This window comes from Mobula birostris, chromosome 13 (assembly GCF_030028105.1).
Source record: "Mobula birostris isolate sMobBir1 chromosome 13, sMobBir1.hap1, whole genome shotgun sequence".
Taxonomy (NCBI): Eukaryota; Metazoa; Chordata; class Chondrichthyes; order Myliobatiformes; family Myliobatidae; genus Mobula; species Mobula birostris.
Genome location: NC_092382.1, coordinates 88,439,765 through 88,572,171, shown reverse-complemented (window position 1 = coordinate 88,572,171; position 132,407 = coordinate 88,439,765). Strand labels below are relative to the sequence as shown.

The window sequence follows — 132,407 nt, the reverse complement described above, 5'->3', positions numbered from 1 at the left end:
AAAAGACATTATCTTAAAGATTGAAAAAAATTGTGATAACAAAAAAAAACCTTCTAAGCAGAAAAAGTGAGAAAAAAAGAGAACCCATTAGGTGTACAACCCCAGAGTCATGCATCATACAAAAAGTTCCTAAAAATAAACATCAAACCGCCAGCAAGAAAAGAAAATGTACTAAAGAATTTACAATTAGATTGTGGAAAAAATCTATCAATTAGTTCAAATGATAATAACGAGCAAACGAGCCCCACCTTTCCTCAAAATCAAATAAAGGTTCAAAGGTTCGACTTCTAATTTTCTCCAAACTAAGACAGAGCATCACTTGAGAGAACTATTGTGATAAAGTGGGAGCTGATGTATCCTTCCACTTCAACAAAATGGCCCCCCTAGCTATCAATGTAACAAATACAATAACATGTTGGTCAGACACAGAAATACCATGAATATTTTGAGGAATTATTCCAAAAAGCACAGTTAATTTATTAGGTTGTAGATTGATTTTAAGTGCTTTAGAAATTGTTGAAAAAAACGACTTTCAGAACTGTTCCAATATAGAACAAGACCAAAACATATGTGTCAGTGCAGCTATCTCAGTTTTACGTCTATCTCAATGACTATCATCATTAGAAAAGATTTTAGAAAGTCTCTCCTTTGTCAAATGATAACTATGTACAGTTTTAATTTGAATCAATGAATGGCTAGCACAAATTGAAGAAGAGTTAACCAACTTCAAAATCCGCACCCAATCCTCCATCATAAAAGTCAAATTAAGATCCTTTTCCCAATCCTGTTTAATCTTAGACAAAGGACGCTTATCCCATTGTAATAATAAATTATAAATTCTTCCAATAGAACCCTCGGTCGAAGGGTTCATACTCATAATAGTATCTAACAGGTCAGCCTCCAATATGTAAGGAAAATTATTTAAATATTTTTGTAAAAATTGTCTAACTTGAAGGTATTGCAGAAAGTGTGAGTATGAAAGAGAATATTTATCAATTAATTGTTCAAAAGACATCAATATATCTTCTTTAAATAAATCCAAAAAAGAATTTATACCTTTATTTTCCCAAAGTAAAAAAAAATGGATCACTCAAAGAAGGCTTATAAAAGTAATTTCGATAAATTAATCTACAAAGTTTAAATTTTTTAAGATAAAAAAAATGCATAACTAGAGCCAAATTTGTAAAGAATACTTAATCACAGGATATAGGTTTAAATTAACAATTTTAGCTAATTGCATAGGTAAAGCAGCTCCCAATAACGAGGTTAAATAAAACTGTTTTACAACTTTCAGTTCCAGGTCTATCCAAATTGGCTGATCACTCTTATCAACCCAATATAACCAAAAAGACATGTATTGCACATTAACAGTCTAATAATACATTCTTAGATTAGGCAAAGCAAGACCTCCAACCTTTTTCAATTTTTGTAAGTGACATTTACTAATTCTTGGTCTTTTATTATTCCAAATAAAAGATGAAATACTAGAATCAATCCGATCAAAAAACATCCTGGTAAAAAAACAGGAATATTCTGAAATAAATATATTTTTTTTTGTAAAATCATCATTTTAACTACATGAATACGACAAACAATTGAAAATGTAAGTGGACTCCATCTACTAAATAAATATTTCATAGAGTCTACTAAAGGAACAAAATTGGCTTTATAAAGATCCTTATATTTTTTAGTAATTATAATACCTAAATATCTAAAAGAATCTGTGATTTTAAAAGGAGTATTATCGTATATAGAGATGGAATCATTTAAAGGAAACAATTCACTTTTACTAAAATTTATTTTATATCCTGAAAAACCTTCAAATTCATTAAATAATTTTAGCAAGGCAGGAATAGATTCGTTAGGATTAGACATATAAACCAATAAAGCATCAACGTAAAGAGAGATCTTATGCATGGTCTCATTTACAAAAATTCCATGGATATTTTTAGCCTCACGAAGAGCAATAGCAAGGGGTTCTAATATTAAATTAAACAACAAAGGACTTAATGGACACCCTTGCCTTGTCCCCCGTGAAAGCTGAAAAAAAGGAGACCTACAATTGTTAGTGACAACAGTAGCAATAGAGGCTTTATATATCATTTTAATCCATTATTAAAATTCACACCAAAGCCAAATTTCTCTAAAACATTGAAGAAATATTTCCATTTGACTCAATCGAACACTTTTTCAGCATCCAAAGATAGAGCACATTGTGGAGTTTTAAAAGAGGACGAATATATAATGTTAAATAGTCTCCGAACATTTGAAAAAGAATAGCGACCCTTTATAAAGCCTGTTTGATCTTTAAAAATAATTTTACTCAAAATATTGTCCAACCGATTGGCCATTGTCTTTGACAAAATCTTAGCGTCAACATTTAGTAATGAAATAGGTCTATATGAAGCACAGCCAGTGGGATCTTTTTTAAGAATTAGAGAAATAGAGGCCTCATAAAAAGTAGAGGGTAAGTCACCTTTCACAAAAGAATCTTTAAACATTTCCAACATATACGGAGAGAGCAACGTTCCAGCTTTTTTAAAATTCTACAGGATAGCCATCAAGTCCTGGGGACTTACCAGATTTCTTTGAAAAAATAGCTTTATGAATTTCGGCTTCAGTGATTTGAGCATCAGGAGTTTTTTGATCCTCAGCCGAGAATTTAGGAAAAACAATCTTTCGTAAAAAAGCATTCATTTCAGAGGAATCTAACGGACATTGACATTTATAAAGTTCAGCATAAAAATCTTGAAAAATCTTATTAATTTCTTCATATTCCTGAGCCAAGGTACCATCTTTCCTACGAATTTTCATGATTTGCCTTTTGGCTGCAGCCATTTTTAATTGAGATGTGTGCAGTTTATTATTTTTATCTCCAAACATAAAAAATTGGCTCTTTAACTTAAGCAAATATCCTTCAATGGGATGAGTTAATAACAGGTAATATTGTGATTGAAGTTCCACCCTTTGTTTAAATAAATCAGTATTGGAGGAAATTGCTTAGATATTATTTAAATCTTTAATTTGTTTTGAAATTCTATCTAATTCTGCTTTAGTCTTGTTTTTTTTAAGTTTAGCTGAATACGAAATAATCTGACCACGTAAAAATGCTTTAAATGTATCCCATATAATTAATTTACACATACCCCCATATCATTGAAAAGAAAAAAAAATATTTTATCTGGGTTTCAATGAAACTGACAAAGTCAGAGTTTTGCAATAATGTCTGAGACATGCGTCAAGCTGGGCGGGCAAGAGTGACATCATCAAATTCAAAAGACAAACTCAGAGACACATGATCAGATATAGCAATAGCGTCATATTCGCAAGTTTTAACACTAGGCAAGAAGCGGGGATCGTTTATAATATAATCGATCCTCGAATATTTTTTGTAAACATGTGAGAAGAAAGTTCTGTTATCGGGATGGAGATACCTCCACAATGCAATCAACCCAAAATCAATCGAAAAGGAATTAATAAATGACGCCAAAAGATTCAGAAGTCGCTGATTGTTTGAGCTCTTATCAATCATGGGATTTAAGCAGCAGTTAAAATCTCCACCCATTATCAGCGTATATTCATTTAAATCAGGCAGTAAAGCTAATACCTTTTTTTAAAAAAAGGATCATCTAAGTTAAGACCATAAAAATTAACCAAAACAACTTTTCTGTTACAGATCGTTCCCTTAACAATTAAAAATCTACCATTAGAATCTGATTCAATATCCTCTTGAATAAATAGATTAGGTTTAATAAAAATAGACACGCCTTTTGATTTTCTCTGAGTAGGAGAGTGGAATTGCCAACCATTCCACCATTTAAATATCTATATCTATCTCCTGCCCTGATATGTGTCTCTTGAGCAAAAATTATATCAGGTTGGAATCGGTTAATAATTTTAAAAGTCTTTTTTCGTGACAGGATGATTCCAACCATGTACATTCCAACTAATTATATTAATCCATTTAAATACCATGCTATAATTTTATTCTACTTCATACATGCGCAGAGCACATACCAATACGGGATGATCAAAAATGGCGGTGATGAAAAATACAACCACATAAAAAACACGCATGCTCCAGAACTACCCAATGGGAAAAAAAACTACTAACTCTAAACCCACCCACCCACATCCAGAAGCCCGAAAAAAGCAAGCGATCTGCGATACAGTTCAAAGCTACTGACCGCTCTGTCTGTGCGTTCTTTCCCTCCCCCCAGTTAGTAAAAAAGTAGCAACACACATCAAAGTTGCTGGTGAACGCAGCAGGCCAGGCAGCATTTCTAGGAAGAGGTACAGTGGACGTTTCAGGCCGAGACCTTTCGTCAGGACTAACTGAAAGAAGAGTGAGTAAGAGATTTGAAAGTGGGAGGGGGAGGGGGAGATCCAAAATGATAGGAGAAGACAGGAGGGGGAGGGATGGAGCCAAGAGCTGGACAGGTGATTGGCAAAGGGGATATGAGAGGGTCATGGGACAGGAGGTCCGGGGAGAAAGTCAAGTGGGTGGGGCGGGAACCAGAGGATGGGCAAGGGGTATGGTGAGAGGGACAGAGGGAGGAAAAGGAGAGTGAGAGAAAGAATGTGTGTATAGTGTTATGTACCCCGTAACTGGGTTGCCAAACCAGCAGAAATGGATCACTCAGTTGAAGTCTGGATTACTGGAACTAGGAAAGTTTTATTAAAGAAACAAGCAACACAGTACTCTAATCAAAAGGATAACAAATGCAACACTTCAGCAATGATAAACACACATGTACACAGATTTAGGATAACAGGATCAATCAAGCTCTATCGTCGTCTAGGGGTAAATGACCAGTTTCAAAGTGATGCAAAGTTCAGTTCAGCTGAGTTCAGTTCAGTTCACAGTAATTACTGCTGTGGGAGAGAGAGAGAGAAAGCGAATGAATATTCAAAAACGGCTTCCACACAGACCTTCGATATTCTTCGCAGTCAGCTTTTGGGCGAGCCCTTTGTAATGTCTTCTGAGGTCACCGACTGTGACCCCTCCATTTCCAGATACGATCGTTTCTCTGCGGTGAACCTGGCACCCAGGCAAGGGTGGACACACACCAGGTTCCCGCCGATCATGCCTTTCCACCCTGTGCGTCTATGGCTTGATCCCGCTTTCAGCCCTCCAAAACTCCCACCAACTTGTGGGAGACGCACCGCTTCCAGGGTCTCATTACCTCGTGGTGTCGTGTGTGTTGCCTTAGCAAACCTGTCCCTTTTTATCCCCCTGCTGGGGTATCGCCTGTCCATCACTTCAAACAGTTCAGGGTTCAAAGGGGAGCCGATCTTGACAGCTCTCCTTCCCCCTCATTAACATCTCCAAATGCTGCTCCATTGTTTTCCTTATCTCTCTCTCTCCTGAAGAGAGGTGGCAGACCAACTGCTGATCCCACTGGTGCCAGCACAGGACAGCTACATCATAATCTATGTGTACTCTCGTCATAATAAAAATAAATAATGGATGGGGTACGAGGGGGAGGTGGGGCATTAGCGGAAGTTAGAGAAGTCGATGTTCATGCCATCAGGTTGGAGGCTACCCAGACGGAATATAAGGTGTTGTTCCTCCAACCTGAGTGTGGCTTCATCTTTACAGTAGAGGAGGCCGTGGATGGACATGTCAGAATGGGAATGGGTTGTGGAATTAAAATGTGTGGCCACTGGGAGATCCTGCTTTCTCTGGCGGACGGAGCGTAGGTGTTCAGCAAAGTGGTTTCCCAGTCTGCGTCAGGTCTCACCAATATATAGAAGGCCACATCGGGAGCACCGGACGCAGTATATCACCCCAGCCAACTCACAGGTGAAGTGTCGCCTCACCTGGAAGGACTGTCTGGGGCCCTGAATGGTGGTAAGAGAGGAAGTGTAAGGGCATGTGTAGCACTTGTTCTGCTTACAAGGATAAGTGCCAGGAGGGAGATCAGTGGGGAGGGCTAGGGGGGACGAATGGACAAGGGAGTCACGTAGGGAGCGATCCCTGCGGAAAGCAGGGGGCGGGGGGAGGGAAAGATGTGCTTAGTCGTGGGATCCCATTGGAGGTGGCGGAAGTTACGAAGAATAATATGTTGGACCCGGAGGCTGGTGGGGTGGTCAGTGAGGACCAGGGGAACCCTCTTCCTAGTGGGGTGGCGGGAGGATGGAGTGAGAGCAGATGTGCGTGAAATGGGGGAGATGCGTTTGAGAGCAGAGTTGATAGTGGAGGAAGGGAAGCCCCTTTCTTTAAAAAAGGAGGACATCTCCCTCATCCCAGAATGAAAAGCCTCATCCTGAGAGCAGATGCGGTGGAGACAGAGGAATTGCGAGAAGGGGATGGCATTTTTGCAAGAGACAGGATGAGAAGAGGAATAGTCCAGATAGCTCTGAGAGTCAGTAGGCTTATAGTAGACATCAGTGAATAAGCTGTCTACAGAGACAGAGACAGAAAGATCTAGAAAGGGGAGGGTGGTATCAGAAATGGACCAGGTAAACTTGAGGGCAGGGTGAAAGTTGGAGGCAAAGTTAATAAAGTCAACGAGCTCTGCATGCATGCAGGAAGCAGCGCCAATGCAGTCGTCGATGTAGCAAAGGAAAAGTGGGGGACAGATACCAGAATAGGCACGGAACATAGATGGTTCCACAAAGCCAACGAAAAGGCAGTCATAGCTAGGACCCATACGGGTGCCCATAGCTACACCTTTAGTTTGGAGGAAGTGGGAGGAGCCAAAAGATAAATTATTAAGAGTAAAGACTAATTACGCTGGACGGAGCAGAGTGGTGGTAGAGGGGAACTGATTGGGTCTGGAATCCCAGAAGAAGCGGAGAGCTTTGAGACCTTCCTGATGGGGGATGGAAGTATATAAGGACTGGACATCCATGGTGAAAATAAAGCGGTGGGGGCGAGGGAACTTAAAATCAACGAAAAGTTTAAGAGCGTGAGAAGTGTCACGAACATTGGTAGGAAGGGATTGAACAAGGGGGGATAAAACCGTGTCGAGGTATGCAAAGGCGAGTTCGGTGGGCAGGAGCAAGCTGAGACAATAGGTCGGCCAGGACAGGCAGGTTTGTGGATCTTGGGTAGGAGGTAGAAACGGGAAGTGCGGGGTGTGGGAACTATAAGGTTGGTAGCAGTGGATGGGAGATCCCCTGAGCGGATAAAGTCGCTGATGGTATGGGAGACAATGGCCTGGTGCTCCTTAGTGGGGTCATGATCGAGGGGTAAATAAGAGGAGTTATCCGTGAGTTGTCGCCGTGCCTCGGCAAGGCAGAGGTCAGTGACATTACATATCCCATTCCCATTCTGACATTTCTATCCACGGCCTCCTCTACTGTAAAGATGAAGCCACACTCAGGTTGGAGGAACAACACCTTATATTCCATCTGGGTAGCCTCCAACGTGATGGTATGAACATCAACTTCTCTAACTTCCGCTAATGCCCCACCTTCCCCTCGTACCTCATCCGTTATTTATTTATATACACACATTCTTTCTCTCTCCTTTTTCTCCCTCTGTCCCTCTGACTATACCCCTTGCCCATCCTCTGGTTCCCCCCACCCCCTTGTCTTTCTCCCGGGACCTCCTGTCCCATGATCCTCTCATATCCCCTTTGCCAATCACCTGTCCAGCTCTTGGCTCCATCCCTCCCTCTCCTGTCTTCTCCTATCATTTTGGATCTCCCCCTCCCCCTCCAACTTTCAAATCCCTTACTCACTCTTCCTTCAGTTAGTCCTGATGAAGGGTCTCGGCCTGAAACGTCGACTGTACCTCTTCCTAGAAATGCTGCCTGGCCTGCTGCGTTCACCAGCAACTTTGATGTGTGTTGCTTGAATTTCCAGCATCTGCAGAATTCCTGTTGTTTGCGAGTAAAAAAGTAGAGTGGCCTTGTAAAAAAGACAATAAAGTCTCAGCAAAGAAAGGTGTTTACATTCCATCAACTAATAAACAAGAAAGAACCAAAATAATGTTATCTCTTAGTGAGAAAAATGAGTGCCATCTTTAAGTTTGATATTAATTCCCTAAAAAAACCTTTCAATTCAATTATAACATGTTATAATAAAACAGAAAGAAAAATTAATAGTGTATTTGACCCAGCTGAATTTTTAAAAAGGACTGATTAATAATATCATAATTAAATAAACCCTCTCAAATATACATATGAAGCCCTATTAGTAGGAAAAAAAACTACCGATTAGCTGATTAAAAAAAGAAACGAACCAAGTATTAAATTAAAGTAACAAATCCCCTTATCTTCTTCTCACAGTCAAATGTTCAGATGAACATTTAGACAGTCATACTTGAGCGGTAAATCTTCTTTCCAAAGGAAAACCAACAATATGCAATAATGAACAACTCTCCTTGTCTTCTTTAATTAGTCTCTCAATGAAATATACAAATGACCTTCATAAATCTTCTTTCCAAAATACGAATAATATACAGATAGCCAAACAGCTTTTCAGATAGTTCAGTCAGCAGCGGGGTCAGTAACTGCGGCAGGTATAGCCTGAACAAAGTCCCGTGCAGCTTTTGTATCAAAAAAAGTACAAGGAGGAGAATTAGCAGGAAAAATTTTAATTCTTGTTGGATACCTCAGAGAGGGAAAGAGTTCTTTTTTTATCATATGCCTGTTCATTACCAGTGCAAATTTTGATCTTCGTTCCATTACCTCTCTTGGGTAACCTTCGTAAAAACGGAGCTCAGATTCCATAAATCTAAAAACTCTCTGTTTTCTTGCCTGTCGCATTATTTGATCTTTAATTTTAAAGTGATGAAAGCAAACCAGAACAGATCTTGGTTTACGAGAATCCTTCAATTTCGAAGTAAATGCCTTGTGTGCCCTTTCTATAGCAGGCGGCTTTGTTAGAATGGTAGGAAATAAAGTGTGGAAAAGCTTACCAAGGTAAGCAATTAAATCTCCATCTTCAACTCCTTCTTGCAGCACAACAGTTTGTATATTCTTTCGGCGAGCCCTAGTTTCCAGGTCTATAATCTTATTTTGATATCTTTGCAAACCAGTTGTAGCTTCAGGCAACTTCTGCTTAGTTATCTTCAATTCCTCTTCATGTGTAATAACTTGAGTTTCCAGGTCTAAGTTTTCCCAGAAATGACTTCATTTCATTACTATTCTTTTCCAGTGGATCTTTAAATCATCCATTCTGATTCTTAATTGAATTCAGCGTCCGAACAATATCTTCAGCCCACGATGGCATTTCATCAGATCTTTGCTTTTGCACCTTTCCTTTCCCATTACCTTTATCACTAGGTTCAGGTAAATTCTTCCCACTTTTCGTAGACATAGACATATTGTTTCCCTCTCAAGAATCAGCAAATAAAAATTTTATATTCAAAGTTTAAACTAGGCGAAGAGAAAGAAAACTAAGAGCAGCACAAAATTACTGCTACTCCATTTGCAGACGGGGCGGTCCTCGCCTGCAGGAAATTCATGCAGGTGTACAGGATGATGAGAGGCATTGGTCGTGTGGAGAGGCTTTTCCCCAGGGCTGAAACGCCTAACACGAGGGTGCATAGGTTGAAGCTCCTTGGTAGTCGGTACAGAGGAGATGTCAGAGCTAATTTTTTTAAACAAAATGTGGTGTGTGTGTGTGTGGAATGCACTGCCAGCAACGGTGATAGAGGCGGATACAATAGGGTCTTTTAAGAGACTCTTAGATGGGTACATGGAGATTAGGAAAATAGGTAGGGTAATTCTAGGCAGTTTCTGGAGTAAGTTACATGGTCGTCACAACGTTGTGGGCCTAAGGGTCTGTAATGTGCTGTAGATTTCTATGATTCTATGAAATTCAAGGGAAATCTCTTGTCCCACGGAGTGGTGACTGGTTGCAACCTGTAATCACAGGGAGAGTGACAGGGGTAAGGCAGGGAAAGATATTGATATACTGATATGGAACGGAAATATGGGCAGGGACCAGATGGGCCAAGTGGCCTCTCTAGTGTACATTGTGAGTGTGATAAAGACAGTAAGTACCTGAGACACGGGATTTGATACAGAACTGATTTATCTTTCACAGATCCACAATACTAAACACCAGTCTAGTTTAAGGCTAACATCAGCAGAACAGACTCCTCCAATGCTCAGTGACCAGGGTCCAGTCCTGGGTGCGATGAGCAGCCGCAAGAACTGCAGAATCTGACAGTAACAGTCCCTCATGAACCTGCAGCTGCCTTCAGTCACCAGATCTATACATTGCAACAGTACAGTGACCTGATATACGACAAAACAATAACTGTAACAAAGCATTGTCACTGCAGAGAAAGTGCAGTGCAGATAGACATATGGTGCAGGGTCACGTCGAGTTATATTGTAGGGTCGAGTCCATTTTATCATTCATTTGGCTTATAACCGCAGACAGGAAGCCGTCCTTGAGTCTGGTGGTACGCGCTTTAAGGCTTTTGTATCTCTTCCCCGATGGGGGAGCGGGTTTGCAGCAAGAATGTCCAGGTTGTGAGGATCTTTGTGTACACGGCCAGCTTTTCCGACGCAGGGGAAGTGTAGGAAGAGTCCATGGAGGGGAGGCTTGTTTCTTTGATGTTCTCTGCAGTTCCCTGCAGTCATGGGCAGAGCAGTAGCCATACGAAGGCGTGAAGTATCGACAAGAAGCTCAGAGACCTTGGCCTTCACCCTGCCTTGTGTAGCTGGATCCTGGACTTCCTGTCAGATCACCGGCAGGTGGTAAGAGTGGGCTCCCTCACCTCTGTCTCTCTGACCCTCAGCACACATACCCCACAGGGTTGTCTCCTTGGCCCCCTCCTTTACTCTCTGTGCACCCATGATTTGTGTCACCACCCACAGCTCCAAACAGCTAATTAAATTTGCTGACGACACTACACTGACTGGCCTAATCTCAAATAATAACGAGGCAGCCTACAGAGAAGAAGTCATCACCCTGACACAGTGGTGTCAAGAAAACAACCTCTCCCTCATGGTGACAAAAACAAAGGAGCTGGTAGTGGACTACAGGAGGAATGGAGATAGGGACCAAAATTCAACATTTCGAAGTCTGTTATTGACACAAAATGCACATTTTAATATTGATCGTAACACAATGTATCTGTACCTGTACCTTCCCGTACTTGTGCACTTGGCAATAAATTCAACAGGACCTGAGAAATCTCTGTGAGATTCGATTAGTGATGATCATCTTGGCAGCTCGGTAGGTCGAATGTATGAGACAGTACACTGTTAAATGCAAAACCCTGAACAGTGTTGATGATCAGAGGGATCTTAGACTCCAAGTTCATCGCTCCCTGAAAGAGACTGCACAGATTGATCGGGTGGTTAAGAAGGCAAATGGCGTGGTTGTCTTTATTAGTTGAAGCACTGAGTTGAAAAGTCGGGAAGTTGTGTTGCGGCTGTTGCGAGCCTGCGGTCGGACTGTGACTGTGTCTTTAAGAGCGCCGGAGTGAGGAGGCAGTCACAGGCTGACGGCGCTGACTGTGGATTTAACCATAAGAGAGAGAGAGTGATCTGCAGACGGGCAGTCTAAACAGAGAGAGGGACTGGAAAAGCTGATATCTTCAGTTTTTTTTCGCAGCTGAGGCTTGGCACTCTCCTATGCCCAGAAGAGTGAGTTGATCATTGGTACACAGAACCACAACGAATGTGTGTGGCTGTCACTTCATAATATCCATAAGAGTGGATTTTGGAATATCTTGGGGGACCGCTTGTGTTAACCCTTGCCTGGGTGTGTTGTGTGGTCACCCCTGGAAGACGGTATTCCTGTGACAGGTCACTTTCGCTGATAACTTATATGTGGACGGATTCAACGAATAAGAACTTCGACGACGGTTATTTTGATGTAACGGCCTTTTCTCTACGTTTCACCCTGGATTACAAATATCTCTCTCCCATCATTTATTCCGTGGATTACTGAACTTTCCTACTTTACCGTCTCAAGACTTTAAGCTTTGTTTCCTCAGGCTCGATAGTTTGGGAGTTATATTTACACATATATACACATAACACGGTTAACTTTCATTTATTTCATTAAGTTACTACATTATAAGTAGATATTAGTAAGGATAGTGGTTTTAAGATCAAAACCAGACTCCATTGTGAACTCTATTGCTGCTGGTTCATTTCTAAAACGTTACAGTTCGTAACCCAGCTCTATAAAACTAGTTCGACCACATCTGTAGTGTTTCATACAGTTCTGGTCATCCCCATTCTCGGAAGGATGTCGGGACTTTGGAGAAGGCGCGGAAGAGGTTTACCAGGATACTGCCTGGATTAGAGAGCATAAACTATAACGGGAGGTTGGACAAACTTGGGTTGTTTTTTCCAGAGCGGCGCAGGCTGGGGTGAGACTTGATGGACGTTTATAAGATTACGAGAGGACTGGTAGAGTTGACAGATGATATTTTCGCTGGGGTTATTAAAGTGTCGAATACATTTAAGGTGAGTAGTTGGTAGCTGGAGTGCCGGTCTGGGGTGCTAGACCCCACCGGTCACGTGATCCCGCCCCCCCCCCCCCGGCCCGTTTAACTGCAGATGGGCAGCATCTGCGCGACTGTTTCCGAGGCCCCGCCCTCCGGATGATGTAACACACACTTCGCGCATGCTCACAGTGTCCGGCTGGGCTTCCTTTTCGCTCAGTGGTGAAGCCGCTCATTGGCGGGTTCGGGATTGGTCTCCTCGCCTCCTGGGTCGGAATCACTGTCCGCGGGCCGAACATATCACTTTCCCATCGGTGAGTATTGAGACCGATCCCGAGCGGGGAGATCTGATGTTGTCCGTGAGCCCCGAACTGAGCACCAATTAGTGCGCATGCGCCGGTCGTGCATGCAGCCTGGTACAGCCGCTCTGAAGTATTCTTTTTCTTTCTTCTTCTTACTTTTTAATTTACGTTATTTTTGTATTTTTTTCTCACGGTAACACGTCGAAGCTGCACCCTCTCTAACATGCTGGTAGAGAGAGTTTTATATGGGTTTTCTTTAGCGCTGGAAATGGTTACATCCCGACACGCGGGACAGAAGCAAAGTCGCATTGTGTATTCCACGGACCAGCAAACCCCGGCCGGCTGAGCGAACAGAGCGGCGGTCACCCCTGCTGAAATCCGGAGGAAAACACACAGAGGATGCAGAGGGGGATCACAAAGCCGAGGAAAGAGGACCGGGTCGAGACAACAGAGACTTTTGGAGACGAGGAGTTCGGTGGGTAATACCGTTCCGGCTGACTGGAAGTGCGCTGAGAGCGGTAAGCGGCGGAAAGGAATTGGGTGCTTACTGTTTTGGCTAACAACGGACGTGCAATCCGAAGTATATTACGATCGAGGAACGTGTTTGCAGACTGGGAACTGAACTTTTTTACTGTTGGACTTCGGCCACATTCTACCGTGATACAACACTTGGCACGGGAGGTCGTTCCTGCCTGTGGCCATCGAACGTGCAGCTCCTCCCGTGGAAGATCAGGCACCCTGAGCCAATAGACTGGTCCTGGACTTATTTTCCATCTGGCATAGTTTGCATTTTGTTGTTTGATTGTTGGGGTTTTTTGTATTGCTATACTTATGCTCTGTTCTTGGTTGGTGCGGCTGCAACGAAACCAAATTTCCCTCGGGATTAATAAAGTATATCTATCTATCTATCAATTACATACTTAGTACCCAGTTATCTGGACTTGTCAATAATGTGTCGACTTCACTTAATCTGCATTGAACGATCCAAACCAGGAGCCCAGGCTGTCTATTTCCGCAGAATTGAAATGGAACTCCCGCCAACAGATCACGTGAGGTTGTTTACCGCAGCTCTGCCCCGCCCTCTGCATTGTGACGCAAGATCACGTGGTGTGTGGTTGGTGGTGATGCTTCCTCCATGTTTTGGGGAATCAGACGTTGGCCACTGAGTCCCGTTAACTTCCTCCAACTTGCCTCGCTTCCTGAGTCTCCTCGCATTTGTCCTTTGAGTTTATGGCTGTTGTGTCTTCTCCCTGATTTGGGTGGATGAAAAAGGAGAACATCCCAGGTTGTGGGGATCTTTGATTTCACTGTCTGCTTTACCGAGGGTCTGGGAAGTCAGGGGGGGGAGCGGGGAATGGTTTCTGTGATGTGCGGATCTGTATCCAATAGCCAATAGACAATAGGTGCAGGACTAGGCCATTCAGCCCTTCAAGCCTACACCGCCATTCACTGTGATCATGGCTGATCATCCACAATCAGTATCCAGTTCCTGCCTTATCCCCACAACCTTTGATTCCACTATCTTTAAGAGCTCAATCCATCTCTTTCTTGAAAGCATCCAGAGACTTGGCCTCCACAGCCTTCTGGGGCAGAGCATTCCATACATCCACCACTGTCTGGGTGAAAATGTTTTTCCTCAACTCTGTTCTAAATGGCCTACCCCTTATCCAAATTTCTCTGCCATTCCTCACAGTCACGGACAGAGTAGTTACCATGCAAAGCGTGAAGTGTCCAGATGGGAAACTTTCTGTGTTGTGTTGATAAAAATTTGGTGAGGGTCAAAGGGCATATGCCAAAGTTCTTGTTGTTTGTTCTAATTTTGTCATTTTAGGATATTTTATGCAGTGGTATGTGAGATTAATTCAGTATCTGTGTATTGCTGGAGGACCATCAATGATTGTCCTTGATCCCTTCTCCCACCTGGTTCCATCTGCTCATCCCTGCCCATCTTGTTCAACCTCTGTCCAGTCTCCTAATCCCCCCACCCCCTACTCCTGCTTCAATGGTGTATATCAGCAACCTGGGTCAACCTCAGTCCATCCTCTATCCCACCACCTCAATGTTATATATCACCAATCTTTCTTCTAAGCTTTGTCTTCATTGTGAAGTGTTCTTTTGCACTTTTGGCCTCACTGAGTTATTTCCAGAATTGTTTTTTGTTAGCTGGAATGCCGGAGGGTCATCAGGTACCAGTGCTGTTATGCATTGGTGTGGAGGTGCTAGTTATTGAACAGTGACTGGCTGACACACTGCAGCATTTTACTGGCAGCAAAGAGTAGTAGGAGAGTTGGTGCTTGGGCTATAATCCTGTGATCGGCATTCCAGGGATATGGAACTGTTGGTGTTTTGGTTTTGACTTTGGTTAGTACTTCTGCAGATGGGGCTGGATGGTCGTCCTTCTGCAATGAAGCAGAAATTTCGAGCTGCTAGACGTTGGTTGTGGGGAAATCCCGGATTGCACTACCCAGTGTGAGATGTGGGAACGATGTGTGAGTCTCTCAGGGTCGGTGAGTGGCAGATTCAGCTGTGTGATTCTGTGAGGTTGGGTCCTGGGATATCACAGTTTCTGATCCAGGTAAATTGGACCCAGGGACCGAGCTGCCCAGGCTTATGAGGTGTTGAGCGAGTATTTCTGGTCTGGGATCAGATGTTTGTTTCTGGAGTTCCTTTGGAAGCAATGACTGCTAATCTGAGAAAAGGATGAGTAGCTTCAGGGTTACAGGAGGGAGGCAGGAATATGGTGTTGGAATAAAACTCAGCCATGGTTGAGTGTCGGGGCAGACCAGATGGATCGAATCACCTAATTCTGTACCTGTGTCTTATGTCTTACCATGACAGAATGATGGCTCGTTCTTATCCCATATCGTTTTGTGACATGTGAGAGACAATAAAAGATTGTTCACTGAGATCATTATATTTACTTTCAATGTTTAAATTTCAGCGTGTTTTGTTCTTAGAAACATGAAGCAGAAATGTTTGGTTCTCAATTTTATTGTTAATGTGCATCATTATCTTTCATGTTAAAGTCAGATCTGCAGTGAGAGATTTATTAGAAGAAAAACCCCAACTGGAAGCAAACCACGACTGAAGACGAGGGAACAGCAACAAGTGAACCAGCCCGAGGATTGAGAGCATCAACTGGAGAGGACCCATCTGACTCGGAGATTCCAGTGATTCTGTCAGGAGAAAGTTTGGTGAGTCTCATTTACTCAAACACTGGTCCTTTAGACATTACATACCTGTACAAAGGAAGGTAGGAAATAGTTGGAGTGAGACTGAATGTGCCCAGAAGAAGTTATGCCTCTGTCAGACCCAGTTGCAATCATTCCAGGTCTGATATTGTGCTTCCAGCAGCCCAGCCCAGCCCTTTAAAACCACTCCAATTCTGTGAAAGTTGAATGCGGATAAAGTCACTCAGAGACCGTATATGTACAAACTCTTTATTCCAAGCACCCGGGGCTTACTCAGTTAGTCATACAAACAGGAACAGTCTATGACTGTTCCCGCCCAATCCACTAACTGACTAACAATTCCCCTTACACCACAGGTATATCCGTCCAGATACCCCACACACAAGACAGGCTGGAGCCAAAGTTATTTACTACATGACAGCCCCTAAAGACAAATTACAAAGTAGTCATAATGGCTTTCACACACAGAATAGACTGAAGCTGTCCTACCTCTAAGCATGAGTGCGCAGGGAGATAAGCATCCTGAAACCCTAGCTAGCGACCCTCAAGAAGAAATATGGCTCAGCATGGCTCAGCACATCTGTTGATCATCAGCAGTTTCTTTCAGAAAAACAGGCTGCTATTGGTTAACGAAGTGTTAACCCTTTTACATACTTTATCATTCCCTCCTTTTCATCATTACATGATCAACAAAGTAGTAATTCTTTACCGAGAACACAACTGAGTACAGCACAGACTTATCAGTAGGTAAAAGCAGTGTACATCAGTAACTATAACAATGATATGTACAACTATTAGGCCATAATGCAATATCATGCCCCACATATTACCGAACAGGCCTTCAAAGACCACCATTTCGAGCCTTTGGTGAACCCGTGTAAATCCTGCCCTACTCTCTTGATGCTGTCAGTTTCCTTGGCAGTGTGCTCGGAGAGGGATGTAATTTTAGACTTATCAGGGATATAGGTGCAGCATTCTGTGTCAATAATAGCGCAGGTTCTGTGAATATAATGTAATGTAATATACTGTGAATGTAATGCTTGGAGAATTTTGGTCAGTTAGCCCGTAGTCATGTACAATTCCAAATGCATAACAGGAGTCTGTGTAAACGTTTGCACATTAGTCTGTTGCTGGGATACAGGCACGAGTCAGAGCAATGAGCTCAGCCTTCTGGGCGGAGGCAGCTGCTTCAAAAGAGGCCTGCACAACCATCTCACTGTCCGTCACTATCGCATAGCCAGAATATCCTGCTGGATCCACAAAAGAGCTTCCATCCTCATAAAATATTGCCTCGGGATTGAGGGGATATTGCAGAACGTGTGGGAGAGTCTGTCCTTCTTACACGGTGACCCAGACGTGGCAGTTGCAGCCAAGTCTTGCCAGTCTCCCTTAGTGCTGGATGCTTGTTTCGTCAAGGTGTAGGCAAGGAACCCCAGGCTCTTCCCTCAGCTCTTTGGCTTGAACCCAGGGCAAACCCTAATGGTTGTATGGGGAACCACCAGTCCTGTCTGTCGCCAAAGGAAATCCAGAACTTCAGCCAGTAATGTACTGCCCTCTCTTCCTTTAACCTCTCCAAACACCGTGAGTGGGAAATTCTGTCCCTTGAAGGGTGCATAATATTGGCTTTCCTCAGTTGAGCACCCCGTAGGGTCATAGCACAGAGTCACATGGGGATGAACCACTGGCAGAGGGGCTTGAAACGAAGTGGGGTCCAAATTAAGTGCCCACCACTGTGGCGGGGGGCGGGGGATCAGTAACTGGTAAAGCTGTTGGTTGTTCGCTAGTCCCAGGGTGATATCCTTGTCTGTGTATAGAATCTCAACTTCCAATGGACAGAGAAAGTCTCTCCCTGGAAGATTACACCCTGACTGGTGGTGAGTGTAAATGAAACCCCACACTGATTCCCATGGAAATCTACCTGCAGTGGCTGGGCATGTAAATACATACGTTCTGTGCCTTCAAACCTAGACAGAGTGATTGTAGTGTCTGATAGCTGGAATCCCTTTTCCGATACTATTTCCTGACTGAGAGTGGTTGTGGTTGCCCCCATATCAATCATAAACAGAACTGGAATTCTAGCAACTTGCAACATCACATTGGGCTCTTCCTGAGGGGTGGCACTCTCGGTAGGAAGCATCCTTGCTTGTCAATTTCTAAACGGGTTGTTGTCCCCACCTGTTCCTTGGTAGGTTTTTGTTTCCATTTCTGATCCCCAGATATAGTCCACTCGCGTCCTGCTTCCCACTGAATGTAATCACCTTTAATATTAGTTCCCTTCAGGGTTGATCGGGTTCGAAAGCCGGGTCCCAATAATATGTCAAAGCTCGTCGCATTCGATTTCGGTCATTATCAGTCTAATCCATGTTATTTGTTTTAATCATGTTGGCTAACTTAGTTGGTAAGCATTGGAGCAGTAAGGCATTAAACTGGGGGAACGGATTCCCACATTAAAGGCTTGGTCTCCTGTGAAAGTGCCTTGGCAGGCCACAAATCGCTCCCAATAGTCTGGTCCCGATTCCCCAGGCTGAGGTTTGCATTCAAGTACTTTAGTGATGTTTACGAGTTCTGGAGAGCCCTTTCCAAGGCCTGAATAATCTGGTCTGTCTGTTCATTCTCATTATGGTTTCCCGCCTGAAACTCCTGATAGGTTTGGTATCTCAATTCTGCCTTCCATTTCTACCCCTCATCAGCTGAGATAATCACGCAGCAGAGACCGAATAAATCTAGCGGGGTCGCATTGAACACCTGTATAGTACTGCAGACATACTGAGCAAACTGTGCTGGTCTTTCTTTCCTATCTGGGGCCTGATTCGTGATCATTATCATTTCTTAAGGCTTCCAGGGTGCATACACAGGAATCACTGAGGGCAGTCCTGCTTGTGGATTGGGCAGCATTTGGGTGGGCAATTGTCTTTGTGGAGCCATTAACTCTGGGGTTTTATTGGATTCTTCCCTCCCTGTCATGGAATAATCCTTTGTATTCCCTTTCTGGATCTCAGGGTATGGGGACCTCCCCTTCCCTGCTGCCACTGTCTTACCTGAGCCGCCACCGTATCTGAGCATTGGGAGGATTGGGGTTCGGGAGCACTGGGTGCACGGGTCGGTATGCCAAACATGTGTTCGGGATCCCCTGTTTCCCTATCAGTTCGAAGTTTAGTGTGACGTTCCTGCCCTTCTCTCCTATGCAGGCCGGCCTTGGTTTGCTTACGTTGTTTTTCCTGCTCTCGTTTTCAGCGCCCATCCACCATTCACACTCCGCTTTTTAGTGTCTCCCAACCTTTGGCGTTCCTTCTGCAGTACATACCTCGACCCCTTTGTCACATGCAGTTTTCCTCCAACTTGCTAATAATATACTGTTCCACTTTACATCTGCCTTTTCCTTCCATTCCCTTTTCAACAATTTCCACTTCTTTCCACAGTTCTTTTTCCATATCGAATTTACTGCTTGTTCTCATGAGGTAATATCCCACCACAGTCTGCTTGGCACTCCCGATATTGGGATCCTGTTTGTGACACCAAATGTTAAAGTTGAATCTGAATAAAACTCGGGAGACCAGCTTCTTATCATCACCACAGTTTATTGCGCATTCTCCTGCAGGAGTTTGAGACGCAGTTGTCAAAGGGAAGGCACGTAAGCACTGCCACCAACTGACAAGTGGAATGAGTTAGTCAGGTTACAGCCGTATATTTATACATAGTAAGCCCCATACATTACTATTGGTAGATGTTATTTGAACTGGTACAGCCACCATGTCTGTTGGTGCAAAACTTAATTAATTAGATAAGAGAGTTCATTAAATCAAGGTTTTAGTTACAGATGGATGTACTATCCAGTCCTTATCCATTGTTCCCTTTGCAAGGTCCTGACTTAATTACAGACAGATATTCATTCCTGTCCTTATCAGTGAGGCCTCCTCCCTTTACTCAAACGAGGGTACAATGTATAATGTTATCAACTAACGAAGGTACAATGTATAATGTTATCAGCTCTCGGTGTGTCTCTCTGCAAGCCGTAGAGAACTGGTAATGAACCTGTCTTAGCTAACTGCTGACGACAGAGTTTACTTCAGTTCAAACATTCCTATTCAGTCCCTATTATTCTTTTAGCCAGAGGTTACATAGGTTCAAAATGATTTTTTAATATATCCTCAATTCCCCAGGAGGATTCAGGGAAAATATTTATGTCCAATACAGAAACTGGTGTTACCTGTGTGTATTGTGGTGATACAAACGTTGCTGGAGAATTCGCAAGTGGGACGAAGTGGAGTGGTATTTGTAAATCTGACTTTTTAAAGTGTAATTTAGCAAGCAAACCACAGATGGACAATGTACAAAAGCTCTGGTGAGAAAATACTTCATTACCGGTTACAGGCCTGCTACATAGGTTGTGTGAGAGTGCAGATGAACTTGATCAAACCCAGAGGAGATCAAAGTTCCTATCGACAGTTATTTGCTAGTTGTTAAAATGAATACCTCTCTCTAAATAAAATTCACTGTGCACATGTTGTCACTGGGTAAAAAAAAAAAATGCACAGTACAAGATTTATGTGCACACTGGTCATTACAAATTAGAGGGGACATTGGTGGGAAGGTGGGGAGACCTCCAGTGTCCCTGATGCCCTCACCTACAAGACGTGCATCCAGCTGCAGCTTGTAACCCTGCACTTTAAGGAGTTGGAACTTGAAATGAATGAGTTCCAGATCATCCAGGAGATGGAGGGAGTGATAGATATGACATGAGGAGAGGTGAGTCACACCCAAGGTGCAGGACATGGGAAACTGGGTGAGAGTCAGGAAGCGGAATGAGGTTAAATAGCCATCGCAGAGTACTCTTGTTGCCATCCCACACAACAACAGGTGGACCACTTTCGAAGCTGTTGAGGAGATTACCTGGCAGAAAAAATTCAAAGGGATGACAGGGGATTCGTTACTTAGGGGAATAGAATGAGAGGGGACTAATATCCTAGTGGTAAGGCTTGCTAGTGCTAGTGTGGGGAGGGGGTGATATGGTTAAAATAGTTGTAGGGGGGAATGGGAGCCAGAATGACAGAACAGATAGTGGAGAGGGTGAATTCAATTGACTTTATTACATAGATCCTTCATATACATGAGGAGTAGAAATCTTTACATTACCTGTTGGTCCTTTTGCTGTGGCACTGTTTCCTGGATGGTAGCAGCAGGAACAGTTTGTAGTTGTGGTGAATTGGGTCCCCAATATCCTTTTTACACACCTGTCTCTGTAAATGTCCTGAATAGTGGAAAGTTCACACCTACAGATTCGCTGGGCTATCCGCACCACTCTCTGCAGGGTCCTACGATTAAGGGAAGTACAGTTCCCATTCCACGCAGTGATGCAGCCAGACAGGATGCTCTCAACTGTATCCTTTTAGAAGGTTCTTAGGATTTGGGGCCCCATCCCAGACTTCTTCAACCATCTGCTGTGAAGGAGGTGCTGCTGTGCTCTTTTCAAAACACAACCATGTGAGATCCTCGGTGATGTTTATGCTGAGGAACTTAAAGTTGTTCACCCTCTCAACCCCAGATCCATTGATGTCAATAGGGGTCAGCCTGTCTCCATTCCTCCTGTCGTCCACAATCACCTCCTTTGTTTTTGTGACAATCAGGGAGAGGTTGTTTTCTTGACATCTGTCAGATGTTGTTCAGACCTCAGACAGAGTCAGCAATCAAATGGCTTAGAATGGTGCGGTGAATGTGCTGAGCTGAGGATATCACAATGCAAGAAGGATCTTAGGAAAGCCAGATGAGCTCAGGACAGGGAATTATGATGTTGTCGCCATTATGGGGATTTGGTTGCACCCAACAGTCTGAGGAATTGAGAGGAACGAATTTGTAGAGAGATTGCAGACCATGCCAAGAAACAAAGGTTGATTCAGTAAGTTATTTTAACTTTCCATATTTTGACTGGGACTCCCATACTGTAAAAGGACTAGATGGGATAGAGTTTGTCAAATATGCCCTTAATCAGTACATAGAATTCCTGACGAAGAAGTGTGCAATATGCTGTTGGGAAATGATCCAGGGCTGGTGACAGAAATTAGTGATCATAATGCCATGAGATTCAAAGTAAATATGGAAAAAGAGTGGTCTGGACCACAGGTTGAGATTCTAAATTGGAGAAAGGTCAATTTTGATAGTATCAAAGGATCTGACAAGTGTGGTTTGGGACAGGCTGTTTTTTGGCAAAGGAGTACTTGGTATGTGGGAGGCCTTCAGAAGTGAAATTTTGAGGGTGTCTAATTTGTATGTGCCTGCCAAAATAAAAGTTGAAAGGTAACCGGTGCAGGGAACCTTGGTTCTCAAGAGATATTGAGGCCTGGGATATTTTGTTCCTCTAAATGCCTCAGACTGTTGGGAGCTACCAAGACTAATTAATGACTGCAATATCATAAATCAATGCCCTGAGCTCATCTGACTTTTATTTTAGTCGTCTTCTGTTTTTTTTTCTAAAAGCTTCCAAATAGTATTTGCTCTTTTGTTTGCCCTCTCTTTGGCTTTTATGTTGGCTTTGGCTTCTCATTTCAGCCACGGTTGTGTCCGACTGCCTTTCCAATGCTTCCACTTCTTTGGGATGTATCGATCACTCAGTTCCCGAATTGCTACCAGAAACTCCAGCCATTGCTGCTCCGTTGTCACTCCTACCTTTTCCCTTCCAAACAAGTTTGGCCAGCTTCTCTGTCATAGAAACATGGAGAATTTCAGTACAGAAACAGGCCATTTGGCCCATCTAGTCAATGCTGAAAAAACATTTAAGCTGTCTAATGCAACTACCTGCACTGGGACCATCACCCTCCATACCCCCACCATCCAGGTATGAAATGGTGAAACTGAGCTCATATTCACCACTTGTGCTGGCATCTCATTCCACACTCTCACAACTATTTCAATAAAGAGCTTTTCCAAATGTTCCTGTTAAATTTTCACCTTCCCCACTTACCCATGACCTCTGGTTGTCACTCCACCCAACCTCAGTGGAAAATCCTGCTTGCATTTACCCTATCTATACCCTCATAATTTTGTATACTTCTAACAAATCCTCAAAGCAATGCATAATTTGCTTGTTTATGTTTAGAGCCCTTTTTAGGTGTATAAGATGATGAGGGGCATTGATCGTGTGGATAGCCGGAGGTCCTCTCCCAGGGCTGAAATGGCTAACATGAGGGGGCATAGTTTTAAGGTGCTTGGAAATAGATACCGAGTGGATGTCAGCGGTAAGTTTTTTTACACAGAGAGTGGTGGGTGCATGGAATGCACTGCTGGCTATTTGGGTGAGAGTGCTTCAATTACTGTGGGGCCAGACACCCATTCAGATCACTGAGAACAGGGAATAATACCAAAGGAGAGAGTCAAACTGAGCCAGGTCACAGATTGGAGATGGCAGAAATTCCCCATTCTTATAGAGACAGGATGAGCATCAGAGAGTTTGATGGTCATTCCAGATACCAGCACTGTGCCCAGTTAGAAGATGATTTCTCTCTCCAACTTGGGTTGAACCTCACCGTAACAGTGTGATGCCAGATCACACCTTCACAACTCAAGTGATCTCATCTGAAATGTTGTCCTTCACCCATTGATGGAGTTTGTAAATCTTTTTACAGGTTAAGAATGACAAGGAATTTGTCTACGGGAACCTCGAACACAACACATCAGTTTTTCTGTCTCTGTCCAGATATTTAAGAAGTGGAGCAAGGGATTCACTCGATCATCTGACCGACTGACATGCCCGTCATTTTACACGGGGGAACCCGTTCATCTGCTCAGACTGTGGAAATGGATTCAGTTGGTCATTTCCACTGAAGGTACATCAGCAAGTTCACACTGGGACAAGGCCATTCACCTCTTCTGTGTGTGAGAAGGGATTCAGTCGGTCTTCCCGCCCGTGGACACACCAGTCAGTTCAGACTGGGCAGAGGCTGGTCATCTGCTGAATTTGTGGGGAAGGATTCACTCAGTCATCTGACCTAATGGCTCACCAGCGAGTTCACACCAGGGAGCGACCATTCACGTGCTCGGACTGTGGGAAAGGATTCACTCACTCATCTAGACTGAAATTACATCAGCGAGTTCACACTGGAGAGAGGCCGTTCACCTGCTCAGACTGCGGGAGGGGTTTCACTCGGTCATCCGCCCTACTGGTACACAAGTCAGTTCACACTGGGGAGTGGCCATTCACCTGCTCAGACTGTGGGAAGGGATTCACTCGCTCATCTGAACTGAAGGTACATCAGCGAGTTCACACTGGAGAGAGGCCGTTCACCTGCTCAGACTGTGGGAAGAGATTCACTCAGTCATCTCAACTTAAGGTACATCAGCGTGTTCACACTGGGGAGAGGCCATTCACCTGCTCAGACTGTGGGAAGAGATTCACTCATTCATCTCAACTTAAGGTACATCAGCGAGTTCACACTGGGGAGAGGCCGTTCACCTGCTCAGACTGTGGGAAGAGATTCACTCATTCATCCACCCTACAGAATCATCAGCGAGTTCACACTGGGGAGAAGCCATTCACCTGTTCAGTCTGTGGGAAGGGATTCACTCAGTCATCCCACCTACTGGTACATCAATCAGTTCACACTGGGGAGAAGCCGTTCACCTGCTCAGTTTGTGGGAATAAATTCACTCGGTCATCCCACCTACAGAATCATCAGCGAGTTCACACTGAGGAGAAGCCGTTCACCTGCTCAGTCTGTGGGAAGAGATTCACTCATTCATCCAGCCTACGGAGTCACCAGCGAGTTCACACTGGGGAGAAGCCGTTCACCTGCTCAGAATGTGGGAAGAGATTTACTGATTCATCCACCCTACGGAGTCACCAGCGAGTTCACACTGGCGAGAAGCCGTTCACCTGCTCAGAATGTGGGAAAGGATTCACTCGGTCATCCCACCGACTGGCACACCAGTCAGTTCACACACGGGAGAAGCCGTTCACCTGCTCAGTTTGTGGGAAGGGATACACTCGGTCATCCTACCTACAGAGACATCAGCGAGTTCACACTGGGGAGAAGCCGTTCACCTGCTAAGAATGTGGGAAAGGATTCACTCAGTCATCCCAACTACAGGCACACCAGTCAGTTCACAGTGGGGAGTGGCCGTTGTTATGAATCCCTTGGTTTCGTTTACTGTGGACTGTCATTTTAAGAGGGAGAGATTAAGAAGGCTAATCAGTCTGATTTGCAGCTTCTTTATATCGCTCACAGCTTGTTCAGTTTTAACCAAGGGCACAAACACTGAGAGTCAAATGGAGACAAAGGAAGGAAAATGGAAGGATCAAAACCAGGGAACTAGTGGCAAGGGTCACTGTTTAGAACTATACTTTGCCCAGAAGGGTGGGTTAATTATCGAAACAGCGTACATTGCATGTGTGGTTGTCACCTCGTTTGATCCATTGGAGTGGATCGGATTTGGGGTATCCTGTGAAGACCACTTATGTCTTATGTGCCTGGGTGCGGTGTGGTAATTCACTTGAAGATGATACCCCTTGTGAAAAGTCACTTTTGGTGATAATTCGTATGTGGATTTGGAATGACGACGAATAAAATCTACAGCGACTATTCTCTTGTTTTACCACCGTGGGACCTGTGAAATTCGACATAATTGCATTCTCTTGACATTTACCCTGGATTACAAATATCTCTCTCTCATCACCTATTCCATGGATGAACTGAACTTTCATACTTTACCATCTCAAGACTCTAAGCCTTGTTTCCCCAGAGCTCAATATTTTGGGAGTTATATTTAAACACATATATACACATAATACTGTTCACTTTTTGTTTATCTTGCTTAAGTTACTATATTATAAGTAGATACTAATAAAGACAGTGGTTTTAACATCAGAACCAGACTCCAGGTGTAGTCTACTGCTGCTGGTTTGTTTCTAAAGCGTTATGGTTCGTAACAAAATTGAGACCTGCGTTTGGGATATGAACAAATTTGGGGGCGTATTTATTGATTAATTATCGATTTCATTGGGGAAATCCCTTTTGATTTATTTGTGTGTGAAAAATCAGCAGCAATGGATGTTGATAGATTTCTGGAAGCGCCGGCCTCTGAGGCATGAGAGGACGCCAGAAGGATTGGGTTGTTGAGTATTGCTAAAAGGTTAAAATTTGCTAAGGTGAAATTGACAATGAGGAGGGCACAGAGAAGCAGAAAAACAGAGAAGAGGCAGAAAAACAGAGGGAGGAAGCACAAAGACGGGCTGATTGAGCTGGAAAAGATGGAGAGATTGCAGCAAAGGCGTCTGGCATTAGACTCTGGTGATAAGTTTCAGGCCAGTCGGGAAGTTAAATTGGTACCTCCATTTGATGAGGTGGATGTTGATAAATACTTTCAGCATTTTGAGAAGTTTGCTCAGAGTTTAAGGTGGCCAAAAGAGGGTTGGCCTATCCTCTTACAAAGTGTAATTAAAGGAGAAGGCTCAGCAAGACTATTCTACTTTGACAGTTGATGAAGTAGCTGTTCTGAACATAGTGAAACAGGCTGTGCTCAAAGCTTACGGGTTGGTCCCAGAAGCAAAAGTTTAGAAATTTGAGGGAATATGGAATTTGCTTATGAGAAATTTGTGTGTTTTGATCGCTGGTACACATATAAAAATGTAAATGATGATTTTACCAGCTTGAAAGAGTTGGTTTTAATTCAAGAATTCAAAAGGTGTATCCCTGATGACATAAAGATGTATTTAGATGAAAAGGATGCTGCCACTTTGCAGGTGTCTGCTAGATTAGCAGATGAGTTTGTTTTAACTCATAAGGTTAAGTTTACGCCGAAAAGGAGTTTCCAGAAGAGTAGCAGGGATAACCAATGTAAACCAGAAATTAAAGCTGGGTTAGTAACAAGTGTAAGGATGAAGGGCAGCAGTTGAAGGAGAAATATTCTGGTCTTACTTGTTACTATTGTAAGAAAGCTGGTCATATGATGGCTAATTGTTCCATCCTGAAGAAGGAAAAGGAAAAGGAGGCAGTCCCAAATGCCTGTGATCAGTATGTTGAAGCACCTATAAACCCACAAGGTTCTGAACATTCTGTTGAGGCTCAGTTAAGGACTGAGAGGTCTGACCGAGTGAAGAAGGTATTTGATCATTTTATGTCAGATGGGTTTGTATTAGTAAAGGAAGGGTCAGCCCCAGTACCAGTGACAATTCTTCGAGATACTGAGGCTCCTCAGTCACTTATATTAGACAGCGTTCTAAAGTTTGGTGATGAGACTAACATCGGTGAGATAAATCTTATTAAAGGCATTGGGGGTGGCATGGTTTCTGTGCCATTGCACAGGGGAACTTTATAGTCAGGGTTGGTTTCGGGACCTGTTAAGATTGGATTATGCTCCAGTTTACAGGTGGAAGATGTTACTTTGCTGTTAGGGAATGGCCTGGCAGATGGTAAAGTTGTTCCTGTGGTGCAGTTGACAACTAAGCCAACCAGTGACGACCCACAGTTGGATTTTAACATTTATCCTTCCTGTGCAGTAACTCGAAGTATGGCTAAAACGTCTGCCAATGCAGACGGTTCTGTGCAGCATGATTCTGATACCCATGATAGCCAAAATCGGGATTCAGGTTATGATAACTTGTCAGGGACTTTTCTGCCTTCATTGTTTCAACAAGATTCAGGTAGTAAGTCTGATGGAATAGATTTATCCCTGTGTAGGAAGGAGTTTATAGCAGAACAGAACCGAGACCCTGAGATTGAAGCTTTAAAAGAAACAGCTCTCTCAGATAATGAGATTAAGAAAGTGCCAGTAGGGTATTATCTCAAGGATGGAGTGTTAATGAGGAAGTGGAGGCCACCTGCTATACCTGTGAGTGAGGAATGGGCAATTGTTCACCAAGTTGTAGTCCCTAAAGTTTATAGGACTAAAATTTTAGCTTTGGCCCACAGTATGCCCTGAGGTGACCATTTCAGAGTGAATAAAACTGTAAACAGGATTATGAAACAATTTTACTAGCCTAATTTGAGGAAAGAGGTTGTGACCTTTTGCAGAACCTGTCACAATTATCAATTTGTGGGTAAACCTAATCAGTTCACCCCAGTGGCCCCACTCCGGCCTATACCTGTATTTCGTAAACCCTTTTCTAAAGTTATAGTGGATTCTGTTGGCCCATTGCCAAAGACTGAATCTGGCCATCAGTATTTGCTAACTATTATGTGTACTGTATCCAGATTCCCAGAGGCAATACCTCTCAGAAATGTTAAAGCTAAAACTGTGGCGAAAGCTCTTACCAAGTTTTTTACTTTATTTGGTTTACCTAAAGAAACCCAGACGGATCAAGGAAGTAATTTTACATCTGGATTGTTCCAGCAGGTAGTTTATGAACTGGGAGCTAAACAAATTACATTGCCTGAGTACCATCCGGAATCACCAGGGGCTTTAGAAAGATTTCATTCTACCCTCTAAACAATGATTAAGACATACCGTGTTGAAAATGGAAAAGACTGGGATGAAGGAATACATTTGCTTTTGTTCGCAGTAAGAGAGTTGGTACAGGAATTACTGGGCTTTAGTCCTTTTGAACTTGTATTTGATCATAGAGTGAGGGGAACTTTGACCTTGTTAAAGGAACAGTGGATTGATGGGGATGTACATGTTAACTTGTAAGACTATGTTTTGAAGTTCAAAAATAAACTACACCAAGCTTGTAGTCTAGCGAGACAAAACATAAAGATTTCTCAAAACAAAATGAAGTGTTGGTTTGATTAGTGGGCTTGCGAAAGAAAATACCAGGTGGGGGATAAGGTGCTTGCCCTATTTCCAATGTTGATGAATCCACTTCAGGGGAAATTCAATGGACCGTATGAAATAGTCTCTCAAAGTAATGATGTGAATTATGTTACTAAAACACCCAACTGATGTAAACTAACACAGGTGGTACACATAAATATGATAAAGCCTTATTTTGTCAAGCAGGCAGCATCTGTGAGTGTTGTAAAAATATATGCATCTGGCAATGCTGAGAATGAAACAATTGACTCATCTAAGGCTACGTCCACACTAGACCGGATAAATTCATAACCAAAGCTTTCTGTCTTCGTTTTGACCCTCTGTCCACACTGAAATGGTGTTTTCCTCCCCCAAAAACGGAGATTTTCTACAACGCCCTCCAGAGTGTGTAAATTTGAAAATGCCGGTTGTGCAGAGCAGTGTGGACGGGGTAAATGGATATTTTTAAAAACGCTGTCATGACGTGCCGGAACAGATGGCGGCAGCGCGACATTTCATTGTTTTCTTGAACACAACTCCCCACACAACCTATCAATTTCAGAACAGACAGAAACAATACTGAAGCCAGAAGAGTTAGAAATGTACTTACCAAATACTTTGACCCATAGCTTACTGAATAAGTAAGTATACTAACTTTGCCCTGTTTTCTGTCCTTGCTTGTATGAAGGTAGTTTACCTATTTATGCAAGTACTTCTGATGGGCAGCTGAAGTTCCCCAACCATATCGCAGCCACCACCCTGCGACCAGACATTGTCCTAGTGTCTGAGTCTACTAAGCAAGTGGTGCTGCTGGAGCTGATAGTCCCAAGGGAAGGTAGCTTGGAGGAAGCTCTCCAAGTACGCAAGACTGGTCAGCTACTGTCAGCAGGCTGGATGGAGAGCGAGGTGTCTCCCAGTGGAGGTTGGTTGCAGGGGATTCCTAGCCCGTTCTTTAGTTAGAGCCTTCAGCATTTTGGGCATCGAGGGAACGAGGAAGAGGAGAGCCATCCACACTACCACCAATGCGGCAGAGAGGGCCTCAAGAGGGCTGTGGCTCAAAAGAGGGGAGCCATGGAGTCATAAGTAGCTAGCCATCTGGACACAAGCTGGGGTCTGATCAGCCCCGGCTGGGTCATCTGGAGGAGGTTGTATGATGTTGAAAGACCCGAAACACCCGATGATTCCAGGAACATCACTGAAGATGTGTCCAGAAGCATCAATAGATGTATATACACAGCTGACAATAGATGTGTAACAGCCTAATGTAACATCGTATGGAAATACAAGATAACACTGATGCAGACATGTTTTATACATTTAACAAGGCACTTTATTTGTCACGGACCCTTCTGGCAATCCCCCACCTTACTATTCACCTCAGGAATTGGGCTTCAATCCCCTCGTTTAATTTCCAATCATTCCCAGGTTCCACTACCTACACACACACACACCTGCTTTCCATCAGAAAATGCAGGATAAAGACCCTGTGATCACAACAACAAGCTGTCAGTTCGTTGGTCGACTCCAGTGTGAGTAACCTTGGTTCATGGTTCTTAGGACTGTTAGTTCTAAGTCTAGCATTGCCCCTGGATTCTCTCCAAACCCAAGACTTCAGGTAAAGACTCTCCTGGAAACCGATTCCACGCTCACTACGGCGATAACGCCTCCCGACTCTGTCCCCACGCCCGTGTTCTGCACTTGGGTTCGTCCACCGCTACACTTGTGTAACATGATAAATGTATTGCTTGTGCAAACGTTCAATAGATACAATTGTCACCTTTGCCCAGTAACTCATTTTATTGCACATGTTAAATACACCAAAATAATACACAAAGACATGGCAAAGGTAAAGGCAAACAAATGAGGTAACAGCAAATTTCACTTTTGCCTAGTAACAAGCCTTGTTCCATTTAGTTGTAGCTGTCGTCCCTTTCATCGGTGAAGAGACTATGGCTGTAGAAAACGTTTCTGGACAAATGCGCACCGTCTTTTGTTTGGCAATTTCCATTTAAGTTTCTCTAGTCCAACTGGACAAACGCGCACCAAGTACACCGTTTCCTCTTTGCTTGTTTTCCGTGTGTCTTGCGCATGCCCAGTAGGAGGAGATTCACCCAAATATCCATTCTAATGAGGATGGAGGTATTTTGAAAATTGCCTGGTGTGGACACCTGTCGTTTTTACGCCAAACCGGTGTTTTCAAAATTTTCCGGTCTAGTGTGGACGTAGCCTGAGACTTTTCACAAGCCACACATGGTCCCAGTTAGGCTAATGAACTTGGTTGTTCTAGAAAACATTGATAACAAGTTGGCTCATCTGCAGCCAAAGCAAGAATAGCAGCTGAGAAATTAATTCTGAAGTTTAAAGATTTATTTCCCGACGTTCCCAAGCAAACCACGGTCGCAGTACATGACGTAGATATTGGTCAAGCCAAACCAATTAAACAGCACCCATATTGCATGAACGTAGAAAAGTGTAAATTGGCTGAGCAAGAAATTGAATATATGCTGAAAAATGGTATTATTAGGCCTTCAAAATCAGATAGGAGCTCACCCTGTGTTATTGTGCCCAAACCTGATGGTAGTGTTAGATTTTCCACTGATTATAGGAAGGTAAATGCAGTAACAAAAACACATGCCTATTCTATCTCTATGGTGGATGATTGCCTCGATAAGGTTGGAAAAGCTAAATTTCTTACAAAGATTTATCTGTTGAAAGGGTATTGGTGCGTTCCATTGACAGACGGAGGTAGAGAAATTTCCGCGTTAGTGACAGCTTCTGGGTTGTATGAATACAATGTTTTGCCATTTGGAATGAAAAATGCTCCAGGAACATTCCAGAGAATGATTGATTCTGTAATTCGAGGGTTAGAACACACAGGTGCCTATATTGGTGACTTAGTCACAGGGAGTGACACTTAGGAAGAGCATATCTCTGCAGTAGAAAAGCTGTTTGACAGGCTTTCCCAGGCCAACCTTACAGTTAAGAGTGAATTTGGCCATGCCACTGTGACCTATCTTGGCTATGTAGTAGGTCAAGGCAAGTTGGCTCCTGTTCAGGCAAAAGTCCAGGGAATTTCTGAAGTTTCTATTCCAACTGGTATGAAGGCTCTCAGAAGATTTCTGGGAATGATTGGATACTATCGTAAGTTCTGTAAGAACTTTGCAGATATCGCTCTTCCTCTGACTAATCTCCTGAAGAAGGGTGAAAAGTTTGTTTGGACCGAGCCCTGTCAGCATGCATTTGATTGATTGAATGTTATTATTTGAGATTAGGCTAATCAATGTAGTGTCGTCAGCAAATTTAATTAGCAGATTGGAACTGTGGGTGGTGACACAAGTCATGGGTATAAAAAGAGTAAAGGAGGGGGCCAGGGAGACAACCCTGTGGGGTATGTGTGCTGAGGGTCAGAGAGACAGAGGTGAGGGAGCCCACTCTTATCATCTGCCGGTGATCTGACAGGAAGTCCAGGATCCAGCTACACAAGGCAGGGTGAAGGCTGAGGTCTCTGAGCTTCTTGTCAATACTTCACGCCTTCGTATGGCTACTGCTCTGCCCATGACTGCAAGGAATTGCAGAGAACTTTGGGGAACAGAGACCATTAGGGAAACAAGCCTCCCCTCCATAGACTCTTCCTGCACTTGCCCTGCTTCGGAAAAGCAGACCATGTACACAAAGACCCTCACAACCTGGACGTTCTTGCTGCAAACCCACTCCCCCATCAGGGAAGAGATACAAAAGCCTTAAAGCGCGTACCACCAGCCTCAAGGACGGCCTCCTGTCTGCGGTTGTAAGCCAAATGAATGATAAAATGGACTCGACCTCACAATGTAACTCGACGTGACCCTGCACCATATGTCTATCTGCACTGCACTTTCTCTGCAGCCATAATGCTTTGTTACAGTTATTGTTTTGTCGTATATCAGCTCAATGTACTGTTGTAATGTATTGATCTGTGTGGATGGTATGTCGGGCAAGAATTTCACTGTAGCTCAGTATGTGATAAAAATAAACAAATTCCCCATTTTAATTGTGTGGAAATGTTAGACAGACTGAGCTGCTTTGGAACCACAGAAGGAAACTTAACTTTTGTTATTCCTGTAGAATACAGGTAAATAGAAAAGGCTTCAATCTCGCATTACAATCTGTGGTAACTGGGATCAGGTGACTGGTGGTGGGTCTCCCATACTGATAATCAGAATCAGGTTTAATAGCTCCGGCATATGTCATGAAATTTGTTGTCTCTGTGGCAGCAATAGAACCCAATTCATAACAATAGATTTTATCAAATGTGATTTAAGATAAGAATATACATATTAAACAGTTAAATTATATAAGTAGTACAAAATAAAAAAAATATAATAAACTATTTTAATTGTGTGGAACTAAATACTGACTGGGTTGTTGCTTTGGAACTTCGAGAGTGAAGCTTAACTAAACTACACATTTATGAGAAGCTCAGATAAATAGAAAAGGCTAAATTCTCACACAAATTGGTCATACACACAGAAACATTGGCTGCACTTCAGCAGGTAAAAACAGTGGAATGAAACATGCTGAAAATATTGCAGAAAAAAAACATATTGTCCACCCACGACAAGAGGATGTGACAGATCCGGATCTCACTGCCTTGTCTGAATGGGCGAAAGATGAAGCTACACGGACATGTAGAGTAGTGACCGGCAGATGCTGCAGATCTGCAGGGAAATGTGAACAGGAAACAGGATCGGGTGACGGGTGGAGAGTCTCCCACCTGAACCGGTGCCTCTGCTCCTCGCCCCTCACACGCTGCCCGACCCATCCGCTGCATTTTCCACATTATTCCACTTACACCAGATACGTAGTTACCTTTTCCCTCCATATCTTCCCTCTCCCTTTCCCTCCACCTCCAAGTCGCAGAGTCAAGGGTTCGATTCCCATTCCGATCCAACACACAATTCAGACCCAAACAGGAAATGTGCAGGTTTCATTTACATCAGTCTGTGTTTAAAAACACACATTTCTATTCACATTCCCCTGGCCTCACTGGACATTAACACTGAAACATCAAGTGAGAAACAGCAGGATGTGGCCATTCAGCCCCTCTAATCATCAACAAGATGACAGCTGCTCTCCCATCTCAGCCATATGCTTCTGCCCGATCCTCATTTCCTCGATCCCTCCAGTCTCCACACATCTCCACATCTCCACATCTCCACACCTCTGTTTTATGTGAGGATGATCACCGAATCTTCACCGCCCTCTGGGATGGGGATTTACAGACATTCACCACCCTCGGAGTGGAGACATTTCCCCTCATCTCAGTCCTGGACAGTCAACCCCCTTTTTCAGAGACTGGGATCCCTGGTTCAACCGGTAATGATGTTGTGCATTTCAATGTGTTCACCTGTCAGTCCTCGGTTCTCTAAATGAAAGGGTTATCACATTTGATCGTTCTTCATATGATGACCCCACCACTCCAGGGATCAGTCTGGTGAATCTTCATTGCACTCTCTATAACAAATACTCTCTAACCTCTCTGTTAATCCTCTATGGAATTAGTTTCCATCTTCTGCAGCCCCGTGTTGCCCCAACCACTCACCTCCCACCCCTGTCACTATTTCCACCTTCCCACCTCCCCCTCACCTGGACCCACCTCTCACTCCCCAGCTCTTGCCCCATCCCCACCCCTCACCTCTTTTCTCGGACTATTTCCCGTCCACTCTCAGTCCAGAGGGAGGGTCTCGGCCCGAAATGTTGACGGTCCATTTCCCTCCACAGATGCTGCCCGACCCACTGAGTTCCTCCGGCAGTTTGTTCTTTGGTCTGTATAACCCGTGTTAGTGTGGGGAGCGGGATTTTACACCATATTCCCGGTACAATCTCAACAAAACACAAATAATTGTCACTTTGCCCGGACCATCGGCCCCGCTTGCAGGGCAACAGTCTGCCGGTGTTTGCCCCCAATGTGGTGAATCGCCACCACCGTGGGCTCAGACATTTCCACAGATGAGCCCCTCCTGTCCCCACCGGGACAAACATCCTGTCCGCCCCCTCTCTCACCGTCTTCATCCTCTCCCTCCCCGGGGAACCGGCATCAAACCGACGGGCCGAGCGGTCTCCTCCTACCTCTCAGCGATACATCAGACTCCGGCCGCAGGAGACGCTTCACAAACGCCCCAACTTCCCTCGGAGGGAAATGGAAATAAATCAGAAAGCGGACATTTACTTTGGGATTTGTTCCGCTTTAACGGGCAGGTCGCACTGCGGCAGCAGACGGGGTAACGCCCTCTCGGCTGGTCCGCCTCCACTATTGGGTGTAACCAGTGATTGACATCGCTTCGCACCAATGGGAATAGCGCAGCTCTGCAATCAATTCAATTCCTCTGTTGACTGTTGGGGGGGGCGTGGCTCGAGCTCAGTAGCTCAACCGTTAAACCGAAAAAGCTCGAGCACAGCAGCGCGTGTGTGACGTAAGGCACCGTGCTCGTGACAGCAGATGTAGAAACGGGGAGACCATGGGTGACGTCAGGCGCGTGGGGGGGTCTGTTGTGTGACGTCACGTGAGGGGGGAGCGCTTCAATTTTAAACACCTTTTGTTGGGTCCGATCCGGAACAACAAAATTAAATTCGGGTTTCATCGGGAGCGGATCCGGTGTTGTGAGATGTGTCCGGCTGTGCCGTGTTGTTGGTGGAGTGGGCAGCGGGGTGTTTGTCTCCGGGCTCTCCTCAGCCCCGGTTTTCACTTTGCGACCGAGCCCGGGCCGTGGATCAATTCCTTGTGGTTCTGCAGGGGGTTTGGGGCGAAGGGACAGTCTGTCTGTCTGTCTGTCTGCCTGTGTGGGTCGGGGTTATGAGTGGGTCCCGGGACACATTAACTTGTAAACACCGGACCATCTGGTGAATTGGATCAGACAGCTTCGCTCGCCTGTCCTTTCAGGAAACAACAATTCTCTCTTCATATTAATGACTGTCTAAACTTGCTGTGAACAAGATTCTGTGTTACAAGATTGTGAGTTACAGAGTCTAGGACAGCTGTCACCGTCATGGGCTGCGAGTGCAGACAGGGATTGGGGTCACTGAGCTGTGCATCAGAGAAGGACACGGGTTTGTACAGCCTCCTGTGGGGTAGAAATGTCCACACGGTGAATTCGGATCTGCTGGCACATCGGGAGTCTGAAAGGGAAAGGGAATAGGGAAGGGGCTGAGCAGAGAGTTTTAACAGGGGTGGAGGGGTACAGGAGCTGTCTGATAGATCGTTTTAATTGTTTTTATAATCTGACAGATGGTGACTGAGGAAGAAGCTTGTTGACGGAGGATACCCGGAGGGGAGCGGCTCAGACAGGGAATCAGGAATTGAATGAAATTGACTTTATTTCTTACATCCATCAGGAGTAAAAATCTTTACTTGACGTCTCCATCTAAATGTGCAACGTGCAATCATAGTAATTTATAATAGTTTATAATAAATAAAACAGACAATGTAATATAGAGTACACTCAAATCAGCGTGAGTTCATCAGTCTGACGGCCTGGTGGAAGAAGCTGTCCCGGAGCCTGTTGGTCCTGGCTTTTATGTTGCGGTACCGCTTCCCGGATGGTATCAGGAGAGTGACAGTGATGTGATTTCCTGTGTCACAAGTACAGACAGTCGTCTCAAGTGAGGAGTTTGTGTGGAGATGCAGCTTCCCTGGAGGCGGAGGAAAGAGGACACACCAACAGGTGGAACCAGCTGTGAGAAGACATGGTTTGTCAGGTCTGACGATGAGCAGAATGTACCATAACCTTCAGACTGAATCAGAAAACCATTCTGAGGGTATTTGAAATGTCAGAATCAGGGGAGATGTGATCACATGTGCAGAGGGCAGGGGTTGTGTCTCCATCAGACCCTCAGTGAGATGGTTCAAGTTACAATGTGCAGGGATGAAAACACAGTGTTTGGAGCCGGATTTAATCACTGATTCTGACACAATGAGAGGGTTAGTTTTGCTGTAAGGAGGCAACATTACTGTGCCCTTGCTGTCTTCCCTCTCCACTCCGTCCTCCCTCTCACCCCCACATTGGACATAAGTTCAGGGTGAAAGTGAATTCTTTGAGGGGAGTCTGAAGGGGAATTCTTCACTCAGAGGTTGGTGGGAGTGTGGAATGAGCTGCCAGTGAAAGTGGTGGATGTGGATTCAATTGAGACACTAAAGAGAAATTTGGGTGATGAGATGGATGGCAGGGGTATGGAGGCTATGGTGCACGTAGTTGGAACTGGGCAGTAAAAACATAAAGAGGTCAGCATTGACTAGAAGGGCCGAAGGGCCTGTTTCAGTGCTGCTGGGCTCTGTGACTCTAATAATATTCTGATCTGTAATTTCCACAGTCAGTGCTTTGCTGCTAATGACTGAACCCAGAAATTTACCCAAACAAGAACTGAAAGACTCGTAGAATTGAAAGACTGCAGAAAGTGTTTACAAGCTGTGATACTTGCCAAGGGGGGTGTTACTAAGTACTGACCATGCAGGTTGCCCAAACTTTTGCTTCGGGCCCTTTTCCTTTCTTGCTATTTTGAAACTGTAAAAAATGGAAATAAAAATGTAATCCTGCTTAAAATATTAAAGAAATGTGTCATATTTAACTTTGTGCCTTTTGGAAATCAGCTCATCTTTTACTTGCTTAGCTGTTCACAGTATCAGAAACTTTGACCAGGGGTGCCCAAACATTTGCATGCCACTGTACATATCCTGTGCCTTCCGAATTGCTTCCAGAAATTACTGCCATTGCTGCTCTGTTTTCATCCCTGCCCATGTTCTTTTCAAATCAATTTTGACCAATTTATCTCTCATGCCTCTCTAATTTTCTTTAATTCCACATCTGACTTTAGCTTCTCCTTCTCCAGTGTCAGGGTGAATTTGATCATATAAAGATCACTTTCCCTTAAGCGTTCTTTGAACTTAAGTGACCTAATTAATTCCGCTTCATTACAACACCCAATCCAGAATAGCTGATCCCCAAGTGGTCTCAACCACCAGCTGCTCTAAAAAAGCATCTTGTTGGCATTCTAGGAATTCCTCCTCTTGAGATCAACACCGTCCTAATTTTCCTAATCACCTGCATGACAATCCCCCATGACTATTGTAACATTGCCCTTTTGGCATGCATTTTCTATCTCCCATTCTAATTTGTGGACCACATACTTATTACCGTTTGGAGGTCTCCATACAATTCCCATCAGGGATTTTTTTTTACATTCGCTGTTCCTTACTTCAACCCACAGATTCTACACCTTCCAACCCTATGCCACCTCTTTCTAATGATTTTATTTAATATTTTACCAACAGATCCACACAACCCCACTACCAGCTTGTTCTTGGCTTGTTCTTTCAAGAAACATAAGTATCTGGGAAACAAGAGGACCTGCAGATGCAAGAAATCTAGAGAACTACACACAAACTGCCGGAGGAGCTCAGCATGTCAGGCAGCATCTATGGATGGGAATCAACATTTCGGGCCAAGACCTTTCACTGGGACTCTTGATACCCACGTATCTGGAATATCAACAAGCAAAGAAAATAGAAAGTAGTGTGAAATAGGGAAAACCTTCGACAAAATTTAGTTCAAGGCTTAAAAAAACCCTGCCAAACAGAGCTCAATAGTTACCAAATACAACGAAGGCAATAAACACTTTCATCAATACCAACATTGGCTTTTTTAAAGTGAAAATATCTTCGTCCCATTTCAATCAGTAATATTTATAAAGATAAATAAGAACTTTGGAAAACTTTAGAAAAGACTATTTACACTAAACCCACTTAGATTAACACTACCTTGGACAGAAGAAGGAAGTGAAATAACACACATTAAAAAAAAAATCACTCAACAGTCAGATAAAACTTCTAAGTACGAGAGGTGATTGATAAATTCATGGCCTAAGGTAGAAGGAGATGAGTTATACAGCCCTCGTTACATGCACATGCAGTTCAACTCTTTGAGTGATTATGCAGAAAGTTTGAAGATAAGAACTCATCAGGGGTAATTGACAGGTTTGTGCCCAAGGTAGAAGGAAATGAGTTAATAACTTCAAACTTTCCGCATAACCACTCAAAGAGCTAACCTGCATGTGCATGTAACGAGAGCTTTATAACTCATCTCCTTCCAGCTTAGGCCATGAACTTATCAATCGCCCATCTGTGGACACTTTCTGGAGGTCCAAGATCCGTGTGCTCCACGACTGCTGGACTAAGTGTGTAAATGTAGGAGGGGACTATGTTGAAAAATATATGTGCTCGGTTTTCTAAAATTGACTCCTACCCGAGGCTGCGAACATATCAATCACCCCTCATATATATTTCCATCAAAAATGAACGGGATTCATCACTCCCTGTGTGTATACGCAATCGTGTAAGAAATACAGACCAGAAAACTTCAATGAGAGGCCAAATCAGAAAAATGAAACATCACTATGGAAGTATGACCCTCCATGGGAGAGATCCCAGTGATCTGAGCAGACGGGATGGTGACAAGGAAGCATCGAGAACCTGACTGAGAGTTGGAGAACTCTTCCCAGAAACAGAGGGGGTCCTTGCAGAAATACAGGGCAAGGTGGTTCCAAAAAGGAAAAAAAAAATCAAAAACACATGAAATATAAACAAACAAAGCAGCAAGTGCAAAAAATGCCAAGAGAAACCAGACACAATCCAACACATTCCAGGATCCTGCAGCAGTTTAACTCAATCTGATTACTTACAGTGGCAAATATCATTCATCAAAATCTTGCTTTAAAATACAAACTCATGAACGCCCTCCATCAATTCATAAAGGTACCATAAATTCAAGGCAGATCCAGAAAATCTGACAAATCATATGATAATCAATACATTATTTCAGATAGGACAATCCATAATAACCATCCGGATATAATATTACAGGATAAACAAGCAGGAACAACTCCCTCAATAGATGAAACCATTCCCAACACACCCTCACCACGGGTATTGTTTGTGTCATCAGTCAGACAACCGAATTATTTTCCATGTCAATCAGCTTCCAAATGTTGTTACTCTGTCATTCGTTGCCACGCCCCGCTGCTGATTCCCTTCTCCTCATCATACGTTCTTACCCCGACCATCGTCCAGAGCCCCAAACTCTGCCCTGTGCAGACCCGACTCTGGTTTCTGACGCTGCTCCACTGAACATCCAACTGGTGGTTTCCCATTCTGCTTTCAGTCTTTAGAGGACAGTGGTGTTTTCTAACAACCCTTTAGAAGCAGGGAAAATGACCCATAATGTGGAAATCAGCCATCAATAAGGAGGTTAACTACCAATGTTATTCTTCCTCAGCCCAGAGATAAGAGGGGCGAGGTACATCTCAGACAGAACTGCAGTCAGCTCGACTTCTTCAGTCTGCAGAAAATTCAAGGCAAACCAATTCACCCACAGAGTGGTGACTGTTTGGAACCCATAAGCACAGGGAGAGCGAGAGATGAACAACAGGGCAGGATTTCAAAGGACCGTCGTGGAACAGAATCACTGGCAGGGTCCAGCCGGCCTGAGCTGACTCTCTACTGCACACTAGGTGTATTATAAGTTCACCAAGTACCGGAGACAGAGTTTAAAATAGAACTGATTTATTTGTCTCAGATCCAAAATATTGAACTCCAGTCCCATTAAAGGTGAATATGTCGCAGATGAAACTCCTCCCATGCCCAGTGACCAGGGTGCAGAACTGGGTGTGGTGAGCAGCAGCAATTATTGCAGAGTTCAGCACCGACAGTCACTCTCGAAATTGCATTCAGCACAATGATGGACAAATATCCAGCATGCAGCTTAATCAAACTTTCTCCCCAGTGTGAACCCGGTAGTGTATCACAAGTGTACCACGCTGTAAGGTTTCACTGCTAAAGTAACGGCCTCTGTGCAGTGTTTCACTGCTGAGGTAATGGTTTCTCTGTAGCAGCAATGTTTAGGTTACGACTGGAGATAACAGGGTTTTGGAGTGTGGGGCTATCCAATGACAGAAATGTTCTTCCTTGTGAGTCTGGAAGAGAGGTTTCATGGTCTTTTGCTGGGGAGAGATGAGAAGACGTGAGTGGAGAGAGTGGGCCCATTTTCTTTTTTTTTTGTTTTCTTTACTGACCCTACAGTCAAAGTAAGAATTTTAAATCTCATTCATTTAATCACATATTGTGTACTGTTGTTATTTTGGGGTACTGATTTGTAACAGAGGACACATCACACAGCATCCACCAAAACGAGATTTCATAAGTTTCACCCGGCTGGTGGGCTATCACCCCCTATATTAAGCTGCTAGCCAAAGCGAGAGTTACATAAGATTACATTACTGAGTGAATCGCTTCCCACATTCACAGCAGGTGATCAGCCTCTACCCAGTGTGAACTTGCTGGTGTCTCTGTAGTTGAGATGATCGAGTGAATCCCTTCCCACACACTGAGCAGGTGAATGGCCTCTCCCCAATGTGAACTGACAGGTGTGTCAGTAGGCGAGATGACCGAGTGAATCCCTTCCCACAGTCTGAGCAGGTGAATGGCCTCTCCCTGGTGTGAACAGACTGGTGTGCTTGTAGGCTAGCTAACTGTGTGAACCCCTTCCCACACTCTGAGCAGGTGAATGGCCTCTCTCCAGTGTGAACTCGCTGATGTACCTTCAGATGAGATGACGAAGTGAATCCTTTCCCACAGGTTGAGCAGGTGAATGGCCGCTCCCCGGTGTGAACTCGCTGATGTACCTTCAGTTGAGATAATTCAGTGAATCCCTTCCCACAGTCTGAGCAGGTGAATGGCTTCTCTCCAGTGTGAACTCGCTGATGTACCTTCAGATGAGATGATTCAGTGAATCCCTTCCCACAGTCTGCGCAGGTGAATGGCCTCTCCCCTGTGTGAACTGACCGGTGTCTCAGTAGGTGAGAAGATTTAGTGAATCCCTTCCCACAGTCCAAGCAGGTGAATGGCCACTCTCCGGTGTGAACTGACTGGTGTCTCAGTAACTGAGATGACGAAGAGAATCCCTTCCCACAGTCTAAGCAGGTAAACGGCCTCTCTCCAGTGTGAACATGCTGATGTATCTTCAGTTGGGATGACCGAGTGAAGGTCTTCCCACAGTCTGAGCAGGTGAATGGCCTCTCCCCAGTGTGAACTCGCTGATGTACCTTTAGTTGAGATGATTCCGTGAATCCCTTCCCGCAGTCAGAGCAAGTGAACGTCCTCTCCCCTGTGTGAACTGACCGGTGTCTCAGTAGGTGGGATGACTGACTGAATCCCTTCCCACAGTCTGAGCAGGTGAATGGCCTCTCCCCAGTGTGAACTCGCTGGTGAGCCATTAGGTCAGACGACTGAGTGAATCCTTCCCCAAAAATTCAGCATATAACCAGCGTCTGCCCAGTGTGAACTGACTGGTGTGTCCACAGGTGGGAAGACCGACTGAATCCCTTCTCACACACAAAACAGGTGAATGTCCTTGTCCCAGTGTGAACTTGCTGATGTACCTTCAGTTGAGATGACCGACTGATTCATTCCTACTGTCTGAGCAAATGAATGGGCTCCCCACTGTGTAAAATGACAGGCGTGCCAGCAGGTCAGATGATCGAGTGAATCCCTTGCTCCACTTATTAAATGTCTGGACAGAGACAGCAAAACTGGTGTGTTGTGTTCGAGATTCCCGGAAACAAATTCCTCGTCATTTTTAACCTGCAAAAAAGATTTACAAAACCGATCAATGGGTATAGGACAACATTTCAGATGAGATCACTTGATTTGTCAAGGTGTGAACTGACATCACACTGTTACTGTGAGGTTCAACCCAAGTTAGAGAGAGAAATCATCTTCTAAATGGGCACAGTGCTGGTATCTGGAATGACCATCAAATTCTGATGCTCTTCCTGAATGAATGGGGCATTTCTGCCATCTCCAATCTGTGACCTGGCTCAGTTTGACTCTCTCCATTGGTATTATTCCCTGTTCCCACTGAGCTGCATGGGTGCCTGGCCCCACAGTAACTGAAACACTCTCACACGAACAGCCAGCAGTGAATTCCACACACCCACCACTCTCTGTGTAAAAAACTTACCCCTGACATCCCCTTGGTATCTATTTCCAAACACCTTAAAACCATGCCCCCTCATGTTACCCATTTCAGCCCTGGGAAAAAACCTCTGGCTATCCACACGATCAATGCCCCTCATCATCTTATACACCTAAAAAAGGCTCCAAACATAAACAAGGAAGTTATACATTGCTTTGAGGATTTGTTCGAAGTATACAAAATTATGAGGGTATAGATAGGATAAATGCAAGCAGCGTTTTCCACGGAGATTGGGTGGGATGACAACCAGAGGTCATAGGTAAGTGGGGAAGGTGAAAATTTAACAGGAACATGTGAAAAAGCTGCTTACTGCAATGGTCGTGAGAGTGTGGAATGAGATGCCAGCATGAGTGGTGAATATGAGCTCAGTTTCACCATTTCAAAGAAGTTCAGATGGGGGTCTGGATGGTAGGGGTATGGAGGGTGATGGTCCCGGTGCAGATTGGTGCATTAGACAGCTTAAATGGGTTTTTTTGGCATTGACTAAATGGGCCAAATAGCCTGTTTCCTTCCTGAACTTCTCCATGTTTCTATGACAGAGAAGCTGGCCAAACTTGTTTGGAAGGGAAAGATAGGAGTGACAACGGAGCAGCAATGGCTGGAGTTTCTGGAAGCAATTCGGGAACTGAGTGATCGATACATCCCAAAGAAGTGGAAGCATTGGAAAGGCAGGAGGACACAACCGTGGCTGAAATGAGAAACCGAAGCCAACATCAAAGCCAAAGAGAGGGCAAACAAAAGAGTAAAAACTATTGGGAAACTTTTAGAAACCTACTGAAGACGACTAAAACAAAGTCGGATGAGCTCAGCGGGTGGAATTATGATATTGTAGTCATTAATGAGTCTTGGTAGCACCCAACAGTCTGAGGCATTTAGAGGAACAAAATATCCGGGGTCTCAATATCTCTTGAAAACCAAGGTTCCCTGCACCAGTTACCTTTCAACTTTTATTTTTGCAGGCTCATACAAACTCTACACCCTCAAAATTTCACTTCTGAAGGCCTCCCACTTACCACGTACTCCTTTGCCAGGAAACAGCCTGTCCCAATCCATACTTGTCAGATCCTTTCTGATACCATCAAAATTGACCTTTCTCCAATTTAGAATCTCAACCCGTGGTCCAGACCTCTCTTTTTCCATATTTACTTTGAATCTCATGGTATTATGATCACTAATTTCTGTCACCAGCCCTGGATCATTTCCTAACAGCTTATTGCACACTTCTACGTTGGGAATTCTACGTACTGATTAAGGGCACATTTGACAAACTCTACCCCATCTAGTCCTTTTACAGAACATGAGTTCCAATCAATATATGGAAAGTTAAAATCAGTTACTGAATCAACCTTTGTTTCTTGGCATGCTCTGCGATCTCTCTACAAATTTGTTCCTCTAAATCCCTCAGACTGTTATGTACAACCAAGTCCAAATAATGGCCACAACATCATAATTCCCTGTCCTGAGCTCATCTGGCTTTCCTACGATGCTTCTTGCAGTGTGATATACTCAGCTCAGCACATTCATCGCACCATGCTCAATCATTTGATTGCTGACTCTATCTGAGGTCTGAACAACATCTGACTGGTGTCAAGAAAACAAACTCTCCCTCATTGTCACAAGAACAAAGGAGCTGATTGTGGACGACAGGAGGAATGGAGACAGGCTAACCCCTATTGACATCAATCGATCTGGGGTTGAGAGGGTGAACAGCTTTAAGCTACTAGGCATAAACATCACCAAGGATCTCACATGGTCTCTACATACCGGTTGTGTTGTGAAAAGAGCACAACAGCAGCTCTTTCCCCTCAGGTGGTTCAAGAAGCTTGGGATGGGGCCCCAAATCCTCAGAACTTTCTACAGAGACACAATTGAGAGCATCCTGACTGGCTGCATCATTGGCTGGTATGGGAACTGTACCTCCCTCAATCGCAGGACCCTGCAGAGAGTGGTGCAGACAGCCCAGCGCATCTGTAGATGTGAACTTCCCACTATTCAGGACATTTACAGAGACAGGTGTGTAAGAAGGGCCCAAAGGATATTGGGGACCCAATTCACCACAACCACAAACTGTTCCTGCTGCTACCATCCAGGAAACGGTACCACAGCAAAAGGACCAACAGGCTCCGGGACATCATCTTCCACCAGGCCATCAGACTGATTAATTCATGCTGATACAATTGCACTTTTGTGTTATATTGACTGCCCTATGTACAAACTATTCATTATAAATGACTATAAATTACACATTGCACATTTAGATGGAGATGTAACGTAAAGATTTCCACTCCTCATGTATATGAAGGATGTATGTAATAATGTCAATTCAATTCAAATCACCTTCTCCAGTATCTGTTCTGTCATTTGGGCTCCCATTCCCCCTACAACTTATTTCAACCACATCACCTCTCCCCCCAAAATAGCACGAGCAAATCTTACCCCTGCACTAGGATATTAGTCCCCTCTTGTTCTGTTCCCCTAACTAACAAATCCCATGTCACCCCTTTGACTTTCCTCTGCCAGGTAATCCCCCCGCCAACATTTTCTAAAGTGGTCCACCTGTTGTTGTGTGGGATAGCAACAAGAGTTCTCTGCGATGGCTATTTCACCTCATTCCCCTTCCTGACTCTCACCCAGTTTCCTGTGTCCTGCACCTTGGATGTAACTCACCTCTCTTCATGTCATATCTATCACCCCCTCCAACTCCTGGCTGATCCGGAATTCATCCATTTCAAGTCAACTCCTTAGAGTGCAGGGTTACAAGCTGCAGCTGGATGCACATCTTGTAGGTGAGGGCATCAGGGACACTGGAGGTCTCCCCACATTCCCACCAATGTCCCCTCTAATTTGTAACGACCAGTGTGCACATTAATCTTGTACTGTGCATTTTTCACCCAGTGACAACATGTTCACAGTAAATTTATATAGGAGAGGTATTCATTTTAACAACTAGCAAATCACTGTCGATAGGAACTGTAATCTCATCTGGGTATGGTCAGGTTCATCTACACTCTCACACAACCTATGCAGCAGGCTTGTAACAGGTAATGAAGGATTTTCTCACCAGAGCTTTTTCACATTGTCCATATGTGGTTTGCTTGCTAAATTATTCTTTAAAAAGTCAGATTTCAAAATATCACTCCACTTCTTCCCACTTGCAAATTCTCCAGCAACTTTTGCATCACCGCAATACACGCAGGTAACAACAGTTTCTGTATTGTACATAAATATTTCCCCTGAACCCTCCCCCAAATGACTGACGGTGGTGAACTCATTGATGGTAATGCCAATGAATATAAAGGGAAACGCAGTATTCTGTCTCACTGGAGTCTGGCACATTTGTGATGTGAGAGCTATTTATTGCCCAGGACAAAGGTGTTTGATATCATTATGTACCCAGAGAGAACGGGTCAAAACATGTCCTCGCGGGTAGAAAGGTCCAGAACAAGAGGAGGTAGAACAAGCAACACACACAAAATGCTGGAGGAACTCAGAAGGCCAGGCAGCATCTATGGAAAAGTGTACTATTGCTGAATTCCGGCATTTTGTGTGTGTTGCTTGGATTTCCAGCATCTGCAGATTTTCTCTTGTTTGTGATTGAAGGTAGAACAAAGGTGATTTTCTCAACTGCTGATGTAAAAGATTTTGTTCCCTTTCTCCGAGTTCCCGATCCTTGCATTTAGACAGCTGGAGCTCAGCTCTGTCTGAGAGATCCATCGGTTCCCACTCCCTCATCAGCCGGAAGCTCCCCGGGGCCCGTGCAGGGATCGTGGGGCTGAGAGAGGGGGAAGAGAACAGGACTGTCCCAGGAGCGCGGGTCACTGCAATTGCCCCTCAGTCGGTAGTGAAAACGGTCTCACGGAGAAACACTTACCACAGCGATATCCGAGGCCTTTTGTGTGCTGCGCATGCGCGATATTCGGGAGCGGCCGCAACCCTGACGCCTGCGCATTCGATCGGTGCTTCAGCGACAGCGAGAATTGTTGCAGAGCTTTCAGGTTAATCACGGAGTCATTGAAAGTTTCTGCAAGCACCGGTTCAAGCATATACCTCAGTGTTTTTTTGTGTAGGTAACTCAGCACCTCTTTTAACGCAGAAAGCAGCTCCCATAAAACAATACACTTAATATCAGCAAACTTCCCGCGTGTTTAATGCCAAAGTAGAACATCCTTACAAATGCAGATATAAAACACAAGAGATTCTGCTGTTGCTGGAGGTGTAGACACATACACATAAAATGCTGGAGGAACTCTGCAGTTCAGGCAGTAACTAGGCAGAGTACACAGTCTAGGCATGCTGAAGGGGCTCGGCCTACACGTTGTCTATTTATTCTTCTCCACATTGATCGCCTGATCTGTTGATTTCCACCGGTATTTTGCAGAAATTAAACACTTTTTTTTTCGATCAACCAGTTTCCAAATGTTTCTGATCTTTCATTTTTAGCCGCATCCTGCTGATCTGATTCCTCTTCCTCCTCCTCCTTGTAAACTCTAGTTCCCATCTCTTTCCGGAGCCCCAAACCCCTGACTCAGGCTGGTAACTCTTTGGTTTCTGACTCCCCTCCATCGAAGATTCACTCGTTAGTCTGCTGTCAGACTTTAGCAGCGCATTGCAACAACCCAGCTGTCTGAGGCACAGTCCTTTGAAATTAGTGAAAATGACACCAAAAGTTGAAAAGAGCAGGGAAGGAGGAGTTTAACCGCCTTAGACCAGAGCCCTGAAGAACGTGAAAACCACGGTGAGCTCATCGTCTTATTCCGTCTGGAGAAAATCATGCAGGAAATTCATGCAGGTGGATAAGATAATGAGAGGCATTGGTTGTGTGGATAGCCAGAGGCTTTTCCCAGGACTGATTTTCCTCCCTGATGTGAAGTTGCTGGTGTTGCAGCAGCTGGGATGATTGAGTAAAACTCTTTGCTCACTCCGGACAGAAATGTGGCCTCTATTTATTGTGAACTCACCGGAGCATCACAAGGTGGGTTAACTGAATGAGTCTCTTCGCACACACGGAGCAGGTGAACGGCTGCTTCCCAGTGCGAAGCTGTTGATGTATCTGCGATGTCCGACTGAATCCCTTCCAAAATGAGAGCCAGTGAATGACATCACACTGCTACCAACGTCATGGCAATGTATCCAATCAGATCACGGACATGGGCACGTGATCGGGCTCTCCTGGTAGCGAGTGGGGCGCTGTCTTCTCCAGCATCTCCGCCTCCACATTCAAGGATCGGCGGCATTCAAGCGCTGGTGAACTGACAGATACAGCGGAACTAACGGGCTGTTGTGTTTGTGATTCCCATACACAAATCCTTTGACTTTACTACACCGTTAAAAGTTTACAAAGCCCGTCAGTGGGTGAAGGACAACATTTCAACTTAGAAAATTTCAGTCTCCATGGTTATTTCTGATAAAAACAATTTCACAGCTCAAAACAATTCGGAGGAACAAGAAACACACCCAAAAAAACGCTGGTGGAACGCAGCAGGCCAGGCAGCATCTATAGGAAGAGGTACAGTCGACGTTTCGGGCCGAGACCTTCGTCGGGAGAAACTGAAGAAGAGAAAGTAGGAGGGAGAGAGGGAAGATCCAAAATGACAGGAGAAGACGAGGGGGGAGGGGTGGATCAAAGAGCTGGACAGGTGATTGGTAAAAGGGATACGAGGCTGGAGGAGGGAGAGGATCTTGGGAGGGGAAGCCTGGGGAGAGAGAAGGCGGGAGGGAATCCCGGAGGGTGGCGAACAGGCAAGTAGTGAGAGGGAGAAAAACGAGAGAGAGAAAAAAGGGGGAAAATAACAAATATATTTTAAAAACATAAATAACGGATGGGGTGTGAAGGGGAAGAGGAGCATGAACGGAAGTTAGAGTGGTCAACATACATGCCATGGGGTTGGAGGCTACCCAGACAGAATATGAGGTGTTGTTCCTGCAAGCTGAGAATGGCTTCATCTTGACAGTAGAGGAGGCCGTGGATAGATATATCAGAATGGGAATGGGAGGTGGAATTAAAATGTGTGGCCACTGGAATAACACGACCCTTCTTGGGCCTGCAGGATGTCCCAGTCGGTGTTGTAGGGACCAGTGCTTGGAGCCCAGTTGTTCCCAAACTGTGTCAACAATTTGGCTGAGGGACCAAATAAATATTCCTCAGTCTACTATTGACAAAAAAATGTATATTTATATCCTGAAAATGAAACCAACTGTATATTAAATCCCGAGGGTTTCGGGAGTTTGGAAAAATTAAATCAGGTTGTCTGTGGGTTTTTGTTTCCCGGGGTTTGTTTCCACGCCCTGATATCTATGGAGTGAAGCGGGAGTTCAGAGCCGACACAGCGGGGTCCGATACAGGTCAGACGGGGTAAGTTACAGGCGACACTCCGCTTCGGGACCATCAGCACCGGAACATTTAGAGTAACGCCGCAGTAATTCGGAACAGAGAGAATATTAAATAAAACCAACACGGGAACTTTCTGATCCGATCCCCTGACAGAGTGTGAAGGAACCGCGGCGAAGAGTAGTTGCGGAATTTAAAATAAGCGAGCCGAGCCGGGCCCGTGTGGGCGGAAGCCGAGGAGGAGATCGATGCCTGCGAACGGGGGAAGTAAATCTGCAACGAGCTTTGAAAACTGTCCGTGGACAAAGTCGGAGACAGCGGGGCTGAGCGGGACCGGACAGTGTGAACAGATGTGACCGGACCGCGGGAATCATTGTCGCTGAGAAAGTTGCCGGCTTTGCATATCAGTCAGAAACCCGATGGGCAGAGAGTTACACTGATTTTCCAAAGCGCTCCCGGCCTCCTTCCCGAACCCTGCTCTCCGTGCAGCGTCCCGGACCGGAACGTTTCTCCCGGCATCGGCACCTTTGGGGCGCCGGCGATCGCCGCCTTCCGCGTTTTAAACCTCCGGGAACGAGCTGCTCTCCATTTCCAGCATCTCCCTGTCCCGGGACCCACGGAGCGGAGAGACAGTAACTCACTCGCTCTCTCTGTTGTTTCCCAGTGAATTTAGTGGCGATGGTGATCCTGTCCCGGGGAAAGTGCGGCCTCTCCACCCGCACCACTCGCTACCTGGTGGCCACGCAGCGGCGGATCTACTGACCATCGTGTTTGCGGTGATATTGTGGCGGGTCGGTTATTATTACTTCCCCGGGACTTTCCTGGACATCACCCTCGTGTGCAGTGTGATCTCTGCCCTGGGAGAGGCAGTCACAGACTTTTCGGTCTGGTTCACCGTCACTTTTACTTTTCATCGGTTTGTCGACATTTGTTGTCAGAAGTGGAACATAAAATATTGCACCGGGAAAACTGCGGCTGTGGTTCTGACAACACCGGCGTTCTGCTCTGTTTTATTAATGTGCCCGAATTTATTATATATCATCCTGTGAATGTGGTTGACAATATACCCCGGGACTGTATTGAAATACCGGGCTACTAGACGGATCCCGGGTGGGTGGGATATGACCGGCTTTCTACCGTCCTAACGCCATCACACCCGTTCGTGTTAATACTGTTCAACGCTCTGACAGTCAGACACATTTTAGTGACCAGTCGCGTCCGTGAGGGGCTGAGGGGTCAGAGCAAAGCGGAGAACCGCAGTGACCCGGAGATGGGGAGCAGGAGGAGGTCTGTGATCTTACTTCTCACCATCTCCGGCAGCTTCATCGTCCTGTGGTCGGTGAGTGTTGCCGAGTTTCTTTATAACACCATCGCCGGACTGGATCAAAATAATTACAACGATTCTGAATACATGTTTCAACACACCGGAGACATGCTGATGATATTAAGTTGCTGCGCAAACACGTTTATTTATGGGGTAACTCAGTCCAAGTTCAGAGAGCAGTTCATCAGCGCAGTGAAATATCCGCTCATGTCAATTATTCAACTAATTAACAGATAACATATCTAAGCTCTTCTCGGCGGCGGTCGCAATGTTTTCGATCTTGACTCTACAGAACCAATGATCATCGGAGGAATTGGCAGCGGGGAGAGTAAATCTGGTTTAGAGTCGAAGAGAAACACAGCCCAGGAACAGAGTCTCCGACACCCGCACCCCGCCACCTCCTCTCCTACCGATTATTAAACTCATCCTACCTTTTATTTTCAGTTTTACACCATATTCCCGCCCTCGTCACCGCCAGACCCTTCTCGGTCTGAGAAAGCGAGACAGGTTCTGGGGACATTCAGGACCATATCGGCAAAAATGCAACTCATTAGTTACTTTCGTCTTTTGCATAAGAATGAAATGGAAAAAAAAGTCAACAGTCTACACTAACTTACAGTAAAGCTTGCACTTGTCCATCGCATTAGACAACGATGTTACGGAGGAAAGTTTAACACCACAGAATCCATGCATAATTGGGAAATTTTCACCGAAACCTCCGATGCCTGCTGTGCTTCAAGGAAAATAATGTCATCTCACTTCCTGATTTCTAATAAAATTCCATCCGATCAAATTGCGTGTTGACTCTCCTCTGCATTCACTCCAGTAGAATCGCGTGTTTATTTTTATTTTTTATCTCAGCTCAAACTGATAAAAATTGCGGTATGGACACGGACAAGCCCACTGATTTCTCAATCGCTTGGAACTCTCGGCCTATTCTGATGCTGTTGCGTATTGCGGCTGTCTGGAGATTTACATAAATATTGTCGTGCGGGTCGAATTGTTTAATATTGTTGTGTGGTGACTTTGGAATGATGCCAGTCGTTTATATTACAAATAGGACAATGTATACCCTGCTCGTGTACCATAGCCTTTCATTTTCCTCTTTAAGGTTAGCATATTTCTGCTGTTTCTCACTATTTGATTTTCATGTGTTGTGTGTGTTCGGAATGGCCAGACCTATTATCCTGTAATATTAGATCCGGACGGGTTCCAGGTGTTGCCAAATCTCTAATCATGGATTGGTCGTAATAGACTCCAAAACTGGATTAGGATTGCATTTATAATAACCCATAGAATGTTTCATGATTTTGTATGTTAAAGCAATATTTTGGTGAAAGACGTTTGTCACTTGATTGTACCTGTGTAGGACTGAATTAAACTGTTGCAGGATACTGTAATGTGTGGGATATTTTCTGGTTTCACATGATATATTCTACTTATATCGTCTTGAATTTGTTAGTTTTTTTACTAGCAATTTTTTGATGTCTTTGTCTTAACCACCTGGTCCTGCATTGCGACAAGGAAACATTCTGTTTCTGGGAAGACGTCTCCAACTTTGAGCCAGTCTTTGGACGCTTTCTTGTTAACACCTCGTCTGCTCAGATCGCAGGGATTTCACCATGGACGGTTATGCTCATCTCTTGGCTAACTCTTTTTTCTATAGCAGTGTTTGCCAACCTTTTTAGCCCAACACTCACATACTCTCCCGAAGCACCTTCGTACTTTGCAACGCCCCTCTTAGGCCCAATATACTTTGCGTCGCCCCCATAGTGTAAAAACATGGCTACCATATGCTAACATGAGAAAAATATTCTGCTTTAACTTCTTACTTATCTTTAAATCTAGATTTCACAGCACCTGCCTGCTGCACAGTAGCTGCGGGATGTTGACGATAAATGACACAATAAACTTGCAATTTTATTTTCATAAATTCCACTAAACCAGCATGGCATCCTGTCATATATGGTGCTCTGTCCGTTGCATAAGAAATCATGTTCCTAGTCAGAATAATTTTGTTATCAATTTCACTTTGAGCTCGTCGTGGACTGATTCTCCGTTGATATCCTTTTCAACTTATTACAATTGAGAATCTTTTGATCAATTTTTCCAGTTTTGATGAACTGTTCATATGCCGTTATCAACGCCTTGTTGTCTCGCACAGTTGACTCCCAAATTCTGTATTTCTTGTAGCTCTGTGCATAGTGATACTCAATGTCTTTACTCGTTTCATCACTATGACGAACTAAAGATTTAATACTCAGAGGAATGAAACGGCAGGTCTTACTAATCTTTCAGTAATTGTATGAGATCTTGCAGACTTTTGCTATCATTTTGGAAATGTTATGAGAAGCAGTGAGACCACGATCAAAGTCATTTGCAGCTTTCTTTCCAAATGACTCGAGTGTGCTACGCTTTTCAGATGCTTCTTTCGTCTCCCGGGACTGAGTAAAACCATGAGTAGCTTTTTCAGTGTGTCTTTTATGGAAGTGTTGCTGCAATCTTGATGGTTTTGTTGTTTCATTAGACAATTCAGTATTACAAATAAGACATGTTGGGCGTCGCTGATCTGATGGAAATGGAATAAAACAATACTCCAGGTATGTAACATTCTAAAGACGCACTTTCTGCAGTGTCTATTTCTCAGCAGGATTAGAATTCCAGGCTTCACCGCCTTCAAATCATAAGATCATAAGATACAGGGACAGAAGTGGGCCATTCGGCCCATCAAGTCTGCTCCGCCATTCAATCATGGCTGCTCCAATTCTTCCAGTCATCCCCACTCCTCTATTTTCACCCCATACCCATTGATGCCCTGACTAATCAAGAAACTATCCATCTCTGCCTTAAACACAGCCAATGACTTGGCCTCCACAGCCACTCATGGCAAAAAATCCCACACATTTACCATCCTTTGACTAAAGTAAATTTCCCTAATCTGTCTGTCCTCTTGTAGCTTCTCAATTTCCTCAAAACTTCCTGTCCCTCCAAATGACTTGGTATCATCCGCATCTTTGCAACAAACTCATCAATTCTGTCATCCAAGTCACTGCCATATAACATAAAAGAATCGGTCCCAGCACAGATCCCTGTGGAACGCCACTGATCACCAGCAGCCAAACAGAAAAGGCTCCCTTTATTACTATTCTTTTCCTCCTGTCAATCAGCCGCTGCTTTATCCACACGAGAATCTTTCCTGCAATATCATGGGTTCATAACTTGCTAAGCAGCCTCATGTGTGGCACCTTGTCAAGGACTTTCTGAAACTTCAGCTACACATCATCAACTGAATCTGCTTTGTCTATCTTGCTTGTCACTTCTTCAATGAATTCAAATACTTTCAACATACTTGTCAGGCAAGCTTCTCCCTTGCTGAAAACGGTTGTTTTTTTCATGTGCCCCAAATACCCTGAAAACACATCCTTAACATCCCACTCCAATACCTTCCCAAAGAGTGAAATGAGACTAACTGGTCTATAATTTCCGTTCATCTGCCTCCCTTCCTTCTTGAAGAGTGGAGTGATACTTCCAAATTTTCAGTCGTACGGAATCATGCCAGATTCAATTGATTATTGAAACATCATTACTAATCCCTCCACAATCTCTTCAGTCACCTCTTTGAGAACTCTGGGTGGCCTGTTTACCTTCAGACATTTCTGTTTCCCAAGAACCCTGCTCCTGAGCAATGTACTATAAACATTTCTGACCACTGACATCTGGACTTCCACCATCCTGCTGGTGTCTTCCATAGTGAAGAATGATGCAAAATACTTACTCAGCTCATCCGCGAGCTCCTTGCCTCTATTACCACCCCTCCAGCATCATTTTCCATTGGCCCAATATGCACTCTCACCTCTCCTTTACAATTTATGCACCTGAAGAAACGTTTAGTATCCTCTTTATTGGCTAGCTTACCGTTGTATTCCATATTTTCCTTAATTATTTTTTTAGTTGCCTGCTGTTGGTTTTTAAAAGCTTCCCAATCCTCTGACTTCCCACCATTTTTGCTCCAATATACGCCTTCTCTTTGGTGTCTATGTTGGCTTTGCCTTCCTATTCACCACAGTTGTATCACCTTGTCTTTGGAATACTTCTTCCTCTTTGGTTCTTATAAATCCTGTGTCTTCCGAATTACTTACTGAAATTCTAGCCATTCTGTCGTCATCCATTCCAGTGTTCCTTACTTACCAATTTAGGCCAATTCTTCTCTCATGCCTCTGTAATTATCTTTATTCTACAGTTATACTGATATATTTCACATTAGCTTCTCCTTCTCACATTTCAGGGTGAATTCTATTATATTAAAATCACTTCCCCCTCTGGGTTCTTTTGCCTTAAGTTCTGTAATTAATTCCTGTTCATTGCACAACACCCAATCAAGAATGGCTGATCCCCAGCTGGGCTCCACCAGGAGCTGCTCTAAAAAGCTATCTTGTGGGCATTCTAGGAAATCTCGCTCTTGGGATACAGCACCTCCCTGATTTTCCCAATATATCTGCATGACTATCTCCCATGGATACTGCAATATTGCTGCTTTGACATGCATTTTCCCTCTCCCGTTGTAATTTGTGGAACATATACATACTACTGATACTACTGGGGGGGGGGGTCTCTATAAAAATCCCATCGGTGTCTTTTCACTCTTGCGGTTCCTCTGTTCTACCCACAATGACTCAACACTTTCCGACTCTTTCTAATGATTTGATTTTATTTTTTACCAACAGAACCATACAACCTTCTCTGCCTACCTGTGTGTCCTATTCAAGAAACATACAAGTATATGGGACACATGAGACCCTGCAGGTGCTGGGAATCTAGAGCAATACACACAATGTGCTGGAGGAGATCAGCAGGTCAGGCAGCATCTATGGTTGGGAATCAAAATTTTGGGCCAAGACCCTTCATCAGATCGCTTCATACACAGGTATCTGGAATATTAACAAGCAGAGAAAATAGAAAGTAGTGTGAAAAAGCAAAAACATGTTTCAAAATTTACTTCAAGGCTTAAGAACATTTGCCTAACATATTTCCGTGGTATAGCAAATACAACAAAGGCAATAAACTCTCCCATTATTCCCATATTAACATATTCCCTTGGCAAAATATCTTGTTCCATTCCGATCTGGAAACTTCACAAAGAAAAATAAGAACTGAAATGACAAATTCAGAAAAGACTATTTACACTCAAACACACTTAGATTAACACTACCGAGGACAGAAGGAGGAAGAGCTATAACAGACATTAAAAAATAAATCACTCAACAGTCTGATAAGATTTCTAAAGTATATATTTTCATCAAAAATAAACAGGATTCAGCAGTCCATGAGAGTATATACAATTCTGATAAGAAATACAGACCAGAAAACTTAAATGAGAGGCCAACTCAGAAAAATGAATCATCACTATGGAAGAAAGCATTGACCAGTTGAATGAGTGTGACCTCCATGGGAGACATCCCAATGATCTGAGCAGACTAGCTGGTGACAGGGAAGCATTGCGAGCCTGACTCAGAGTTGGAGACCTCTTCCCAGAAACAGGGGTTCCTTGGGGAAATACAGGACAAGGTAGTTAACATTTTAAATTATAAAAATTACATTAAAGGCAAACAAAACAGGCAATAAATGCAGAAAATGCCAAGAGAAACCAGACACAGTCCTGCAGCAATTTAACTCAATCTGATTACTTACGTAGGTACAATCAAGTGACAAATATCATTCACCAAAATCTTGCTTTAAAATACAAACTCATGAACGACCACTGTAACATCATAAAGGCACAATAAATTCAAGCCTGATCCAGTTTTAGAGTCAAAATCTTACAAATTGTATGATAATCAATACATAACTACTAATAGGACAATCCATAATAACCATCCGGATATAATATTACAGGATAAACAAGCAGGACCAACTCCCTCAGTAGATACAATCATTCCCAACACACTCATGTTCCTCAACTAGTGGAGCACCTCACCATAATCATTGTTAGTGTCATCAGACAAACAAATTATTTTCCCTGTCAATCAGCTTCCAAATGTTGTTAAGCCCCGCTGCTGATTCCCTTCTCCTCATTATACATTCTTACCCTGACCATCGTCCACAGCCTCAAACTCTGCCCTGTGCAGACCCGCCTCTGGTTTCTGACCCTGCTTTGTTGAACATCCAACTGATGGTTTCCCATTCTGTTCCCATGTCTTTAAAGGACAGTGGTGTTTTCTAACAACCCTTTACAAGCAGGGAAAATGACCAATAATGTGGAAATGAGTCATGATTAAGGAGGTTAACTACCAATGTCATTCTTCCTCAGCCCAGAGATTAGAGGAGCGAAGAATATCTCAGACAGAACTGCAGTCAGCTCGACTTCTTCAGACTGCAGAAAATTCAAGGGAAACCACTCACAGAGTGGTGACTGTTTGGAACCCATCACCACAGGGAGAGCAAGAAGTGAACAACAGGGGAGGATTTAAATGGACTGTTGTGGAACTGAATCGCTGGCAGGGTCCAACCAGCCTGAGTTGACTCTCTACTGTACACGAGGTATGTTATAAATTAATTAAGTACTAGAGACAGAGTTTAAAATAGAACTGATTTATTTGTCTCAAATCCAGAATATTAAACTCCAGTTCCATTAAAGGTGAATATGCAGCAGAAGAAACTCCTCCCATGCCCAGAGACCAGGCCACAGAACTGGGTGTGGTGAGCAGCAGCAATAATTGCAGAGTTCAGCACTGACAGTCACTCTCGAAATTGCTTTCGAAACAATGATGGACAAATATCGAGCATGCAGCTTGTTGAAACTTTCTCCCCAGTGTGAACCCGGTAGTGTGTCACTAGTGTAACACGCTGTAGGTTTCACTGCTCATGTAATGGCCTTTCTCTAATGTTTCACTGCTGAGGTAACGATTTCTCTGTAGCAGCAATGTTTAGGTTATGATGAGAGATAACAGGGTTTTGGAGTGTGGGGCTATCCAATGACAGAAATGCTCTTCCTTGCGAGTCTGGAAGAGAGATTTTCATGGTCTTTTGCTGGGGAGAGATGAGAAGACGTGAATGGAGAGAGTGGGCCCTTTTTGTTTTTTTTTGTTTTCTTTACTAACCCTATAGTCAAAGTAAGAATTATGAAGCTCAATCTTTCAATCATATATTGTGTACTGTTTGTTATTTCGGGGTACTGATTTGTAACAGGGGACACATCACACAGCATCCACCCAAACAAGATTTCTTAAGTTTTGCTGGGCTGGGGGGCTATCACCCCCTATTAAGCTGCTAGCCGAAGCAAGAGTTACATAAGGTTAGATGACTGAGTGAATCGCTTCCCACATTCAGAGCAGGTGAACGGCCTCTCCCCAGTGTGAACTTGCTGATGTAACTTCAGTTGAGATGAATGAGTGAATCCCTTCCCACAGTCTGAGCAGGTGAACAGTCATTTCCCTGTGTGGGCTGACTGATGTTTCTGTAGGCGATATGACGAAGTGAATCCCTTCTCACAAACTGAGCACGTGAATGGCCACTCTCCGGTGTGAACTGACTGGTGTCTCAGTAGGTGATATGACGAAGTGAATCCCTTTCCACAGTCTGAGCAGGCGAATGGCCTCTCCCCATTGTGAACTCTCTGATGTACCTTCAGTTGGGATGACAAAATGAATCCCTTCCCACAGTCTGAGCAGGTATAAGGCCTCTCCCCAGTGTGAACTCGCTGATGTATCTTCAATAGAGATGACTGGGTGAATCCCTTCCCACAGTCTGAGCAGGTGAATGGCCCTTTCCCTGTGTGGGCTGACTGGTGTCTTAGCAGGTGAGATGACCGATTGAATCCCTTCCCACAGTCTGAGCAGGTGAACCGCCACTTCCCAGTGTGAACTGACTGGTGTCTCTGTAGGGAGGATGATTCAGTGAATCCCTTCCCACACTCTGAGCAGGTAAATGGCCACGTCCCAGTGTGAACTGACTGGTGTCTCAGTACTTTAGACGACTGAGTGAATCCCTTCCCACAGACTGAGCAGGTGAACGGCCGCTCCCCAGTGTGAACTCGCTGATGTACCTTCAGTTGAGATGACTGAGTGAATCCCTTACCACAGACTGAGCAGGTGAACGGCCTCTCCCCAGTGTGAACTCGCTGGTGTGCTTGTAAGCTAGCTAACGTTGTGAATCTCTTCCCACAGTCTGAGCACGTGAATGGCCTCTCCCCAGTGTGAATTCTCTGATGTACCTTTAGTTCAGATGACTGAGTGAATCCCTTCCCACAGTCTGAGCAGGTGAATGGCCACTCTTCAGTGTGAACTGACTGGTGTCTCAGTAGATGAGATGACTGAGTGAATCCCTTCCCACAGTCCGAGCAGGTGAACGGCCACTCTCCAGTGCAAACTCGTTGGTGGGCCATTAGGTCAGATGACTGAGTGAATTCTTCCCCACAAATTCAGCAGATGTGAACTGACTGGTGTGTCCACAGTTGGGATGACCAGCTGAATCCCTTCTCACCCACAGAACAGGTGAATGGCTTGTCCCAGTGTGAACTTGCTGATGTAACTTCATGAATTGACCTTGAATCCCCACAGTCTGAAAAGGTGAACGGCCTCTCCCCTGTGTAAACTGACAGGCCTGCCAGTCGGTCAGATGATCGAGTGAATCCCTCCTCACAGTCTGAGCAGGAAGGATGATCGAGTGAATCCCTTGCTCCACTTCTTAAGTATCTGGATAGAGACAGCAACACTGGTGTGTTGTGTTTGAGATTCCCGTAGATATATTCCTTGTCGTTTTTAACCTGAAAAACGATTTATAAAATCTATCAATGAGTGAAGGACAACATTTAAGATGAGATCACTCGAGTTGTCAAGGTGTGATCTGGCATCACACTGTTACAGTGAAGTTCAACACAAGTTGGAGAGAGAAATCATCTTCTAACCGGGCACTGTGCTGGTATCTGGAATGACCATCAAACTCTCTGAAGCTCTTCCTGTCTCTATAAGAATCGGGCATTTCTGCATCTCCAATCTGTGACTTGGCTCAGTTTAACACTCTCCATTGGTAATATTCCCTGTTCTCACTGAGCTGCATGGGTGCCTGGCCCCACAGTAACTGAAACACTCTCACACAAATAGCCTTTGTTGACATGCAGCTGGAATTTTCTATTATCTACTGTCAATGTGAAGTGCCACAGTTTTAAAGCCATGTAAACATTTCCTGCCCCGATGAATGGTTGGTCTGCACAGCTGTTAAAAGGAATTACATTAATATTAGTATTATTTCATGTCCTTGTCACAGAGTCATAGAAAAGTACAACACAGAAACAGGCCCCTTGGCCCATCTAGTTTGTGTTGAACTATTTAAACTGTTTACCCCATACCCCTAATATCCAGGCACCTATACAAACCTCTTAAATGTTGAAATTGAGCTCACATGCAACAGTTGGGCTGTCTGCTCATTCCACACCTGGATGACCGTCTGTGTGAAGAAGTTTCCCCTCATTTTCCCCTTAATGTTTCACCTTTCACCCTTAACCCATGGCCCTGGTTGTAGTCACAACCAATCTCAGTGGAAAAAGCCAGCTTGCATTTACCCCATCTATAACCCTCATAATTTTGGCACACCTCCATCAAATCTCCCCTCAATGTTCTACATTCCAAGGAATAAAGCCCAGACCCGTTCAGTCTCTCCTTATGAACCAAGACCTCCAGACCTGGCAAAATCCTTGTGGATTTTCTCTGAACTCTTTCAAACTCTCTTACATCTTTCCTGTAGGTTGGTGATCAAACTTGCACAGAATACTCCAAATTATGCCTCACCAATGTCTTGTACAAATTCAACATAACATCCATCTCCTCTACTTAGCACTTTCGTTTATGAAAGCCAATGTGCCAAAATCTTTCTTTCCATCCCTATTGAACTGCGACACCACTTTCAGTGAAATATAGACCTGTATTCCCATGTCCCTTTCTTCTACAATACTTCTCAGTGCCCTACCAGTCACTGTGTAAGATCTACCCTGGCAGGTCCAACCAAAGCACAACACCTCACACTTGTCTGCATTAAATTCCATTTTCCATTTCTCAAACCATTTTTTCCAGCGGTCCAGATCGCACTGCATGCCATGATAGTCTTCCTTGCTGTCCACTGCACCACCAATCCAGGTGTCATCCACAAATTTGCTGATGCAATTAATGACACTATCATCCAGATTACTGATAGAGATGACAAACAACAACAGATCCTGCACTGTGGCACACCACTAGTCACAGGTTTTCAGTCAGAAAGGCAACTATCTGCTACAACACTCTGGTGATGAAGTTTTAAGGGTATTGGGGGATGTAAGAAATGATTCTTGGACTCTTGTAAATAACAGGTTAAAACTAAGTGCCAACTTATGTGTGCTCTGTTCTGGATAGTGTGCAAATTTCTGTTCTGTCCTTCACTGAGGAATCTGCTTGCAGCTTGTTTAGATTAACGACACACAGATGCCTCTTGGGAATGTTATGTAGAGTTGAGTTCTCATGAGACACGAATTGAACTAAGTTCATTCCTTTGTCTAACAAAAGAGAATAACTGATAAGGATTGGACAGAACATTCATTTGTAATTAAAACCCTGATTTAGTGGACTCTCTTACCTAATAAATTAAGTTTTGCTCCAACAGCCTTGGTGGGAATACCAGTTGAACTAAAGTGCTCTTTGTTTCGCTAGTTCTATAATTGTAATATTTCTGCATGTTAGACTGAGATTCATCATGAGCCGCCGGAGGGAGACGAATTCTGTCTCTCTGATGCTTCGCTCCGATCTTCTAGCCGGCTGAGTTCGAACAAATAAACTGGTGAAAAGGATAAAGTAAATAACTGTTTGTAGTGTTGTTATTCATCTGGCAAATTTAATTTTACACCATGAAAAGTATCCCATCCAGATACTTCACACCTTTGTACGGTTACTCTCTTCTTTTGACTTCAAGAAATAGAAGAGCACTGTGGACACATCATGGAAACAAGCCTCCCCTCCATGGACTCTCTTTATACTTCCTGCCGCCTCAGTAAATCAGACAACATAATTAAAGATTCCTAGGCTTGGGACAGTTTCCATTCTGCTGTTATAAACAAACTGAATATTCCTCAGTATTATAAGATGGAACCTTGACTTCATAATGTAACTCAATGTGACCTTGCACCATATGTCTACCTGCAGTGGATTTTCTCTGTGACCATAATGCTTTGTTACACTCTGTTAATGAATTATCATTTTCTACTGTTGTAATGTGTTGATCTGAGAGGAGGGAATGCAGGACAAGATTTTCATTAAACCTTGGTACATGACAATAATAAACAATTCCCTACTTTAATTGTGTGGAAATATTAGACAGACTGAGCTTCTCCTCTGGAACTTCTGGAGGGATATTTAACTGAAGTGTACAAATGTTTCAGAAGCCCAGAAAAACAGAAAAGGCTTCCTTCTTGCATTAATAGGGTTATATACCTCGAAACAGAAGATGCTGGTGGGAGTTGTGTACAGGCCACCTAACAGTAGTAGTGAGGTCGGAGATGGTATTAAACAGGAAATTAGAAATGTGTGCAATAAAGGAACAGCAGTTATAATGGGTGACTTCAATCTACATGTAGATTGGGTGAACCAAATTGGTAAAGGTGCTGAGGAAGAGGATTTCTTGGAATGTATGCGGGATGGTTTCTTGAACCAACATGTCGAGGAACCAACTAGAGAGCAGGCTATTCTGGACTGGGTTCTGAGCAATGAGGAAGGGTTAATTAGCAATCTTGTCGTGAGAGGCCCCTTGGGTAAGAGTGACCATAATATGGTGGAATTCTTCATTAAGATGGAGAGTGACATAGTTAATTCAGAAACAAAGGTTCTGAACTTAAAGAGGGGTAACTTTGAAGGTATGAGACGTGAATTAGCTAAGATAGACTGGCAAATGACACTTAAGGGATTGACGGTGGATATGCAATGGCAAGCATTTAAAGGTTGCATGGATGAACTACAACAATTGTTCATCCCAGTTTGGCAAAAGAATAAATCAAGGAAGGTAGTGCATCCGTGGCTGACAAGAAAAATTAGGGATAGTATCAATTCCAAAGAAGAAGCATACAAATTAGCCAGAGAAAGTGGCTCACCTGAGGACTGGGAGAAATTCAGAGTTCAGCAGAGGAGGACAAAGGGCTTAATTAGGAAGGGGAAAGAAGATTATGAGAGAAAACTGGCAGGGAACATAAAAACGGACTGTAAAAGCTTTTATAGATATGTAAAAAGGAAAAAACTGGTAAAGACAAATGTAGGTACCCTGCAGACAGAAACAGGTGAATTGATTATGGGGAGCAAGGACATGGCAGACCAATTGAATAATTACTTTGGTTCTGTCTTCACTAAGGAAGACATAAATAATATTCCAGAAATAGTAGGGGACAGAGGGTCCAGTGAGATGGAGGAACTGAGCGAAATACATGTTAGTAGGGAAGTGGTGTTAGGTAAATTGAAGGAAGTGAAGGCAGATAAAACCCCAGGGCCAGATGGTCTGCATCCTAGAGTGCTTAAGGAAGTAGCCCAAGAAATAGTGGATGCATTAGTGATAATTTTTCAAAACTCGTTAGATTCTGGACTAGTTCCTGAGGATTGGAGAGTGGCTAATATGACCCCACTTTTTAAAAAAGGAGGGAGAGAGAAACCGGGGAATTATAGACCGGTTAGCCTAACGTTGGTGGTGGGGAAACTGCTGGAGTCAGTTATCAAGGATGTAATAACAGCAAATTTGGAAAGCGGTGAAATGATCGGACAAAGTCAGCATGGATTTGTGAAAGGAAAATCATGTCTGACGAACCTCATAGAATTTTTTGAGGATGTAACTAGTAGAGTGGATAGGGAAGAACCAGTGGATGTGGTATATTTGGATTTTCAAAAGGCTTTTGACAAGGTCCCACACAGGAGATTAGTGTGCAAACTTAAAGCACACGGTATTGGGGGTAAGGTATTGGTGTGGGTGGAGAATTGGTTAGCAGACAGGAAGCAAAGAGTGGGAATAAACGGGACCTTTTCAGAATGGCAGGCGGTGACTAGTGGGGTACCGCAAGGCTCAGTGCTGGGACCCCAGTTGTTTACAATATATATTAATGACTTGGATGAGAGAATTAAATGCAGCATCTCCAAGTTTGCGGATGACACGAAGCTGGGTGGTGGTGTTGGTTGTGAGGAGAATGCTAAGAGGATGCAGAGTGACTTGGATAGGTTGGGTGAGTGGGCAAATTCATGGCAGATGCAATTTAATGTGGATAAATGTGAAGTTATCCACTTTGGTGGCAAAAATAGGAAAACAGATTATTATCTGAATGGTGGCCGATTAGGAAAAGGGGAGGTGCAACGAGACCTGGGTGTCATTATACACCAGTCATTGAAAGTGGGCATGCAGGTACAGCAGGCGGTGAAAAAGGCGAATGGTATGCTGGCATTTATAGCGAGAGGAATCGAGTACAGGAGCAGGGAGGTACTACTGTAGTTGTACAAGGCCTTGGTGAGACCACACCTGGAGTATTGTGTGCAGTTTTGGTCCCCTAATCTGAGGAAAGACATCCTTGCCATAGAGGGAGTACAAAGAAGGTTCACCAGATTGATTCCTGGGATGGCAGGACTTTCATATGAAGAAAGACTGGATGAACTGGGCTTGTACTCGTTGGAATTTAGAAGATTGAGGGGGGATCTGATTGAAACGTATAAAATCCTAAAGGGATTGGACAGGCTAGATGCAGGAAGATTGTTCCCGATGTTGGGGAAGTCCAGAATGAGGGGCCACAGTTTGAGGATAGAGGGGAAGCCTTTTAGGACCGAGATTAGGAAAAACTTCTTCACACAGAGAGTGGTGAATCTGTGGAATCCTCTGCCACAGGAAACAGTTGAGGCCAGTTCATTGGCTATACTTAAGAGGGAGTTAGATATGGCCCTTGTGGCTACGGGGATCAGGGGATATGGAGGGAAGGCTGGGGCGGGGTTCTGAGTTGGATGATCAGCCATGATCATAATAAATGGCGGTGCAGGCTCAAAGGGCCGAATGGCCTACTCCTGCACCTATTTTCTATGTTTCTATGTTTCTATGAAACATTGGCTGCACTTCGGCAAGTTGTAACAGTGGAATGAAATCAATGAAAAAAAATCTCCACCCACAATGAGAGAACGTGACAGATCTGGATCTCACTCCTTTGTCTGAATGGAAGAAAGATTAAACTGCACAACCACGAGAAACAAACCTGCAGATGTAAGGAACAGCACACATGAAGTCAGACCCCAGTGTAGCAAAACCATGCATGACATCAGGCATGTGGAGGGGGAAGGAAGGGGAGGGGATAAGATTTTTGGTTCCATGGCTCTCTTCCAGGGAAGGTGGGACCTGTACAGAAGGGACCACAACAAGGTTCTTTGGAAACTGAAGATCTGAAGGCAGATAAGTCATCTGGACCTGATGGTTTATGCCCACAGTTCTGAAAGAGGTGGCCGGAGAGATTGTGGAGGCATTAGTAATGATCCTTCAAGAATCACTAAATTCAGGAATGGTGCTGGATGCTGGAAAATTGCAAGTGTCGCTCCACTCTTCAAGAAGGGAGAGAGGCAGAAGAAAGGAAACTATAGGCCATTCAGTCTGACAGTGGTTTGAAAGATGTTGGAGTCGATTGGTAAGGATGTGAGTTCGAGGTACTTGGAGGCACAAGATAAAATAGGCCGGAGTCAGCATTGTTTCCTCAAGGGAAAATCTTGTCTGATAAATTTGTTGGAATGCTTTGAAGAAAAAATAAGCAATGTAGACAAAGGAGAATTGGTTGCTGCTGTGTGCTTGGATTTTCAGGCCTTTGACAAGGTGCCACATGTGAGGCTCCTTAATGAGCTCTGAGCCTATGTTATTACAGGAAAAAGGTAGTGGCTGATTGGCAGGAGGAAATGAGTGAGAATACAGACAACCTTTTCTGGCTGGCTAACAGTTTCTAGTGGAGTTCCACAGGGGTCTATGTTGGGAATGATTCTTTTCATGTTATATGCCAATGATTTGGATGATGGAATTGATGGCTTTGTTGCAAAGTTTGCAGGGGATGTAAAGATAGGTGGAAGGGCAGGTCGTTTTGGAGAAGTAGGGAGACTACAGAAAAATCAGGAAAATGGGCAAGGAAATGGCAGATAGGATACTGTGTTGGGAGGTGAATGATGATACACTTCACTAGAAGAAATGAAAGGGTTGACTATTTTCTAAATGGAGAGAATGTACAAAAAAATCTGAGGTGCAAATGGACTTGGGAGTCCTTGTGCAGGATTCCCTAAAGGTTAGTTTGCGGGTTGAGTCTGTGCTGAGGAAGGCAAACATGATGTTCGCATTCAGTTCAAGAAGACTAAAATATAAAAGTTAGGAAGTAATGTTGAAACTTTATAAAGCTCTTGGATTATTCTCAGCAGTTTTGGGCCCCTTGGGCTCCATTGGAGAGAGTTCCAAGGACGTTTATGAAAATGAGTAGAGAACTGAATGGCCTGTCACATGAAGAGCATTTGATGGCTCTGGACCTGTATTCAGAGGAATGAAGGATGATTTCATTGAATCCTATCGAATGGTAAATGGCCTTGATTGAGTGGATATGGAGAGGATGTTTCCTGTATTGAGAGAGTCCAGGACCAGAGGATGTAGTCTCAGAATAAAGGGGGCAGTGGGACGACCTTTTAGAAAGGTGAACGAGGGGGAATTTCTTTAGCCAGAGAGTGCTGAATCTGTGGAATCCTTTGCCACGGGCAGCTGTGAAGGCTAAGTATTTATGGATATCAAAGGCAGAGGTTGCTAGATTCTTGATTGATGACAGTTTATGGGCAAAAGGAAGGAGACTGGGACTAAGGAAAATTGGAGCAGGCATGAATAAATGGCAGAGCAGGTGCAATGGGCCAAATGACCTAATTTTCCTCCTACTGTATATTTTATGGTTTTATGTGGGGGCACCAGAATTACATCACATGTAGGTGAAAGTTTGTATTCAAAGGCTGCTTAGTGGACGTTTTTAATGATATCAGGGGGTGAACGAAGGAAACTTAACAGGTTTCATTAATGAATCCAACCTTGTGTGATTTAAAGTCCCCTGCAAGATACCCTGCTCTGCCACGTTGTCCGTAGAGCAGGGTATCTCTGAAGCAGGTGGGGGGGGGTGAGGTGGGGTTACGAGACTGGACAGTAGTTGAACAAGATGGGCAGGGATAAGCAGATGGAACCAGGTGGGAGAAGGGATCGAGAACAATCACTGATGGTCCTCCAGCAATACAGATACTGAATTAATAGCACATACTACTGTATAAAAATTCTAAAATGACAAAGTTAGAAGAAACAACAAGAACTTTACCATATATACTTTAATCCTCACCCAATTTTTATCAACACACCATAGAAAGTTTCCCATCCGGACACTTCATGCTTTTGCATGGTAACTACTCTGCCCGTGACTGCGAGGAACTGCAGAGACCTTTGGATACAGATTAACACATCACAGAAACCATTCTCCCTTCTAGACTTCCCAGTCCCTCGGTAAAGCAGGCAGTGAACTCAAAGATCCCCACAACCTGGGACGTTCTCCTTCCTCACCCACCCCAATCTGGGAAAAGACACAACAGCCATGAAGCTCAAGGACAAATGCGAGGAGCCTTAGGAAGTGAGGAGAGTTGGGGGGAGTTAATGGGACTCAGTGGCCAAAATCAGATTTCCCCAACACAATATGGAGGAAGCATCACTACCCATCCAGGGACTTTAGAAAAAACACCGCGTGATCTTGCGTCACAAAGCAGAGGGCGGGGCAGATCTGCGCACACAGCCTCGTGTGACCTGTTGGCCTTTCAATTTTGCAGAAATGGACAGCCCGGGCTCCTGGATTGGATCGTTCAATGCAGATTACGTGAAGTCTACACATTTTTGGCGACCCCAGATAACTGGAAGTTAAATGAGGAACTGGTCTTCAGTTCGGGGCTCACGGCCAACATCGGATCTCCCCGCTCGGGATCGGTCGTAATACTCACCGGTGGGAAAGTGATATCTTCGGCCCGCAGACAGTGATCGCGACCCCCGGCTGCCAACCCAAGAGGCGAGGATCCTTTCCTGAGTCCGCAGACGATCGGTTTCAGCACTGAGTGGAAAGGAAAACACTGAGCGTGCGCAAAGTGAATGATGTGTCATCTGGAGGGCGGGGCCTCGGAAATAGACGCGCAGATGCTGCCCGTCTGCAGTTAAATGGGAGGGGCAAACAGGATCACGTGACCGGTAGATTCTCCCACCGGAGGAAGAGCAAATTTGTCCAAACTTTTGTTTTAACTCATGCCCTCTAATCCAGGCAATATCCTGGTAAACCTCTTCTGCACCCTCTCCAAAGCCCCGACATCCTTCCGAGAGTGGGGGCGACCAGAACTGTATGAAACACTCCAGATGTGGTCTAACTAGTTTTACAACACAACTTCCCGACTTTTGAATTCATTGCTTCAACTAGTAATGACAACCATGACATTTGCCGTCTTAACCACCCGATCAATCTGTGCAGTCTCTTTCACGGAGCGATGAACTTGGAGTCTAAGATCCCTCTGATCATCAACACTGTTCAGGGTTTTGCATTTAACAGTGTACTGTCTCATACATTCGACCTACAGAGCTGTCAAGATGATCATCATTAATCAAATCTCACTGAGTTTTCTCAAGTCCCGTTGAATTTATTGCCAAGTGCACAAGTACGGGAAGGTACAGGTACAGGGAAACACTGACTTGTGGCAGCATCACAGGCAAGTACATTCAGATAACACACGGAACACAAATTATACGATTCTCAGTCAGTAACAATCTATAAGTATGTTTTATGTCATTAACGATATATAAAATACACTGTGTCCTGATTAATTTTAAAATGTGCATTTTGTATCAATAACTCACTTGGAAATGTTGAATTTGGTCCCTGTCTCCATTCCTCCTGTAGTCCACAAACAGCTCTTTTGTTTTTTTTGTCACCATGAGCGAGAGGTTGTTTTCTTGACACCACCGTGTCGGGGTGATGACTTCTCTTTATTATTTGAGATTGAGCTAATCAATGTAGTGTCCTCAGCGAATTTAATTAGCAGATTGGAGCTGTGGGTGGCGACGCAAATCATGGGAATACAGAGAGTAAAGGAGGGGACCAAGGAGACAACCCTTGGGGTATGTGTGCTGAGGGTCAGAGAGACAGAGGTGAAGCAGCCCACTCTTACCACTTGCCGGCGATCTGACAGGAAGTCCAGGATCCAGCTACACCAGGCAGGGTGAGGGCCGAGGTCTCTGAGCTTGTCGATACTTCACGACTTTGTATGGCTACTGCTCTGCCCATGACTGCAAGGAACTGCAGAGAACTTTAGAGAGCAGAGAACATCAGAGAAACAAGCCTCCCCTCCATGGACTCTTCCTACACTTCCCCTGCGTCGGAAAAGCAGACCATGTACTCAAAGACGCCAACAACTTTGGACATTCTTGCTGCAAACCCGGAGCGGGGAAGAGATACAAGATCCTTAAAGCGCGTACCACCAGGCTCAAGGGCGGCTTCCTGTCTGCGGTTATAAGCCAAATGAATGATAGAATAGACTCGACCTCACAATGTTACTCGACGTGACCCTGCACCATATGTCTATCTGCACTGCACTTTCTCTGCAGCCATAATGCTTTGTTACAGTTAATTTTTTTGTCGTATATCAGCTCAATGTACTGTCGTAATGTAGATAGAAACAAACTTGCAGCTCACATCTCCTCTCATCTTAAATGTATTGGACATTTCAACCCCCAGGAAAAATATATCGTCTGTCCACTCTATCTCTAGCTCTCGTAATCTTATAAACGTCTATCCAGTCTCACCCGAGCCTGCGCCGCTCTGGAGAAAACAACCCAAGTTTGTCCAACCTTTCGTTATAGATCATGCCCTCTAATCCAGACAGTATCTTGGTAAACCTCTTCTGCGCCCTCTACAAAGTCACATACGAGTTATCAGCGAAAGTGACCTGTCACAGGAATACCGTTTTACAGGTGTTACCACTCAACATACCCAGGCAAGGGTTAACACAAGCGGTCCCCCAAGATATTCCAAAATTCACTCCTATCGATTATACGAAGTGATAGCCACACACATTCGTTGTGGTTCCGCGTACCGATGATCAACTCACTCTTGTGGGCATAGGAGAGTTCCAAGCCTCAGCTGCGAAAAATTGAAGCTATTAGCTTTTCCAGTCTCTCTCTCTCTAGACTGGCCGACTGCCTGTCTGCAGATCGCTCTCTCTCTCTTATGGTTAAATCCACAGTCAGCGCCGTCAGCCTGTGACTGACGTCATAGTCCCGCCTCCTCACTCCGGCGCTCTTAAAGACACAGTCACAGTCCGACCGCAGGCTCGCAACAGCCGCAACACAACTTCCCGACTTTTCAACTCAGTGCTTCAACTAATAAACACAACCACGCCATTTGCCTTCTTAACCACCCGATCAATCTGTGCAGTCTCTTTCAGGGAGCGATGAACTTGGAGTCTAAGATCCCTCTGATCATCAACACGGTTCAGGGTTTTGCATTTAACAGTGTACTGTCTCATACATTCGACCTACCGAGCTGCCAAGATGATCATCAGTAATCAAATCTCACTGAGATTTCTCAAGTCCCGTTGAATTTATTGCCAAGTGCACAAGTACGGGAAGGTACAGGTACCGAGAAACACTGACTTGTGGCAGCATCACAGGCAAGTACATGCAGATAACACACGGAACACAAATTATACGATGCTCTGTCAGTAACAATCTATAAATACGTTTTATGTCATTAACAATATATAAAATACATTGTGTCGTGATCAATATTAACATGTGCATCTTTGTCAATAACAGACTTGGAAATGTTGAATTTGGTCCCTGTCTCCATTCCTCCTGTAGTCCACAACCAGCTCCTTTGTTTTTGTCACCATGAGGGAGAGGTTGTTTTCTTAACGCCACTGTGTCGGGGTGAGGACTTCTCGTTATTATTTGAGATTAGGCCAATCAATGCAGTGTCGTCAGCGAATTTGATTAGCAGATTGGAGCTGTGGGTGGCGACACAAGTCATGGGTGCACAGTAAGTAAAGGAGGGGGCCAAGGAGACAACCCTGTGTGGTATGTGTGCTGAGGGTCAGAGAGACAGAGGTGAGGGAGCCCACTCTTACCACCTGCCGGCGATCTGACAGGAAGTCCAGGATCCAGCTACACAAGGCAGGGTGAAGGCCGAGGTCTCTGAGTTTCTTGTCGATACTTCACGCCTTCGTATGGCCACTGCTCTGCCCGTGACTGCAAGGAACCGCAGAGAACTTTGGAGAGCAGAGAACATCAGAGAAACAAGCCTCCCCTCCATGGACTCTTCCTACACTGCCCAGCCTCGGAAAAGCTGGCCATGTACTCAAAGATCCTCACAACCTGGACATTCTTGCTGCAAACCCGCTCCCCCATCGGGGAAGAGATACAAAAACCTTAAAGCGCGTACCACCAGGCTCAAGGACAGCTTCCTGTCTGCGGTTATAAGCCGAATGAATGATAAAATGGACTCGACCTCACAATGTAACTCGACGTGACCCTGCACCATATGTCTATCTGCACTGCACTTTCTTTGCAACCATAATTCTTTGTTACAGTTATTGTTTTGTCGTATATCAGCTGTTGTAATGTATTGATCTGTGTGGATAGTACGTCAGGCAAGATTTTCACTGTAGCTCAGTACGTGATAACAATAAACAAATTCCCATTTTAATTGTGTGGAAATATTAGACAGACTGAGATTCTGCTTTGGAACCTCTGAAGGAAACTTAACTGAACTGTTGTCATTTCTGAGGAATGCAGATAAATAGAAAAGGCTTCAATCTCGCATTACGATCTGCGGTAACTGGGATCAGGTGACCGGTGGTGGTTCTCCCATATCAATTATCAGAATCAGGTTTAATAGCACCAGCATATGTCATGACATTTTTTGTCTCTGCGGCAGCAGTAGAACCTAATTCATAACAATAGATTTTAACAATTATGTAGTACAATAATATACATATTAAATAGTTAAATTATATAAGTACTGCAAAACTAAAAATTAAAAAAATGTAATAAACTCTTAGTTGTGTGGAAATTCTGGAATAAAGCTTAACTAAACTGCACACATTTACGAGAAGCTCGGAAAAATAGAAAAGGCTAAATTCTCACATGAATGGCTCTGTGTTAAATGTTTGACCATCTCGGTGACTGAAGGCAGCTGCAGGTTCATGAGGAACTGTTACTGTCAGATTCTGCAGTTCTTGCGGCTGCTCATCGCACCCAGTACTGAACCCTGGTCACTGAGCATTGGGGAAGTCCGTTCTGCTGACGTTAGCCTTAAACTAGACTGGTGTTTAATATTGTGGATCTGTGAAAGATAAATCAGTTCTGAATCAAATCCCGTGTCTCAGGTACTTACTGTCTATACCACACTCACAATGTACACTAGGGAGGCCACTCGGCCTATCTGGTCCCTGCCCATGTTTCTGTTCCATATCAGTATATCAAAATCTTTCCCTGCCGTTCCCCTCTCACTCTCCCTGTGATGACAGGTTGTAACTATTCACCACTCCGTGGGATAGGAGAGTTCCCTTCAATTACATAGAACCATAGAAATCTACAGCACATTACAGACCCTTTGGCCCACAATGTTGTGTCGACCATGTAACTGACTCTAGAAACTGTCTAGAATTACCCTGCCACATAGCCCTCTGTTTTCCTAATCTCCATGTACCTATCTAAGAGTCTCTTAAAAGACCCTATTGTATCTGCCTCTACCACCGTCGCTGGCAGTGCATTCCACACACACACACACACCACACTTTGTTTCAAACACTTAGCTCTGACATCTCCTCTGTACCTACTCCCAAGCAGTTTAAACCTGTGTCCCCTCGTGTTAGCCGTTTCAGCCCTGGGGAAAAGCCTCTCCACACGACCAATGCCTCTCATCATCCTATACACCTGCATGAATTTCCTGCATGCTTCTCTCCAGGCTGAATAACACGATGAGCTCACTGTGCTTTTAACGTTCTTCAGGGCTCTGGTCTAAGGTGGTTAAGCTCCTTCTTATAACCATATAACAATTACAGCATGGAAACAGGCCATCTCGGCCCTTCTAGTCTGTGCCAAACTCTTACCCTATCCTATTCCCACGACCTGCACTCAGCCCATAACCCTCCATTCCTTTCCTGTCCATATATCTATCCAATTTAACTTTAAACGACAACATAGAACCTGCCTCAACCACTTCTGCTGGAAGCTCGTTCCACACAGCTACCACTCTCAGAGTAAAGAAGTTCCCCCTCATGTTACCCCTAAACTTTTGTCCTCTAATTCTCAACCCATGCCCTCTTGTTTGAATCTTCCCCACTGTCAATAGAAAATGTCTAACCACGTCAACTCTATCAATCCCCCTCATAATTTTAAACACCTCTATTAAGTTTCCTCTCAACCTTCTATGCTCCAAAGAATAAAGACCTAAATTGTTCAACCTTTCTCTGTAACTTAGGAGATGAAACCCAGGCAACATTTTAGTAAACCTCCTCTGTAATCTCTTAATTTTATTGACATCTTTCCTATAATTCGGTGACCAGAACTATACACAATACTCCAGATTTGGCCTTACCAATGTCTTATACAAATTCAACATTACATCCCAACTCCTATACTCAATGCTCTGGTTAATAAAGGCCAGCAAACCAAAAGCTTTCTTCACCACCCTATCCCTTTCTTCCCCGATCATTTTCAACGTTTTGTATCATTTTCACTCATTTCAAAGGACTGTGCCTCAGACAGCTAGGTTGTTGCAATGCGCTTCTAAAGTCTGACAGCAGACTAGCAAATGAACCTTCAATGGTGTAGAGTCAGAAACCAAAGAGTTACCAGCCTGAATCAGGGCTTTGGTGCTCCAGAAAGAGATAGGACCTAAAGTTTACGAAGAGGAGGAAGAGGAATCAGACCAGCAGGATGTGGCTACAAGTTAAAGACCAGAAACATTTTGAAACTGATTGAAAAAAAGGTGGTTAATTTCTGCAAAATACTGGAGGAAATCAACAGATCAGGCAGTGAATGTGGAGAGGAATAAATAGATAACATTTAGGCCAAGCCCCTTCAGCAAGCCTAGACTGTGTACCCCTTTGCTTAGTTGCTGCCTGAACTGCAAAGTTCCTCCAGCATTTTGTGTGAATGTGTCTGCATTTCCAGCAACAGCAGAATCTCGTGTTTTATATCTGCATTTGGAAGAAGGTTCTACTTTGGCATCAGACACGCGGAATGTTTGCTGATATGAAGTGTATTGTTTATGGAAGCTGCTTTCTGCTTGCTACGGAAGAAAAACCTTAAGTATAGACAACCGGTGCTTACAGAAACTTTTCATGGCACCGTGATTACCCAGAAAGCTCGCTGAAGCGCCGATCTAATGCGCAGGCGTCAGGGCTGCGGATGTTCTCGAATATCGCGCATGCGCGCAGTAAACAAAAGGAGTTGGGGTGATCGGCCCAGGTAAGAGTGTATCTCCGGGGAGAAAATTCAAAACCGACTGGGGGGCAATTGCTGTGAACCTTGCCACCGTGACCCGCAATCCCGGGACAGTCCTGATCTCTTCCCTCTCTCTCAGCCCCACCATCCCTGCACGGGCCCCGGGGAGCTTCCGGCTGATGAGGGAATGGGAACCGATGGATCTCTCAGACAGAGCTGAGCTCCAGCTGTCTAAATGCAAGGACTGGGAACTCGGAGAAAGGGAACAAAATCTTTTACATCAGCTGTTGAGAAAATCACCTTTGTTCTACCTCCGATCACAAACAAGAGAAGGTCTGCAGATGTTGAAAATCCAAGCAACACACACAAATTGCTGGAGGTACTCAGCATTAGTATTCTTTTCCATAGATGCTGCCTGGCCTGCTGAGCTCCTGAAGCATTTTGTGTGTGTTGCTTGTTCTACCTCCTCTTGTTCTGGACTTTTCTAGTCGTGAGAACATGTTTTGACCCATTCACTCTGGGTGTACAAGTAGTTCTCACATCACAAATGTGTGAGACTCCAATGAGGCAGAGTAGTTCATATTGACTGGCATTGCCATCACTGAGTTCACCACCCTTAGTCTCCTGGGGGAGGGTTCAGGGGAAATATTTATGTACAATACAGAAACTGGTGTTACCTTTGTGTATTGTGGTGATGCAAAAGTTGCTGGAAAATTTGCAAGTGGGAGGAAGTGGAGTGATATTTGGAAATCTGACTTTTCAAAGTGTAATTTAGCAAGCAAACCACATAGGGACAGTGTGCAAAAGCTCTGGTGAGAAAATCCTTCATTACCCATTACAAGCCTGCTACATAGGTTGTGTGAGAGTGCAGATGAACTCGATCAACCCAGAGGAGATCAAAGTTCTTATCGACAGTGATTTGCTAGGTGTGAAAATGAAGACCTCTCTATTTAAAATTCACTGTGCACATGTTGTCACTGGGTGAAAAATGTACAGTACAAGATTTAGGTGCACACTGGTCTTAACAAATTAAAGGGGACATTGGTGGGAAGGTGGGGAGACCTCCAGTATCCCTGATGCCCTCAGCTACAAGATGTGCATCCAGCTGCAGCTTGTAACCCCGCACTTTAAAGAGCTGAAGCTGGAAATGGATGAGTTCCGGATCATCCAGGAGTTGGGGGGGGGGGGGGAAATAGGTATGACATGAAGAGAGGTGAGTTACACCCAAGGTGCAGGACACAGGAAACTGGGTGAGAGTCATTAAGGGGAATGAGGTTAAATAGCCATTGCAGAGTACCCTCGGTGCTATCCCCCACAACGACAGGTGGACTACTTTAGAAAGTGTTGCAGGGAATTAGTTAGGGCAACAGAACTAGAAGGGGACTAATATCCTAGGGATAAGGCTGGCTATTGCTAGTGGGGGGTTGGGGGGGGGGAGAGGTTAAACTAAAGTTTCAGTGGGGATGGGAGCCAGAATGACAGAACAGATAGTGGAGAGGGTGAGTTGAATTCAATTGACTTTATTACTTGTATCCTTCATATACACGAGGAGCAAAAATCTTTGTTACATATCCATCTAAATGTGCAATGTGCAATTTATAGTAATTTATAATAAATCGTATATACAACAGGACAGTCAATATAACACAGAAATTCAATTGTTTCAGCATTGAATTAGTCAGTCTGATGTACTGGTGGAGGACGCTATCCCAGAGAGGTTGTTTTATTGACACCAGACAGATGTTGTTCAGACCTCAGACAAAGACAGCAATCAAATGGTTGAGCATGGTGTGACGACTGTCCTGAACTGTGTATATCACAATGCAGGAAGCATCATAGGAAAGTCAGATGAGCTCAGGACAGGGAATTATGATATTGTAGCCATTACTGGGACTTGGTTGCACCCAACAGTCTGAGGGATTAAGAGGAACAAATTTGTAGAGGGATCGTAGACTAGGCCAAGAAACAAAGGTTGATTTAGGAAGTGATTTCAACTTTCCATATATTGACTGGGACCCCCATACTGTAAAAGGACTAGATGGGGTAGAGTTTGTCAAATATGCTCTTAATCAGTACATAGAATTCCTGACGTAGAAGTGTGCGATAAGCTATCAGGAAATGATCCAGGGCTAGTGACAGAAATTAGTGTATGGGAACACTTTGTGTCTAATGATCATAATGCCATGAGGTTCCAAGTAAATATGGAAAAAGAGAGGTCTAGACAACGGGTTGAGAATCTAAGTTGGAGAAAGGTCAATTTTGATGGTATCAGAAAGGATCTGACAAGTGTGGTTTGGGACAGGCTGTTTTCTGCCAAAGGAGTACTTGGTAAGTGGGAGACCTTCAGAAATGAAATTTTGAGGGTGTCCAGTTTGTATGAACCTGCCAAAATAAAAGGTAAAAGGTTGCAGGTAACTGGTGCAGGGAACCTGGGTTTTCAGGAGATATTGAGGCCCCGGATATTTTGTTCCTCTAATGGGTGCTACCAAGACTCATTAATGACTACAATTCCATGAGTCCATGCACTGAGCTCATCTGACTTTTTTTTAGTTGTCTTCTGTTGGTTTCTAAAAGCTTCCCAATAGTTTTTGGTCATTATTTACCCTCTCTTTGGCTTTTATATTGGCTTTGGCTTCTCATTTCAGCCACAGTTGTGTCCTGCCTTTCCACTGCTTCCACTTCTTTGGGATGTATCTATCACTCAGCACCCAAATTGGTCCCACAAACTCCCGCCATTGCTGCTCCGTTGTCACTCCTACCTTATCCCTGCCAAACAAGTTTGGCCAGCTCCTCTGTCATAGAAACATGGAGATGTTCAGTACAGAAACAGGCTATTTGACCCATCCAGTCAATGCTGAAAAAACATTTAAGCTGTCTAATGCAACTACCTGCACCGGGACCATCGCCCTCCGTACCTCTACCATCAAGGTACCTATCAAACTTCTTTTAAATGGTGACACCGAGCTCATATTCACCACTTGTGCTGGCATCTCATTCCACACTCTCACGACCATTTCAGTAAAGAGCTTTTCCACATGTTCCTGTCAAATTTTCACCTCTCCCACGTACCCATGACCTCTGGTTGTCGTCCCACCCAACCTCAGTGGAAAAAGCTGCTTGCATTTACCCTATCTATACCCTCAAAATTTTGTATACTAACAAATCCTCAAAGCAATGTATAATTTCCTTGTTTATATTTAGAGCCTTTTTTAGATGTATAAGATGATGAGGGGCATTTATCGTGTGGACAGCCAGAGGTTTTTTCCCAGGGTGGAAATGGCTAGCATGAGTGGCATAGTTTTAAGGTGCTTGGAAATAGATACTGAGGGGGATGTCAAGAGAAAGTTTTTTTTACACAGAGAGTGGTGGTGCGTGGAATGCACTGCCAGCTATTTGTGTGAGAGTTGTTCAGTTACTGTGGGGCCAGGAACCCATGCAGTTCAGTGGGAACAAGGAATAATACCAATGGAGAGAGTCAAACTCAGCCAGGTCATAGATTGGAGACAGTAGAAATGCCCCCTTCTTTTAGAGACAGGAAAAGCATCAGAGAATTTGATGGTCATTCCAGATACCAGCACTGTGCGCAGTTAGAAGGTGATTTCTCTCCCCAGCTTGGGTTGAACCTCTCTGTAACAGTGTGTTGTCAGATCATACCTGGTCAACTCAAGTGATCTCGTCTGAAATACTGTCCTTCACTCATTGATGGATTTTATAAATTTTTTTACAGGTTAAAAATGACAAGGAATTTTGTCTACGGGAATCTCGAACACAACACGCTAGTTTTGCTGTCTCTGTCCAAATAATTAAGAAGTGGAGCAAGGGATTCACTCAATCATCCTACCTGCTCAGACTGTGGGGAGGGATTCACCCGATCATCTGACCTACTGACACACCCATAATTTTACACAGGGGAGAGGCTATTCATCTGTACAGACATTGGGAATGGATTCACTCAGTCATCTCAACTGAAGCTACATCAGCAAGTTCACACTGGGACAAGGCCGTTCACCTCTTCTGTGTGTGAGAAGGGATTCAGTCGGTCCTCCCACCTGTGGACACACCAGTCGGTTCACACTGGGCAGAGGCTAGTCATCTGCTGAATTTGTGGGGAAGGATTCACTCAGTCATCTGACCTAATGGCTCACCAGCGAGTTCACACTGGAGAGAGGCCGTTCACCTGCTCAGACTGTGGGAAGGGATTCACTTGGTCATCCCAACTGAAGGTACATCAGCGAATTCACACTGGAGAGAGGCCATTCACCTGCTCAGACTGTGGGAAGAGATTCACTCAGTCATCCACCCTAATGGCTCACCAGCGAGTTCACACTGGAGAGAGGCCATTCACCTGCTCAGTCTGTGGGAAGGGATTCACTGAATCATCCTCCTTAAAGAGACACCAGTCAATTCACACAGGGGAGCGGCCGTTCACCTGCTTAATCTGTGGGAAGGGTTTCACTGAATCATCCTCCCTACTGGGACACCAGTCAGATCACACCGGGGAGTGGCCATTCACCTGCTCAGACTGTGGGAAGGGATTCACCTTCTCATCTCAACTGAAGGTACATCAGCGAGTTCACACTGGAGAGAGGTCGTTCACCTGCTTAGACTGTGGGAAAGGATTCACTTGCTCATCTAAACTGAAGGAACATCAGCGAGTTCACACTGGAGAGAGGCCGTTCACCTGCTCAAACTGTGGGAAGGGATTCACTCAGTCATCCCACCTACAAGCACATCTGTCAGTTCACACTGAAAAGAGGGATTTCACCTGCTCAGAATGTGGGAAGGGGTTCCCTTGCTCATATAAACTGAAGGTACATCAGCGAGTTCACACTGCAGAGAGGGATTTCAACTGCTCAGAATGTGGGAAGGGATTCACTTGCTCATATAAACTGAAGGTACATCAGCGAGTTCACACTGGAGAGAGGCCATTCACCTGCTCGGACTGTGGGAAAGGATTCACTTGGTCATCTAATCTGAAGGACCATCAGCGAGTTCACACTGGAGAGCGGCCGTTCACCTGCTCAGACTGTGGGAAGGGATTCACTTGCTCATCTAAACTGAAGGAACATCAGCGAGTTCACACTGGAGAGAGGCCATTCACCTGCTCAGACTGCGGGAAGGGATTCACTCAGTCATCCACCCTAAAGGCTCACCAGCGACTTCACACTGGGGAGAGGCCGTTCACCTGCTCATTCTGTGGGAAGGGATTCACTTGCTCATCTAAACTGAAGGTACATCAGCGAGTTCACACTGGAGAGAGGCTGTTCACCTGCTCAGACTGTGGGAAGGGATTCACTTTGTCATCTCAGTGACTGAGACACCAGTCACTTCACACCAGGGATTGGGCATTCACCTGCTTAGTTTGTGGGAATGGATTCACTCAGTCATATTACCTACTGGTACACCAGTGAGTTCACACTGAGGAGAGGCCATTCACCTGTTCAGACTGTTGGAAGGGATTCACTCGGTCATCCACTCTACTGGCATACTGGTCAGTTCAGACTCGGGAGAGGCCATTCACTTGGTCAGAATGTGGGAAGGGATTCACTCGGTCATCTCAACTACTGAGACACCAGCGAGTTCACACTGGTCCGATCCCCTACTAAGAGCTAAGGAAGAGATTCTCTCAGTCAAATCAACCATCATTGAGTTCCCACTGGGGAGAAACTGTTCACCTGCTGTGAATGTGGGAAGTGATTCACTCAGTTATCTAACCTTGTGACACCTTACGGGGTTCACACTGGGGAGAAAGTTTCAATTAACTGCATGCTGGATATTTGTCCATCACCGTTGCTGAATGCTATTTCAAGAGTGTCTGTCGGTGTTGAACTGTGTAATTATTGCTGCTGCTCAGCACACCCAGTTCTGCACCCTGGTCACCGGGCATGGGAGGAGTTTCTTCTGCTGCACATTCACCTTTCATGGGACTGGAGTTTAATATTCTAGATCTGAGATAAATAAATCAGTTCTATTTTAAACTCTGTCTCTGGTACTTAGTGAATTTACAACACAACTAGTATACAGTAGAGAATCAACTCAGGCCGGCTGGACCCTGCCAGTGATTCAGTTCCACAACAGTCCTTTTAAATCCTCCCCTGTTGTTCATCTCTCGCTCTCCCTGTGGTGATAGGTTCCAAACAGTCACCACTCTGTGAGTGAAGAGGTTTCCTTGAATTTTCTGCAGACTGAAGAAGTCGAGCTGACTGCAGTTCTGTCTGAGATGTTCTTCACCCCTCTAATCTCTGGGCTGAGGAAGAATGACATTGGGAGGTAACCTTATTCAGGGCTCATTTCCACATTATGGGTCATTTTCCCTGCTTGTAAAGGGTTGTTAGAAAAAAAAACACTGTCCTCTAAAGACTGAAAGCAGAATGGGAAACCATCAGTTGGATGTTCAATGAAGCAGGGTCAGAAACCAGAGGCTGGTCTGAACAGGGCAAAGTTTTGGGCTCTGGATGATGATCGGGGTAAGAATGTATGATGAGGAAAAGGGAATCAGCAGTGGGGCGTTGCAACCAATGACAGAGTAACGTTTGGAAACTGATTGGCAGAGAAAATAATTCGGTTGTCTGACGGATGACACAAATAATACCTGTTGTGAGGTGCTCCACTGGTCGAGGACATGTGTGTGTTGAGAATGGTTTTATCTATTGAGGGAGTTGTTCCTGCTTGTTTATCCTGTAATATTATATCCGGATGGTTATTTTAGATTATCCTATCAGTAATGATGTATTGATTATCATATAAATTGTGAGATTCTGTCCCTAACTGGATCAGGCTTGAATTTATGGTGCCTTAATGAAGTTATGGTGGTCATTCATGAGTAGGTATTTTAAAGCAAGATTTTGGTGAATGATATTTGCCACTTGATTGTACCTGCATAAGTAATCAGATTGAGTTTACCTGCTGCAGGATCCTGGAATGTGTTGGATTGTGTCTGGTTTCTCTTGGCAATTTCTGCATTTATTGCCTTGTTTGTTTGTTTTGTATGTTTTTTTTTGTTAACCACCTTGTCCAGTATTTCTGCAAGGAAACCCTCTGTTTCTGGGAAGGGGTCTCCAACTCTCAGTCAGGCGCTCGATGCTTCCTTGTCACCATCTCGTCTGCTCAGATCATTGGGATGTCTCCCATGGAGGGTCATACTCATTCCACTGGTTAATGTTTTCTTCCATAGTGATGATTCATTTTTCTGAGTTAGCCTCTCATTTATGTTTTTTCGTCTGTATCTCTTATCACAATTGCATATGCACATGGAGCACTGAATCCTGTTATTTTTTGATGAAAATATATACTTAGAAGTTTTCTCTGACTGTTGTGTGATTTTTTTTCATGTGTGTTATTCTTCCTCCTTCTACCCAGGGTAGTGTTAATCTAAGTGGGTTTCAGTGTAAATAGTCTTTTCTAAATTTGTCATTTCGGTTCTTATTTATCTTTGTAAATTTTACTGATTGAAATGGGACCAAGATATTTTCATTAAAAAGCTAATGTCAGTATTGATGAAAGTGTTTATTGCCTTTGTTGTATTTGTTAACTATTGAGCTCTGTTTGGCAGGGTTTTTTTAAGCCTTGAACTAAATTTTGTCAAAGGTTTTTCCAATTTTGCACCACTTTCTATTGTTTTTGCTTGTTGATTTTCCAGATATGTCGGTATCAAGAGTCCCAAAGAAGGGTCTTGGCCCGAAATATTGATTCCCATCCGTAGATGCTGCCTGACATGCTGCGCTCCTCCAGCACTTTGTGTATATCTCTCTAGATTTCTAGCATCTGCAGGTCCTTTTGTTTCCCGGATAATTATGTGTTTCTTGAAAGAACAAGCCACGAACAAGCTGGTAGTGGGGTTGTGTGGCCCTGTTGGTAAAATATTAAATAAAATCATTAGAAAGACATGGCATAGGGTTGGAAGGTGTACAATCTGTGGGTATAACAGCAAATGTAAAAAAAAATCCCTGATGGGAATTGTATAGAGACCTCCAAACAGTAGTGAGTATGTGGTCCACAAATGACAATGGGAGATAGAAAGTGCGTGCCAACGGGGCAATGTTACAATAGTCATGGGGGATTGTCATGCAGGTGATTAGGAAAATTAGGATCGTGTTGGTCTCAAGAGGAGGAATTCCTGGAATGACTTCAAGATGCTTTTTTTTAGAACAGCTCTTGATTGAGTCCACTTGGGGATCGGCTATTCTGGATTGGGTGTTGTAATGAACCGGACTTAATTAGGTCACTTTAAGTTCGAAGAACCCTTAGGGGCAAGTGATCTTAATCTGATCAAATTCACCCTGACATTAGAGAAGGAGAAGCTAAAGTTGGATATGGAATAGAATGGAATAGAGCAAGAGAGAAGAAATAGTCAAATTTGATTTGAAAAGAACATGGGCAGGGATGAAAACAGAGCAGTGATAGCAATTCTGGAAGCAATTCAGAAGGCACAGGATAGACACATCACAAAGAAGAAGTAGTATTCTGAAGGTAAGGTGACAAAACTGGCTGATAAGAGAAATCAACGACAACTTAAAAACCAAAGAGAGGGCATAGAGCAAAATTTACTGGGAAGTTAGAGGATTGGGAAGCTTTTAAAAACCAACAGGATGCAACTAAAATAATTAAGAGGGAAAAGATGGAATACATAGGTGAGCTAGCCAGTAGTGTTAAAGAGGATACCACATTTTTCTTCAGGTACATACAGTGTAAAAGGGAGGTGGAAGTGGATATCAAACCACTAGAAAATGATGCTGGAGAGGTAGCAATGAGGTGGGGTGCAAGGTGATGGTAGGTGAACTGAATATACATTGTACATCACTCTTATCTGTCGAAGACCCTGGCAGGAATATGGAAGTCCCAGATGTCAGTGGTCAGAATGTGTAAAGTTACGTTACCCGGGAGAAGTTTCTTGGGAAACAGAGATGGTCTGAAGGTAAATAGGTCACCTGTACACCCCAGAGGTCTGAAAGAGGTGGCTGAAGAGATGTGGAGGCATTAGCAATGATCTTTCGAGAATTGTTAAGGAAATTATATCCTCAGAAGTGTTTTTGTTCACTACTCCCCATCTCCCAGTATCACCTATCACCTACCACTTCTTCCACCCCTCTCACCCACACACTTCTTCATCTGACATCTCATCTTTTTTCCCAGTCACGATGAAGGGTCTTGGCCCGAAACATCAACTGTTTACTATTTCCCATATGTGCTGCCTGAGCTCCTAGGTTCCTCCAGCTTTTTGTGTATGTGTTGCTTGGGTTTCCAGCATCCACAGATTTTCTCCTGTTTTTGATCAAAGCTAGAGCGAGGTCATATAATATAGCAAGAAAGTAGTGGGAAGCTAGAGGATTGGGAAGGTTTTACATAACCAACAGGAGACAACTAAAAAAAAACACACAGGAGAGACAAGATGAAAAATTAAGGTAAGTGAGCCAATAATATCAAGTACCAAAAGTTATTCAGAGATATAAAGAGTGAAAGAGTGAAAGAGAGGGAAGAGTTGATATTGTACCACTGGAAGATGACACTGGAGAGTCAGTAATAGAGCAAAGAAATAGCAGCCGAGCGTAGTAAGTATTTTGTGTCAATCTTCACTGTGTAAGACATTAGCATTATAAGACCATAAGACACAGGAGCAGAATTAGGCCATTCAGCCCCATCGAGTCTGCTCCGCCGTTCTATCATGTCTGATCCCGGTTCTCACTCAACCCCATGCACCTGCCTCCTCGGCATCTCCTGCAATGCCCTGACTGATCAGCAAACTATTAGTTTCTGCCTTAAATGTAGCCACAGACTTGGCCTCCACCGCCGTGTGAGAGAATTCCACAGATTCACTGCTCTCTGACTAAATAAAATCCTCCTTAACTACTCTAAAAGGTCACTCCTCAGTTTTGAGTCTGAGCCCTCTGTTATGGATACAAACACCATACGAAAAGTCCTCTCCTCACCCCCCCCCCCAACACCACTTCCATCCCCACTTTGCCCGGACCATTGGCCCCGCTTGCAGGGCAACAGTCTGCCGGTGTTTGCCCCCCAATGTGGTGAATCGCCACCACCGTGGGCTCAGACATTTCCACAGATGAGCCCCTCCTGTCCCCACCGGGACAAACATCCTGTCCGCCCCCTCTCTCACCGTCTTCATCCTCTCCCTCCCCGGGGAACCGGCATCAAACCGACGGGCCGAGCGGTCTCCTCCTACCTCTCAGCGATACATCAGACTCCGGCCGCAGGAGACGCTTCACAAACGCCCCAACTTCCCTCGGAGGGAAATGTTTGTGATTTGTCCTGATGAAGGGTCTCGGCCTGAAACGTCGACTGCACCTCTTCCTACAGATGCTGCCTGGCCTGCTGCGTTCACCAGCAACTTTGATGTGTGTTGTTTGTGATTTATCTCTCCATTGTCCCTCCCGCCTCCGGCCGCTGCATGGTCCTCCGGCCACGGGTGGCGCTGCATGGTCCTCCGGCCACGGGTGGCGCTGCGGCGAACCTCCTGGTAAACGCAGGCGCGGTGCCAACCGCAGCTGTTGCCTTTGCTGGTGTGTCTGCCGTTCAGGCGGCGGTGAGTGAGTGGGTTATTCCTGGAGTGCGTGAATCGGGGGCCTGCTGCAGTGGGAAAGGGCCGGGACCGAGTTCTGCCGGTCGTCCCGCAGCCCCGGTTTTAGCTTTGCGCCCGAGCCCGGGCTGTGGGATCAGTTCGTTGTGGTTCCCAGGCTGGGAGGGGGTTTGGGGTGAAGGGGATCTGTCTGTGTGTGGGTAGAGGTTATGGGTGGACTGTGGGTGTGGGGTGAGTGGTTGGAAAGATGTGAGACCGTAGTCGGGTGGGGGGAGGATGGGGTTGCTGTTGTGAGGAAGTGGGATGATCGGACGTTCCGTGACCCGGGTCAGATAAAGTTGTAAACAGGGGAGGATCTGCTCCGTTGTATCGGACGCTCGGGTATCTGTTCAGTGAGCAACAATTCTCTCTTCATATGAATTACTGTCTAATCTTGCTGTTAACATTGTGTTTGTTACAAAGCCCCAGAGTCTGGGAAGAGCTGTCACCGTCATGGGCTGTTGGTGCAGATTGGGATGGCGGTGGGGTGTCAGTGACCTCTGTATCAAAGAGGGACACGGGGTTGTTCAGTCTCCTGTGAGATATAAATGTCCACACAGTGGGTTCTGGTCAGTATGCACATCTGGAGTTTGTAAGGGGAAAGGGAGAAAGGAAGGGGCTGAGGAGAAGAGTTTTAAGCAGAGAAGCGGGGTGGAGGGGTACAGGAGTTGTCTGATAGATCATTTTAATTGTTTTTGTTTTATATAATCTCACAGATGGTGACTGAGGAAGAAGCTTGTTGAGGGAGGCTACCCGGGGGTGAGCAGGTCACACATGGTATCAGGAGAGAGACAGTGATGTGATTTCCTGTGTCACGGGTACAGACAGTCATCTCAAGTGAGGAGTTTGTGTGGAGATGCAGCTTCCCTGGAGGTGGAGGAAAGAGAACACACCAACAGGTGGAACCAGCTGTGGGAAGACATGGTTTGTCAGGTTTGACGATGAGCTGAATGTACCATAACCTTCAGACTGAATCAGAAAACCATTCTGAGGGTATTTGAAATGTCAGAATCAGGGGAGATGTGATCACACGTGCAGAGGGCAGGGGTTGTGTCTCCATCAGACCCTCAGTGAGATGGTTCAAGTTACAATGTGCAGGGATGAAAACACAGTGTTTGGAGCCGGATTTAATCACTGATTCTGACACAGTGAGAGGGTTAGTTTTGCTGTAAGGAAGCAACATTAATGGAAGACGACACAGGAACTTCATCAATTGCCAGTTGTTTAGCAGAAGTGACCAATCTGTATGTTACCCTGACAGAAACAGATATTCACAGGGGTGTGGAGTTTTGAAATCAATGCCTTGCGATGCCACCATCGTTAATTTGTCATGTCCAGAGTGGTGGATCACACAGCACGGAAACAGGCCTTGATCTCCATGTGCTCCACTTCCTTGTCTTTGGTAAATATTGATGTAAAGTACTCTTTATCAACTTCAGCCATATCTTTTGTATCCAACCAAATGCTCCCCTCCCCCTTTGTCCTTGAGTGGTCCCACACTCTCCCGTGTTATCCTCTTGCTCCTGATGTATGTAAAGAATGCTTTAAGATTCTCTTTAATCATACTTGCCAAGGAGTTTTTATGGGCCGTCATGGCTTTCTGAATTCTCCTCGAGTTTTGCTTTTATTTCTTGAAGTTCATTTCTGGCTTCATATTAATCCTCCATGTCTCTGTTTGATTCTAGCTTCCTAAGCTTTCCCTACTTTCCATTTTATTCTGGACTGCATTCACGACATCCTTGCACGCTCTCTATCTGTGCTGGGTTAAGAGCTGGTGCTCTCAAGGCAATGGCAAACCCCTGCTGTAACTTGCCTTGTATGTGATTTCCCAATACGTGTAGAAGGAAATCATCCGCTAACTGGAAATAATTCCAGATGTGACGTACCTTTCCTCATCTGCCTCAGGATAACAAACATCTCCTCTTCTTTAATCTATACAGGGACCACAATGTTAATGCCACTTTCCCACACTTCCATAGACTCTGTGTCCATCTCCTGAGTAAGTATTTCAGATCTTTCCCATCTGCTTTGGTTCCAAACGTGGACTACCATTCTGGTCATCCAGAGGACCAATTTTGTCCCTTGCAATACTTTTGATCTTAATCTATCTCTAGAATCCCTAAGGATTACCCTTCATTTTTTTTTTCTGTGAGGGCAACCTCATGCCTTCTTTTTGACATTCTGATTTATTTCTTATGTGTTCTCTTGCATTTCTTATACTCCATCAGAAGTTGCCTGCCGATCCCTGTGATGCAACTCCATTTTGTGCTTCACCAGGGTCTCAATATCTCTTGCAAACCAAAGTTTCTTACAGTTTCTATCTTTACATTTTATTCTGACAAGTACATACCCGCTTTGTACGTTCATAATTTCGCTTTGAAGGCCTCCCATTTACCAAGCACACCTGTCCCAGTCCGCAGTTGCCAGATCCCAGAGTCATAATTCCAGGTGTTGAGCCATGCCCTGAACACATCCACCTTTCCTATGCTGCTCCCTGTATTGAAATATACAGGATTGAGCATATTCCCTGCACCATGCTCAACTTTTTCATTCCTGACCTTGTCTGAGGTCTGAACAATGTCTGTCTCCACAACATTTGTCTCCACAACCCCTCCACTATCTGTTCTGTTATTCAGGTTCCCATTCCCCCTGCAAATTTAGTTTGACCCTCCCCAACCCCCACCTCCCACCATGCAGCTCTATCACCCCTTTGGCTTTCATCTCCCAGATCAATAAAAACGAGGTGCATACCAGGTACAGGCAGATAGGAACAAATGGGGTACTTATGAAATACGGGAAATTCAAGTGAACACTTATGAAAGAAATAAAAGAAGGCATGAGGTTGCCCCAGCAGACAAGGTGAAAGAGAATCCTCAGGGATTCTGCAAATATGTTAACAGCAAAAAGATTGCAGGGGACAAAATTAATCCTCTGGAAGATCAGAATGGTAACCCATATGAGGAGACCAAATGGATGGGGGAGATTTTTTTTTTGCATCCGTATTTACAAAGGAGATGGACACAGTCAACAGAAGTGAGGCAAGGCAGCATCAACTTAATGGCCCCTGTACAGATTACAGAGGTGGAGGTGTTTGCTGTCCCAAGGCAAACTACCATGGATAAATACCCAGGGTCTGACAAGTTGTTCCATGGGACCCTGCGGAAGACAAGTGCAGTAATTGTCGGGGCCCAAGCACAGATACTTAAATTACCCTCAGTGACAGGTGAGGTACTGGAGGATTGGAGGACAGCATCTGTCCAAGAAAGGCTCTAAAAATAAACCAGGAAATTCTACTTTGGTGAGCTTGACATCAGTAGTGTGAAAGTTATTGGAACGTTGTGTGCAGGAACTGGATATATAAGTATTTGGATAGATGAGGACTGATTAAGGATAGGCAGCATGGCTTTGTGCATGGTAGGTCATGTCTCACCAATCTTATAGAGTTTCTCGAGGAGGTTATCAGGAAAGTGGATGAAGGCAAGGCAGTGGATGTTGTCTACATGGACTTTAGCAAGGCACTTGACAGAGTCTCATATGGGAGGTTGGTTAAGAATGTTCAGTCACTCAGCATTCAAGATGAGATAGTAAATTGGATGAGACACTGTCTTTGGGAGAAGCCAGAGTGTGGTAGCAGATGGTTGCCTCTCTGACCAGAGGCCTGTGACTAGTGGTGTGCCTCAAGGATCAGTGCTGGATCTGTTGTTGTTTGTCATCTTTATCAGTAGTCTGGATGATAACATGGTTAGCTGGATCACCATGACACCAAGACTGGGGATCTAGTGGACTGCGAGAAGACTATCATGGCTTGCAGTGCAAACTGGACCAGCTGGAAAAATGGTTTAAGAAATGGAAAATGGAATTTAATGCAGACAAGTGCGAGGTGTTGTGCTTTGGTAGGACCTACCAGTGTAGGTCTTACACAGTGACTGGTCAGGCACTGAGGAGTGTTGTTGAAGAAAGGGATCTGGGAATACCGGTCTATATTTTACTGAAAGTGGTATCACAGGTAGATAGGGACAGAACGAGAGATTTTGGCACCTTGGCCTTCATGAACCAAAGTACTGAGTACAGGAGATGGATGTTTTGTTGACATTGTACAAGACACTGGTGAGGCCTAATTTGGAGTATTGTGTGCAGTTTTGGTCACCCACCAACAGAAAGATGTAAAAGCGGTTGAAAGAGTTCAGAGGTAATTCACAAGGATGTTGCCAGGTCTGGAGGAATTGGGTTATAAGGAAAGATTGAACAGGTGAGGACTTTATTCCTTGGAGCGTAGAAGAGTGAGGGGAGATTTGATGGACACAGAGGTTAAGGGTGAAAGGTGAAAGGTTATGTGGAACAAGAGGGGAAACTTGTTCACGGAGACGGTCATCCAGGTGTGGAATGGGCAGCCAGCACTAGTGGTGCTTGCGAGCTCACTTGCAACATGTTAGATGTTTGTATAGGTAACTGGATGGTAGGGGTATGGGAGTAGGAAGTTTAAGTAGCTCGACACAAACTTGATGGGCCAAATGGTCTGTTTCTGTGTTATACTTTTCTATGACTGTGACAAGAATCTTGAATAATACTAATATTCACTCTAATTCCTTTTAACAGCTGTGCAGACCAACCATACATCTGAGTAGGAGATATTTACATGGCGTTAAAACTGTGGGACTTTAAATTAACAGTACATAGAAGAAAATCCCAGCTGCAAGTTAACAAAGGCTGTTCGTGTGAGAGTGTTTCAGTTGCTGTGGGGCCAGGAACCCATGCAGCTCAGTGGAAACAGGGAATAATACCGATGGAGAGAGTCAGACTCAGCCAGGTCACAGATTGGAGATGGCAACAATGCCGCATTCTTTCAAGACAGGAAGAGCATCAGAGAGTTTGCTGGTCATTCCAGATGCCAGCATTGTGCCCAGTTAGAAGATAATTTCTCTCTTCACCTTGGCAACTAAAGTGATCTCAACTGAAATGTTGTTCTTCACCCATTGATGTATTTTGTAAATCTTTTTACAGGTTAAAAATGACAAGGAAATTGTCCATGGGAATTCAAACACAACACGCCAGTTTTGCAGACTCTGTCAAGATATTTAAGAAGTGGAGCAAGGGATTCAAACAACCATCCTTCCCATTCAGACTGTGGGAAGGGATTCACTCGATCATCTGACTGACTGGCATGCCTGTCATTTTGCACAGGAGAGGCCATTCACCTGCTCATTAGGCAGTGGGAATGGATTCACTCGGTCATCTGAACTGAAGCTACATCAGCAAGTTCACACTGGGCTGATATGTGTGTTCATCTGCTCTGTGTGTGAGAAGGGATTCAGTCGGTCTTCCCACCTGTGGACTCACCTGACAGTTCACACTGGGCAGAGGCTGGTCATCTGCTGAATTTCTGGGGAAGGATTCCCTTGGTCATCTGACCTAATGGCTCACCAGCGAGTTCACACCGGGGAGCGGCCGTTCACCTGCTCGGACTGTGGGAAGGGATTCACTTGTTCATCTAAACTGAAGGTACATCAGCGAGTTCACACTGCAGAGAGGGATTTCTCCTGCTCAGGTTGTGGGAAGGGATTCACTCAGTCATCCTACCTACAGAGACACCAGTCAGTTCACACCGGGGAGAGGCCATTCACCTGCTCAGACTGTGGGAAGACATTCACTCAGTCATCCCACCTACAGATTCACCAACGAGTTCACACTGGGGAGAAGCTGTTCACCTGCTCAGACTGCGGGAAGGGATTCACTCAGTCATCCTCCCTATTGGCACACCATTCAGTTCACACTGGGGAGAGGCCGTTCACCTGCTCAGACTGTGGGAAGGAATTCACTTGGTCATCTGAACTACTTACACACCAGTCAGTTCACACTGCGGTGTGGCCATTCACCTGCTCAGTCTGTGGGAAGGGATTCACTCGGTCATCCCACCTACAGAGTCACCAACGAGTTCACACTGGGGAGAAGCTGTTCACCTGCTCAGACTATGGAAAGAGATTCACTCAGCCATCCACCCTATTGGCACACCAGTCAGTTCATAATGGGGAGAGGCCATTCACCTGCTCAGACCGTGGGTAGGGATTCACTCAGTCATCTTATCTCCTGACACACCAGTCAGTTCACACTGGGGAGAACATATGATGATGAGAAGGGAATCAGCAGTGGGTCTTGGCAACGAATGACAGAGTAGCAACATTTGGAAGCTGATTGACAGAGAAAATCTTGCAGTTGTCTGACTGATGACACAACCAATACCTCTGGTGAGGTGTTCCACTGGTCAAAGGAACATGTGTGTGTTGGAAATGGTTTTATGTATTGAGGAAGTTGTTCCTGCTTGTTTATTCTCTAATATTATATCTGGATGGTTATTATAGATTGTCCTATCTGTAATAATGTATTGATTATCATATCATATAGGAAACGTGCAATTCTACTGGAGTGAATGTAGAGGGAAGTCGGATGGAAATTTATTAGAAATCTGGAAGTGAGATGTCATTATTTTCCTCGAAGCAGAGTAGGCATCGGTGGTTTCGGTAAAAAAAAATCACGCAATTGGGAATCAGTGCTGTGGTGTTAAACATTCCTCCATAACATTTTTGTCTAATGTGATGGACAAGTGCAAGCTTTACTGTAAGTTCGTGTTGGCCTTTTTTTTCCAATTTAATTTTTATGCAAAAGACTAAAGTAGGAAATGAGTGGCATTTTTGCCGATTTGGTCCTGAATGTCCCCAGAACCTGTCTGGCTTTCTCAGACCGAGAAGGGTCTGGCGGTGACGAGTGCGGGAATATGGTGGAAAGCTGAAAATAAAAGGTAGGATGAGCATAATAATCGGTAGGAGAGGAGGTGGCGGGGTGCGGGTGTCGGAGAGTCTGTTCCTGTGCTGTGTTTCTCTCGGGTGCTAAACCAGATTTACTCTCCCCCGCTGCCACGTTCTCCGATTACCGCTGGTTCTGTAGAGTCAAGATCGAAAACATTGCGACCGCCGCCGAGAAGAGCTTAGATATGTTATCTGTTAATTAGTTGAATAATTGATGTGAGCGGATATTTTGCTGCGCTGATGAACTGCTCTCTGAACTTGGACTGCTTTACTCCATAAATAAACGTGTTTGTGCAACAACATAATATCATCAGCATGTCTCCGGTGTGTTGAAAAATGTGATCAGAATCATTTTAATTATTTGTGTAGCCCCGCCTGGCCAGCCTCAGGGTCGCTCAGCTCGCCGTCATCTGGGGAAACAGCCCTCAGCCCCGCCAAACTAGATGATTGGTTTGTGTGGATGCTGTGTGATGTACCCGACCCCACCCAAATAACAGACAATACACCAGATACGATTAAATGAATTACAGTTTTATAGATATTACTGGAACTATATAATTAATAGAGAATAAAATATAAAAGGAAAATAAAAGGCACCACACCTATCAAAGTTCTATCTCTTAGCGTACAAACAGTTGGAGCTCAGGACCCTCCTCGTTCACCCTGCGTCTCCCCTCGGACCACCTCGACCTGCCGCCTGGGACCAACAACGATGGTCGACTAGACGCTCCACACGTGTCCGTCTCCTCTCCTCGCTGAACACCCTGGACCTCGGACTGCTGCGCGGGGTTCGACCCTGTTAGCAGACTCACAGCAGCTTGTCCATCCTCTGTCTCTCTCTCCCGCCTTCTCCCAAAAACCCGCATCACAATAACTTACAGACACACAGAAAGAATAACATCTATCCCAATTGGTTTGTTCACCCTCTGATCTGTACGTAATCCAAATAAACTGCTAGCGGGAGGACTTTCTCAGCAGTTATAACAAAGAAGCCATTTCAATTATAACATAACAAAGAAGAAACGCCTTACACTCTTCTCCACCAAATAAAAGTCATGTCCTCATGACTTTAACAGAGTTCACCATTTCTCCTTACAAAACACAAAACCCAACCGAGGTGCATAAAGCAGTGACATAACTTCCCAGGGTTGTAGAGATCACACCCTGTTCTCCTGGCACTGTATAGGTCAACTCCACGCCTACTCCTCTGAGACCTCTGTACCTCCTCAGCTGACTCTTCCGGCTCAGACTCCACAGGTGACACCCCGGGCCTACCTGTCGGACCCTCACCCTCACTGGGACCACTCGGCACCTGAGAGCCCTCTGCCTCGGGCTCTGGTTTCACCCTCTCTTTCCCCAATGCCGGCTGTATTTCAGGTGGCTCCTCAGCACCCTCCCTCCTCTCCCCTAACTCAGTGGGGGAAGGGCCAGGAGCCTCTTTTTCCGGTACCGGGGAATCAGTGAACGGAAAGAGGTGCCACACGACCGAATTATCGTCTTCCGATGACGTATCCCTTTTCCGGGTGGGGACCGGCCCTGTCCCTTTCGCAGCGGGCTCTTCCCTCGCCCTGCGCCCTTGCAGAGTCCTCATACTAGCCGTAAACTCCCAGTCGGGCTCTGGGTCTACCTTCACCTCTGGACCCAGAGGCAACAAGTGGTTCCGATGGAGTACATTGACAGGCCCCTTCCCATCATCGGGTCTCACCCGGTAAACAGGTAGATTCGGCATCTGGCTCTCTACCACATAGGGGGTGGCCGCCCAGCGATCCGCCAGCTTGTGCTTACCAGGTAGTCCTAAATCCCGGATAAAGTCCCGCTCTCCCGGCAATAGTTGGGAGAATTTTACTTTCTGATCATACCTCTTCTTTTTCCTCTAATTCTGCTTGGTGGCCGCTGTCTCAGCCAACTCGTACGCCCTTTTCAACTCTCTCCTTATATCGGACACATACTTCAGATATGGCTTCAAAGGTAATTCACCCGCTTCAGTCCCAAAACACAGGTCAATGGGCAACTTCGCTTCCCGCCCGAACATCAGATAATAAGGCGAGTACCCCGTAGGGTCATTGCGAGTACAATTGTAACAGTGAACCAAATGGCCGATGTGCTGACTCCACTTACTCTTCTGACCGATCGCCACAGTGCCGAGCATGTCCAGCAGGGTCCGGTTAAACCTCTCGGGCTGAGGATCACCTTGCGGGTGATAGGGGGTGGTCCTGGATTTCTCAAACCCAAGCATACCCAGTAATTCATGGATAAGTCTGCTCTCGCAGTCCCGTGACTGATCACTATGGATCTACCGGGGGAGGCCATAATGAACAAAGTACTTCTCCCATAACAGTCTTCTGTGTCTGCAGGACTAGCTGGCGGAGTTTGGTGCAATGTGAGAAAAATGACCGGACAAACCAGTTGAATTTCCTGTTGATAGAACATATGGCTGGGAACCAGGGGCTTTTGGTGGGGAGTTGGAGGAGAGACCATGAGGAGAAACGGAATTCCGAGCCGACACTGTGGTCATGTACTGATGAATTAATCCAGAAAAGATTGGAAGACTTACAAGTTGGGGAAGATCAAGGAAGTGGTCTGACTAAGACGAACAGAAAACCGAGAGCCCAGAGAGGGGAGTTTGACTACACTCCACAGGAGATGAAGCAAAGGAGAACAGACCTCGGAAAAGATACTATCGACAGTTTAAATGAAGTGGAAAAACTGAAAGTTGACCAAAAAGAAGTCATCAGGAAGAAAAAAACCAGAGGCTGAACATCCTTTACCTGCTGCTTTTCAGGTCAGGGTGGAAGAAGCTGGTGGGGTGCGACAGGTCCCGGGTTCAAATCCCGGACGAGCCCCCAAATGTAGCCCCCATGGCCAGCCTCACGGTCGCTCAGCTCGCGGTCGTCTAGGGAAACAGCCCTCGGCCCTGCCAAACTGGGTAATTAGTTTGTGTGGATGCGGTGTGACGTACCCCACCCCGCCCAAATGACACAGTACACCAGATACGATTAAATGAATTACAGTTTTACAGATATTACTGGAACTATATAATTAATAATAGGGAATAAAATACAAAAGGAAAATAAAAGGCACCACACCTATCAAAGTTCAATCTCTTCGTGCACAAACAGTTGGACCTCAGGACCCTCCTTCTTCACCCTGCGTCTTCCCTCGGACCACCTCAACCTGCCGCCTGGGACCAACAACAATGGTCGACCAGACGCGCCACACGAGTCCGTCTCTGTCTCCTCGCCGAACACCCTGGACCTCGGACTCCTGCGTGGGGTCCGACCCTGTTAGCGGGCTCACAGCACCTTGTCCATCCTCTGTCTCTCTCTCCCACCTTCTCCCAAAAACCCACCCATCACAATAACTTACAGACACACAGAAAGAATAACATCTATCCCAATTGGTTTGTTCACCCTCTTATCTGTAACATAATCCAAACAAACTGCTAGCGGGAGGACTTTCTCAGCAGTTAACATAATAAACAAGCCATTTCAATTATAACATAACAAAGAAGAAACACCTTACACTTGGATCCAGTCCGGCAATGGTGTAATAAAGGAATTTGGCAACATTCACCGACCACGGGATGGTGAAGCTTCCGGAGATGGTGAGAAGTAAGATCACAGACCTCCTCCTGCTCCCCATCTCCGGGTCACTGCGGTTCTCCGCCTTGCTCTGACCCCTCAGCACCTTACGGACACGATTAGTCACCAAAATGTGTCTGACTGTCAGGGCGTTGAACGGGAGTAATGGTGTGAGGACGGTAGAAAGCCGGTCATATCCCACCCACCCGGTATTTCAATACAGTCCCAGGGTATATTGTCAACCACTTTCACAGGATGATATATAAAGAAGAAGGGCACATTATTAAAGCAGAGCAGAACGCCGGTTGTTGTCAGAACCACAGCCGTAGTTTTCCGGGTGCAATATTTTATTTTCCGCTTCTGGCAACAAATGGCGACAAACCGATCAAAAGTAAAAGTGACGGTGAACCAGACAGAAATTTCTGTGGCTGCCTGTACCAGGGCAGAGATCACACTGCACCCAGGGGTGATGTCCAGGAAAGTCTCGGGGAGGTAATAATAACTGAACGGCCACAATATCACCGCAAACACGATGGTCAGTAGATCCGCCGCTGCCGTAGCTGTCAGCAAAACAGAAAATCTGAAGCAGCACTTCAACACTACACATGCCGCCAGTTTCAATGCCAAATACCCTGCAAAATCAGATCAACACTAACAAAACATCACAAATATAATAACAGCATAAAGCACTCCATTTCTACCAGCTATAAGTCAACATCTGCACAAGAGAGCACAACAGCTGCATCATTGCATGTGTCATGGGATCTTGCCAAAGCTAAGAAGCCATTCGCTGATGCCGAGTTGATTGAAACGTGTGCAATTGATACAGTTGGCGAAGTTTTAACTCATGATGAGAAAACCAAACGGTTGTGGAGCTATTAAAGACGGTGCCATTGTCAGCTAACATGGCAACAAGAAGAGTAGAGGTTTTAGCCCAGGCCTGCAGCCTCGAGAGCCTAGACCCCAGCCTGCAGCCTCGGGACCCAAAACCCCGGCCTGCAGCCGCGAGAGCCCAGACCCTGGCCTGCAGCCTCGAGAGCGCAGACCCCGGCCTGCAGCCTTGAGAGCCCAGACCCCGGCCTGCAGCCTCCAGAGCCTAGAGCCCGGCCGGCAGCCTCGGGACCCAAGACCCCAGTCTGCAGCCTCGAGACCCAAGACCCCAGCCTGCAGCCTCGGAAGCCTAGACCCCAGTCTGCAGCCTCGAGACCTAAGACCCCGGCCTGCAGCCTCGGGAGCCCAGACACCGGCCCGCAGCCTCCAGAGCCCAGACCCCGGCCCGCAGCCTCCAGAGCCCAGACCCCAGACCCCAGCCTGTCTCAAAGTTCAAGAGCCAAGACCCCAGGCCCAAGCCTCAAGAGCAAAGACCCCAGCCACGTCCTGTCTGGTAGCCATGTCATGTCCTTGCCTGGTTCTGGGGTCCGAGCCCGAGGCAAGACCCAGGTTCTGTGTCCTTGTCCAGTCTCTGGCTCGGAGTCCAAGCCTTGTCTCCTAGTTCATAGTTTCTAGTCGTGGTCCCGCTCTCCCTAGCCCAGGCTACGAGTTCATAGTTCCTTGTCCGGTTTCCCTGTTTCTTGTCCAGGTCTCAGCCCAGGTCCTGCATCCTTGTCCTGTTCCTAGTACTTCAGTGTCTGTGTCTTGCATTTGGGTCCACTACCATCTCAATGTGACAGCTGACAGTTGCAAGAGCTACAGTCATAATTAAATGGTTGGTTTTGGACTTATTTTGTTTCAAGAGTGCATTTTTTTCTTGAGTGACCCACAACTCAGGCTTTCAGAATCCCAGGGCTATATTATTGCTACTAATAATAATAACAATTAATGATTAATGTTAATAGCAGCAGCAACATCTGCTCATAAAACAACTTACTGGTGCAATAAAAAAACCCTGGACGTTATGGCCCTTGGCTTGGCATGTTTGACATAATTTGGCCCTTGTGGAAAACTAATTGGGGAACCCTGGCTTAGATCACATGAATTTATCCCTCTCCGACATGTGTTATTCTCCCAGCTGGTCTGCATTGATTTATTTGTTACTTCCTCCACGTGGATATTAAAGTTTTCCATTTAGACTCTGTATTACATTTCCAAATTGCCTCTTCTGCTTTTATACATTTATTTACATCCTAAGTTCCCTGTATTGGGCAAATTTCATTTCTCAATTTTTTAATTTCAGCATGGCGACAGCCATCTGAACCGTTCCTCATCTTTGGGGTTATCCTGACATAACCGATACAAAGGGGTTCCGACACCCGGCTTATCCAATGTCTGTCCCAATCTTAAAGTGCCAACTCCTTAACTTATCTCTATGTACTAGCCCAGTGTCTTTGCTCTCCACACACACTTCAGGGTCCTGACCCTTGCATGGGGGACTTCCCGTCTTAACAACCAGTCTGAGGCCGGGTGGTTGAGACGGACACTGTAATTAACCTTATCTTCAGGGACTCGAACCCCACTATCAGAGGACTCTCACCTCCTTTTCCGAAAACTTGCAGCTCTGAGGACTCTAACCTCCGAACTCCGGGGGACTCGAACCTCCCTGAGACGAATCCGTCAGCGTACTAGTGCATAAGGTATCCCAGGGATTCCATCACTACAGAGCTCCATGGGACGAGGGGTCGACTGAGTGATAGGTTAATGAGAGAGATCAAGGTAAATCTTACCTTGTGGGCCCATCCGTCTCACGTCACCATCACAAAACTGATCACTTATTCATTCCACCTAGGAGCTCCGTTTATGTTATAATCCCATCCTCGTCGCCACATGTCATGTCGGTTTGTTTTCTTGAGATTCTTACACAGTTGATACAAATGCAATACGCCAACTTCTGTGGATAGCCACGATTCTTTATTTAAGCAAGTACAAGCTTTTTGGAGGATCGCTTAACAAACTTCGCAGTACTTGCAGAGCCCTGTCAAGCGATGCTCTTCGAACAGGGGAACAGTCCTCCCTTTTTATAGGGTTTTACACCACATGGGTCACGTATGCAAGATACAATTTTTAGCTACTCCCACAGTCACGTGCCTGGCAACACTAATAGTACGAGACAAAGATACTTCAGCACCTAAAGCAGAAGCAAAGGTCATCCACCCAAGTACAATGTGTGTGATTAGTATCAAAATTCTTGCATGTCATCAGCACAAATTACCCTTTAAAATCTCAATAGTACTTGACAAAGACCACGTAATCACCTGAGAGCATCTAATTTCCAACAAGTTAACAGGACAACTTATCCTTTAACATCTCATCTGTTGGGTGGAAGAGTGAGGGAATCCTTTCCCACAGTCTGACAGGTGAACGGCTTATCTGTAGTGTGAACTCGCTGGTGTCTCTGTCGGTCAGATGACCGAGCGAATCCCTTCCCAGTCTCAACAGATGAATTACTTCTCCCCAGTGTGAACTGACTGGTGTGCCAAGAGAGAGGATGACCGAGTGAATCCCTTTCCACAGTCTGAGCAGGTGAACGGCTTCTCCCCAGTGTGAACTCGCTGGTGACTCTGTAGGTGGGATGATTGAGTGAATCCCTTCCCACAATCTGAGCAGGTGAACGGCCTCTCTCCAGTCTGAACTCGCTGATGTACCTTCAGTTTAGATGACGATGTGAATCCCTTCCCACAGTCTAGGCACGTGAATGGCTTCTCCCCAGTGTGAACTCGCTGGTGTCTCTGTAGGTTGGATGACCGAGTGAATGTCTCCGCACAGTTTGAGCAGGTGAATGGCCTCTCCCCAGTGTGAACTCGCTGGTGCACCATTAGGGTGGATGACTGAGTAAATCCCTTCCCACACACTGAGCAGGTGAATGGCCTCTCCCCAGTGTGAACTGACTGGTGTGCCAGTAGGGTGGATGACTGAGTGAATCCCTTCCCGCAGTCTAAGCAGGTGAATGGCCTCTCTCCAGTGTGAATTCGCTGGTGCAGCATTAGGGTGGATGACTGAGTGAATCCCTTCCCACACAATAAGCACGTGAACGGCCGCTCCCCGGTGTGAACTCGCTGATGTACCTTCAGTTTAGCTGACCGAGTGAATCGCTTCCCACACAATGAGCAGGTGAACGGCCTCTCCCCAGTGTGAACTCGCTGGTGAGCCATTATGTCAGATGACCGAGTGAATCCTTCCCCACAAATTCAGCAGATGACCAGCCTCTGCCCAGTGTGAACCGACTGGTGTGTCCACAGGTGGGAAGACCGACTGAATCACTTCTCACACACAGATGAACAGCCTTGCCCAGTGTGAACTTGCTGATGTACCTTCAGTTCAAATGATCGAGTCAATCCAACCCACTGTCTGAGCAGACGAATGGGATCTCTCCTGTGTAAAATGACAGGTGTGCCAGTCGGTCAGATGATCGAGTGAATCCCTCCCCACGGTCTGAGCAGGAAGGATGATCGAGTGAATCCCTTGCTCCACTTCTTAAATATCTGCACAGAGACAGCAAAACTGGCGTGTTGTGTTTGAGATTCCCAGAGACAAATTCCTTGTCATTTTTAACCTGTAAAAAGATTTACAAAATCCATCAATGGGTGAATGACAACATTTCAGATGAGATCACTTGATTTGCCAAGCTGTGATCTGACATCACTCTGTTACAGTGAAGTTCAACCAAAGTTGGAGAGAGAAATCATCTTCTAACTGGGCACAGTGCTGGTATCTGGGATGACCAACAAACTCTCTGATGCTTTTTCTGTCTCTATAAGAATGGGGCATTTCTGCTGTCTCCAATCTGTGACCTGGCTCAGTTTGACTCTCTCCATTGGTATTATTCCCTCTTCCCACTGAGCTGCATGGGTGCCTGGGCCCAGTAACTGAAACACTCTCACACAAATAGCCTTTGTTGACATGCAGCTGGGATTTTCTTTTATGTACTGTTAATTTAAAGTGCCACAGTTTTAACGTCATGTAAATATCTCCTACTGAGATGTATGGTTGGTCTGCACGGCTGTTAAATGGAATTACAGTGAATATCAGCACAAACACGAGGAATTCTCCTGACGAAGGGTCTCGGCCTGAAACGTCGACTGTACCTCTTCCTAGAGATGCTGCCTGGCCTGCTGTGTTCACCAGCAACTTTGAGAGTGAATATCAGTATTATTTAAGATTCTTCTCACAGTCATAGAAAAGAACAACACAGAAACATGTCTGGCCCATCTAGCTGGTGTCGAGCTATTCAAACTTTCTACTCCCATACCCCTACCATCCAGGTACCGATACGAAGCTCTGAAATGTTGAAATTGAGCTTGCAGGCACCGGGTGTGCTGGCTGCTCATTCCACACCCGGATGACCGTCTGTGTGAAGAAGTTTCCCCTCTTGTTCCCCCTAACGTTTCACCTTTCACCCTTAACCCATGGCCTCTGGTTGTAGTCCCACCCAATCTCAGTGGTAAAAGCCAGCTTGCATTTACCCTATCTATACCCCTCATAACTGTTGTATACCTCCATCGAATCTCCCCTTAATCTTCTACATTCCAAGGAATAAAGCCCTGACATGTTCAATCTTTCCTTATAACCCAAGTCCTCCAGACCTGGCAACATCCTTTTTAATTTTTTCTGAATTTTTTCAACCCCTTTTGCATCTTTCCTGCAGGTTGGTGACCAAAACTGCAACAATACTCCAACGTGCCAAAATCTTTCTTTCCGTCCCTATCTAACTGTGACACCACTTTCAGTGAATTATCGACCTGTATTCCCAGATCCCTTCCTTCTACAGCACTCCTCACTGCCCGACCAGTCACTGTGTAAGATCAAGGTCGTACCAAAGTGCAACACCTCGCAATTGTCTGCATTAAATTCCATTCTCCATTTCTCAAACCATCTTTCCAGCTGGTCCAGATCGCACTGCAAGCCATGATAGTCTTCCTCACTGTCCACGACACCACCAATCTTGGTGTCAGCCACAAATTTGCTGATCCAGTTAACCACACTATCATCCAGATTACTGATATAGATGACAAACAACAACAGATCCAGCACTGATCCCTGTGACACACCACTAGTCACAGGGTTCCAGTCAGAGAGGCAACCATCTGCTACCACAGTCTGGCTTCTCCCAAAGACAGTGTCTCATCCAATTTACTATCTCATCTTGAATGCTGAGTGACTGAACCTTCTTGACCAACCTCCCATATGAGACTTTGTCAAGTGCTTTGCTAAAGTCCATGTAGACAACATCCACCACATTACTTTCATCCACTTTCCTGACAACTTCCTTGAGAGACTCGATAAGGTTGGCTGGACATGACCTACTGTGCACAAAGCTATGCTGCCTATCCTTAATCAGTCCACATCTATCCAAATACTTATATATCCGGTTCCTGCACATATGTTCCAATAACTTTCCCACTACTGATGTCAGGCTCACCAGTGTGTAACTTCCTAGTTTATTTTTAGAGCATTTCTTGAACAGCGGAACAAAATTGGTTGCCCTCCAATCCGCCAGTACCTCTCCTGTCACTAAGGATGATTTAAATATCTGTGAATGGGCCCCGACAATTTCTGCACTTGTCTTCCAGTAGGTCCCAGGGAACAAATTCTCAGGCCCTGAGAATCCATGCTAATTTGCCTTCAGACAGCAAACACCTCCACCTCTGTAATCTGTACAGGGTCCACAAAGGGTCCTGCTTTGCCTCACTTCTAATGACTGTGTCCCTCTCTGGAGTAAATACAGTAAAATCTCCCCCATATATTTTGTGTCCTCGTATGGATTACCATTCTGATCTTCCAGAGGATTAATTTTTCCCTTGCAATCTTTTTGCTGTTAACATATCTGCAGAATCCCTGAGGATTCTCCTTCACCTTGTCAGCTGGGGCAACCTCATGGCTTCTTTTATTTCTTTCATAAGTGTTCACTTGAATTTCCTGTACTTCAGAAGTACCCCATTTGTTCCTATCTGCCTGTACCTGGTATGCACCTCCTTTTTATTGATCTGGGAGATGACGGCCAAAGGGGTGATAGAGCTGCATGGTGGGAGGTGGGGGTAAGGGGGTTAAACTGAAGTTGCAGGGGGAATGGGAGCCTGGATAACAGAACAGATAGTGGAGGGGTTGTGGAGACAGACGTTGTTCAGCCCTCAGACAAAGTCAGGAATGAAAAAGTTGAGCATGGTGCAGTGAATATGCTGAGCCCTGTATATTTCAATACAGGGAGCAGCGCAGGAAAGGCGGATGTGTTCAGGGCATGGATCAACACCTCGAATTATGACACTAGGATCTGGCAACTGTGGACTGGGACAGGCTCCTTTATGGCAAAGGTGTGCTTGGTAAATTGAGACCTTTAAAGCAAAATTTTGAGAGTACAAAGCGGGTATGTGTTTGTCAGAATAAAAGGTAAAGATACAAATTGTAGGGAACCTTGGATTTCAAGAGATATTGAGACCCTGGTGAAGCACAAAATGGAGTTGCAGAACAGGGATAGGCAGGTAGCTTCTTATGGAGTGTAAGAAATGCAAGAGAACACATGAGAAATAAATCAAGATGGTTAAAAGAAGGCATGAGGTTGCCCTCGCAGAGAAGATGAAGCATTATCCTAATGGACAGATTAAGAGCAAAAGGATTGCAAGGGGCAAAGTTGGTCCTCTAGAAGACCAGAATTGCAATTCATGTGTGGAAACAAAGCAGATCGGGAAGATCTTAATTTTTTTTTCATCTCTATTTACTCAGGAGATGGACAGGGTCCATGGAAGTGTTAGAAAGCGGCATTAAAATCGTGGACCCTGTGCAGATTAAAGAAGAGGAGATGTTTGCTATCCTGAGACAGATTAGGGTAGATAAATCTCCAGGACATGACAGGGTGCTCCCTCAGACGCTACGGGAGGTAAGTGCAGAAGTTGTTGGGTCCCTAGCGGAGATAAATAAGTCATCCTTAGCGACAGGGGGAGGTACCAGAGGATTGAAAAGAACAGTCGATGTTGTTCTGCTGTTTAACGGAGAACATAGAAACCTACAGCACATTACAGGCCCTTCGGCCCAGTGTTGTGCCAATCATGATACCTCCTCCAGAAACTGCCTAGAATTTCCCCTCGAACATAGCCCTCTAATTTCCTAAGCTCCATGTACCTATCTAAGAGGCTCTTAAAAGACCCTATTATATCCGCTTCCACCACCACTGCTGGCAGTGCGATCCACACACAAGGTATTCTGTCAAAAACTTACCCCTGACTTCCCCTTGGTACCTATTTTCAAGCACCTGTGTCCCCTCGTGTTAGCCATTTCAGCTCTGGGAAAAAACCTCTGGCTATCCACATGATCAATGCCCCTCATCTTATACACCTAAAATAGGCTCTAAACATAAACAAGGAAATCATACATTGCTTTGAAGATTTGTTCGAAGTATACACAATTATGAGGGTATAGATAGGGTAAATGCAAGCAGCTTTTTCCAATGAGGTTGGGTGGGACTATAAGCAAAGGTCATGGGTAAGTGCCTCCCACATTTAACGAAAATTTAATGGGAACCTGTGGAAAACCTCTTCACTGAAATGGTTGAGAGAGTGTGGAATGAGATGCCAGCACAAGTGGTTCATGCCAGCTCGATTTCACCATTAAAGAGAAGTTTGGATAGGTACCTGGATGGTAGGGGTATAGAGGGCTTTGGTCCTGGTGCAGGTCTTTGCATTTGTCAGCTTAAAAGGTTTTTCAGCATTTACTAGATGGGCCTAATGACATGTTTCTGTACCAAACTTCTTCCTGTTTCTATTGTAGAAAAGCTGGCCAAATTTCATTGGTAGGGAAAACTGTTGGGAATGACAAAGGAGCAGCAATGGCTGGAGTTTCTGGGAGCAATTCGGGAGCTGAGTGATCGATACATCCCAAAGTGGAAGCATCGGAAAGGCAGGAGGACACAACCGTGGCTGAAATGAGAAACCATAGCCAACATAAAAGCCAAAGAGAAGGCAAATTATAGCATAAAAACTATTGGAAAGCTTTTAGAAACCAACAGAAGACAACAAAAAAAAAAAGAAAACGGATGAGCTCAGGCGTGGAATTATGATATTGTAGTCATTAATGAGTCTTGGTTGCACCCAGCAGCGTGAGGCACTTAGAGGAACAAGATATCCGGGGCCTCAATATCTCTGGAAAAGCAAGGTTCCCTGCACCAGTTACTTTTCAACTTCTATTTTGACAGGCACATACAAACTCTACACCCTCAAAAATTAACTTCTGAAGGCCTCCCACTTACCAAGTACTCCTTTGCCAGAAAACAGCCTGTCCCAATCCACTGTTGTTAGATCCTTCCTGATACCATCAACATTGACCTTTCTCCAATTTAGAATCTCAAACCATGGTCCAGATCTTTCTTTTCCCATATCTATATGGAATCTCAGGCTTTGTGATCACCAGATGCAAAGTGTTCCCATACACTAATTTCTGTCACTAGCCCTGGATCATTTCCTAACAGCTTATTGCACACGTCCATGTCAGGAATTCCATTAACTGAGGGCACATTTGACAAACTCTACCCCATCTAGTCCTTTTACAGTATGGGAGTCTCCCAGTCAATATATGGAAAGTTAACAAACTTTGTTTCTTGGCATAGTCTGTGATCTCTCTGTAAATGTGTTCCTCTCAATCCCTCAGACTGTTGGGTGCAACTAACTCCCAGTAATGGTACCAATATCACCATTCAATGCACTGAGCTCATCTGGCTTTCCTATGATGCTTCTTGCATTTGATTTACACAGCTCAGCACATTCACCGCACCATGTTCAACCTTTTGATTGCTGACTTTGTCTGAAGTCTGAACAACACCTGACTGGTGTCAAGCAAACAACCACTTCCTCAATGTCACAGAGTAAAAGGAGCTGGTTGCAGATTACAAAAGGAATGGAGACAGGCTAACCCTCATTGACATTGATGCATCTGGGGATGAGAGGGTAAACAGCTTTGAGTTCCTCAGCATCCACATCACCAAGGATCTCACGTGGTCTGTACATACTCTCTCTGTGGTGAAAAAAGCACAACAGTACCTCTTTCACCTCAGATGGTTGAAGAAGTGTGGAATGTGCCCCCAAATCCTAAGAACTTTCAACAGGGACACAATTGAGAGCATCCTGACTGGCTGCATCACTGCCTGGTATGGGAACTGTACTTCCCACAATCGCAGGACTCTGCAGAGAGTGGTGCGGACAGCCGAGCGCATCTGTAGATGTGAATTTTCCACTATTCAGGACATTTAGAATGACAGGTGTGTAAAAAGGGCCTGAAGGATCACTGAAGACCCGAGTCACCCCAGCCACAAACTGTTCCAGCTTCTACCATCTGGGAAACGGGACCACAGCATGAAAGCCAGGATCAACAGGCTCTGGGGCAGCTCCTTCCACCAGGTCATCAGACTGATATATTCATGCTGATACAATTGTATTTCTATATTATACTGACTGTCCTGTTTTAAATACTATTTACTATAAATTACTATAAATTGCACATTGAGATGAGACGGAACATAAAGATTTCTACTCCACATGTATATGAAGGATGTAAGTAATAAAGTTAATTCAATTCAATGACTCCACTATCTGTTCTGGCATTCTGGCTCCCATCCGCCCTGCAACTTTAGTTTAACATCCACTAGCACTAGCAAGCATGACCACTAGGTTATTAGTCCCCCTTCTAGTTCTGTTCCCCTAACTGACGAATCCCCTATCAGCCCTTTGACTATCCTGTGCCAGCTAATTCCCTGCCAACAGTTTCTAACGTGGTCTAACTGTTGTTGTGGGGGTTGGCCACAAGAGTACTCAGCAATGGCTATTTAACCTCATTCCCCTTCCTGACCATCACCCAGTTTCCTGTGCCCTGCATCTTGGGTGTAACTCACCTCTCTTCATGTCATATCTATCAACCCCTCTGACTCCCGAATGATCCGGAATTCATCCATTTCCAGCTCCAACTCCCTAATGTGCAGATTCACAGGGAGTCAGGTATGTGAGGGTATCAGGGACACTGGAGGTCTCCCCTCCTTCCCACCAATGTCCCCTCTAATTTGTAATGACCAGTGTGTGCAAAAATCTTGTGCTGCACAATTCTTGCCCAGTGACAACAACATGTGTAAACTGAATTTTATATGGAGAGGTATTCATTTCAACAGCGAGCAAATCACTGGAGATAAGAACTTTGATCTCCTCTGGGTTCGATCACGTTCATCTGCACTCTCACACAACCTATGTAGCAGGCCTATAGCAGGTAATGAAGGATTTTCTACCAGAGCTTTTGCACACCGCCTATATGTGATTTTCTTGCTAAATGATGCTTTAAAAAGTCAGATTTCCAAATATCACTCCACTTCCTCCCACTTGTAAATTCTCCAGCAACTTTTGCATTGTCACAATACACACAGGTAACACCAGTTTCTGTATTGTACATAAATATTTCCCCTGAACCCTCCCCCAGGTGACTGACGGTGGTGAACTCATTGATGGCAATGCCAATGAATAAGAAGGGAAGGGCAGTCGTCTGTCTCATTGGAGTCTGGCAGATTTGTGATGTGAAAGCTTCTTGTTGCCCAGGGCAAAGGTGTTTGATATCATTATGTACCCAGAGAGAATGGGTCAAAACATGTCCTCGCGGGTAGAAAGGTCCAGAACAAGAGGAGGTAGAACAAGCAACACACACAAAATGCTGGAGGAACTCAGCAGGCCAGGCAGCATCTATGAAAAATATACTAATGCTGAGTTCCTCCAGCAATTTCTGCGTGTTGCTTGGATTTCTGCAGATTTTCTCTTGTTTGTCATTGGAATTAGAACAAAGGTGATTTTCTCAACTGCTGATGTAAAAGATTTTGTTCCCTTTCTCCGAGTTTCCAATCCTTGCATTTAGACAGCTGGAGCTCAGCTCTGTCTGAGAGATCCATCGGTTCCCAATCCCTCATCAGCCGGAAGCTCCCCGGGGCCCGTGTACGGATGCTGGGGCTGAGAGAGAGGGAAGAGAGCAGGACTGTCCCGGGATTGTGGGCCACGGCGCCCGCAGGTCACAACAATTGTCCCTCAGTCGGTGTTGAAAATTATCACCCCGAGATACTCGCTTACCTGCGTCCGATCCTGCAGCCGTGATCCTGAGGGTATTGTGTACTGCGCGCATGCGTGATATTGCAAATCTAATCAACCTTTACGCCTGCGCATTTGAGCGGTGCTTCAGCGCCGGCGGAATTTTTAGCGCAGGTCTATCTGCGTAAACAAGGTGCCATTAATAGTTTCTGCAACCACCGGTTCCATGTCCATACCTCAGTTTTTTTTGTGTATATAGAAACCTCAGCAGCTGTTTTAGCGCAGAAAGCGGCTGCCATAAACAATACACACAATATCAAACTGTATGTACAATCCTCTTACAAAGGCAGATATAAAACACAGCTGCAGTTGCTGGAAATACAGAGACGCACACACACAAAACGCAGGAAGAGCTCTGCAGTTCAGACAGTAACTAAGCAGAGTATACAGTCTAGGCATGCTGAAGGGGCTCGGCCTAAAGGTTGTCTACATATTCCTCTCCACATTTGCTGCCTGATCTGCTGATTTCCTCCAGTGTTTTGCATTTTTTTCAATCAGTTTCCAAATGTTTCTGATCTTTCATTTGTAGGAACATCCTGCGGGCCTGATTCCTCTTCCTCCTCCTCCTCGTAAACTCTCGACCCCATATCTCTCTGGAGCCCCAAAGCCCTGACTCAGGCTGGTAATTCTTTGGTTTCTGACTCTGCTCCATCGAAGAGTCACTCACTGGTCTGCTGTCAGACTTTAGAGGCACATTGCAACAACCCAGCTGTCTGAAGCACAGTCCTTTGAAATGAGTGAAAATGACACAAAACGTTCAAAAGAGCAGGGAAGAAGGAATTTAACCACCTTATTCCTGAGCCCTGGGGAATGTCAAAACCACAGTGAGCTCATCGTCATATTCAAGCTAGAGAAAATCATGCAGGAAATCCATACAGGTGATGATGAGAGATATTGGTCGTGGAATAGCCAGAGGCTTTTTCCCCACAACTGAAATGGCTAACACAAGGGGGCATAGCGTTAAGGTGTTTGGAAGTAGTTGCAAGAGAGTTGTCAAAGGTAATGCTTTTACATAAACAGTGGTGGGTGTATGCAATGCACGGCCAGTGGCGGTGGTGGAGGTGGATACAACTGAGTCTTTTAAGAGCTTAGATAGGTACATGGAGCTTAGAAAAATAGAGGGCCATCTGTGAGGGTAATTCTAGGCGGTTTCCAGAGCAGGTTATATGGTGTGGCACAACATTGTGGGCTGAACAGCCTGTAATGTGCTGCAAATTTCTATGATTCTATAAAATTAAAGGGAAATCTCTTCTCCCACGGAGTGGTGCCTAGTTGCAACTTGTCATCACAGGGAGGGAGAGAGAGAGGAACGTCAGAGATGGATTTTAAAATATGGAACAGAAACATGGGCAGGGACCAGATGGACTGAGTGGCCTCTCTAGTGTACATTGTGAGTGTGGTAGAGAGAGTAAGTACTTGTGACACGGGATTTGACACAGAACTGATTTATCTTTCACAGATCCACAATATTAAACACCAGTCTAGTTTAAGGCTAACATCAGCAGAACAGGCTCCTCCAATGCTCAGTGACCAGGGTTCAGTCCTGGGTGCGATGAACAGCCGCAAGAACTGCAGAATCTGACAGCAAGAGTCCCTCATGAACCTGATCGAGTTAGATAGGTTATTACAGAGTAAGGGAATCAAGGGTTATGGGGAAAAGGCAAGTAGATGGAGCAACTTGCTGGATGATCTTGCATCCAGCATCATTTTTCAGTGGTCCGATATCCACTTTCACCTCTCTTTTACGCTGTATGTAACTGAAAAAACATTTGGTATCCTCTTTAATATTACTGGCTCGCTCACCTATGTGTTCCATCTTTTCCTTCTTAATTATTTTAGTTGCATCCTGTTGGTTTTTATAAGCTTCCCAATCTTGGAGGAGGAGAAGATGGCAGCACTCCGGTGAATGATATCTGTAATCTGTCAAATAGGGTGCCGTGCACAATTCTGATTTGATGGAGACAGACGTGAGAGAACGGAGGAACATCTGGAGAAACTTCTGAGATGCCTTTTTTGCTGCCACTGTTACTGTGTGGTCCTGAATCTCCGGAGGGGAAGGCCTGGAGTCCTCGGCTTTGCTTGCTGCTCGGCGGCCGGGATGGGGTCGAGGTGCTCGGCAGAGATGGTGCTCGATGCTCGGTGTCGAAGGGCTCGTTGGAGGCTCGAATTTTTTGGACGGACTCAGAGTCGGCTGGGGTCGGATGCTTCCAATGCATCAACAGTTGTCGGTGCCTGGAGGTTTATGACAGAGAGGGTTCCTCACTTCTGCCGCCTGCTATCAGGACTATTGGGAGTCGATGGGAACTTTGCATCTGTTTTTTTTTACCATTCCCATGGTCTGTTCGTTATCAAATTATGGTATTGCTTTGCACTGCTGTAACTGTATGTTATAATTATGTGGTCTTGTCAGTGTTAATCTTTGGTTTGTCCTGTTTTTTTTGTGGTATCACTCCGGAGGAACATTGTATCATTTCTTAATGCATGGATGCAGTTCTAAATAACAATAAATGAGGACTGAGCGTCCTCATAATCTAATCTAATCCTCTAACTTCCTAGTAATTTTTGCTCTATGCCCTCTCTTTGATCTTTATGTTGCCTTTGATTTCTTTTATCAGCCACAGTTTTGTCACCTTACCTTTAGAATACTACTTCCACTTTGTGATTTATATATCCTGTGCCTTCCGAAATCCTTCCAGAAATTCCAGCCATCGCTGCTCTGTTTTCATCCCTGCCCATGTTCTTTTCAAATTAAATTTTGACCAATTCTTCTCTCTTGCTCTCAAATTCTCTTTATTCCACATCTAACTTCAGCCTCTCCTCTAATGTCCGGGTGAATTGGATTATATTAAGATCACTTGCCCCTAAGGGATATTCGATCTTAAGTGACCTAGTTAATTCCGGTTCATTACAACACCCAGTCCAGAATAGGTGATCCCCAAGTGGGCTCAACCATGAGCTGCTCTAAAAAAAACTTCTTGTAGGCATTCTCGGAATTCCTCCTCGAGACCAACACCATCCTAATTCTCCTAATCACCTGCATGACAATCCCCCATGACTATTGGAACACTGCCCTTTTGGCACGCACTTTCTATCTCCCATTGTAATTTGTGGACCACATACTCACTACTGTTTGGGGGTCTCTATACAATTCCCATCAGGGATTTTTTTTATTTTTACATTTGCTCTTCCTTAATTGTACCCACAGAGATTCTACACCTTCCAGCCCTTTGCCACCCCTTTCTAATGATTTTATTTAATATTTTACCAACAGAGCCACGCAACCCAACTACCGGCTTGTTATTTCAAGAAACATACAAGTATCTGGGAAACAAGAGGACCTGCAGATACTAGAAATCCAGAGAACTACACACAAAGTGCTGGAGGAGCTCAGCATGTCAGGCAGCATCTATGCATGGGAATCAACATTTCGGGCCAAGACCCTTCTTTGGGACTCCTGATACCCACATATCTGGAAAATCAACAAGCAAATACAATAGAAAGTAGTGCAAAATCGAGAAAACCTTTGACAAAATTTAGTTCAAGGCTGAAAAAAAACCTGCCAAACAGAGCTGAATAGTTGACAAATACAACAAAAGCAATAAACAGTTTCACCAATACCGACATTGACTTTTTTAATGAAAATATCTTGGTCCCATTTCAATCAGTAAAATTTACAAAGATAAATAAGAACTGAAATGACAACTTTAGAAAAGACTATTTAAACTCAACCCACTTAGATTAACACTACCTTGGACAGAAGGAGGAAGAGAAAAAACACACATGAAAACAAAAATCACACAACAGTCAGATAAAACTTCTAGGTATATATTTCCATCAAAAATGAAAAGGATTCAGCACTCCATGTGTGTATATGCAATCGTGATAAGAAATTCAGACCAGAAAATTTTAATGAGAGACCAACTCAGGCAAATGAATCATCACTATGGAAGAAAACATTAACCAGTGGAATGAGTATGACCCTCCATGGGGGACATCCCAATGATCTGAGCAGACGAGACGGTGACAAGGAAGCATCGAGCACCTGACTGAGAGTTGGAGACCTCTTCCCAGAAACAGAGGGGGTCCTTGCAGAAATACAGGACAAGGTGGTTAATAAAAGGAAGAAAAATTGAAAATACATGAAATACAAACAAGCAAGAGAGTAAGTGCAGAAAATGCTAAGAGAAACCAGACACAATCCAACACATTCCAGGATCCTGCAGCAGTTTAACTCAATCTGATTACTTACAAAGGTACAATCAAGTGGCAAATATCACTCACCAAATTCTTGCTTTAAAGTACCTACTCATGAATGCCCTTCATCACTTCATAAAGGCACCATAAATTCAAGCCTGATCCAGTTTTACAGTCAAAATCTTACAAATTATATGATAATCAACACATTATTTCAGATAGGACAATCCATAATAACCATCCAGATATAATATGACAGGATAAACAAGCAGGAACAACTCGCTCAATAGATAAAACCATTCCCAACACACACATGTTCCTTGACCAGTGGAGCACCTCACCACAGGTATTATTTGTGTCATCCGTCAGACAAACAAAAGATTTTCTCTGTCAATCAGCTTCCAAATGTTGCTACTCTGTCATTCGTTGCCATGCTCCGCTGCTGATTCCCTTCTCCTCATCATACGTTCTTACCCCGACCATTGTCCAGACCCCCAGACTCTGCCCTGTGCAGACCTGCCTCTGGTTTCTGATCCTGCTCCGTTGAATGTCCAACTGATGGTTTCCCATTCTACTTTCAGTCTTTATAGGACAGTGGTGTTTTCTAACAACCCTTTAGAAGCAGGAAAAATGACCCATAATGTGGAAATGAGTCGTAATTAAGGAGGTTAACTACCAGTGTTATTCTTCCTCAGTCCAGAGATTTCAGCGGGAAGAACATCTCAGACAGAACTGCAGTCAGCTCCACTTCTTCAGTCTGCAGAAAATTCAAGGGAAACCTCTTCACCCACAGAGTGGTGACTGTTTGGAACTCATCACCACAGGGAGAGAGAGATGAACAACAGGGCAGGATTTAAAAGGACTGTCGTGGAACAGAATCACTGGCAGGGTCCAGCCGGCCTGAGTTGACTCTCTACTGTACACCAGGTATGTTATAAATTTACTAAGTACCGGAGACAGAGTTCAAAATAGAACTGATTTATTTGTCTCAGATCCGGATTATTAAACTCCAGTCCCATTAAAGGTGAATGTGCAGCAGAAGAAACTCCTCCCATGCCCAGTGACCAGGGTGCAGAACTGGGTGTGGTGAGCAGCAGCAATAATTGTAGAGTTCAGCATGGACAGTCACTCTCGAAATTGCATTCAGCAACGGTGATGGACAAATATCCAGCAAGCAGCTTTTTGAAACTTTCTCCCCATTGTGAACCCAGTAATGTGTCACAAGGTTAGATGACTGAGTGAATCCCTTCCCACATTCACAGCAGGTGAACCACCTCTCCCCAGTGTGAACTGAATGATGCACATTTGGTGAAGATGGCTGAGAGAATCTCCTCCCAAAGTCTGAGCCGGTGATTGGCCTCTACCCAGGGTGAACTCGCTGGTGTCTCAGTAGATGAGATGATCGAGTGAATCTCTTCCCACATTCACAGCAGGTGAACGGCCTCTCCCCGGTGTGAACTCGCTGGTGTATCTGTAGATCAGATGGCCGTGCGAATTCCTTCTCACATTCACAGCAGGTGAACGGCCTCTCCCCAGTGTGAACTCGCTGGTGTGCCAGTAATTTGGATGACCGAGTGAATCCCTTCCCACATTCACAGCAGGTGAATGGCCACTCCCCGGTGTGAACTGACTGGTGTGCCAGTAGTTTGGAAGACTGATTGAATCCTTTCCCACATTCTGAGCAGGAGAACCGCCACTCCCCAGTGTGAAGTGACTGGTGTGCCAATAGGGTGGATGATTCAGTGAATCCCTTTCCACAGTCTGAGCAGGTGAACGGCTTCTCCCCAGTGTGAACTCGCTGGTGTCTCTGTAGGGTAGATGACTGATAGAATCCCTTCCCACAGTCTGAGCAGGTGAATGGTCTCTCCCCAGTGTGAACTCGCTGGTGTATCTGTAGGTTGGATGATCGAGTGAATCCCTTCCCACAGTCTGAGCAGGTGAACGGCTTCTCCCCAGTGTGAACTCGCTGATGACTCTGTAGGTGGGATGACCGAGAGAATCTCTTCCCACAGACTGAGCAGGTGAACGGCCTCTCCCCAGTGTGAACTCGCTGGTGTCTCTGTAGGGTGGAAGAGTGAGGGAATCTCTTCCCACAATCTGAGCAGGTGAAATCCCTCTCTGCAGTGTGAACTGACTGATGTATCAGTAGCTGAGATGACTGAGTGAATCCCTTCCCACAGTCTGAGCAGGTGAATGGCCTCTCTCCAGTGTGAACTCGCTGATGTACCTTCAACTTAGATGATTTATTGAATCCTTTCCCACAGTCCGAGCAGGTGAATGGCCCCTCCCCGGTGTGGACTCGCTTGTGAGCCATTAGGTCAGATGACGGAGTGAATCCTTCCCCACAAATTCAGCAGATGAACAGCCTCTGCCCGGTGTGAACTGACTGGTGTGTCCACAGGTGGGAAGACTGACTGAATCCCTTCTCACACACAGAACAGATGAATGGCCTTGTCCCAGAGTGAACCTGCTGATGTACCTTCAGTTCAAATGATCGAGTCAATCCAACCCACTGTCTGAGCAGATGAATGGGATCTCTCCTGTGTAAAATGACAGGTGTGCCAGTCGGTCAGATGATCGAGTGAATCCCTCCCCACGGTCTGAGCAGGAAGGATGATCGAGTGAATCCCTTGCTCCACTTAAATATCTGCACAGAGACAGCAAAACTGGAGTGCTGCGTTCGAGATTCCCACATTCCGTGTCATGTCTAACCTGTAAAAAGATTTACAAAATCCATCAATGGGTGAAGGAAAACATTTCAGATGAGATCACTTGATTTGCCAAGGAATGATCTGACATCACACTGTTACAGTGAGGTTCAACCCAAGTTGGAGAGAGAAATCATCTTCTAACTGGGCACAGTGCTGGTATCTCAAATGACCATCAAACTCTCTGATGCTCTTCCTGTCTCTTTAAGTATGGGGCATTTCCGCCATCTCCAATCTGTGACCTGGCTCAGTTTGACTCTCTCCATTGGTATTATTCCCTCTTCCCACTGAGCTGCATGGGTGCCTGGCTCCACAGTAACTGAAACACTCTCACACAAATAGCCTTTGTTGACGTGCAGCTGAGATTTTCTTTTATGTACTGTTAATTTAAAGTGCCGCAGTTTTAACGCCATATAAATATCTCCTACTCAGATGTATGGTTGGTCTGCACAGCCGTTAAAAGGAATTAGAGTGAATATTGGTATAATTTAAGGTTCTTGTCACAGTCATAGAAAAGTACAACACAGAAACAGGCCCTTTGGCCCATCTAGTTTGTGCTGAACTATTTAAACTTTCTACACCCATACCCCTACCATCCAGGTACCTATACAAACCTCTTAAGTGTTGAAATTGAGCTTGCATGCACCACTTGTGCTGGCTGCTCATTCCACACCTGGTTAACCGTCTGTGTGAAGATGTTTCCCCTCTTGTTCCCCTTAACGTTTCACCTTTCACCCTTAACCCATGGCCTCTGGTTGTAGTCCCACTCAATCTCAGTGGTAAAAGCCAGCTTGCATTTACCCCATCCATACCCCTCATAATTGTGTTATAACTCCATCAAATCTCCCCTCAATCTTCTACGTTCCAAGTAATAAAGTCCTGACATGTTCAATCTTTCTTTATGACCCAAGTTCTCCAGACCTGGCAACATCCTTGTGAGTTTTCTCTGAACTCTTTCAACCTCTTTTACATCTTTCCTGCAGGTTGGTGACCAAACTGCACACAATACTCCAAATTAGGCCTCACCAATGTCTTGTACAACATCAACATAACATCCATCTCCTATACTCAATACTTTGGTTTTAAAGGGCAATATGCCAAAATCATTCTTTCCATTCCTATTGAACTGTGACACCACTTTCAGTGAATTATAGACCTGTATTCCCAGATCCCTTTCTTCAACAACACATCTCAGTGCCCTACCAGTCACTGTGTAAGACCTACCCTGGTAGGTCCTACCAAAGCGCAACACCTCACACTTGTCTGCATGAACTTCCATTTTCCATTTCTCTACCCATTTTTCCAGCGGGTTCAGATCGCATTGCAAGCCATGATAGTATTCCTCGCACTACACCCCTAGTCTTGGTTTCATCCACAAATTTGCTGATCCAGCTAACCATGTTATCATCCAGATTACTGATATAGATAACAAACAACAACAGATCCAGCACTGATCCCTGTGGCACACCACTAGTCACAGGTCTCCAGTCAGAGAGGCAACCATCTGCTACCACAGTCTGGCTTCTCCCGAAGACAGGGTCTCATCCAATTTACTATCTCATCTTGAATGCTGAGTGACTGAACCTTCTTGACCAACCTCCCATATGAGATTTTGTCAAGTGCCTTGCTAAAGTCCATGTAGACACCATCCACTCTCTTGCCTTCATCCACTTTCCTGATAACTTCCTCGAGAGACTCTATTAGATTGGTTAGACATGAACTACCATGCACAAAGCCATGCTGTCTATCCTTAATCAGTCGACATCTATCCAAATACTTATATATCCGGTTCCTGCATATATGTTCCAATAACTTTCACACTACTGATGTCAAGCTCACCAACAAAGAATTTCCTCGTTTATTTTCAGAGCCTTTCTTGAACAGCGGAACAACATTGGCTGTCCTCTAATCCTCCAGTACCTCACCTGTCACTGAGAATGTTCTAAATATCTGTGCTTGGGCTCCAAAAATTTCTGCACTTGTCTTCCGCAGGGTCCCAGGGAATAACTTGTCAGGTGCTGGGGATTTATCCATGGTAATTTGCCTTGAGACAGCAAACACCTCCACCTCTGTAATCTGTACAGGGTCCATGAAGTTGATGCTGCTTTGCCTCACTTCTATAGACTCTGTATCCATCTCCTGAGTAAATACGGCTGCGAAAAAAAATCTCCCCCATCTATTTTGTCTCCTCATATGGGTTACCATTTTGATCTTCCAGAGGATTAATTTTGTCCCTTGCAACCTTTTTGCTCTTAACATATCTGCAGAGTCCCTGAGGATTCTCCTTCACCTTGTCTGCTGGGGCAACCTCATGCCTTCTTTTATTTCTTTCATAAGTGTTCACTTGAATTTCCTGTATTTCTATTTGTTCCTATCTGCATGTACCTGGTATGCACCTCCTTTTTATTGATCTGGGAGATGAAAGCCAAAGGGGTGATAGAGCTGCATGGTGGGAGGTGGGGGTGGGGGGGGGGGGGGTTAAACTAAAGTTACAGGGGGAATGGGAGCCTGAATGACAGAACAGATAGTGGAGGGGTTGTGGAGACAGATGTTGTTCAGTCCTCAGACAAAGTCAGGAATGAAAAAGGTGAGCATGGTGCAGTGAATATGCTCAATCCTGTATATTTCAATACAGGGAGCAGCGTAGGAAAGGCCGATGTGTTCAGGGCATGGATCAACACCTGGAATTATGACACTAGGATCTGGCAACTGTGGACTGGGACAGGCTGCTTTATGGCAAAGGTGTGCTTGGTAAATGGGAGGCCTTCAAAGCGAAATTTTGAGAGTACAATGCGGGTATGTGCTTGTCAGAATAAAACGTAAAGTTAGAAACTGTATCTCTTGGTTTTCAAGGGGTATTGAGACCCTGGTGAAGCACAAAATGGAGTTCCATAACAGGGATAAGCAGGTAGATTCTTATGGAGTATAAGAAATGCAAGAGAACAAGTAAGATATAAATTAGGATGGCTAAAAGAAGGCATGTGATTGCCCTCACAGAAAAGATGAAGGATAACCCTCAGGGATTCTACAGATAAATTGAGAGCAAAAGGATTAGAAGTAACAAAGTTGGTCCTCTGGAAGACCGGAATGGCAATCCACGTGTGGAAGCAAAGCAGGTGGGGGAGATCTTAAACATTTTTTTTCTTCTCTGTTTACTTAGGAGATGGACACAGGGTCTATGGGAGTGTGGAAGAGCGGTGTTAAAATCGTGGACCCTGCACAGATTAAAGAAGAGGAGATGCTTGCTATGCTGAGGCAGATTAGGGTGGATAAATCTCCAGGGCATGACAAGGACCTAGGACCCTACCGGAGGCAAGTGTAGAAATTGACAGGGCCCGAGAAGAAATAATTAAATCATCCTTAGTGATGAGGGAGTTATCAGAGGATTGTAGGAGAGCCAAAGTGATTTCGCTGTTCAACATAGAACATAGAAATCTACAGCATATTCCAGGCCATTCAGCCCAAAATGTTATGCCGACCATGTAACTTACTCTAGAAACTGCCTAGACTTTCCCTAGTGCATAGCTCTCTATTTTTCTAAGCTCCATGTACCTATCTAAGAGACTGTTAAAAGACCCTATTGTATCTGCCTCGACCACCACCGCTGGCAGTGAATTCCACGCACCCATCACTCTCTGTGTAATAAAACATACCCATGACATCCCCTCGGTACCTATTTCCAAGCACCTTAAATCCATGCCCTCTGCTGTTAGCCATTTCAGCCCTGGGAGAAAAACCTCTGGCTATCCACACGATCAATGCCCCTCATCATCTTATACACCTGAAAAAGGCTCTAGGCATAACTAAGGAAATTATACATTGCTTTGAGGATGTTTTGGAAGTATATAAAATTAGGAAGGTGTCGATAGGGTACAAGCAAGCAGCTTTTTCCACTGATGTTGGGTGGGATGACAACCAGAGGTCAGGGGTAAGTGGCCCATCTAACGAAAATTTAATGGGAACATGTGGAAAACCTCTTCCCTGAATTGAATGTGAGAGTATGGAATGAGATGCCAGCACAAGTGGTGCACGTGAGCTCGATTTCAGCGTTTAAGAGAAGTTTGGATAGGTACCTGGATGGTAGGGTATGGACGGCTATGGTCCCAGTGCAGCTCATTGCATCAGACAGCTTAAATGTTTTCAGCATTGTCTAGACGGGACAAATGGCCTGTTTCTGTACTGAACTTCCCCATGATTCTTTGACAGAGAAGCTGGCCAAACTTGATTGGAAGGGGAAACTGGTATTAATTCATGCTGATACAACTGCATTTCCATGTTATATTGACTGTCCTATCTACAAACGACTTAGTATAAATTACTACAAATTGCACACTGCACATTCAGATGGAGACAAAACATAAAGATTTTACTCCTCAGGTATATGAAAGATATAAATAATAAAGTCAATTCGATTCACCCTCTCCACTCTCTGTTCTGTCATTCTGGCTCCCATTCCCCATGCAAGTTTAGTTCAAACAGCCACCCACCACTGCCCCCCCCCCCCCCCCCCACAAACACTAGCAAAAGCAAGCCTTACCACTAGGATATTAGTCATAGTCATAGTCATACTTTATTGATCCCGGGGTAAATTGGTTTTTGTTACAGTTGCACCATAAATAATTAAATAGTAATAGAACCATAAATAGTTAAATAGTAATATGTAAACTATGTCAGGAAATAAGTCCAGGACCAGCCTATTGGCTCAGGGTGTCTGACCCTCCAAGGGAGGAGTTGAAAAGTTTGATGGCCACAGTTAGGAATGACTTCCTATGATGCTCTGTGCTGCATCTCGGTGGAATAAGTCTCTGGCTGAATGTACTCCTGTGCCCACCCAGTACATTATGTAGTGGATGGGGGACATTGACCAAGATGGCATGCAACTTAGACAGCATCCTCTTTTCAGACACCACCGTGAGAGAGTCCAGTTCCATCCCCACAACATCACTGGCCTTACGAATGAGTTTGTTGATTCTGCTGGTGGCTGCTACCCTCAGCCTGCTGCCCCAGCACACAACAGCAAACATGATAGCACTGGCCACCACAGACTCGTAGAACATCCTCAGCATCGTCCGGCGGATGTTAAAGGGCCTCAGTCTCCTCAGGAAATAGAGACGGCTCTGACCCTTCTTGTAGACAGCCTCAGTGTTCTTTGACCAGTCCAGTTTATTGTCAAATCGTACCCCCAGGTATTTGTAATCCTCCACCATGTCCACACTGACCCCCTGGATGGAAACAGGAGTCATCCGTACCTTAGCTCTCCTCAGGTCTACCACCAGCTCCTTAGTCTTTTTCACATTATACTATCATTTTCCACTATCAGCCCTTTGAATTCCCTCTGCCAGGTAGTGCCCCCCGACAGTTTCTAAAGTGGTCCACCTGTTGTTGTGCGGGACAGCAACAAGAGTACTCTGCAATGGCTATTTAACCTCATTCCCGTTCCTGACTCTCACCCAGTTTCCTGTGTCCTGCACCTTGGGTGTAACTCACCTCTCTTCATGTCATATCTATCACCCCCTTCAACTCCCAAATGATCTGGAGTTCATCCATTTCGAGTTCCAACTCCCTAACGTGCAGGGTTACAAGCTGCAGCTGGATGCACATCTTGTAGGTGAGGGCATCAGGGACACTGGAGGTCTCCCCACCTTCCCACCAATGTCCCCTCAAATTTGTAATGACTGGTGTGCTGAAAAATCTTGTGCTGTGCAATTTTTACCCAGTGATAGCAACATGTGCACACTGAATTTTAAATAGAGGGGTATTTATTTTAACAGCTAGCAAATCACTGTCAATAAGAACTTAGATCTCCTCTGGGTTTGATCAAGTTCATTTGCACTCTCACACAACCTATGCAGCAGGCTTGTAGAGGGTGATGAAGGATTTTCTCACCAGACCTTTTGCACACCACACATATCTGATTTGCTTGCTAAATGATGTTTTCAAAAGTCAGATTTCCAAATATCACTCCAGTTCCACCCACTTGCAAATTCGCCAGCAACTTTTGCATTCCCACAATACACACAGATAATACCAGTTTCTGTATTGTACATAAATATTTCCCCTGAACCCTTCCCCAAGTGACTGACGGCCAATGAATATGAAGGGAAGGGCAGTAGTCTGTCTCATTGGAGTCTGGCACATCAGTGATGTGAAAGCTACTTGTTGCCCAGGCTAAAGGTGTGATATCATTATGTACCCAGAGAGAATGGGTCAAAGCATGTTCTCACGGGTAGAAAGGTCCAGAACAAGAGGAGGTAGAACAAGCAACACACACAAAATGCTGGAGAACTCAGCAGGCCAGGCAGCATTCAGGGAAAAGAATACTAATGCTGAATTCCTCCAGCATTTTGTGTGTGCTGCTTGGATTTTCAATATCTGCAGATTTTCTCGTTTGTGATTGGGGGCAGAACAAAGGTGATTTTCTTAACTGGTGATGTAAAAGATTTTGTTCCCTTTCTCCGAGTTCCCAATCCTTGCATTTAGACAGCTGGAGCTCAGCTCTGTCTGAGAGATCCATCGGTTCCCATTCCCTCATCAGCCGGAAGCTCCCCGGGGCCCGTGCACGGATCGTGGGGCTGACAAAGAGGGAAGAGAACAGGACTGTCCCGGGATTACGGGCCACGGTGTCCGGAGCTCACAGCAATTCTCCCAAATTCGGTGTTGAAAATCCCCACCCGGAGCCAGGGAATATCTCTTACCCGCAGCTGATTTCGCGAGAGGCCTTTTATATACTGCGCGCATGCGCGATATTCGGGAACAGCCGCAACCCTGACGCCTGCGCATTCGATCGGTGCTGCAGCGAACGCGGCTATGAGTATGGGAGCAGGCAAAATAGATAGGGTAGATTTTACATAGCATTTTTGCATCTGTATTTACTCAGGAGACAGATACCCATTCAAACTTCTCATCAATGGTGGAATCGAGCTCACATGCATCACTTGTGCTGACATCTCATTCCACATAAAGCAAAGTATGACTATGAACCTTGTTACAATTGCAGATATATAGCACAAGAGATTCTGCAGTTTCTGGAAATGTGGACTGCACACAAAATGCTGGAAAAACTGCAGTTCAGGCAGCAACTAAGCAGAGGGGTACACAGTCTAGGCATGCTGAAGGGGCTCGGGCTAAACATTGTCTATTTATTCCTCTCCACATTTGCGGCCTGATCTGTTGGTTTCCTCCAGTATTTTGCACAAGTTAACCACCTTTTTTTCCAATCAAACAGTTACAGAATGTTTCTGATCTTTCATTTGAGCCACATCCTGCTGGTCTGATTCCTCTTCCTCCTCTTCCTTGTAAATTCTAGTTCCCATCTCTTTCTGGAGCCCCAAAGCCCTGATTCAGGCTGGTAACTCTTTGGTTTCTGACTCTACAGCATTGAAGATTCACTTGCTCGTCTGCTGTCAGACTTTAGAGACGCATTGCAGCTGCCTGAGGCACAGTCCTTTGAATGAGTGAAAATGACACAAAACATTGAAAAGAGCAGGGAAGAAGGAGCTTAACCACCTTAGACCAGAGCCCTGAAGAACATTAAAAACCACAGTGAACTCATCGTTTTATTCAACCTGGAGAGATGCCTGCAAGAAATTCTTTATTTTCAAATCTTTTCATTGTTATATTATACAAAAGAAATAACGAGCACATTGAAGTAACACCTACAATGTCTCAAAAAAGACATTATCTTAAAGATTGAAAAAAATCGTGATAACAAAAAAACCTTCTAAGCAGAAAAAGTGAGGAAATAAAAAGAACCCATTAGGTGTACAACCCCGGAGTCATACGTCATACAAAAAGCTTCTAAAAGTGAACATCAAACCGCCAGCAAGAAAAGAAAATATGCTAAAAAAATTACAATTAGATTGTGGAAAAAATCTATCAATTAGCTCAAATGATAATAACGAGCAAACGAGCCCCACCTTTTCTCAAAATGAAATAAAGGTTCAAAGGTTCGACTTCTAATTTTCTCCAAACTAAGACAGAGCATCACTTGAGAGAACTATTGTGATAAAGTGGGAGCTGATGTATCCTTCCACTTCAACAAAATGTCCCCCCAGCTATCAATTTAACAAATGCAATAACATGTTGGTCAGACACAGAAATACCATGAATATTTTGAGGAATTATTCCAAAAAGCATAGTTAATTTATTAGGTTGTAGATTAATTTTAAGTGCTTTAGAAATTGTTGAAAAAACCGACCTTCAGAACTGTTCCAATATAGAACAAGACCAAAATAAATGTGCCAGTGTAGCTATCTCAGTTTTACGTCTATTTCAATGACTATCATCATTAGAAAAGATTTTAGAAAGTCTCCCCTTCGTCAAATGATAACGCTGTACAGTTTTAAATTGAATCAATGAATGGCTGGCACAAATTGAAGAAGAGTTAACCAACTTCAAAATCCGCACCCAATCCTCTATCATAAAAGTCAAATTAAGTTCCTTTTCCCAATCCTTTTTAATCTTAGATAAAGGACGCTTATCCCATTGTAATAATAAATTATAAATTCTTCCAATAGAGATCTTGATCGAAGGGTTCATACTCATAATAATATCTAACCGGTCAGCCTCCAATATGTAAGGAAAATTACTTACGTATTTTTGTAAAAAATGTCTAACTTGAAGGTATTGCAGAAAGTGTGAGTATGAAAGAGAATATTTATCAATTAATTGTTCAAAAGACATCAATATATCTTCTTTAAATAAATACAAAAAGAATTAATACCTTTATTTTCCCAAAGTAAAAAAAAATGGATCACTCAAAGAAGGCTTATAAAAGTAATTTCGATAAATTAATCTACAAAGTTTAATTTTTTTTAAGATTAAAAAATTGCGGAATTGGAGCCAAATTTGTAAAGGATACTTAATCACAGGATATAGGTTTAAATTAACAACTTTAACTAATTGCATAAGTAAAGGAGCTCCCAATAATGAGGTTAAATAAAACTGTTTTACAACTTTCAGTTCCAGGTCTACCCAAATTGACCGATCATTCCTACCAACTCAGTATAACCAAAAAGACATATATCGCACATTAACAGCCCAATAATACATTCTTAGATTAGGCAAAGCAAGACCTCCATCCTTTTTCAATTTTTGTAAGTGACATTTACTAATTCTTGGTCTTTTATTATTCCAAATAAAAGATGAAATAATAGAATCAATCCGATCAAAAAACTTCCTAGTAAAAAAACAGGAATATTCTGAAAGAAATATATATTTTTTTGTAAAATCATCATTTTAACTATATGAATACGACAAACAATTGAAAATGTAAGTGGACTCCATTTACTAAATAAATACTTCATAGAGTCTACTAAAGGAACAAAATTGGCTTTATAAAGATCCTTATAATTTTTAGTAATTATAATACTTAAATATCTAAAAGAATCTGAGATTCCAAGCGGAGTATTATCATATATAGAGACGGAATCATTTAAAGGAAACAATTCACTTTTACCAAAATTTATTTTATATCCTGAAAAACCTCCAAATTCATTAAATAATTTTAGCAAGGCAGGAATAGTTTCGCTAGGATTAGATATGTAAACCAATAAAGCATCAATGTAAAGAGAGATCTTATGCATGGTCTCATTCACAAAAATTCCATGGATATTTTTAGCCTCACGAAGAGCAAAAGCAAGGGGTTCTAATATTAAATTAAACAACAAAGGACTTAATGGACAGCCTTGCCTCGTCCCCCGTGAAAGCTGAAAAAAAGGAGACCTACAATTGTTAGTGACAACAGTAGCAATAGGGGCTTTATATATCATTTTAATCCAATTATTAAAATTCACACCAAAACCAAATTTCTCTGAAACATTGAATAAATATTTCCATTCGACTCGATCGAATGCTTTTTCAGCATCCAAAGATATAACACATTGTGGAGTTTTAAAAGAGGACGAATATATAATGTTAAATAGTCTCCGAACATTTGAAAAAGAATAGCGACCCTTTATAAAGCCTGTTTGATCTTTAAAAATAATTTTACTCAAAATATTCTCCAACCGATTGGCCATTGTCTTTGACAAAATCTTAGCGTCAACATTTAGTAATGAAATAGGTCTATATGAAGCACAGTCAGTGGGATCTTTATCTTTTTTAAGAATTAAAGAAATAGAGGCCTCATAAAAAGTAGAGGGTAAGTCACCTTTCACAAAAGAATCCTTAAACATTTCCAACATATACGGAGAGAGCAACGTTCCAGTTTTTTTTTTAAATTCTACAGGATAGCCATCAAGTCCTGGGGACTTAACAGATTTCATTGAAAAAATAGCTTTATGAATTTCGGCTTCAGTAATTTGAGCATCGAGAGTGTTTTGATCCTCAGCTGAGATTTTAGTAAAAACAACATTTCATAAAAAAAACATTCATTTTAGAGGAATCTAACAGATATTGAGATTTATATAGCTCAGCATAAAAATCTTAAGAACAATTTTATTAATTTCTTCATATTGCTGAGCTAAGGTACCATCTTTCCTACGAATTTTCATGATTTGCCTTTTGGCTGCAGTCAGTTTAAATTGAGATGCAAGCAGTTTATTATTTTTTTTTATCTCCAGACATGTAAAATTGGCTCTTTAGCTTAAGCAAATAACCTTCAATGGGATGAGTTAATAACAGGTTATATTGTGATTGAAGTTCCACCCTTTGTTTAAGAAAATCAGTATTGGACGAAATTGCATAAATATTATCTAAATATTTAATTTGTTTTGAAATTCTATCTAATTCAGCTTTAGTTTGTGTTTTTTTCAAGTTTAGCTGAATAAGAAATAATCTGACCACGTAAAATTCTTTAAGTGTATCCCATATAACTAATTTAGACATACCTCCTATATCATTAAAAAGAAAAAAAAATCTTTTATCTGGGTTTCAATGAAACTGACAAAGTCAGAGTTTTGCAATAATGTCTGAGACATGCGCCAGGGTGGGCGGGCAGGAATGACATCATCAAATTCAAAAGACAAACTCAGAGGCGCATGATCAGATATAGCAATAACGTCATATTCGCAAGTTTTAACACTAGGCAAGAAGCTGGGATCAATTATAATATAATCAATCCTCGAATGTTTTTTTATAAACGTGTGAGTAGAAAGAATATTCTCTATTATCGGGATGAAGATACCTCCACAAATCAATCGACCTAAAATCAATCAAAAAGGAATTAATAAATGACGCTGATCGATTTGGAAGTTGCTGATTGGTTGAGCTCTTATCACTCATAGGGTTTAAACAACAATTACAATCCCCACCCATTATGAGCATATATTCACTTGTCAGGCAGTAAAGCAAATATCTTTTTTTTTAAAAAAGAAAGGATCATCCAAGTTAGGACCATACAAATTAATCAAAACAACTTTTCTGTTACAGATTGTTTCTTTAACAATTAAAAATCTACCATTAAAATCTGATTCAATATCCTCTTGAATAAATATATTAGGTTTACTGAAAATAGACACGCCCTTTGTTTTACTCTGAGAAGTAGAGTGGAATTGCAAACCATTCCACCATCTAAAAATCTATTTTGATCTCCCGCCCTGATATGTGTCTCTTGAGCAAAAATTATATCAGGTTGGAATCGGTTAATACTTTTAAAAGTCTTCTTTCGTTTAATAGGATGTTTCCAACCACGTACATTCCAACTTATTATTTTAATCCGTTTTAACAGCATACTGTAATTTCATTCTACTTTATATGCACAAAGCACATACCAATGCAGGATGATCAAAGATGGCGGTGATGAATAATACAACCAAATAAAAAAAACACGCATGCTCCGGAACCACCCAATGGGAAAAAATCTCCTAACTCTGAACCCACCCACCCACACCCGGAAACCTGAAAAAGGCAAGCGATCTACGATAGAATTCAAAGCTAATGACTGCTCTGTCTGTGTTTTCTTTCCCTCCCACCAGTTAGAAAAAAGTAGAGTGTCCTTGTGAAAAAGACAATAAAGTCTCAGGAAAAAGGTATTTACATTCCATCGACTAATAAACAAGAACCAAAATAATGTTACCTCTTCGAGAGAAAAAATAGTGCCATGTTTAAGTTTAATATTATTTTCCTAAAAAGCTTTAAATTCAATTATAAAATGTTATAATAAAACACAAAAAATAAATAAAAAGCCCTAGTAGTAGGAACATAGCTACCAATTAGCTGCCAATTATTAAATTAAAGGAACAAATCGCCTTATCTTCTTCCCTCAGTCATAAAATGTCCAGAGATCATTTGAGCAGAGATACTTAAACCATAAATCTTTTCAAAGGAAAACCAATAATACGCAATAAAGAACAACTCTCCGTGTTCTTTAATTAGTCTCTCGATGAAATATACAAGTGACCTTCATAAATCTTCTTTGCAAAATGCGAATAATATACAAATAGCCGAACAGCCTTTCAGATGGATCATTCAACAGCGGCGTCGGTGACAGCGGCAGGTAAAGCCTGAACAAAATCCAGTGCAGCTTTTGGATGAAAAAAAGTACGAGGAGGAGAATTAGCAGGGGAAAGTTTAATTCTTGTCGGGTACCTCAAAGACAGGAAAAGATTCTTATCATATGTTTGTTTCATTACCAGGGCAAATTTTGATCTTTGTTCCATTATCTCTCTTGGATAATCTTCGTAGAAACGGAGCTCAGATTCCATAAATCTAAAAACTCTGTTTTCTTGCCTGTCACATTATTTGATCTTTAATTTTAAAGTTACGAAAGCAAACCAGAACAGATCTTTGTTTACCAGAGTCCTTCGATGTCGAGATAAACGGCCTGTGTGCCCTTTCTATAGCAGGGGCTTTGATAGAATGGTAGGAAATAAAGTGTGGAAAAGCTTACCAAAGTAAGCCGTTAGATCTCCATCTTCAGCTCCTTCCTGCAGCCCAACAGTTCGTATATTCCTTCGACGAGACCTAGTTTCCAGGTCTATAATCTTATTTTGATATCTTTCCAAATGAGTTGTAGCTTCAGACAACTTTTGCTTATTTATCTTCAATTCCTCTTCATGTGAAATAACTTGAGTTTCCAGGTCTTTAAGTTTTCCCAGAAATTACTTCATTGCATTACTATTCTTTTCCAGTTGGTCTTTAATCAATCCATTCTGATCCTTAATTGAATTCAGTGTCCGAACGATATCTTCATCCCACAATGGCATTTCCTCAGATCTTTCCTTTTGCACCTTTCCTTTCCCATTACCTTTATCACGAGGTTCAGGTAAATTCTTCCCACTTCTGGTAGACATAGACATATTGATCCCCCTCAAGAATCAACAAGTACAAATTTTAAATTGAAAACTTAAACTAGCAGGAAAGAAAGAAAACTAAGAGCAGCAGAAAAACTACTACTACTCCATTGGCAGACAGGGGCGGTCCCCGACAAGGTATTCCCTCGGACCTTGAAGGAGACTAGTGTTGAAGTTGCAGTGGCCCTGGCAGAAATATTTAAAATGTTGGTGTCTATGGGTGAGGTGCCGGAGGATTGGAGAGTGGCTCATGTTGTTCCGTTGTTTAAAGAGGATCGAAGACTGTTCTAGGAAATTATAGGCCTGTAACTTTGAAGTCGGTAGTTCGTAATTAATTGGAGGGAGTACTAAGAGACAGAATCTACAATCATTTGGATAGACAGGGGCTTATTAGGGAGAGTCAACATGGCTTTGTGCGTGGTAGGTCATGTTTGACCAATCTGTTGGAGTTTTTCAAGGAGGTTACCAGGAAAGTGGATGAAGGGAAGGCAGTGGATATTGTCTACATGGACTTCAGTAAGGCATTTGACAAGGTCCCGCATGGAAGGTTAGTTAGGAAAATTCAGTCGCTAGGTATACATGGAGAGGTGGTAAATTGGATTAGACATTGGCTCGATGGAAGAAGCCAGAGAGTGGTAGTAGAGGATTGCTTCTCAGAGTGGAGGCCTGTGACTAGTGGTGTGCCACAGGGATCAGTGCTAGGTCCATTGTTATTTGTCATCTATATCAATGATCTGGATGATAATGTGGTAAATTGGATCAGGAAATTTGCTGATGATACAAAGATTGGAGGTGTAGTGGACAGTGAGGAATGTTTTCAATGCTTTCAGAGGGATTTGGATCAGCTGGGAAAATGGGCTGAAAAATGGCAGATGGAGTTTAATTTCACACAAGTGTGAGATATTGCACTTTGGAAGGACAAACCAAAGTAGAACATACAGGGTAAATGGTAAGGCACTGAGGAATGTGGGAGAACAGAGGGGTCTGGTGTTACGTAACCGGCAACAATGAATATTAATCGAGACAGGCTATATAAAAACAACCAAGCATTTATCAAACACGTATAAACAATAAGCGGAAAAGAAAACAAAGGAAAACTTTAACCAGAGGTTAATCAGGTACGCAGCCGTTCACCAACTCCACTCGGCTCTGGTTCTTAAAAGCATTAAAAGCGAAAACAGTTCTTAAAGCGATACAGTCAGATATTGTTCTGAAAATGATAACTTCGGAAGTCCAACAGTTTTACACATTCAATTGGGAGAGACTTCTCTGGTGAACAATTTCTTCACTGACGCACCTTTACTGCTGGTTCTGTCCATAGGATTCCCGATGCCGAAGATAAACGGTTTAAATCAACTGACCTTAAATTCCTTTAGAGAGAGAGAGCACCATTTTGGATGAACTCATTGCCCTATTGCAAGAGTCATCTCAATGCAGGTTCTCTTCAACGAAGACTCAATAAGGTCGATTCTTTATTAAACTGCCAAACGATGCCGACTTCTCTCGCTCCTTCACTTCGATGAATTCTTCACTCTCCCTTCAAAACTGTCAGAATTGAGTAAATTGGCACTTCCAGCCACATATTTCCAGTGCAATAATACAACATCTTGTAACAGAACGCACCTTCCATTTTAAAAATGAAACTGCGTCACAAAAAAACAAACATGCAACAGAAACGGAGACACAACACGTTCTACCTGGAAATCCACAAACTCAAAAACTAACTGCGTCACCTGAGTCGACCTTTATATAGTCACGGGGGGGGGGGGGCACATGTCATCACGTGACCTCACATCGGCGGGAAAATCACATCAGGTGACCTCCAAAAGACCATTACATCATTCTCACAAAAAAACAGATCTCCTTGAGCATGTAACACCTCCCTCCAAAAAAAAGGTCTCTTGAAGGACAAAATTTTAACAATTTATACAAAAAGTACAAAGGTATAAAATACACAAAATACACAATATATTCAATCTTATCTTTCAGCCCTTTACAAACTAATGTGCAGTCGGAGTGTTACAAATGATAGAATATCACTCCAAAAAAAAACAAATTTTCATTGTACATTTAACATCTAGACAGAGAATCAGCGATCACATTGTCTTTACCCTTAATATGAGGATCAAAATATTGTACTCCTGTAACATTAAACTCCAATTTAATAATCTTCTATTTTTGTTTTTCATCTTGCTTAAAAATACTAATGGATTGTGATCGGTACGAACTGTGAGCGGTTTATGCGTAGAACAAACATACAATTCAAAATGTTGCAAACCTAAAACAAGAGATAACAATTCTTTTTTTTATCGTTGAATAATTCATTTGATGGGCATTAAATTTCTTAGAAAAAATAAGCTACCGGATGATCAACTTCATCACCATCATCTTTTTGAAGCAACACTGCTCCTGCAGCTTCATCACTAGCATCTACAGCTAACGAAAATGGTTTTTCAAAGTCAGGAGATTTAAGTACAGGTTGACGACATATTATAGCTTTCAATTTATCAAATGCCTCCTGACAAAACTCTGCCCAAAGAAACTTCTCATTTTCTTCACGAGATTAGTTAATGGGAGAGCAATGTTTGCAAGATCCTTACAAAACTTTCTGTAATATCCCACCATACCCAAGAATCTTCTGAGGGGTTTTCTACCAGTGGGAGTGGGCACTTCCAAAATTGCCTGAACTTTTGCTTGAAAAGGTGGTAATTTCCCCTGACCCACAACATAACCAAGGTAGGTCACTGTGGCATGCCCAAATTCACTTTTAGATAAGTTAATAGTTAAGTTAGCTTTTGAAAGTCTCTCAAATAATTTCTCCACCGCCGCAATATGTGCTTTCCACATATTATTCCCTGTAACCAGATCATCAATAGAGGCATGGGTATCTTTTAATCCCTGAATCACGCTATTAATCATCCTCTGAAAAGTACTTGGTGCATTCTTCATCCCAAATGGAAGAACAAAATATTCATATAACCCAGATGGGGTTGCAAATGCTGAAATCTCTCTGCCTCTATCCGTCAATGGAACACACCAATAATCTTTTAACAAATCAATTTTTGTAAGGAATTTGGCCTGTTCAACTTTATCCACACAATCTTCTACTCTAGGCACTGGATATGCATCAATCTTTGTCACAGCATTCACTTTTCTGTAATCCATACAAAACCTAATACTATTGTCTGGCTTAGGCACCATAACACACGATAAACTCCAATTCGAATTAAAATGTCGAATAATATTATTTTCTAATATGTACTCAATTTCCTGTTCAGCAAGTTCACATTTCCCCCTGTTCATTCGATATGGATGTTGTTTTATAGGTTTTGCATCTCCCACATCTACATCATGAGTAGCTACGATGGTTCTTCTAGGGACGTCTGGAAATAAATCTCTGTACTTAAAAAAAAAATGACTGTTTCATCTGTTCTCTCTGCTCCGGCTGTAAATGAGCTAATTTTTCATCAATGTTTTCTAGAATTTTTGAATTTGGTAACCTGGCTGGAATAATGTTGGGATTAAAATGAGCTTCAGATGAATCCTCCATTAAGTTTTTATCAAGATCAGACTCATTATTAATCACAACAGTCATAGTAGCAGCTTCTCTCTCATAATTTGGTTTTATCATATTTATATGACAGACCTGTGTTGTCTTTCTCTGATCTGGGGTTTTTAGCACGTAATCTACATCATCTACCGTAGATTTAATCTCATAAGGACCATGAAATTTGGCTTGTAATGGGTTCGTTTGCACTGCAAAAAGAACCAACACGTTATCTTCAGACTTAAATGACCTCATCCTAGCTTCCTTATCATACCAAGTCTTCATCTTCTCTTGAGCCAATTTTAAATTTTCCTTGGCCAAGCTACAAACGTTATACAATCTTTCTTTAAATTTTGAAACATAATCTAGCAAATTAGTGTGTACTTATTTATTAATCCACTGTTCCTTCAACAAGGCCAAAGGTCCTCAAACTCTATGTCCAAACACGTTCAAAAGGATTAAAACCTAATGATTCCTGTACTGCCTCCCTTACTGCAAAAAGTAGTAAATGTATACCTTCATCCCAGTCCTTTTCATTTTCCACACAATATGTCCTAATCATAGTTTTTAGTGTAGAATGAAATCTCTCCAAGGCTCCTTGTGATTCTGGATGCTAGGCTGAGGAAATAATCTGTTTTGCTCCCAGTTTATAAACTACCTGCTGAAACAATCCCAACATAAAATTACTACTTTGATCCGATTGTATTTTCTTAGGCAACCCAAAATAAGTAAAGAATTTTATAAGAGCCTTTGTCACAGAGTTGGCTGTTATATTCCTAAGAGGTTCTGCCTGTGGAAACCTAGACGCTGTGCACATAATGGTTAATAAATATTGATGTCCAGTTTTAGTTTTTGGCAAAGGACCTACACAGTCTACAAAGCTTTTTGAGAACGGCTCACCGAATACTGGAATTGGTTGCAGTTGGGCACTGGAGTAACCTGATTAGGTTTACCCACAATTTGACACGTATGACACGTTCTACAAAATGACACACATATTGTCTTAAACTAGGCCAATAAAAATGTTTACAAACTTTGTTCATAGTTTTCCTTACACCTAAATGACCACCGAAAGGAATACTATGAGCCATTGTCTTTAATATCATTTCGGTAAATTTTAGGAACTACTACCTAATGAATAACTTCCCATTCCTCACTAGCAGGAATTGTAGGGGATCTCCACTTTCTCATTAATACCCCCTTTTCTAAATAATATCCTACTGGTACTTTATAAATTTCACTATCTGGAAGAGCTTGTTCTTTTAATTTAACTATCTCAGGATCTCTACCCTGCTCTGCTATCATCTCCTTCCGAGATAAAGACAAATCTTCCTGATCTGACTTACCACCAAAATCCTGATCAAATAATGTGGGTAAGAAAGTTTCTGATACATCCTCGAAATTCGAATCTTGATTTGAATGATCGTGGGTAACAACTTCATTCTTTACATCAGTCTTGTTAGCCATAGCTCTTGTTACAACACAGGAAGAATCTGTGTTAGAATCCCTCTGTGGTTCCTCAGAGTTTGAATTTACTGTCAAATGCATTTCAGGAAAAACCTGTCCACCTGCTAAATCATTCCCTAACAAAAGAGAAACATCGTTCACAGATAAACTGGACTGTATTCCTACTTTAACAACCCTTGTAACTAATCCTGACCTTAAATTTACTCTATGTAAATGTACTGGCATAAGGGCACTCCCAACTCCTCTTATATAATTCACCTCACTAGTGTCAGACTCACCACTAACCTTTAGCTACTGTCTAATATTAGTGATTGAGAAGCTCCAGTAACTCTAAGCATCCTTATTGGTACTGAATTGGATCCCTTGTTCAAGGATACAAATCCTTCTGTTATAAAAGTTTCATATCCCTTCTTAACTTGGTCAGACTCTGACACATCTTCACTAGTATTTTCTGAACCCTGTTGCTTTACAGGTTTTTCAATATGCTGCAGACA

The 132,407-nt window shown here is 44.0% G+C and overlaps 7 protein-coding genes across 17 annotated transcripts; 3 read left to right on the top strand and 4 right to left on the bottom strand.

Moving 5' to 3' along the window:
- The first annotated feature begins 12,557 nt into the window (after positions 1–12,557).
- Positions 12,558–38,620, top strand: LOC140207122 (uncharacterized). Of its 6 annotated transcripts, none has more exons than XR_011888502.1 (3): positions 12,558–12,684; positions 15,699–15,866; positions 37,882–38,620. XR_011888502.1 is itself a non-coding variant. In XM_072275454.1 (3 exons), exon 3 carries the CDS (start codon positions 23,846–23,848, stop codon positions 24,899–24,901), a length of 1,056 nt encoding a protein of 351 aa, XP_072131555.1. In that variant the 5' UTR covers positions 12,558–12,684; positions 15,703–15,866; positions 23,480–23,845; the 3' UTR covers positions 24,902–32,836. The 6 variants fall into 6 exon arrangements, 4 of the variants coding, with proteins under 4 accessions (XP_072131555.1, XP_072131552.1, XP_072131554.1 ...); XR_011888503.1 differs by lacking the exon at positions 37,882–38,620 and adding an exon at positions 35,842–36,053; XM_072275454.1 differs by lacking the exon at positions 37,882–38,620 and adding an exon at positions 23,480–32,836 and having other exon boundaries at positions 15,703–15,866.
- Positions 38,621–38,703: 83 nt separating this feature from the next.
- On the bottom strand, positions 38,704–47,625 carry LOC140207124 (uncharacterized). Its single transcript, XM_072275455.1, has 2 exons — positions 46,509–47,625; positions 38,704–42,243 (listed from the first exon to the last, which is right to left on the bottom strand). Exon 2 carries the CDS (start codon positions 41,874–41,876, stop codon positions 40,923–40,925), a length of 954 nt encoding a protein of 317 aa, XP_072131556.1. The 5' UTR covers positions 41,877–42,243; positions 46,509–47,625; the 3' UTR covers positions 38,704–40,922.
- Positions 47,626–55,329: 7,704 nt separating this feature from the next.
- On the bottom strand, positions 55,330–67,442 carry LOC140207734 (uncharacterized). Its single transcript, XM_072276291.1, has 2 exons — positions 67,296–67,442; positions 55,330–59,050 (listed from the first exon to the last, which is right to left on the bottom strand). The coding sequence occupies exon 2, from the start codon at positions 58,667–58,669 to the stop codon at positions 57,713–57,715; it is 957 nt and encodes a 318-aa protein (XP_072132392.1). The 5' UTR covers positions 58,670–59,050; positions 67,296–67,442; the 3' UTR covers positions 55,330–57,712.
- Positions 67,443–73,762: 6,320 nt separating this feature from the next.
- LOC140207733 (uncharacterized) lies at positions 73,763–81,270 on the top strand. Its single transcript, XM_072276290.1, has 2 exons — positions 73,763–73,809; positions 77,513–81,270. Exon 2 carries the CDS (start codon positions 77,922–77,924, stop codon positions 79,095–79,097), a length of 1,176 nt encoding a protein of 391 aa, XP_072132391.1. The 5' UTR covers positions 73,763–73,809; positions 77,513–77,921; the 3' UTR covers positions 79,098–81,270.
- Positions 81,271–84,266: 2,996 nt separating this feature from the next.
- LOC140207140 (uncharacterized) lies at positions 84,267–91,445 on the top strand. Of its 6 annotated transcripts, none has more exons than XM_072275479.1 (2): positions 84,267–84,322; positions 88,952–91,445. In XM_072275479.1, exon 2 carries the CDS (start codon positions 89,768–89,770, stop codon positions 90,413–90,415), a length of 648 nt encoding a protein of 215 aa, XP_072131580.1. In that variant the 5' UTR covers positions 84,267–84,322; positions 88,952–89,767; the 3' UTR covers positions 90,416–91,445. The 6 variants fall into 6 exon arrangements, with proteins under 6 accessions (XP_072131580.1, XP_072131585.1, XP_072131583.1 ...); XM_072275484.1 differs by having other exon boundaries at positions 84,272–84,322; positions 89,357–91,445; XM_072275482.1 differs by lacking the exon at positions 84,267–84,322 and adding an exon at positions 85,072–85,114 and having other exon boundaries at positions 89,357–91,445.
- Positions 91,446–97,340: 5,895 nt separating this feature from the next.
- LOC140207138 (uncharacterized) lies at positions 97,341–106,791 on the bottom strand. Its single transcript, XM_072275476.1, has 2 exons — positions 106,748–106,791; positions 97,341–99,222 (listed from the first exon to the last, which is right to left on the bottom strand). Exon 2 carries the CDS (start codon positions 98,819–98,821, stop codon positions 98,114–98,116), a length of 708 nt encoding a protein of 235 aa, XP_072131577.1. The 5' UTR covers positions 98,822–99,222; positions 106,748–106,791; the 3' UTR covers positions 97,341–98,113.
- A 3,629-nt stretch (positions 106,792–110,420) lies between these two features.
- On the bottom strand, positions 110,421–120,418 carry LOC140207732 (uncharacterized). The gene is made up of 2 exons (XM_072276289.1): positions 120,363–120,418; positions 110,421–113,671 (listed from the first exon to the last, which is right to left on the bottom strand). The coding sequence occupies exon 2, from the start codon at positions 113,271–113,273 to the stop codon at positions 112,320–112,322; it is 954 nt and encodes a 317-aa protein (XP_072132390.1). The 5' UTR covers positions 113,274–113,671; positions 120,363–120,418; the 3' UTR covers positions 110,421–112,319.
- Between the last annotated feature and the right edge of the window lie 11,989 nt (positions 120,419–132,407).

Bases quoted from the DNA above. Each gene is read 5' to 3' on its own strand.
- LOC140207122 (XM_072275454.1), top strand. From the start codon at position 23,846: ATGGCTCACCAGCGAGTTCACACCAGGGAGCGACCATTCACGTGCTCG.
- LOC140207140 (XM_072275479.1), top strand. From the start codon at position 89,768: ATGGCTCACCAGCGAGTTCACACCGGGGAGCGGCCGTTCACCTGCTCG.
- LOC140207138 (XM_072275476.1), bottom strand. From the start codon at position 98,821: ATGGCTCACCAGCGAGTTCACACTGGGGAGAGGCCGTTCACCTGCTCA.
- LOC140207733 (XM_072276290.1), top strand. From the start codon at position 77,922: ATGGCTCACCAGCGAGTTCACACTGGAGAGAGGCCGTTCACCTGCTCA.
- LOC140207124 (XM_072275455.1), bottom strand. From the start codon at position 41,876: ATGGCTCACCAGCGAGTTCACACTGGGGAGAGGCCATTCACCTGCTCA.
- LOC140207732 (XM_072276289.1), bottom strand. From the start codon at position 113,273: ATGGCTCACAAGCGAGTCCACACCGGGGAGGGGCCATTCACCTGCTCG.
- LOC140207734 (XM_072276291.1), bottom strand. From the start codon at position 58,669: ATGGCCCACCAACGAGTTTGCACTGGAGAGTGGCCGTTCACCTGCTCG.